The sequence below is a fragment of the Diceros bicornis genome, chromosome 5, assembly GCF_020826845.1.
Source record: "Diceros bicornis minor isolate mBicDic1 chromosome 5, mDicBic1.mat.cur, whole genome shotgun sequence".
Classification (NCBI taxonomy): Eukaryota; Metazoa; Chordata; class Mammalia; order Perissodactyla; family Rhinocerotidae; genus Diceros; species Diceros bicornis.
In genome coordinates, this window is record NC_080744.1 from 35,830,238 (window position 1) to 35,974,416 (window position 144,179).

Here is a 144,179-nt window from a genome sequence, read left to right on the forward strand (position 1 = left end):
TCACATTGCCTTATGAGGCAGCAGAGGAGGTATTCTCACTATATCCAAGGTAAAAATCCAGCTCTGTATGTCTGAAATTTACTATAAATAAATGTTTGAAGAATGTGTACACATGCTTAACGAAGAAAATCTCCTTACCCAAGGTTAAATTATTTGTCTCTTCCTCATTTATAGCATTACATATAGCATAAACAACAGAATCTTGTACCCCATTAAAATAATCCAATTAGAGTCTAAAACCTTTTTCAAATGGCTAGAGGAAAAATTATGATAAACATAATTCATTAATAAATCTATCTGAAGGCCATATATAAAGTAGACCATAAAATTGCATGAGATACTTTGCTGACTTACGATCAATAATTTTCTTATCTTCAGATTGAAGCTTATGTGGAGAAACTGGCTCCATTCACAACTTTTTAATGCCATTGAATTGAGAGAATTAAAAATTTAAATATACATATATTTTTTCACTGTTACAAACCACCTATACAGCTTTATTAGGTTGTTTTTGTTAATTCACTGACTTTGAACCCAAATCTGTGGGTTTTAAAAAATTAACTTCCAATTTTAGCTTTAAATGAAATTTTTATTTCCATTTAGACAGGTTGTACCTGCCAATTTGCACATCCATTTATTCATTCATTTACTTATTCATTCAAAAATCATTTTTGAACATCCGATATGGACTGAGCCCTCTGACAGAGGTTTAAGAGATATAGAAGGATGTAGTAATCCAGGTCCCTGCCTTCTGAGGCTCAATGTCTAGTCTTGGGCATTGAGTTAGGAGGAGAAGAGAATTATACAAGTAATATCAACATCATGCAATGAATATTTTCATAGGAGAAATACAGGTTGCTATGTGAGCACTTAATAGGGGACTTAACTTAGTCTAAGGAGCCAGTTAAGCTTTCTGGAAATAGGAACATGATATCTAAGGGCTCAGAAATGAATAGAGTGGCCAATAGAGGTGAGGGAAAATGATGTGGAGCAGGTGATACTCCAGAGAGAATAACCAAATTGCACATGATCTGGTTTCCCATCGTGGCCTTGATAGATACCACTCATTAGGCCTTATCACTTGAAGAATAATCTTTAACTGCAGAAAAAGTATTTTGTGGATTTCAGTAGAATTACCATTGTGAATACAGAAACTATGCTTGAACAGCATTGTGAACTTTGATTCTACAATATATGGTCTTCCAACTGGGATTGAGCATAACTGTCAATATTAAGTGATTTATGATCACCTTTAGATAATCAGGCATGATGTTCTATTGATTGACACGCCAAGTACTTGATAGCACCAGGTATTATGGGCTAATGCAAATAATTATTTTTCCTGTGAGTTTAATTAAAGGTCTTCATATTGATGTAATTAAAACTGCAGTGGCATTTGAAATGCATCACCTAAATAAAATCCCCTAAGATTTACCCTATTAAGCTTTGTAAGAGATCTAAATAATTACAATTTGCATTATTTTATTCCACATATGTTACTCCCCTGAAGAAATCAGTCTCTGCAAATAAATATATGGCCATATTATCGTCAAGTTTCTCATTGTTTCCAAGGACAAAATTGTTCACTAATAGCACATCAACATCAGATGTACAAGAAAATGCTTGTTCAATATTTAAATTCAGGAGTTCTCATTGCCCATTATCTATCTATTAAGAATTACAAGTTCCAATTTAACCGAGAATTCCATGTTAATCGAATGTTTTATAATGAGATTGTTCGTTATCCCCAGGCTTCAACAGCACTGATTACACCCCTCAGTTCACTCCCTAAGTTGATATTTTTTACCTACAGCCTTCACACCTAGTACAGTGTGATTTTAAAAAACCAAATTGAAGACGAGTATCGTTTACTGTTAACTTTGTCCTATAGATATCCTCTGCTCATAACTCTCTGACAAGCAGAGGTATCCCACAGAGGATGTAGAGAACATTAGCCACAACAAAAGAGCCATTTATCTCTCTGCAATCCAAATCAGATTCTGCCTCCATGCCACCCTAGAACAAATGAATGACTATTAACTAAGATACTGCTGTACTTTATTAGCTTACCAAACTCACTTCAAAATTACCAATTTTGTGTGTGTGTGTGTGTGTGTGTATATATATATATATATATATATATATATATATATAATTGTCAACTCAGTAAAGGTAGGTAATCTCCATTCTATTTGGGAAACCAAGGCTTAAAATGTTTAATAATGGTGTAGGATTCAAATCCAAACAAATGGCCCAAAGTCTGCGGTAATAATCTACACACTACTACCTGTCAGGTGTTAAAAAGAATAGAAAAACAGTTTCTTTAATGAGAAGTTATTTGATTTTTAAAAATGAGCGACCAAAATGAAAATAAAACATAGTAAGTCCTCCAAATGCTGTCTTGAATCCTTTAGGTTCTAACTAACTCCCATCTATATTTCCAGATATCAAAACAGATGTAAATCCAAATAGTAACTTTGAAACATTGCCTTTTACCTTTGCTTACTAGAACTATAGCAGTAAAGAAATATTTGCATCATAATATTATGGAAATATAGTAAACTCATCATAAGGTCGTTTTATTGAAGAAGCAATTGTTTCAAAGTAAACAGAGATGAGAGAACAGATGTACAATAAAAATAAACCATACACTTTATTTGTTCTTATTCTGATTGCCCACACGGTCTGCTACAGGAATATGTAACTACTTCCTGTTCTGGTTACCTCTGAGCACACCACTAAACAAAATTATTATATCCAGTGGCTATTTTTAATGTAGAGAATAAAGACCGTATTCACAGAGAGCAGTTGAAGATTTCAGTCCTGAATTCATAACTTTTTTGCTGCAATATTTGTGACTACTCAAAAGCTCAATCATAATTTCTACTGCATACAACATTCACTTCCAAATCTTTTTCACATCTATGAACTAAGTTTCTCTTCATGCCTCTCCGGAGTAATTAAGATTATCCCTACTTTACAAATAGGGAAATAGAGTCACTATGTAACCCATTTAAGTAAACAGACTTGCAAAAAGTTAAACTTAAAAATGTTTAATTCCCCCAGTCTGCTTTTCAAATTGTCATTGAAACGACTACTTATGTATAAAAAGAGAAAGCCTTTATGGGCACTGGAAACAGTCCATGGGGACATCACATATCAGACTCCTGATCTGTCTGCTACTGCAGACATTACTAGAATGAAGAACGGCCCACTCAGTCCATAACCACTGGGTAGCGTCTGAAAAGTGAGTAGATGGAATCCCAGCAGAAATCCACATACACCTTATAATTTGATTGAGTGAGGATGACTGGCACCTTTAGGATATAGACTAGGAACCACTCTAAGTAGGGATCACATGGCAAAGCTTTTTATCCTGCTGTGCCCGTCTAAGAATGAAAGCACTGCCATGGCTGGCTCCTGCTGAGGACAGCGATAGTGAGTTTAAAACAGCTGTCATACTGGTTAAGTTCGCATGCTCCACGTCCGCTGCCCAGGGTTTGTGAGTTTGGATCGCAGGCGCTGACCTCCCCACCGCTTATAAAGCCATGCTGTGGCAGGCGTCCCACATTTAAGTTAGGAAGATGGGCATGGATTTTAGCCCAAGGCCAATCTTCCTCAGCGAAAAAAGGAGGATTGGCAATAGATGCTAGCTCAAGGCTAATCTTCCTCACAAAAAAACAAAAAAAAACATAGCCACCAAATTCTCTTGACACTCCTCCCATCATTTCACAATTGCTCTGTTTAAATGATGACACATACTTTACCCCTTCATATTGATCCACTTTTCAGAACATCAGCATATTTTCATATGCCAAGAGATATTTTGTGTTTTGTTTTTGTTTTGCTATCCTTATGAGTGGGGGAGGGGGTCTACATTTGTTAATATTTAGATATTGGGTGGATTCTTGTCTGAGAAAATACGATTCCATGTTTAAAGTCTACTTTTTGGTCCAGATGAAGGGATAAGGAGAAAGTTCACAGTTGGCTAAAATTCTAATTTATCAGTTCAGAAATTCAGTAACCCACATTGGGAATACCCTAGAATTGAGCCTGGGACATTGCCCCCATTTTTTTCTTGGGTTGGTTGCTATTCTGATTACCTTCTGCTAGATGAGGGATATTGAAGGTAGATAAAACACATACTTTCAAAGAAATCAAAGCAATAATAGGAATTTCCAAATTTAAGAAAAATATAGAGCAAATAGAGGAGAAAATAAGGAGGAGGAGGAAGAAGAAGAAAATTTTCTGAACTGAAGAAACACTTGTACCTGGGGATTGCAGGATACCAAATATACCAAATACCAAATATTAAATGTTTGGATGGCAGGATTCCCAGACAATCACAAAGAAGATAGAAGTATCAGGTAAAGAGAAATAAAAATATCAGCTGGTTAATAAGGCTGATTTGAGAACCTGGCTTAAATCTTAGCCCACAACAGGGTTCCTAATAGCTTAATCCTGAATCAGACAGATATACCCACTCAATCACCAGCACAGCTGTGCAACTGCAGGCCTCCAACATAGGGGCTGGGAGCTTACCACAGGGGTCAGAGAACACCAGATACCTGTCCTCTGTACAGGCAGGCTGCACTAAAAGAGAGAGAGAAAGGTTCAAAAGGAGCTGACCATCATTTGCCAAACTCACAAATCAGACAATTAACTCCTTCCAAGTAACTGGCTAGAGAATGGGAAGAGGAGAGCTTCAAGTGACCAAGAGTGCTACCAAAGACTCCTCGCACAACCATGAGGCAAGGAAATAGCGTTTACGCTTCCCATACATACACATAGTGGGCAAAATAGATTGGAAAGATCTATATATTTGGATGTATTCTTGGAATTGCAATGATAGGGGAAAAATTCATACATCCATTCAGGCAGAAAACAAACAAAAAACACATTAGCTCTAGAAGGTAAAGAAAAATCAGGTTGTCTTCAGTTTTTTCTCTCTATAACATAATTCTCCAGGACAAAATGGCGCATTAGCTACAGAGTTTTGAGGAAAAAATCTGACACTAAGCCAAGAAGCTGCAGAAATACATTGCCAGGCATATCACAAGAGCAACAGAAAGACACTGCCAAGAACACAGAGCCCAGAAACCTACTATTCACATTATCTTCCTAAAAAATTATTTAAGGCCATTCTCCAGCTGATGGAAAGATGGATCTAACACACTTAAAAACACGAGCCATTATATTATAAAAGGGCATTGGTAATAATAAAAGATATTATAGATCACAGTGTTGCTTGACTATTTCTTATAAATATGTCCATCAAATTTAATGCAAATGTCATAATAAATATTGAAAGATGAAATATAGATTCTTAAATGAATAATAACCTGGATTTTGAAATCCAGACTTACAGTACCATAAACCAGAAGTCTCAATATTGGGGAGGTGGGAAAATAACTAAGGGAAGTACAAGTATTTAAATTTATTATTTTCTTAGGGGCTGGCCCCGTGGCTTAGCGGTTAAGTGTGTGCGCTCCGCTACTGGCGGCCCAGGTTCGGATCCCGGGCGCGCACTGTTGCACCGCTTCTCCGGCCATGCTGAGGCCGTGTCCCACATACAGCAACTAGAAGGATGTGCAGCTATGACATACAACTATCTACTGGGGCTTTGGGGGAAAAAATGAATAAATAAAATTATTAAAAAAAAAAATTATTATTTTCTTGGAATCACTAGAAATTGCTTTGTTTTTACCTTAATGATTAGAAAATGTTTTTAATATCTTAAAGAACCCTAGTATAACATATCTTCCACCCATATTTCAAAAGACAAAAAGGATAAGAAAAATTAAACTATCTGAATATTAAAAAAGGAAAAAAAAATTTCTTGAGTTGTGCATTGAAAAGAAATCAAAGCTTAAATGATGGGCTATATAAAAGTTAATAAAAGTTAAAAATGAGCACATATAAATCAGGTAATTTAGACAAAGATATACTTACTATGTACATTTAAGTGTTTTTAATATAAAAATAAAAGGAAAACTAAGTAAACTAAGAAAATAAATGACTGAAAAGTTAAAGATAAGAGGAATAGCTATTATACAATGAACAACAAAAAAGAATAACATGTAAAATAAGTAATTTTTTTCAAAATAGTGCAAAATTTAAAAATTTATGACAAATCCACACAAATATAGAGAACAGAAAAGTCAGAAATGAGTTTAAATCATAAAAGAATACTATATGAAAAATCATGCCTCTCTTTTGAAAAAAATTCAATGAGATGGTCAATTTTCTTGGAAAACATCAATTACCAAAAAAGTAATCCATAAAAGAAGTAGATAATGCTTTCATAAGAAATTTTTGTAAGTTATCAAGGCATTATATTCAAATATGTCTTCATACATTGATATATTTACAGATTAGGCTCTCCAAACTTTCAAAGAATAAATGACTTTCATATCGTGTAAACAATTCCGAAAGCTAGAAACAGAGAAAAATATTCACAATTTACTTTTATGTAGTTAGCATAAAGGAAATGTGGCAAAGCTTGTACATTTGTAAAAAACGAAGGCTGTGAGCTAAATTTAAACTTTCTCCTGAATATACAAATGCATGTATGTGTGTGTGATCAAGAAGATAATATATATATTATATAATGTTATATATATGTTCTCTCTCTCTCAGTTCTTTATTCCATTCTATTGGTTTGTTTGTTTTAAGCAAATATAATACTCATAGAATGTATTTGTAAAGAATTTCAGCTAGAGTTTTGATAGAACTTCCAATGAATTTATAAATTATTGATGTGAATATTAATATCTTTATATGTCAAGTTATCCCATCCAAGAGCACAGACTATCTTTGCATTTTCTAAGCTTTTTGCATCTTCTAAAATAGTTTCAATTATTCCCCACAGAAATCTCAGGACTACTTTGTTTAAATATAAAATACTTTATAATTTTTGTTGATGCATTAAATTAAATCTTACGTTCTGTTAAATTTTTTGGTTGCTTGTTACTACTGATTTTTTATTAATGATTTTTAAAATTAATTTTTAATTTTGCTGATTTTTTTTTTTTTTGGTGAGAAAGATTGGCCCTGAGCTAACGTCTGCTGCCAATCCTCCTCTTTTTGCTTGTGGAAGACTGGCCCTGAGCTAACATCTATGGCAATCTTCCTCTATTTTGTATGTGGGATGCCGCCACAGCATGGCTTGATGAGTGGTGTAGGTTCACACCCGGGATACAAACTAGCAAAACCCGGGCTCCTGAAGTGGAGCGTGGGAACTTAATCCCTATGCTACCAGGCCGGCCGCTAATTTTGTTAATTTTTTATTAATGAAAATCAATCCTATATCTGGGACCAGTCTCCTATCAGCAACATTGGATAAATTTTAAAAAATGGCAAAAAAGTTTAAAGAACTCAGAAAGGCATAATTCTGAATCTATGGTCAGACAAATGACATTGGAATGCTAAAATGAAATAGACATTTACCAGTCACAGACTGACAAATATTCTGAAGTATTATTACAGCATATAATTTGAATAGAAGAAAAATGGACTTAGGAGGAAACAGCAATAACAAAAACTTTTTTTGAAAATTCATTATTAAGTCTAAATAAATGTGTTTTTGAAGTTTATTAATAACAGTCTGAAAATAAAATTTCAGATGATAGCAACATGAGAAGAGAAGTAGGAGCGGGGGGGACTGATGGAAGCAAAAGTATGCTACTGTTCTTGATTTATACAGAGAGAGAGTATACACAACGACTACATTATGATCTAAAAATATAAGCTCAAATATGTTCTTAAAAACCTAAAAGGTCCTTTTCTCCTTTTCTCTCCCGTGGTAGAGGCAGAGGAGTGAACCAGCTGTGTTGATGTATTCAGCGTGGCTGGGGCCAAGAAGGCAACCTATATATTCAGGATATAGGTTGCATTCAGGGAGCTTGAGCAAATAAGTAAATATAATGACGGTAGTGGGAGCAACATATCTCTTTGTCAGAGCAAGGAGTTATAAATATGGAAAGGGGGAAGGCTAGAATAAACCTTGTGATGTTGATTTGGTATTGGGAGTATTAGTGTTAACACAGTTTTTAATATAGAAAGAAAGATACAGAAATAAGTATAGAGGTATATGTGGAAACAAGTATTTCCTAGCTCTGTCCTGGAAGCAATGACGCCTCAGTAACAATGAACACACCGAGCATCCAAATCTTCATTTCTACTTACCTTCTTCATTAAAAAAAATATAAGGATTCTTGGAGAAATGGCTATGCAAGAAAATATGAACTACTCAAAGAATGAAGGGGACAAAGAACAACGAACACAAAAATTATGTAGCAGGACCAAATCGCAAAAATCTAAGTGTTACTATAAATAACGATACTAATGGATTATAACCCCTTGACTAACATGGGAATTCATGACTCCACACTAATATAAAAAAAGACCAAGTAATACATGGGGGAAACTAAAAAGCTTTATCTTATAGTAGAATGCCAAGTAATAAATCTAGAAAGAAAAAATGGAATTAGACAAACCCTTTAGGCCATCAGTGTAATAATTATTTCAGACAAATATCAGTAATGGATGCTAAAACTGGTGGGTGAAATTTTGACAAAAAAACCCAGGATATTTACAAAGTATCTCTCTAAACAGAGGCATAGCCTAATTCTAATCATGAAGAAACATCACACATCCAAATTGAGGGACATTATACAAAGAAATGGCCTGTACTTTAAAAAAATATCAAAGTCATCAAAGCGAGAAAAGATTAAGGGATTGTTCCACATGAAAGAGACTATAGATACATGATGACTAAATGCAATTTGTGACACATAATTGGATATTGGACTGGGAAAAATTAGCTATAGAAGACATTATTGGGACAGCCAAAAAAAATTTGAATGGTGATATTGTATCAATGTTGATTCCGGATACTGATGGTTATAATGTGTTATTTAGGAGAGTGTCTTTGTTTGAAGAAGTGCACATTGAAATATTAAGGAGTAATGGAGCACTTATTCTCAAGTACTTCAGCAAAAAAAGTGTGTATGTGTGTGTCTGTGTGACTAATGTAGTAAAAAAAAAAATTAACCACCAAAATCTGGATGAAGAGTTTATGTGAGATTTTTGTACAATTATTACAACTTTTCTGTAAGTTTGAAATTATTTAAAAATAAGTTAAAATATTTAAGTGTAGCCAACATGGAAACATAATGTATAACTTTCAAACTTAGAGAGAAAAACAATTATTAAACGAAAGGCAGGAAAATTAAAGGACAAAAAGAGAGAGAGAAAGTCTAGAAAGTAAAACACACACACACACACACACACACACAAAAGAAACAATTAAAGAAAAATCCCAAACATATAGAAGACACACATAAAGCAAAATGTCTTAGGGAAATTGTAAATAAAGGAATGGAAAAGTATATACTTTTACTTTATAATTTAAAAAGCTGATGTAGCAACATTAATCTCATTCACCATAAAATTTAAAGCAAATGCATTAAAAGAGTCTAAAGGAATTTTATATTTATAAAACAAGTAATATATTGAGAAGATATAATAACCATAAACCTTTTGCACATAGAACATACCTTCAAATATGCAAAATATATTTGCATAAGATGGTAGAACAAGGGGAAATACATTAACCAATACGTAATGTTGATGGGAGACTTTGGTAAACTTTTCTTAGGAACCAACGCAAGAAGAAGAAAACTATGTAGAGATTTGAAAACTATTCGATACATACTCCTTGAAAAAAAAGTTGAAACACACAGAAATTGACCAAATTCTAGATAATACGCAAGACGAATCTCATAGTTTGCTAAGTGAGTACATCATGACCAAGAAGCATTTATCTATGAAATCCAACAAAGGAGAATCTAAAAATGTAACTCACATGTCATTTATTATGTAATAAAATTATACAATATCCTAGTTTAAACTGAAAAGAATTTGATAAATGCTAACATTCATTTGTAACTGTAAAAATGACATCTGGTAAACAAGAAACCAAAAGGAATGTCCTTGACTTAATAAAAGGTATGAAGCAAAACCCATGGCAATCACTATATTTAATGGTGAAAAATTACAAATCTTGCAATTAACACTAGGAATGAAATAAGGATGCTGCCATCACTACTTTTATTGCATTACTATTTATACAAAACTAGATGTTCTAGTCCACAAGTTTAGAGAAAGAAATGAGATATAAAAATATTGGAAAGGAAGAGATAAAACTGCTGTTATGTGTAGAATGTGCAATTACCTACCTAGAAAATCAAACAGAATCAATTATGAAGTACAAAAACTAATATTCAGTGAAGTGACTGGATACAAGATTAACATATAGAAACAAATGGCTTGTCTATATGCCAGTATGAATGAAAAAAGTTAAACCAACCAAAGAAACCAAAGCAAAATGTATTGTGATGGTAGTGGTGGTAAGGGACTTCAGAAACCACATTATTAAATGTCTATGATAACAGAAAAAAAAAAATGACATGGCTCCCAAGACCATAACAACAAAGTGAGATTGTAACACTTTTTAAGGAAAATTTATCTTTAAGAAAATTTAGTTAACTCACTGTTGAATTATTAACATTAGTTATACCTTTTTGAATCATTATTAATTTTCACAATGATACATTTATTGACAAATGTTTTGTATCTTTGAAACAACAAAACCACATAAACAGTCTTATGTGTGAAACTGGAGTTACTAGAAAGTTTATTAAAAATAGAATTTGTATCTCTACTACAGTCAGAAACTTGCAGAAAAATTCATTTGTTTTTGAGACATTATTTTAGAAAGTTGACTTCTATTTCTAGAGAAACAAATGCATATTTCTGATCTTACGTCATCTTTATAATGAGGGGCTTCTGTTATGAACTGAATGCTTATGTCTTCCTAAAATCCACATGTTGAAATCCTAACCCCAAGGTGATGGTATTAGGAGGTGGGGCCTTTGGGAGGTGCTTAGGTCATGAGGGTGGAAACCTCATGAATGATTAGTGCCCTTATCAAAGAGACCCCAGAGAGCTCGCTTGTTTTTTCTGCCACGGGAGGACATAGCAAAAAGATGGCTGCCACCTACGAACCAGGAAGCTGGTCCTCACCAGATACCAAATCTGCTTGTGCCATGATTTTTGACTGCCCAGCATCTAGAATGGTGAGAAATAAATGTTTGTTGTTGAAGCCCCCCAGTCGATAGTATTTTTGTTATAGTGGCCTGAACAGACTAAGACAGTTTCCATATCTTTCTTCCCAACCAGCAATAACCAATTTGAATATATATTACAAGTCTCATTCATAGGAATAACAAGAATAACAAAAATTATAAAGTACCTGGGAATAAGACGTAAAACTTTCATAGAGAAAACTATATATTTTTACTGAAGGACATAAACAGACGATTGACTACGGAGAAATGCCATTTCCATTGAGGTAGATATTCCATATTGCAAACATGTCAGTTTTTCTCCAATTCAATCTATAAATTCAATACATTTCAAACCCATATTGCATGTGTTTGTGTGTCTGTGATACATAGAAAAAAATGATAACTGCATGGTGACTGGAATTTCATATGGTAATTCAGGTGGGCTTTAACCTTACTCTTAGTAATTTAATTTTATACAGAGAGGAGGTGTTCCAGTATTGTGTGTAATTAACTAATTTAAAAATGACTTGAAAAATATTTTCTCCATTGCTAATACCATTCCTCTCTGAGCATTTTAATTGTCCTATTTTCTTTTTATTCATCCCTTTTTTACACTTCTTACAATAAACATGTAATACTTTCATAATTAGAAAGAAAACATATTATTTTAAAATAGACATCACATTATCAAAAGGGGAAGGCCACCTGACTCCTGGGCCAGAATTCTATGAGATTACATAGTCTAGATTTATTCCACCAAAAATATAGAAATAATATATATTTTTTTTCAATAATTCACTTCCAGCCCTCCAAAAGGGAAACATAAATTTAGTTGTCTAAAATCTACAGTCAGCTCTGTGCCACTAAGTATCATCTTTTCATGAAGGCCTGTGTATATTCTTGCCAGAGATTCATGGGTTGTGCTAGGGAGCATGTAAAGATTATAAGGAGATATGGCTTTACATTCCTGAGAACACTATAGTCTAGAAATTCACTGAGAAGTCAGCATGTGTTTATAGAAACTCACATTTTAATTAGCCAATACCCCGAGGTCACTAAGGACAATAATAAACACTCTTTATCATCACTTCAGCACAGGGCTCAGAGGTGCTTATGAAACAGAGCAGCCAAACCAACCCTGGCAATTAATAGTGAGATTACGATCATAGTGAAACATACTCACCAAACAGCGTCCAGTAAGTTACACTGGCTGTATCAGATCTACCCAGGCATAACTCTTCCACTACTATGGCAAAATAATAATTAACAGATCAAAATCAAAATTAAAGTCTCCAAGATGGTAAACTTTCAATAGTTTCAGTACATACTTATGTTAGATACACTTTTTTAAAAGTATATTTCTGAGTCATTTCAAAAATTGTTGTGACAGTATCTCACTGAATCTAATAAGGAAATTATGTCCAAGCTGTATAAAACATGAAAAATATTAATCATATCATAGAAACTTCACTTGAACATCTCAAAGTAATGAGGAGAAGTTTGAAATTCTTCAAAGTAAGAAGTTCTCTTTAAAAAATTCAACTTCTGAAGTATTTGATGGTCAAGGAAAAACAAAGTCTTACTTTAAGAAAAAAATGGAGAGGGAATGGATTGATGATTCAATCCTTATTTAAAATGCTACTATTTGTTCCTCTTTTTGCCTTCATATACTTATTTCCGAATTATGAGAATTGATCATGCTTCTTGAAAGGATTCCTATGGATAATCCAGGGTAATGGTGACGGTGTAGGTGCGATATATAAACGTGGAGAGAACTGGTTCTCCTCCCTTAGGATTGGTGTTTCTTAATTTAGTAAAAACCAGAGGCAAAATCGCCACCTTAGTTGACACGATATGTGAAGTTTCCACAAGGAGCTACTTTGTAAAATGAGTTTTTTTTAAGAAAAATCAAGAACAGTGATGGAACCTGAGAGAGTAACTCCTGGTAATATTCTATTGGATAACATGACATGTTGAATTACCAGTGCCTATCAAAATCTTGTCTAGTCATAGAGATTTTTTTGAAATGACTTTCTTCTGTCAGCTATAAAATGAGTGAGTCAAATGTATTTCAAATCTGGAATGGTAAGCTATTGGCAAAACTACGCTTAAGATATGGGCTTTGTTGTAAAGAAAAAACAATGCTTAACAGAAATGAAAACTTCGCTTCTACAGTCCTTGAGGCAGACATTCAAAGAACTTCCCACAAAATGTCTATGAAAACAAAACAATAAACCTCATACCAACACCCAAATTAAACCCTAAGAGAGAAATGATTGTTAGCGTGTGAAGAAATTTACCCTAAAGATTGCACTGATATGATAGGGAAAGCCCACTCAGAGTGAAAAAAGAAAATGTAGGAAACCATCCTTCATCACTACCTTCTGGCTCAGATAGTCTGTAACTTCCAGAATTACTAGGCCTCTTCCTTTACTGGATCTATGCTGCTTTTGTGATAGACAAAGTAGATTTTCATCTTCTCACTCCCAGCCCCAGTCCCCCAGTAAAGTATTCAGAAAGCAGCTCACAATCATTGAGTAACTGATTAATTAATCTTTTTATTTTCATTCATGCCTAGAAACCGACAGAAGTTAGAAAAGGACTGGTTCTGGCACAATGTTGCTATGAGGTTTATCCCTGACCAAAAGAGCTTCAGAACTAGAGGATAGAAGTGGAGAGGACCCGGGACAGTGAGTATTAGAGAAGTGGAAATGAGCATCAGGAAGTGTCCTCCCGCTTTGGCCCAAGTAAGGAGCCACACCAGAGAAACAACCACCAGAAACTGGATACTGGGAACCGTGCTCTAAGCTCCTGAATCAACCTTCTCTTCTGCCCTACTGCTGAAGAGGAGATTCTACCTGCACCTAAGTGGACAGTGAGTAGAGCCAAGGATCACCCCTATACATTGGGTACTGACAAATAATGGGAATATAAGGGTGTCTCCTTTATCATGGATATGAAAAATAAAAGAAAATCAACAACCTGGAGCTTGTGAAAAATACAATCATGTGAAGGGATCTGTCACCTTGAATACCCAGAGTTAAGCTCTCTTCTGAAAATAATCTAGTATAAGAATCAGAACAAACTTGGACAAAAGGCATCTAGCATGTTCAATAGTATGCAAAAGTACATAACATGGGAAAAGAAAGCCATGAGGAATAAAAAGCCGAGACAAAAGAACAGGATGAGATGCAAAAACAATAATTAGATGATGAGAAAATTATTTGCAACAATAGAATTATAAGCCACGATGGATGTAAATGAGGGATTAGATCAAGATGGTGAACTCTGATCATATGACTCTCTTCCCTTCTGTAACAAATACCATGAAATAACACATACAAAAAAGATGTTTTTTTCAAATAATTGATTTATAACAGTGCAGGAAAAGAATGTGTGTAAGATGGAAAGCAGTCAGTAGCAGATTTATGAAAAACTAAAGTTGAAGAAAATCATAGCTCTAAAAATGTACAGAAATAGATCATTATGGAGTCAGTGTTGCTTGGTAGGAACGAGTTTCAAATCATCAGTTGGTGGATACAAGGAGTCCTGCAACTTTCATCAAGGAGAGAGTTGCGTTTGAAGATGCTAAACAAGTTGAGACACATCCTCACCCAAACCACCCTCCAACACCACCCCGTATGTATGCTTTTACAAGTAAAACCTAGCAGAGAGTGGAGGCACTAGAGCCAAAGAGGCAGAGCAATGACCCAGGTAGGCAGGTTCTCCCAGGAGAAATGGGGAACACCTGTATGCTGCCCAAAAACTCTTGGATTACTGCATGTGGCAGTACAATCCATCATACCCTCTCAGTCATCTGAGGCAGGCTGCTATAAGTGTAATAGGCCAATCAACAGAGATTCTCATATTCAAAGATGATCAGAAAATTTTAAAAATCACAACTATTCGATATTCCTAACTCTTTGAGAAAAACTGTGAATGAGAGAAACATGTCACCAAGAAAACCTAGAAGTAACATAAAAAGAAACACACACACACACAAAGGTTAATACAGCAAACAGTGTAAATTGGGCATAATTGTCTTAATACTGTATCAACCCACAGCTGATCATATTTCATCTATACTCCCACTTACGTCTCCACACTGGGTTATTTTAAAGAAGTCCCAAATATGATATCACTTCACCCATAAATATTTCAGAGAAATTGTTGTTAATTAAAATTTTAATTAGCAAAATAAAAAATTCCATAGATAGGCAAAATTACCAAATAGACATAGCCAAAGATAAAATTTAGTGACCTGGGAGATGCAACTAAGAAATTCTCCAGGAACAGAGTGCAAAAAGGTAAAGACACCATGTGATTCTATAGAAGCTGACCTGAGACAAGGATTTCCATGTAAGTAATTTATTAAGAGAGTGCTCTCAGGAAAAACTTGTAAGGGAGGAGGGAAGCAGAAGAGAAAAGAGGAAGAAGTCAGCAAGTATGTGAGTTCAAATGATGTCTAGCCTCATTCTATTTCATGAAACACTCTGAAAAAACTTGCATCAGAGAGTTTGTCTCACCATGAGGCAAAAGAGTTGGGCTTTTGTATCACCACTCTGAAAGTCACTGGCTACTTGCTGCTCCCCAAGCAAAGCTGCTGCAAACGCCCAAGGAAAGTTCTCCAAAGAAGGTTATAGGCGTGAATCGTCAGCAGCAATGCAGGTGGCAGCTGGGGAATGTGCTCAACAAACCAGTCAAAGTGATACTTGGAATCTGGGTGGAGCATCAACAGCACCAGCTTCTGAGGGAAAGTATAATCGAAAAGTTAAGTGACATGGAGAATACAGAACTTTCAGTATCTTCTCATAGAAGTCACCAAAGGATAGAAGAAGAAAAAGGAGAGAGTAAACAATGAAATTATAAGTTATTTTTTCCCAAAGAAAGGTGAAATTCTTCAGATTGAAAAGACCCACCAATTGCCAAGCAGAATGAATGTAAAAAAATATGCATAATTTGACATTTCTGTTCTAAAATTTTAGAATAACATAGAAAATTCTAAAAGACTCTAAAGAGGGAAACAGTCTGCTATGGTGGAGATTACTTTTATGATTAATGCTCAGACTATGACATCATAAAGACAGTCATCCAAAGGCATGAATGAGCAGAATAAATTATGGATTTACTAGAATGAATCTTGTTGAGTTATATGTGTGTTGCTGAACTCAGTTTATTGAGTGATATTAAGCTATATACTACTGAGTCTCACACACAAGGAAAGGATGGCAGCCAGCAGATTTTTGATTGGTTCCCCAGAGTTTCACACTTGATGAAGACTCATTTCTTGTAGGCCACTTTGTCTAAGGTCCCCGGGCTAGGGCATTCCTGTAGGACTGATGGAAATCAGAACAGCTGCTCTAAGCAACTGCTGGTTGCTCAGTATCCCTTCTGTGCTCTGTTGCTACAGCTCTGTATTTATATCCTGAAGCCATATTAACTTTGCTTATGGTAATTATTCAAGTGTGAATTCTGATTATGAGTGTGCAGTCCATTAACCAGACTAGTATTGGTCCATTACATCTACAAAGAAAAAAAATCATATCAGAGTCAGATATCTTATTTATAACACTAGATGTTAAAATACAACAGAGCAATGACCTCAAAATCATAAAGAGAGACAATTTAACCTCTAACTTATATACAGCAAACCATCATTCAAGTGTGAAGTCTAAATAAAAAGTAATTTTATAGCATACAAAAATTCAGAAAAGGGGGCCGGCCCCGTGGCCTAGTGGTTACCTTTGGCGCCCTCTGCTGCGGTGGCCCAGGTTTGCAGTTTCAGATCCTGGATGCAGACCTACACCACTCGTCAGCCATGCTGTGGCCGCAACCCACATTCAAAATAGAGAAAGACTGGCACAGATATTAGCTCAGGCGAATCTTCCTCAAGCAAAATAGAGGAAGATTGGCAACAGATGTTAGCTCAGGGCAAATAACTAAATAAGTGTTCATCCATAGAGTTCAAATGTAATCACAGTCTAGTCTCAGGTAATCTTAACAAGAGAGGTAGTCATCATGGAGGAGTTGAGGAAGTGAAAAGGAGAGAAATGAAAGTATGCTAGGTTTCTGTCTTGCTTTGGGGAAATCTATACATACTAATGCAATTTAGATTTTAATAGAAAAGCGTAAATGTAAAAGTATATTTTAAGATGTAAGAATAACCAGTATAAGAATAGAAAAAAAATGTATGACTGTCAATCAACAGGGAGGAAGAAATAAAATAACAAGTTCAATCAACCCAAAAAGGACAGGAAAGGAAAACAAAGAACAAAAAGCAGGACAAATAGAAAACACAAAACAAATTGTCAGAGATAAGGACAAACATACAATTATTCAATAAGTATGACTACTAAATACCCTATTAAAACAGACAGCATCAGAAAAATAGATATTAGGTAAAAAGCTGGAAATATATCAGATAAAATGTGCACTCTGCCAAGAACAATCTAAAAATATAGCGTTGCAATGCATAAAAGGGAAGAAAAGATTGAGATTCAAGAAGACACATGGCAAACCTACACTATTGTAGGAAGTATATCTTATCAGCCATCAAGAAATGAAGTAAAATAAAGATTACAAGTTGTTAAGCAACAAAGGGTGAAGGTTTCTTGGCCCTCATTCTCATTCTTGCTTCTCTTCTCCTCCCTGTCCAAATTCTTGGTTGAAGTCCTTGGTTAGATAAAAAGATATGGTTATAGAAAGGGATATACAGAGAGAGGTGATACACACATAGAGAGAGAGAGAGAAAGATTTTATTAGCATAATAATACATTGGAATTATGTTGTGAGAACTAGTTAATTTTATTAAGAAAAGTAAATTTCTTTGCATGGTAGGTATTTCATTCTAAAGCCTGTGTTGAATGGGATTTTAAGGTATGATAACCCCTCCTGACTCCCTAAATTGTGCTTAAAGGTTGGGGAAAGGATTAGAAAAATATTCAGGAGATTATGAAGAAGGAAAGAGGAAGTGGAATACAAAAGAAAAGATCTCCTAATTGCCTAGTCACATAAATTCTCAATGGGTGGGTGTACCTGGGCTAGTCTGGACACTCAGGAGAAAGACTCCTCCCCACAACACACACACTTTATTACATATTTATAGGCTAAGAAGAATTAGGAAATACCTAGTTTGAGTAAGTACCAAGAAATGTATCAAAAGATCCTTATAGGTGACATAATAGGTAAAGTTAAGAAATGTGTATCATTCCCTGGAATATGGGAGTATGTGCAGAAGGTAGATATTAAGACTATTTTGCAGGGAAATATCATCCTCTAAATTGTTGTTACCATAATCAAAGTGTTATAAATATCCCAAAGATCTGAATAACATTTATCAAGCATGTTTTATATATTATATCTTTAATACCACATATGATATATATATGTTCTATGTTATATATTAAATATCATATATTATAAATAAGGGGCAATGTGCATCATTTTCAGAAATACTTGGAATATATACAAAAAACTAATGATGTCTTTTTTTTTTATAATTTTATTTATTTATTTTTTCCCCCAACTATCTTTTGCACAGTAGATAGTTGTATGTCATAGGTGCACATCCTTCTAGTTGCTGTATGTGGGACGCAGCCTCGCTGTGGTGCGTCAGTGCTCGCCCAGGATCCGAACCTGGGCTGCCAGCAGCAGAGCGTGTGCACTTAACCACTAAGCCACGGGGCCGGCCCACTAATGATGTCTTAATTGAGAATTAGAAGCCTTCTCATTAAAGTCAGATATTACTGCAAGGAATTCTATTATCACTACTACTATCCAATATCATTCCTGCAGTTGCAACCAATAAGATAAGAAATATAAACAATAGAAATAGATAGAAAAAAAAATAATCATCTTTGGTAAATGGTATGAATTCTAAGAGAATTAACTGAACAACTACTATAACTAGTAGAACTAGAGTTAGTACATTGGAGGAACAAAATATTAGCATACAAAAATCAGTAGCTCCCTTTAGAACAATAATCAATTAGAAAATGAAATAGAAAAGAGAAAACCCTATTTACAGAATAAAAAACAACAACTCTCAAATGAACCTAACAAGAAATAATCGAGACCTACATAAAGAAAATTACAAAACTTGATGGAATAACTTAAAAGAAGGCTCAAATAGATGGAAAGATGTATTATGCTTCTGGATGGGAAGACCTAATTTTATAAATATGTCAGTTCTTCCACCAAATGAATTCCATGCTTTTGCAATCAAAATCCCAATAGTATGTTTTCGAGGATTTTTAAAATTGATTCTAGGCTTTACATGTAGAGAAATGTTCAAAAATAGCCAAGAAAAATTTGAAAAAGATCAATACATTCATTCAAAAATATTTATTAAGTATTGTCTATTTTCCAGACATTGTTCTGAGTGCTGGAGATATAGCTGTAAATAAAAATTATAATCTAATTTTATGTTAAAACATGGCAAAATCAATTACATAGCAGTCAATAGAAAAGGCTAAATATACTTAATATTTTTCCTATTGATTTTGAAGAGCTTATTTATATTAAGTAGCAGTAATAAAAAAAAGTGGATGCAGGTAATGAAAAGTCAATTCACATAAGAATCCAATAACACTTAATATGTACTGAGCACTTACCACGTTGGGCACAAAGCTATGCACATTAATGCTTTTTTTCTTAATCCTCACATCAACTCTATAAAATAGAGGCTAATATTATCATCATTTACATTTGAGGAAACTGAGTTTTAGACATGAACTTTAGCTTTGCCCAAGTAAGTGATGAAATCTGGATTCGAACTAAAATTCGTCTATTTTTAGAGTTCAAGAATTTTATCAATATGTTCTATAAAGACCATAATGATGACACAAGATAGCAAAGTTTTTGTATGTTCAACCTAACTATTAACTAACTAAAGAAAAGGCTACTGAAGTAGCAATGATCAACTCTCAACTTGATCATAATAAAAACAAGTATTCAAAGTTGATCAGGGTACAATGTGGACTTGTAAAATTTTACAGCCTTTCAGGAAAGCATTCTGACAAAAGGTTTTAAGAGTCTTTGATACAGTGTTTCCACTCCAGAGAATTTCTCTTGAGGAAATAATCAGCAAGTATTTTGAACTCATCTAAACGCTTAGAACCATCCAATGGTTTTGAACTCATCTAAAAACATTACAGCAACTTCATAAGAAGAATGACTGTATATAGTATTAAAAACCAAGTTTGAAAAGAGTATTTAACCACATGGGACATGATAATTATACAATATTAAGTAATGAGGACTGGATACAAAACAATGTATAAAATATAAGCTTATTGCCAAATTTTGTATGAAAAATACATTTACATAAAGTACTTTGCATATATAAAATAATTATTCATATATAAACACAATATTTATAAATAGATAGGGACACATATAAGAGAATTAATAGTTATTTACATATTTAAGAAAAAATATCAAAATAATAATAGGGATTATGAAATTAGTGAAATAATTTTGGGGGAGAGGTGTTAATTATTCTTCTTGAAACTTTTCTGTATTTCCTTAATTTTCTACAAATGAATATGTATTGCTTGGCTAATATAAAAACAGAAATATAACTAAACGAATAATAAAACTGGGTAAGAGTAATCTCATTGTCTTTCACATAGAATCCAATTAAAACTTCTAACTATACTAAAGCAGTGTTGGTAAGAATATATTTGCCTTTCCTAATAAAGGTAAAATGCCTAATTAATTCATAGTAATATTTAAAGTTTATTTGATGTAACATGTCAGCAGATGTAGTTAAAAGAGAAAAGTGTGTTTTACGGTCCTGTGGAAGGTAATAAATGTCAGACACGTGTAGATACAGTTAGAACTTTTATGAACACCCAGGGTAATGCTCACAAGAAAAACATTACACAAACACCAAATGAAAAGACACGTTTCTAAGCACAGTCAAGGGACTGTTTTTAACTCCATGTGTAATACGGGTGAGAGGGAGGGTTAAGGATGCAGTGCAGTGGTCTGACAGTAAACCCCCTGCAAGTGATGGGTGTTAATTGAGTAGCAGGTGAACGTAAATAGGGAGCACCAAGGGTGGGTAGGGGGAGTCTTTTTGTTGATGAGGGAACATGGAAATGCTGATCTCTGTAATAAGAAACAAAGACAATCTGGGCTTTATTTCTCTGACTTCATTCTACCCTCCATAGTATGGGCCTCTCTAGTTTAAAATCCTTGCTAGTGAATAATAATAGTAATAACATGAATGATTATAGACTAAGTCAGATAGGTACCTGAAGCTTACAAAAACCTAGGGGTTTGTTCTGTTTTTATTTGTCTGTTTATGGTTAGAATCCACGTTTTACATGTTGTTGCTGCTTCCTGACACTATCGGCTGCAGAACATCTGCAGACATATACAGTGGCTGGGTCATTCAGCATCTAAAGTAAAATTTCATCAAGGTTTCATCAGGACATAGACACCAAAAAATATGAAAAAGAGTGGAAAGGAACATGAAGAATGACTCAAACTTTCTAAATTTCAATAATTTTTTTTAAAAGAAAAGGGATTTTTCTGTTTTGTTTACCTAGATGGGTTGTATCAGAATACATAAGCAAATCCTTGAATAAAACATTTTTTTAAGTTCTAATGTTGATATTTCACTTTTTCCAGGAAGCATCATAACAGAAATACGCACAACTACCGTACTGAAGATTTACCCTTCTCTGAGAAATATCTGTAGATGCTTGTATGCTAACATATTCTCCAAGAATGTCGTCCATTTGAAAAGAATGAGTCTTCCCCCACATACTGTATTGTGCCTTCTAACAAGGCATTAAATACATCCAAGATGTGTGTACGACATTTCTAAGCTATTGTTTGTTTGTTGGCCTTTCAGCAGCTGTACGAATTTACATTCTATGTGGGGTATGCAACAGACTGTGATAAGAGAACCAGATATAATCAAATTGTGGCCTTAGAAATACAGCAGTTTTAATAATGATAACTAACATTTATGATGCACTTCCTGTGCCCTAGGAACTGTGCTAACCGCTTCACACATACTGTCTCCTTTTATCCTCACAACCGTCTTAAGAGGTAAGAACTCTTAATGCATGTTTACAAATGAGGATGCCAATCTGTAGAAAGATGAAGTGTCTTCCCATAGCCATATAACTAATTAGCTATGAAGCCAGATTTGAACCCAAGTAAACTGACTCCAGACAGAGCACAAATCCTAAATTGCTATACTATACTAACACTAACTCCTTACACTCTGCGCTAACATCTATTGCCAATCCTCCTCCTATTTTTTTCCCTAAAGCCCCAGTAGATAGTTGTATGTCATAGTTGCACATCCTTCTAGTTGCTGTATGTGGGAGGCGGCCTCAGCATGGTGGGAGAAGCAGTGCGTCGGTGCGTGCCCGGGATCCGAACCCGGGGCCGCCAGTAGCGGAGCACGCACACTCAACCGCTAAGCCACAGGGCTGGCCCCCCTATAGCATTAAAGTTCCAACTTCCCAGTTTAGCATACAAGGCTTATTGTGATCAAGCTCCACCTGTCTCACTGGTTCATTCCTTTCATTACCTCACACAAACTCCTAGCAGAAGCATACTGCAGCAGAACACTGCTCTGCTGTCGCATCATGACGTTTTATACCTTCATGCCTTCCCACATGCTATTTTTATTTGGAAGCTCTCCTTTTTCTCCTTTGCCATCGCCCTTCCAGTCCTCTCTCCTACACACCTAGTCAACTTTCCAAAATGCAGCTCAAGGAGTATTCTGGAAGATCTGGCAGTTCCCTGAATCCTCCCACTAAAATAGAGCAACTACAGTAGGAAAAACAACACCCCAAGGGCTGCATCTCTAATAACTCTAGGTCACAAGAGATACCCACAAATCCAAAATATGAATGGATGGGGCTAAATCACCAAAAACTACACAATCCATATGGTAGCAAAACTATGTGGGAGAAATCGGAGGAGAGACAAAGGGACTAGCGATAACCCTGAGAGCTGGAAATCCCCAACTTGCTGTCAGGTACTCACTGGAAAGCACAGTGGGCCTTTCTGAGAACAGCAGGAGAAAATTGGAGACGATTTTGAAAGTTCCAACTCAAGGATGAGTGCAAGAAGTCCCAAGTATGATCTGATGGTTCTACAGTGTTTTGGAATCTGAGGTCTATAAACTCTCAAAATTTACTAACAAAACAACCTTACATCACAAAGCTTAGCACTAAGGAGAACCTGCTGGGATTAAAAACCAAAGTGAGCAGGACAGGGACTATCAATCACTCCCTTGAACTCTTCCTGAAGAATCTATCAGAGAATGATCTTCACACGACAAAAGTCACTTGAGACGCTTTGGCATAAGGACTAGAGGTAAGCATGAAATATATATTTTTCTATAGAACTAAGGCTACTGTTAGAATAAAATGGCTACACATCCTAACAATGAAGATATGGTACAAGCATCAAAAGCTGAGAAGTACAATAAACTCACTGATTGTTTAATAGGTTTTCATTGGATCTACAAGGACATTCCATCAACAATTGCTGGATGAGAGGGAAGAAAGAGGGATCGAGAGGTCGGTAGCTAATTTTATTATTGCTCATAGTAGGAAATGAGTCAATAGCCAAAAAGAGGGGAAAAGAGATGAATATTACATCAAAGTGTTAGTACAAAGGTAATCATTAAAACAAAAATACAAACCTTCCTAAATGCCAGTGGGGGGAGGGAAGAATTAGAGTGAGGTAATCAGACTTCTTTGGTCTACCTTACTTCAAAGATTTAATTTTGTAGCTATTTTACATAGTTATAAAACAAGTGTAATTACCAAAATACAAACTTTAAAAATCAAAATAAAAGTATAAAAAGACCTAACTGTATAATCAGTGGATGGGTAGGGGGCATAAGTACTCAGAAAGGAACTAGTTCAAGTGACGTTAACATGGTAATTTGATTGTACATCCCTGGTGGGATATGCCCTAAGGATTAAAAGCATAGCAAAAAACAACAACAAAACAAAAATAAAAAACAAGAGCAAAAAGTTAAACTGTCTTTAGAAATCATATTGTTAACAGACATGTTGGTATTGCTAGTCTAAGATTGTTGTGTGATTAGTATGGGATAAACAAATGAGAATTATGTTGATGTTATTAAAAGCAGGGATTTTTCACAGTGAAAGAAAGGAGATACTATTTTAACATGGATAGGTGAAGTAAAAACCTTATAATCTTAAACTTGAACTGGAAGTATCACAATGAACTCATGATTTATTTATTTATTTATTTTTTTTTTTATTTATTTAAGTATATGTTTCCTAATTTGGATGATGATGATACTGTGCTTATGTTTTGGACATACATGCTGAAATATTTAGAGATGAAATTATATATTGTCCAGAAATTAATTCAAAATAATCCTGGGGAGGAGGTGGGAAAGTGGATGAGGTAAATAAAATTGGGCAATGAGTTGAGGGAACTGACGATTGTTGAAACTGAGTGATGTTACTTTGGAGTTGGTTATAATATTCTTTCTATTTTTATATATCTGAATTTTTCAATAATAAAGTTTCACATCAAGCATCAACTCTCGCAAAAACTTCTTCCCTTAGCACCACTCCGGACTTGATTTAGATAACCTTTTTCCATACTTCCCCATCACTCGGTGTATAACTCTGTCTTAGCTGTGATCAGTTCCTTGAGAGGAGGTCTGGGTTTTACTTGCCTTTATAACCCCAGTGGCTATCAAAGCATCTTGTTCAGTTCAGGGTCCTCATGTGAAACAGAAAGCACACTCAAACAGGGTGGTTGAAGAGAGTTCGATAAAATAATTATGTGCAAGGATGTAATCAGAGTTAAGAGAAACAACAAGGGATGATAAAGCACCGGGGCCTGGCGACCACAGCAGGAAGCGGTTACCTCCTCTTGCTCAGTAGCAAGGGCATGGGAGATCTACCTGCAACCCGCTGAGAATTGTAGCTTTAGGGAAGGGCTCCTGAGAGGAGCTGCAGCCTTTGCTAAGGGAACAGAACTAGTCCTACAGTGAGGTTGCTGGGGAAATATATACCTCAAAGTCACTCCAATATCCTGTTGGTACCTCCCATTGGTTGACTCCAAATAGAAGCAAGAGAGCCTCTTAATGCAATCGATAGGGAGAAGGGTGGAAAGTGGACTTTACGGGTGAGAGGCAATGTCACAGAGGCAAGAGGCTTTTGATTATTCTTAACAGATTTAGGTTTCCAAATCACAATTTTCAAACCATTCCGTGTATGTATGCACAATAGGTATATGAGTGCAAACGTAGACGTGTGTGTGTGTAAGGAGGGGCATTTCATGACACCTTTCTCAGATGGATTCTTTTACTTTTAGTCCACAGAGCACAGATTTAGAAAAAAATCAGATTATCGAGGCAGATTATTAAAATAGCCACATGTATTTCTATTGATCGTTTTAAAGAAACATTCTTTGTCTTTTCTGCCAGTTTTTCCTCTCTAATAAAGAAAATTTATTTGGATGCATACTGTATCACCTCCAGTAGTATTTTCAAGCAACATGCTAATATCAGAATAGCAGTGTAAATACACCTGCAATTGTCAGTTAACCTCATGCTATTATTTTTAGACTGCCTGCGGCAGTGTATCAGTACTGTCAGAAGGAAAAAAAATAACACAGAATAAGGCATTTTCGCATTCTTTTTCACAAGCCAAGACACAAAATGGGCTCATTATCAACATGTGGTTGCCTCCAGTTCAATATGAATGTATTTTTAGCTCTCCAATAACTGCTATGGAGTTGTGTAATTCAGCAAAATGTAAACATGTGTTCCCCCAGGAATTATATGCTGCCAAGCAAATGAAATTTTCCCCTAATCCTCCCTTGCTATAAACTAATCAAGCCTGAAGATTTCAGGGCACAATTCTGGAGAAAAATGTTTTTTCTGAGGATCACAATGTTGCTTCTATCCCATCAGTTCAAACTAATGGCCTTGGTATATACACAAGGCCTAAAAACGTTAATCTAAAAAGGAATTTTTTTTTTGTCTCAGGTTCTCATAGGCCCTTTATCTGCTAACATCTAGTAACATTTATGGGAACTAAAGAAAAACTATCTTATTCTGGAAAATATTATAAACCTCTATGCTTTAGGTGATATCTACAATCACGTCTCAAAGCGCCTCCATTTACCTGGTTGCAGAGACTTAGGCTATAGTCTAGCTTTGCAAATCCAAATACTGAAGCAATACTACATATCAAAACAGATGATAACAAAAATATACTACTCTTCATGTGCAAAGATGGTTTAACCTTCTACCAGTAAGATGGAGATTATACATTCTTGTTCTAGTAAACTAGATGGATTTGCATCATATACATAGATACTTTGTTCATGACACTAAAGAGCATTCAGTTGTGTTGTAATTGACTGGCTTTCACTCTAAATAGGAACTGAGATACACAAGATCAAACCTATGACTTCTGCCATAAGGGCCACAGAGCTCCAACCAGCTGAGTTCCATAATGTACCTGAGTCATTTGAAAAAACTGTAAAGTAGGGTGGTATAGTTAATAGAGCACATGATCTGCAGTCAGGAGCTTTGGTTTGGGTTCTTTCTGCCACTTATAAGCTGTGTGAATGTGGGCAGGCCATGGATCTTATTTGAATCTTAGTTTTCTTATTTATCATCATTTCTGCCCTACAGAGCTGTTGGGCAATCAAATAACATAATGCATGTAAAAAAACTTTATAATTTGCTGAATGCCATATAAGGTAGTTCATTGGCCTCTGATTTAATTGTTTTATCTGCTCAATCAACATCATTTGAGATTTGCCAGCATAGGATTACTAGTTCTAGTTCTATTTTCATTTCCTTCTGTCTTTCCATTTTTCCTCCCTTTCCAGTGTTTACATGCTCCTTCTTGATTTAAAATATTAATTCCCAATAAAAATCTCAAATCAAAGTACTTTGGAGAAAATATTTTAGTAACACTCACTGTCTCTCATTACCCTGAAAAGTGAATCTGTCTCTAGCCCAGCTTTACAGATTGAAGCCAGAAAGACCACAAATGTAAAGCCAAGTCCAAAAACAGCCTCAGTATTGGGAACCCAAAGAGGTTGATGTGATAAAAGGCCAACCTGGGACAGCTGACATGTAGAGGGTGAGCCTTGAAGAGAGGTGAGCTCACAGCATGAGGGCTTGGGAGACTACAACACTTTATGCAAAGAGGTGCCGGAAGAAGAAAGCAAAGTCGTTTTAGAATGTTTTGGTTCACAAGCAGTATCTTTGGCCAATAGGAGTTTGTAAAGAATTGAGACAGGCTAAATGCTTTATCAAGAAAAGCATTTGACTAGTAGTAAGAACGAGTTTTCGCTTTCTCTTTTGTCCCAAATTAGTTCCATATCTAGTTTGAGCCAGTCATCTGACCTGTCTGGGCTTCAGGTTCTCCAACTGCAAGAAACCTTCAAGCTCTTCAAGCTCTAAATTGCTACAGCAGTCACAAGTAATTCATTTCTATTTTCACTATGCAAAACAATGTCCACTTGCCGAAATAAGAAAATAAATAATTTAATTTAAATTTAAAAAACTAGCTAAAATCACTAAAATTTGTGATTGATATGGTTTTGAAGTTTGCCTGCTCATTTGGGAAAATCTACGGACTCTGTATAAGAGGGCTCAAGCAGAGTCAAATTAATATCATTTTTACCCACCTCTTCAAGATGACCCCTTAACAGGAATCCTGACAAACAACAGCAGTTTCTGCCTATAACAACCAATCAAAATGTATTATTAGTGTAACATTTCCATGTAACCTCATGTCAATAAATCTTTGATATATGGAATTAACTTTCACATATAGAGAAAATTATAATCCTTGGAATCTGAAAAATTGTAATTAGAAACTCCTACTGTGCCACATTCCAGCATTCTTGCAGGTTTTGCAATATGGGCCACAGACGAGGAAAGCACCAGTCCACAATGGGAGTGTCCTCCACTTTGCATAAAACTCTAAACTTAGCCTTAAGCCTTCTCATCTGGAGAGGAACCCTCTCTTCCCAACGGCATCTCTTTTCATCTTTCTTATCCTCTTTCTTGTACCCAGAAAAAATTATTGTCAGAGTTTTCATATTTATAAACTATTGAAGAGATAATAGCAGATAAGAATTTTTTTTTTTGGTTTATTTTGATGTTGTTGTTGTTTTAATCCAGAAAACGGAATTGAGTTAGGAAATTGAGAGAAGAATGAATCTGATGAAGAGTGGGGAGATGTTAAGCAAATCATCTATTATGCAGTAGGGCAGTCACTAAATTTTTTATGTTGATAAAATCAGGAGCAAGTGAGCTAACATATATGGAAGCATTCATTTAGCCATAAAATACTATAAAAATACTATTATTGTTATCATTATTTTAAGCAGATAAAAAAATGGAAAGGAGACTGAAAGATTACTAAAAAAAGAGATTCTTGCTAAGTGCTAGTGCTCCCCCCCAAAGACATGTTCAGGGCCGGAAGTCAGTCTTTTGAGTTTCCTGTCTCCATATAATGATATGTCTCACTTTCTTTTGAGTTTCTTCACCTTCCCTTCCTCCACCCACACTGTATCGATGCCTAGATAACACCAGTCTCAGTTACATACTCACTTCAATTTTTGGATCCACAGTTCACAGATAGACTCATAAACTCACTGAAAGAAATTCATGTTCAATTGAAAATGCAAGAAGTCACGTATAGGCAGCTTCCTTCAGCAATTGCGAATAAGTGGTGTTTTCAGCTCAGCATCACAGGAGCTCTGTCGGAAAGCACAGACTTAGACTCTCAAGTTCCAGTTCCTAGTATTCTCAGAGGTGAAGATGGCGAATGTAAACCTGTCAGCTTCTCTCTGACCCTTGGCCTCAGACGGTTCCACAGCCTTGGCCATCTACCTTGTGCATATGAATGTCTCCAAGGACACTGGTGAGAGGATGGTAGGGAAAATCCCAACTGACTAAAAATATAGAAAATCAAAAAGCATTTCCTAGAGGTCGAATAGCATCACCTGCCTATGTGCAGGACATTCATCCATTTCTTGAGGTAAGACAGCAGAATCTCTATGCTGGTGCTTTGTCCAGTTATACTATTTCTGGTGTTATTATTATTAAAATAAAAAATGTTGAATGTTGGTCGCGGAAAGCTCAGCCTTTAAGAATTTCCCTGCTCTGCAAGAAGCCTTCCTACCATATCTGCAAACAAAGGATTAAAGGGGCTCTCAGGGCCCCAGAGAGCCCTTCCAAGCTGTCATGGCCCATCTTTAAATGTTAAGAGCTGTTGAATCTCTTTCTGCAGAACTTGATGCTTCAAAAACATAGACGCATTATTTTCAAAGCCCAGGGAGAACACAGGCCTGCTGTTGCAAATACTTGATTTTCCCAGTTGGAAGACTACGGGGATTGGGGAAGACAAAGGGAAGGAGACCTCTCAGAGTCACAACAACAAATTCATACCCCTTGGAGGAGAGACAGTTCCAACTGCCTGAGTTCACTGCTAGGCTCTGAATAGAATTACTACATGTCAGTCAGTCAAGGTAGTTTAAAATACCTGTGCTCCTAAAGCCAGGGTGTCATTACAGATTTAGCACTACTAGCGGTGTTCTCTTTGTCACACAAAGAAGCAATATGGCTAATTAACGCTCACTAGGGAGCCTGAAATAATGATGCCTCTCTCTTCCTAGAGCCAATTACCCCAAATATTCAGATTACCTACCTACTATTTCACTGAAAGAAGTGTCTGGGATTTTTTTTTATTTAATTCAGGCATTATGTATCATGTAACGTCACATTATGTGATGTTGTGTCACAGCCTGACAGCTTACAATGAGGGATATGCTGAATATATTGGGTAGTTAATACCTGCCTGAATTAACAAGACAACCAACTTTCCATAGAAAGAAAGTCTGAGAAATATCTGCTATACCTCCTGGGATATCTGGAGGGAGTACATGTCTGATTCACTCAATCAACCACTGTGTGTCACTGTTGCTTCTCATAAAGACACATGAAAGAGTATTTGTCTGCAGAGATGGCACACACATCTACACGTAAACTACAGGTGGATTTGTATGGAATCCTTAATGGATACTCATTCATAGAGATTCCACTTCAACACTGTTTAAACGATCTCAGCCGTCTAGGAGTTGAGCACTGAAGGGCAGGGTAACATCATGGAAGGGATATGTATGGGCTTGGGATTGAGCAAACCAGTTGAGAACTTGAAATATGACCTTTCTTCATTTATTCATCTATGTAGTCAACAAATATTTATTTCATACTTATTCTTTAGAGGTATTTTGTTAAGGAAAGATGGAATATGCTCCAGCTCCATTTTCTTTGCTTGTTCCCTAACAAGAGAAGCATGATCCTGCCTCAGGGCCTTTGCACTAGCTGATACTATTGCCTGGGATGCTCTTCCCCAAGATATCTTCAGGACTAACTGCCTTACTATCTTTAAAGTTTCCCAAATGTCAACTTCTCCACGAGGCCTTCCCTGGCCAACCTATTAAAATCCCATCCCCTTTTCCCTCCAGCATTTGGTCCTATTTTTCCCCCACGGAAGAAGAAATTTCAGCAAGGTTGTCAGAGAAATCCCCTTTGAATAGGCAACATAGAAGCAGAAAGACAAATGATGAGAGATACTCAGCTCTGTGAAGAATGAAAAGAAGAGATGGCTCACTTTCCTCTCTGTAAACCAGGTATAAATACCACCTATCTGGAAAGAGAGGATTAAATGAAATAATATATGAAAAGTGGCTGGAAGGTACTTTCTAAACATTCTAATTTTGCCATTTACCTATTCAAAACTTTCAGTACCTTCCCATTCTCTTCTGAACAAAATTAAAACTCTTAGATCAATACAAGATGTTCCATTAACCCATTTCCCAGCCCTACTTTCTCTTTCAAGTCTCTTCCTTTTATCATCAACTTTCTTGACTTCCACCAACACATACACACTCTCTCTTTCATCAAGCCATATTTATTTAACTCCTTATAAAACCCAAGCACCGATGTCCTCTTTCGAGGCTCCATTGGCTGTCCCTACCTGGAATAGGCAGTCTCCCCTGAACAAGCCTTCCCTTAACATTCTACCATCCTCTGAGTCCCAAGCACCCTCTGAGTTCCTCGATTATGGTAGCTGGTGTACCATAATATTAAAATTGATACTTTCATTATCCTTCTCTCAAACTATACTGCAAGATCATTGAGGGGAGAGCTGTATATTATTCATCTTTCTAGCTCTCAATACAGAGCCTGGGACACAGTACATATATTTGAATCAGCAACTGAATCCATCCATAGATCAGCACTAGCTTGGCACATAGTTTGTTCACAATAAATGTTGACAGCCTCCCATCACCCTCAATTGACTTATTTAAGTATAAATGTGAATACTCAACTTGAATCTCTTAGTTTACGTTGGTTGTATAAAGCTGTACTTATAATTATATCAAATTAGGTATTAATTAATTAAATATTTTGTTTAATGATGCAACAAATATACTTTAAGACCTGTTATAAGCAGAAGACTGATATTATTACTTGGGCAAAAAGAAGTCATAAGGTCATGGGTGAGAAACGTAGGATCATTGCCTTCAACGAGCTCGTAATCTACTAAGGAAGACGGAGATATGTGAACAATTAACCAGCTGTAGTTTGGGACAAAATGCCTAAGAATAGTGCACAAAAGAAAAAGCAGTTGACAGGATTGCATAAGAAAAAAGGAAAACAAGAAAAAGGAAAAGATGGACCTTTAAGGAAATGTTATGGGGGTGAGGCTCGAGTGTTAGGCACATTCAGTTTTGTGCAGGGTCTGGATGCATGGAACCATAGAGTTCAAAAGGTTGATGAGGGCTAGGCTGGGGAATAAAGGATGGTAGAGCTCATTGAGATGTTTATTCCAATATCCCAGTGCTAAGGAATTTGCAGTTTATTTTGTAGGCACATAGAACTTAATATCAGTTAAGGATGGGATCTAAGAACTTGTGGCAATATGTAGAGGATAGTTGAGGTTGAGGTTGGAGAAGGGAAAGTGGGAAGGGCTGGAACCCTGAAGGCAAGGAAGCAGGTTAGGAGGTTATTGTAAAAGGGTGAAAAAAATAAGAGAAGGCAGTAAACTAGAACACTGTGGGGATGCACGGAAAAGAGTTAACACTGTGAAGGCAGACTTGAGTCCATTTGGCAGGTGACTGGTGGAATCAACGATGAACCCATTTTCCTGGAACAGGAAATGTGTAAAACATAGTTTAGGGAGCAGTGAGGAGGGGCATTTTCACTAACGATTATTTAGTCTTAAACATCATTGGCTGGGGTATTAGGGGACATAAGGTGCCTGGGAGACATTCAAATAAAGGTCAGACAGAGCAGACAGTTAGTTAGAACCAGGTTAAGATTTAATAAAGAATATTATATTTTTGCTAATATAAATAAAGCTACAAGAAACATTTATATGAAGATAGTCTTTTCTCTCTCTCTTTTGAATTATTTCCTTAGGACGAGATTCCACAACTATACCACATGGCTGTTTCAAGGGCCTCTCCCAATCCTCCTATCCTTTCACATCAAGCCAGCAAAATCTATTTCAGTGCTTCCTTGGAAACTTTGACATTGTTTTGCTTTCCATTTTGTTTCAACATCCCAATATGCCACATTCTTTATGACAGTCCCCAATAATTTACAGCAATCATTTTAACAATTTTATGACATGTTCTCAAGACAAGATCTCTGTGGTTCAGCCAGTACTTTGAAAACAGTTTCTAAGGCACTGTGATAATCTTGTTCCCAAAACCTTATTAACATAACACAACTCTGTCCAAGGGTAGCAAGAGTGAAACATAATGAAACACTTGATTTGTTGGACTAAATCCATAACACTACTATGCTATTAACATAGAAAGATATGAATTACTTAGAATCAAGTTTAGATGTGGGATTTGCAAGTCTGCATATTTCTGTTGACAGCATAATATGTGTAGAAGCATAAATAGTATTTTAGCCTTTCATAAACCTTGGTAAATCCAGCAAACATATCTTTGTCTTCCTCTAGTTACTGTAAATGCAGCCTCTCCCATTCTGAGGGGGTAATCAGTAAGTATAGAAAGTAACTCCTGTTTTAATTGTCTACAGTGAAAATCTGGGACAGACATATCCAGCCTTAGTGTTGAGTCTGATGAAGGTTTCAGTTTTAAACATAAATTCAATAAAAACCCCAAGAAAATTGTGCTAAATGCCTTACCTCTGCGTGAGGTGTGTTAAATCAATTGGTTAATAAATTATCTTCTATGTCTTTTGAGTTTCTTTGTTCTCGGTCCATGAAAATTGTGCTTCACTTTTTTTTTTTAATGTTTGGTAAAGTTTGTTTTTGCAAAGCTTTCTAATTACTCCTTTTAAAAAGACTAAATAGGAAATTATATTTTTCCAAGAGTAAATGAAAGGATTCACTTCAGTTCAAAATTACACATCCAAAACATTTGAGAGATTTCATAAAATGGCACATCATGTTATATCGGCCTTATAGGAACAAGATGATTCAGGGAGGAGAAACAGCTCAGATATCACCACCAGCATCTCAGGACCACAGAAGGCATTATGTAAGACCATCCTGCCCCACCCCTAGTAACTGTCTTGGGCCTTTTCATCATCTCTTGTGTTTTGCCTACACATGAGAATTATGTGTGTGCTTGCTCAGCATGCCCAATACAGAGAATGCAACCTAAAAGACACAACTCCATAGAATGAAAGTAGAGGGAGAAAGCTTGGTTTAATTTAATTATTCTTTTCTATCTTCTGTAATTAATCATTAAGAGAGTCTTCTTTCTAAACATAGCAGGAAAATAAGCTCAATGTACGATTTTTCTCACGTTTTTTTGTTAATTATAGATATACCTTCCACAGTACATTAATAAATCTGTTACTTCCACCAAAGAACCAAATTGCACTGAAATTTTATTTTAAATGACTTTTATCTGACTATATACATATATAGAAAGAAAACAAGCATCACTCATTCTTTAACTCAATAGTCCTTCAAAACCCATTGTTAAAAATTTATGACATTTATTCTGTTCATACTTTGGCTCATAATTCAATTTTATTGGCTAAATTTTCATATAACAATTCTTAACGACAAATTCCCCAAGTTATTAAATGTATTTAAAAACATAATTATTCCTCTATATTTATTTAATTATCCCCCCATTATTTGATGTTTAGGCAATAATGTTTTTACAAACATCTTTGTACATATGTATTTTCCATATATTATGTAACACATTTCATAGCATTTTCATATCTTAAACTTACAATGATCCTGGGAGAAATTTAGGTCAAATGTTACAATCTTTACTTTATAGGAGAGGAAACAAAGGATCATGTGTTAAGTGATTTTCTTAGCAAGTATATGGCGAAATCAAACATGAGCTAAGCCTCTGACTCAGTTTAGTGCCCTTTCCACTATATCACTTCATATGTAGAAATGAAGTTACAAAACTGATCATCAGTATAAAGTGACCATTGGGATGGTGTGTGTGTGTATGAATGTGTGTTGATGGGTATGTGCTAATCTACTCACACACTCTTTCATGATTCCCTTTGTGATCAATGGCAAAAACATGTGATATGCCCCTAAGGAACCAGAGCCCCTATCTTGTGCTCAAATCAGCTCTGGGATCTTATCCACTGAGCTAATCAGCCAATTTCTGCACATATAAATTAAATAGATATTGGCAGCATTAAAACCCCACTGAGGGGTGCAGAAGGGAAATCTCCAATGGACAGAAATTTGAGAGGCATATCAAATTGTCCACTTCGCCTAGAAAGAAATATGACCAGAGAGGTAGGGATCTATATTGATAGATCTGTATTGATTTCTGGTCCGGAGTTAACAGTTTGCCTGTACAATCAAGAACTGGAAGAACAAGATTAGAGCACTGATGAGGTAAGAACCATACAGTCAGGATTTTGCTCTCTTCTGTATTCCATGTGTTAAGAATAGCTTGACACGTCACATACTCTCAAAAACAATATTTGTTGAATGAAAGAATGAAGGCATCTAGGAGGATGTACCTCTCAGAACTGGCCCAGAATTTGAAAATACGTGTGTCCTTTAAGAATTTGTCCTCCAAGGACATCCACCACAAAGGAGCAAGTGCCCTTTAGTGAGAATTTATCAAACCTTTCTCTCAATAGGCTTTTGCCCATAACTACTCAAGGGCTGGCTCAAAGCACCCATGAACACACTGGCCATGGGAGGAGAGTCTGATGTTATATCCATGTTCAATCACAAAGATTTACCCTCCTCAAAGCTTTTCTAGAAACAAATGGTTACCCTGTCTTCCAACAGCAGAAATCAATATTAAGCCTCTAATATGGCACCAGTTCCTACTAATTGATAACACTGAACTCATCCTTCAAAGAGAGAATAAAATTCCTTCTCACTGTAAGTATATAGAAAGGGTTTGCCTTTCCTACTTGACCTGCATCTACAAGCCCAGCAACCATGGTCTTACTTTATGCCATATTCATCATCACAATATCCTTTCCTTGTAATCAAAGAAGTCACTACAGAGAAAAAGAAAGTGAAGCGGTGAGTTGACACCCATGGGGTTCACTAGTCTTTTCATGTACCCACCATTTGGAAGAAGCTGGACTTACAGAATTGTGCAATTGGCCACCTGAAGACTTAATTGTGGCACTAGCTGGAGGATGACAACTTACAAGCTTCGTGCTGGCCTATACGATCTAGAATATGCTCTAAATCTGTGAATATACATGATGCCATTTCTCCCATAACCAGAATGCATGAATTTTAGAACTAAGAAATAGAAGTAGGCTTGTGATTTCTCTCACCATTATACCTAATGACCTACTTGCAAAATTTTTGCTCCCCACTATTGCGACTTTGAGCTCTGCTGGTTTAGAGGTATTAGTTTCTAAGGGAAGAATGTTTCCACCAACGGAAAGATATGAAAATGAACTGGATATTGAGACTGCCATTTTTATTTCCTCTTATCACTGAACCAACAGGCAAAAAAGTAGGTTAATACGTATTACTGGGTGGTTGATCTTAATCAACAAGGGGAAATAGCATAGACAATGAGGCAAGGAAGCTTGTGCCTATATCCAAGGGATTATTTGGGAGTGCCCCTAACACTTCTATATCCAATAGTGAAATTGATTGGAAGCCTGGAGCAATACTGGCAGGACAACCAAGGAGTCAAATCCCCTCAAGAATGAACAGGTTGAATCATCCTTCGTTCAGTAAAGAACTCAATTAGCTGAAGTGCTGAGGGGAAATGGACTATTTAAGGTATAGTGGAGGAAGAAAGTTCTAAATATCAATTACAGTCTTATGATTAGTTTCAGTAATAGACTTCATTAGCTAACTTTTTTCTTTCTCTCTTTTATGTATATTTATGTATATTAACCTATTTAAATTTTCCCTGTCCATCCTTCTGCTTTTTTATAGCACAAGTATAAATTTATAACATATTTCTTAGTTTATAGAATATCAAGGTAGAATTATGGTTGAACAAAGAGGAAAATGAACATCACTGAGAGATGGATTCACAATGAATGGGTCAAGAGTCTCCCTTTGGGTGAGAAGTTAAGTGCTTTTTCTCTTGTACAATGGATAGTAGCATTATGTGTGAGATCATATTGCTTCTTTTTTTATTATTTGATAATATTTATGTACATTGAGTAACCAGATACTCATGGTTATCCCCATAATCATCCTGGGGATGATTATGTTAGATATTGTGAATTCACACTCAGCATCCATTCCAATATCCTTTCAGTATATCTCCCTCTACTTTGGAGGCTAGAAAGCTAAAAACTACATTTCCAAGACTCCCTTTTGAAGTTAGATTTCTAAATGTGAAATTAAGTTCCATTAATAACATGCACTTGTATGTTATTGAGATTTGGAAGATACAAGTTAAAAAGAACAACTTAGCTGACATTTTGGTTGTTGCTCCTGTGAACCAACAACCTATAAAGATGCTAGCTATATCTACAGAAATGTTCCGATGTCTGGATCCACATAATTATTGAGACACATTTGTGGTGGCAGCAATATCCTGGTCACTGGATCATAGCTCTGGCAGTGAATCCTTGAACTCAAGTTTCCATGATTTCCTTTTGATTCTCAACATCCATGATTGTAGCAGAAGTAGTGGCTCCCCTGGCATGTCATTTCAATAGTCTTGTTCCAGAAGTTACTCTTGGACACTCAACACAGAGTCTGCTTCTCTAGTACTTTCAGTAATTTTATAGTAGCTAATTCCCCACTAGCTACATTAAATTAAAATATTTTTTTGCTTATACTGGCTGTAAAAGGTTTTGGTTGCTGCAACTAGAACCCAATCTACAAATAGCAGAAGAAAAATCTCTGCCTTTATATACAAGCAATGTTTACTTTGGAAAATAACAAACACATAGACTTTCAGGTTATCTTCTTTCAAACCTGGTTCCCAATCCTACTCTAATAATTTTCAACAGTGGCACCACCATTATTCTAGCCACCCAGCTTAAAATCTTGGTATCACCCTTGACTACTTTCTTCGTTTCTTCCATCTAAGTCAGTCAACATGTCCTATTGAATCTTCCTTTGAAACACCCATTACCATTACTACTGTGGTCCAAATTCTCTTCACTTCACATAATACCTCTATTATCGCTTTCTAACTGGTTTCCTTGTCTCCAATATTCTTACACTAATAAAACAAAAGCGAAAGCAGATGGAAACTACTGGGTAAATGTACAACATTTAGCACTCATATTGTCCTCCAATCCTTTTCCAAATCCCACAAAAATTAAAGGGATTTTTAAGATATAAATCCCAAGAACAAAGATACTGGATTAAAAGAAAATGGCAATGAGAAGTTGAAAACTAGAAAGGAAATATGAGAGTTTCCTCTTTATGTCATTTACATATATGTAAATGACATAAAAGACATAAAAAAGCTGAATTCTTAGCCAGAAATAGGGAAGCCAGGAAGCAACCTCCTTAACACTCCAGAACTCTCAAAACATTCAGAATTCCACAGTACAAGGTTCCTCTGGAAGTGCGTTGAAGGTGGACTCAAAAATGGGAGAATTGGTTTAAAATTTTGCCAAGAAAAAATAAGGTGTCTAGATCTCCTCCATCACTCTGTGCAGTTGAGTCACTGCCCTCCCTAATCCTGGGGGAGGACTAAAGATTTCTTTGGGGGAGACAATAGCTGATTATTACTCACTCAGAATTTCAGGTATATCAGACTGAAATTGGGAAGATTAAGACAATGTGTATTCTGAGGATTGAGACTCCCACCTTGGTCAGATCTGAGAAGGTCGTGAGCCAGACTTACACGCAGGAAGCATGAGATTGAAAGAGGCTTCTTTTCTGAAGCCCAAGAGGAAAGAGCTAAAGAAATTGAGCTCAGGTGTTACCTAACAAAGCAGTCCAGCCAGATGATCCTCGAGTGAAGACCCAGAGGATAAGCCTCGCCTACGAGCTCAGACTTCCCATTGAAATGTTGAATGTCTCCTTCTTAAATCTGAGCCAGCTGCTAAGAAGTTTAAGAAAAACCTCTAATGGGAAAGCTGGAGACCAAGACAAAGAGAATAGGGTCATGTGTAACAGAAACTATGGAGGGAAAGAGAACTTCAAGACTACCTTTAGTATCTTCAGATAGATAAGAAAAGATGTTACAGCTAGAAAACAAGAAAAGGATGTTGTCTAAACAGGAAGCTTGAAAATAAATAAAAGCTTTTAGAAATTAAAAGCAAGAGAGCAGAAATGGGAGAAAAAAGCCATTGAAGGATCAAAGATAAAGCCACAGGAATCTCCCAGAAAATAGAGGAAAAGGACAAAACATGTAAAATAGGCATGAAAAATAAGAAAATTAGAGAAACATTTCAAATAACAAAAAGACCCAAGAAGAGAGAAATAGAAGGAAGAAGTCATCAAATACATAATTGCAGTACTTTTTCCAGAACTGAAGTACGTGTGATCCCAGCCTAAGCGGTTTACGAGGGCTCGGCACAGTGTATGAAAATAGACCCACACCATGGCATATCTCTGCAAATTCAAAACAGCAGAGCAAAGAGAAAAGCTTAGAGAGAAAAAAAATGGTTCCAAGTGATTACACTGGAAGAATAGGAAGACAAGAAAATCAGGACGTAGCAATATAAGCACGTTATTTAGAGGTAGTAAACAAAAAAGAAATCTGAAGTTCAAAGTAGGAACATTTTTTCCCCCAAGAAGCAGAATAGAAGAAGGAGGGCTAGAGGATTACTATCTTTCATAAGATGCCTGGTAGAATATTTGCCACTTTAAACTATGTCCATGCATAATTTTGATGAAATTAAAAACTAAATTAGGAGAGAGAGAGAGAGCCAAAAACAAAATTCTCTTGTACTTGATCCTGCATAATGCTTTTGTTAAAATACCACTTTCAGCATTTTGTCCCCTCTTCTCCAGCTTTCAAGAACTCCCATTTAGAACCCTTTTTCTAACAAAGTCACTGAAAATAAGATTCCATAGCTCCTTTTCTTCAACCTAAATCTTCTGTTTTAGTCAAATCGGTCTTCTTATTAACCCTTAAATGTACGAAGGTATGCATCTTTCATTATTCTCTCATTAGAACGTGGATAGCCTTCTCATTTTTCTCTTTCCTACTGACTTCCAACACACAGTATTAGCTCTCTTCTTTGAATTCCTCTGAATTTATGATTTAATGTGATTTATTATATCACTCTCTAATTCTCACATGTATTAGTTCTGCTCATGACTGCCAAGTGGATATATACTCCTTCTGTGTCCAAACAGGCGATGAAACTATAAATCCCAAAGCATTGTGCATGAATCAGGAATAAATGAATGAATGAATGAATGAATATATACATACATGCAAGAAGCTAATAAATAGTAAGTAAATATTCAACTCAAACTTGAATTTTAAAAGTTTAAGTTGATATACCTTTTTAGCTTTAAAGAAAGAATACACTATCTCCAAATTGCTACTTTCCAGTCTTCTTTTTGAACTAAGACGACATTCTTAAGGATTTGTAAACACTCTCATTTTGTGGACCCTATAGGCTTAAGAAATAAGGAATCAGCATCCAACTGAAACTCCTGGAATCATCTTAGTCCACAGTAATGAATCACAAAAATCCTATTACTTTGGGTACTTTTTATAATATTTTCTAAGTATTTTTTCCTGGAATAAAATTAGCAGTTGAGAAATAATTTCAAATGCCATAAGAAGTCATTTTCTAGCTAAGAAATAAAAATAGAAGCATCCACTATTATCAGTGAAACAAGAGGCTGACAATGCCCAATTATTAAAGTGCACACAAAAGTGTCTTCTGGAGGGGCCACTTGCCAGAGTGAATAGTTTGCTTAGGAATGGTGACAGTCTGGTGTCCTTCCTTAGCCAAACCACAAATATCCAGGCTCAATCACATTTGTAGTCTTAGCCAATGATCATACTTCTCCACCCACAACACACACACAAAGAAGCTAACATATCATCCCTTTCTATGCTCTGAAATTATATCAAACTCTCATCTGTATTTTCTGTCACTTCTAATTTGCTTTATTTAAATATGAGGGTAAAAATTGGGCCCTTGTATTTTAACTGACAAAACTTCTTCTAAATAAAACTCAAAGAGAGATATTTTTCAACAAAGATGGTGGATTATGAGCCACCAAAATCGGCAGGCACTAGAGTCAATGGATGTGAAGGATGCACAAAAATTGTTAAAGCTGATTGGTAAGAAAGTAGAGCAAGATGAGGAAGATAACATGTCCAAGCCACACATCTGCAGGCCTGGAAAGCTATGTCTAGTGCAGGCACGTTGCTCCTCAGAGACTTGGTCCCTTGTCAACCACTGTGTGGTTCTGGAGTCCCTTGTAAACGTCATGTAAACCCAAGACTCAAATTCTTTACCGAAAATATAAATGTGATTATTTGAGAATAATAGCAACTACCATTTATGCTGTGTACTTCTGCTTACTAAGAACTTTTCAAAGTGCTAAATATTTTGTCTAATTCTTACAGCAAACCCATGAGGTTATTTCACTTTGCAAATGAAGAAAAAGAGGCTCAGAAAAGTTCAGCCACTTTCCCAGATTTACACAGATATTAAGTGGAAGAGTCAAGAATTCCACTCAGGTCCCTTTAATCCCACTTTATGTTATAAGTACTGTATAGACATAAAAATGCATCTTAAAAAGACTTTTAATACAATATTGTATTATATTCTCAAAACCACAAGGCAACTTGTGGGGTGGGATGAGTAGAATTTTCATATCCATTTTATTAAAAACTCAAAGAGATTGTGATGCCCAAAGGCAATTATAAACTGAATTAAGATGATAACTCACATTATTTAACTTGTGGTTAAAAATCATTGCATTAAAAATGCTTACCCCCTGAGTCTGGAGGTTACCTAATTCAACATTCCATCACAAATGGGTAAGAAACTAAGGACCCCAGAGTAGAAAGCACTCCTTAAGTTCACACAAAACCAGGACTGGCCTGAAATGCCGGTGACTTCCTAGCAGTTCAGTGCTCTCTCTCCTGCAGAAGGCAATGCCTGTTACACACACACACGCACATGCACACACGCACGCATGCGCATCCACATCGCTGCTCACTCTGATGTCTAACATTCAGAGTCTTTTGACTAATAGGGAAATACTTCTATCTTTAAGTTCAGAGGAGGAATAGCATGACCATTTCTCTTTTTAATTTCCCACTGTGCACAGTACAACAGAGAGAATCTGACAGAGATTGACAGTGGCAGTACCACTGCAATGACATGGATCTGTCAAGGGTGAGATCAGAAAAGAACTCAAGATGTAAATATTCAGAATTTTCTGCTTTTAGATGGTGCTTCTAACATGCCACTGATGAGAAATCCTCTCCTTCTACCAGCCATCGCCCCCTCCTGTCTGTCCCCAATGCTATTACCATAGTATGTCTTTCATTCTGCATTTCCAAAGCAAAAAATATGTGCAATGTTGAACATTTTTGCTGAGCCAACCAGAAAAATAGAGAGTGGAAGTTAGAGAAGGAGGCAGGAAAGTGGAACTTTTTGTTTATGATAACACAAAACCACATACTGCTTTCAGCCAATATCGCTCTATATTCACAGTCAATTCAGGGATCACGGAATTAGCTACTGGGATACAACAACCCCTGAGGTGAAACTCAGCAGACCCAACAGCTAAACAGCTCAAAAAGTTAACTGAAGGTGGACAGAAAGAAAAAATGCTCAAGTCAGCCCAAACTGCCTGCCAAAGTAGTGGTACATCAGAACTTCGACTCAGTCAGAGAAATCATAGAGTCTCAGACCCGGAAGAAATTTCAGGTAACAATTCCAATCTCCATGTTATCCACACAGGGAAACCGAGGCTGCCAGAGGTTAAATGCTTGGCCCAAGAATCACACAGAAGTGTCAGAGCCAGAAATAGAACCCAGGTTTCAACACACCCTGGAACTAACATGTCATATTAAAAGAAACTTGGGAATAGTTAGGATCCATTGCTCAGTCTTTTTATATTGACACTAAGGAGAGTGACTACTGCACCTCCACCTGGAGTCTCTTACTGCACAATAGAAACAGACTCTCCTGAGCTGGGCAGGGGGTCCTGAGTCTTTAGCAGGAAATGAGACTCTTCATTTCCTAAGACCTTGAGATCACACCGTCTCAGGCAAGATAGGCTAACAGTGAGACACCTGAACACGACAGAGAGTGGACACAACTGCTGACAACATTTCTTGACCTCCTGAGATTCCAGAACAATTAGGAATATGGCGATGACCACACAGCTGCCACACAAGCTAAGAGAGCTACGTACTAGGAAAGCAAAATGAATGCATAAGGCAGGAAGTGTGCTGGGTACTTTCAGATTGTTTCCCTGTTTAAACTTTACAACATCTCTGAGAGGGAGGAATAATTATCTCTATTTGTAGAGGACACTCTAGGTTGCCTACCTCTTCTTTTACCTTTTTAACAAAACCATGACTTTTTTTTTCATTTCTCAGTACTCACAAAATTTTTCCCACAGTTAAAACTCCAGGTCCAAACATTCTAGAAACAAATCATTCAAATCTTATACAAACTCTTCCATAGAACAGAAAAAATAAAAAGGATATCCACTAACACATTATGAAGCTAGCATAATTTTGATATCAAAGCCTGATATTGATAGGGCTAGAACTGGAAAAGCTGTCATAAAAAAAGATGCAAAAATCCTCAACTAAATGTTAGCAACACAAATTCAACCAAGTATGAAAAGACTGTAGCCTCAGGCCCAAACTGAATTACCACAAGATAAGATAATTCTAACCTTAAGCAAGGTTGATTTAAGATTAGAAAACAAATCAATTAATTAGTCAATCTATTAAAATTAAAATTAAATAATGAACTATTAAAATGTGTGTGATTTTTAAATAGAGGCAATCACAGAATTCAACATCCATTCTTGATTTAAAAGAAAAACCTCTTAGTGACCTAGAAATAAAAGAAGATTTTCTTGTCTAAAAAAATCATTTAAAATGTTAAAAAATTGAAATCTATTCATTTGGGATTCAAAACAAGGAAATGATGTTCGGTAAGTCAAAAACTTGAGGTCTTGGCCAATGCAGATTGGCAAGAAAAAAAGGTATAAAAATAGATATAATTATTGTTATCAAAAATGATATGATTGTGTACCTCCAAAATATAAAAAGATTTATGATAAAATGTTAGAATATATGAGAAAATGTTTACCAAATTTGCTGGATATAAAATCAATATTTTAAAAATCTGTGTCATTTCTATACACCAGCCACAAATAAAATCAAAGTTTTAAGGAAGCTACTATTTAGAATACCATCAAAAATATGAAATGCATAGAAATAAAATTAACAAAAGATGCTTAACACCATTCTGGAAAAAATTATAAAACTTTATGGAAAGATACTTAAGTAGCTCTAAATATGTGAACAGACATACTATATTCATGAACTGAAAGACAATATTGTAAGGATATCAATTCTCACAAAACTGATATATAAATTCAATGTCCTGTTGATAATATCACAACACTTTTTGGAGGAATTGAATAAAATCAAGTATCGCAAAGGGCCAAGAAAAGCCAAGTCACCCTTGAGGAAAAAGAACAAGTCAGGACTTTCCCTACGAGATATCAGGTCTTACTATAAAGCTGCAGTAATTAGGACAACATGGTATTGGTGTTGGATAGATTAATGGTACACAATAGTGTGTGTAGAAAGACTTACACATACAATGAACATGATATACAACAGAAGTGCTATTGCAAATCTGTGAAGAAAGAATAATTTATTCCAAAAAATTGTTCTGGGGCTGCTGTTCATCTAAACATGGGAGAATACAGACAGATTCACTTATGTATTTTCTTATATTTAAAAAAGCAATTGAAGAAAAAAAACTAAGAAATAAAACTAAAGGTTACCTGTAGGCGATGGAATAGAGTAACGGGCCAAGAATAGACACTAGACTTCTCTGAATATCCATTTTGTAGATTTAACTTTGGAACCCTCGATATTTTATAAGAATATAAAACCAAACTCAATTATTTTTAAAGCAATTCTTAACAACTAAAAACAGAAACAAACAAACAAACCTAACAGTATATCTAGTTGGTGGCAAAATCATTGCATGATGAAGAATTAACTTTACCCACAGAGAGGTCTGGCTGCACTCCTGGGAGGTGATCTCTAGGCCCTCAGAATGTCCTGCCTGACAGGAAAATGCCTTTGTTTATCGGTGGCTTTGGCCACGGATCAGTCTAACAATGTGATTGATGTTAGAGACTTTGAGCCATGACATACCAGTTCTGGCCTCCAGAAGGGTAAGCACAAGAGCAGTATGTGATGGAACTCCAGTAAAAACTCTGGATGCCAAAGGCTCAGGTGAACATCCTTGGTTGATGACACACTTTGAGTATTGTCACACATGGTAGTCTGGAGGAAGTAATGCTGTCTAGGACTCCATGGTGAGAGAATGACTGGAAACTCCACATTTGGACCTTCCCAGACTTCAACTTATGTGTCATTCCCTTTGGCTGGTTGTAATTTGTATCCTTTCACAGTAATAAAACTGAAGTTGTAAGTATAGCGCTGTCTTGAGTCCTGTGAATCATTCTAGTGAATTATTGAACCTGAGGGTGATCCTGGAAATGCTCAAATCTGTAGCCAGCTGGTCAGAAATGAGGGTGGCCCTGGAACCCCTGAACTGGTGGCTGGTGTCAAAGGTGAGGAAGCCTTGTGGGAACTGTTGCCACAGACTTTGCACTTTGACTAAAAACCTTTACAACCACACAGAGATCGACCATTCCAAGTGACTCTAAAACACAGTAATTATCACTAGAAGATTAAAAAATATATGTACAAATAAAAACACTTAATCTGATTGTAGTGTTGATATTTTTACTCTGTAGTTGTTATGTGTGTTTTGTGGAATAAAAACATTAGTAATTACACTAGTGCTGTTGAGAACAGGAATTTTAGGTGTGTGAAATAGATGTAGGATGGAATTTTAAAACACTGTAGTACTAAATTTGATTAGAAACTTATTGGGTATTGATATTTAAAGAAAAAGACATATTTCCTAGCTCTGTCTGCTGAACAGGTGGCAACGACTAACCTAGAATCAATAAGTTCCTCCAACACCCAGACTGTGCTCCACTTTCTTTACCATTCTCACTAAAGAAGAACCAGAGCTCCTTAGAGAAATGGTTGAATCCAAGTCTGGGGCAGGACACTCACCAAATGGGGTTGGAACATCTTTGCATACCAAAAATCAAGGAAGCTATCAAAGACTACAAGGGCCATGTCAAATAGAATCAGAAGCAAACTAAAGAGGCATCTGTGCACAAGGAGTCACATACAAGAATGTTCTTAGCAGCTATGTTTGTACTGGCCAAAACTAGGGAGAAAGTCAATGGGCATCAATGATAGAATGTTTAAACAGCTTTTGGTAAACTCAAACAATGAAATATCATTTCAGAATGTAAATAAGGTAACTGAAGATGCATGACTCTCATAAATGTATAGTTGAGCCAAATATGTAATGTACAAAAAAATACAAAAATATGATTCTACATATATAGACTTCAAAACAGGCAAAACTAAACTGTATCATTTAGGGATGCATACCTAGGTGATTAAAGAAAGGCAAAGGAATGGATACCACATAAAATATTCTTTGGGTTTTTTCTGTTGTTACATTGAACACAACTTATTATAGAATTAAGTATTAACTTTTTTTTATTGAGATAACATTGGTTTATAAGATTATGTAAATTTCAGGGGTACATCATTATATTTCAATTTCTGTGTAGATTACATCATGTTCACCACCCAAAGACTAATTACACTTCATCCCCACATACATGCCTAATCATCCCTTTTGCCCTCCTTCCTCCCTGTTACCCTTCTGGCAACCACCAATCCAATCTCTGTCTCTATGTGATTGTCTGTTGTTGCTTTTATCTTCTATTTATGAGTGAGATCGTACAGTATTGGACTTTCTCCCTCTGACTTATTTTGCTTAGCATAATACCCTCAAAGATCCATCCATGTTGTCACAAATGGCTGGAATTCATCATTTGTTATGGAGGAGTACTAATCCATTGTGTATATATACCACATCTCCTTTATCCATTCATCCCTTGATGCGTACCTAGGTTGCTTCCAAGTCTTGGCTATTGTGAATAATACTGCAATGAACGTAGGGGTGCATGTATCTTTACGCATTCATGTTTTTATGTTCTTTGGATAAATACCCAGTAGTGGAATTGTTGGATTATATGGTAGTTCTATTCTTAATTTTTTGAGGAATCTCCATACTGTTTTCCATAGTGGCTGCACCAGTTTGCACTCCCACCAGCAGTGTATGAGAGTTCCCTTCTCTCCACATCCTCTCCAACACTTGTTGTTTCCTCTCTTGTTAATTATAGCCATTCTGACAGGCATGAAGTGATATCTCATTGTAGTTTAGATTTGCATTTCCCTGATAGTTAATGAGGTTGAACATCTTTTCATGTGCCTATTGGCCATCTATATATCTTCTTTGAGGAAATGTCTGTTCAGATATTTTGCATATTGTTTAATTGGGTTGTTAGTTTTTTTGTTGTTGAGATGTGTGAGTTCTTTATATATTTTGGATGTTAACCCCTTGTCAGATATATGGTTTGCAAATATCTTCTCCCAATTGTTAGGTTGTCTTTTCGTTCTGTTGATGGTTTCCTCTGCTGTGCAGAAGGTTTTAAGTTTGATGTAGTTTCATTTGTTTATTTTTTATATTGTTTCCCTTTCCCACTCAAACATGGTACTTGAAAATATGTTGCTAAGACCAATTGTCAAAAAGCATACTGCCTATGTTTTCTTTTAGAAGTTTTATGGTTTCAGCAGGTCTTACATTCAAGTCTTTAATCCATTTTGAGTTAATTTTTGTATATGGTGTAAGATAATGGTCTACTTTCATTCTTTTGCATGTGGCTGTCCAGTTTTCCCAACACCATTTGTTGAAGAGATTTTCCTTTCTCCATTGTATTTTCTTGGCTTCCTTGTTGAAAATTAGCCATCCATAGATGTGTGGGTTTACTTCTGGGCTCTTGATTCTGTTCCATTGATCTGTGTGTCTGTTTTTGTGCCAGTACCATGCTGTTTTGGTTGCTATAGCTTTGTAGTACATTTTGAAATCAGGGACTGTGATACCTCCAGCTTTGTTCTCTTTTCTCGGATTCCTTTGGCTATTCGGGGTCTTTTGTTGTTCCATATAAATTTTAGGATTCTTCGTTCTATTTCTGTGAAAAATGTTGCTGGGACTTTGATAGGGATTGCATTGAATCTATAGATTGCTTTAGGAAGTATGGACATTCTAACTGTGTTAATTCTTCCAATCCAAGTGCACAGAATATCTTTCCACTTCTTTGTGTCTTCTTCAATATCTTTCAACAATGTTTTATAGTTTTCAGTGTACAGATATTTCACCTCTTTGGTTAAGTTTATTTTTAGGTATTTTATTCTTTTTGTTGCAATTGTAAATGGGATTGTATTCTTAATTTCTCTTTCTGCTACTTCATTGTTAGTGTATAGAAACAATTGATTTTTGCATATTGAATTTGTATCCTGCCTTTGCCATATTCATTTATTATTTCTAAAAGTTTTTTGGTGGATTCTTTAGGATTTTCTATGTATAAAATCAGGACATCTGTAAATAGTGACAGTTTCACTTCTTCCTTCCAATTTGGATCCCTTTTATTTCTTTTTCTTGCATGAATACTCTGGTTAGTACTTCCAATGCTATGTTAAATAGGAGTGGTGAAAGTGGGCGTCCTTGTCTGGTTCCTGTTCTTAGAGGGACAGCTTTCAATTTTTCACAATTGAGGATGATATTAGCTGTGGGTTTGTCATATATGGCCTTTATTATGTTGAGGTACTTTCCTTCAATATCCATTTTTTCAGAGTTTTTATCATAAATGGATGCTGTATCTTGTCAAATGCTTTCTCTGCATCTACTGAGATGATCATGTGATTTTTATTCTTCATTTTATTCATGTGGTGTATCATGTTGATTGATTTGTGGATGTTGAACCATCCCTGCATCCTGGAATAAATCCCACTTGATCATAGTGTCTGATCTTTTTAATGTATTGTTATATTCGATTTGCTAGTACTTTGTTGAGGATTTTTGCATTGATGTTCATCAGTGATATTGGCCTGTAATTTTCTTTTTTTGTATTGTCCTTGTTTGATTTTGGTATCAGGGTAATGTTGGCTTCATAGAATGAGTTAGGAACTTCTCCTCCTCTTCAATATTTTGGAAGAGTTTGAGAAGGATAAGCAATGTGTTCTTTGAATGTTTGGTAGAATTCACCAGGGAAGCTGTCTGTTCCTGGACTTTTAGTTTTGGGGAGGTTTTTGATTACTGTTTTGATCTCCTTACTGGTGATTGGACTATTCAAATTCTCTATTTCTTCTTGCTTCAGTTTTGGAACGTTGTATGATTCTAAGAATTTATCTATTTCTTCTAAATTATCCAATTTGTTGGCATATAGGTTTTCATAATTTCTCTTATAATCTTTTGTATTCCTGAGGCGTCCATTGTAATTTCTCTTCTTTCATTTCTGATTTTATTTATTTGAGTCTTCTCTCTTTTTTTCACAATGAGTCTAGTCAAGGGTTTGTCAATTTTGTTCATCTTTTCAAATAACCAGCTCTTGGTTTCGTTGATTTTTTCTGTTGTTTTTTTAGTCTCTATTTCATTTATTTCTGCTCTGATTTTTATTATTTCCCTCCATCTATGGATTTTGGCCTCTGTTTGTTCTTCTTTTTCCCGTTCCTTTAGGTGCATTGTTAGATTGTTTACTTGAGATTTTCCTTGTTTGTTGAGGTAGGCCTGTACTGCTATAAACTTCCCTCTTAGAACTGCTTTTGCTGTATCCCATAAATTCTAGCATGTTGTATTTTCATTTTCCTTTGTCTCCAGGTATTTTTTTTTTCTTCTTTGATTTCTTCATTGACCCAATTGTTGTTCAGTAGCATTTTGTTTAATCTCCACGTATTTGTGGCTTTTCTGATTTTCTTCCTGTAGTTGATTTCTTGTTTCATACCGTTGTGGTCAGAAAAGATGCTTGGTGTTATTTCAATCTTCTTAAATTTATTGAGACTTGTTTTGTGGCCTAATATGTGATCAATCCTGGAGAATGTTCCATGTGCATTTGAAAAGAATGTGTATTCTTTGGTTTTTGGATGGAATGTTCTGTACATATCAACTAAGTCCATCTGGTCTAGCGTGTCATCTAAGGCCAATGTTTCCTTAGTGATCTTCTGTTTGGATGATCTATCCATTGGTGTAAGTCGAGTGTTCAAGTCCCCTACTATTATTGTGCTACTGTCTATTTCTCCTTTTAGGTCTGTTAATAATTGCTTTATATATTTAGGTCCTTCTACGTTGGGTGCATAGATATTTACAAGTATTATATGCTCTTGTTGGATGGTTACCTTGATCATTACGTAGTGCCCTTCTTTATCTCTTGTTACAGTTTTTGCTTTAAAGTCTATTTTGTCTGATATAAGTATTGCTACCCGCACTTTTTTCATTGCCATTTGCATGGAGCATCTTTTTCCATCCGTTCACTTTCAGTTTTTGAGTGTCTTTAGGTCTGAAGTGTGTCTCTTGTGTGCAGCATAATATGGGTCTTGTTTTTTATCCAATCAGCCACCCTATGCCTTTTAATTGGAGCATTTAATCCATTGACGTTTAAAGTAGCTATTGATAAGTATGTACTTATTGCCATTTTGTTAATTTTTTCCAGATGTTTTAGTAGTTCTTCTCTGTTCCTTTCTTCTTCTCTTGCTCTCTACCCTTGTGGCTTGATGGCTTTCTTTAGTATTATGTTTGAATTCCTTTCTCTTAGTTTTTTTGTTTTTTATTACAGATTTCTGTTTTGTGATTACTATGAGGTTCATATATAATAACCTATGTATATAGCAATCTATATTAAGTTGATGGTTTCTTTAGTTTGAACTCTTTCTAAAAGCTTTACTCTTTTACTCCCCTCCTCCCACATTTTATGTTTTTTATATCATATTTAACCTCTTGTTTGTGCATTTGTATCCATTACCCTCTTATCATGGAAACAGATAATTTTTTCCTATGTGTGGTCTTCTCTTTCCCTCTTAAATAAGTTCCTTTAGCATTTCATGTAGGACTGGTTTCTTGGTGATAAACTCCTTTAATTTTTGCTTGTCTGGGAAACTCTTTATCTCTCTTTCCATTCTGAATGATGGCCTTGCCAGGCAGAGTATTCTTGGCTGTAGGTTTTTTCCTTTCAGCACTTTATATATATAGTGCCACTCTCTTCTAGCCTGTAAGGTTTCTGCTGAGAAGTCAGCTGATAGCCTTATGGAGTTTCCTTTGTATGTAACTTGTCACCTTTCTCTTGTGGCTTTTAGGATTCTCTCTTTATCTTTAACTCTGGACATTTTAATTATGATGTGTCTTGATGTGGGCCTCTTTGGGTTTATCTTGTTTGATGCTCTCTGTGCTTCCTGTGCCTGGATGATGGTTTCCTTCTTTAGGTTAGGAGAGTTTTCAGCTATTATTTCTTCAAATAGATTCTCTGCCCCTTTGTTTCTCACTTCTCCTCCTGGGACACCTATGACATGGATGTTAGTGTGCTTGATGTTGTCCCAGAGGTCCCTTAGACTGTCCTTGTTCTTTTTAATTCATTTTTCTTTTAGCTGTTCAGCTTGTGTGATTTCCTCTAGTCTTTCGTCCAGCTCACTGATCCATTCTTCTGTACCATCTGCTCTGGTTTTGAGCCTCTCTAGTGAATTTTTCATTTCCAGTATTGTATTCTTCATTTCTGATTGGTTCTTTTTTATATTTTCCATTTCTTTGTTGATGTTCTCACTGAGTTCATCCATTCTACTCCCAACATCAGTGAGTATCCTTATGACTCTTTGCTTGAGTCATTTTTTTTTTTTTTTGGGTAGATTGCTCATTTCTGTTTAATTTAGTTCTTTTTCTGGGCTTTTGTCCTCTTCCCTTACTTGGAACATATTCCTTTGCCTCCTCATTTTGCCTCTTTCTTTCTGCTTGTATCTGTGTATTAGGTGGATCAGCTACATCTCCTGATCTTGGAGAGGTGGCCTTACATAAGAGATGCTTTATGAGGCCCAACAGTGTGCTTCCCTCTCATCATTAGTTCCAAATGTTCCAGGAGCAACCCCCATGTAGGCTATGTGTGTCCTTCTGTTGTGGCAGGTTTGCTCTTTCTGTAGGTGCCCAGGAAGTCTGGGCTGTCCCCCTGGCTGGCTGGTTGTAATGCTCAGGTGCATGTGGCTGCTATGGACCCTTCAGTCTCTTTATCAGGTGTGGGGAGACCCAGCACACTTGGCTGCAAGGTCTAATAGCACATTCCTGTTGCAGCTCTTTTGTTAAGTGAGTAGGCCCCCAGCATAGCTGGTTGTTAGTCTCGGGGGCTTACAATTGCTGTAGGCCTCCGGGCTACAAGACTCTTGTCAGCTCTTTCAGGATTGCAGCTGGGTGGGGCTGGCCCTGGGCAAGGAAGCACCCAATTGTTTCAGGCTTTGGCAGGTAGGGCCGATCCCTTATGTGGCTGTTTGAGAAGCACAAGTCTTCTGCAGCTGACAAGCCCCACTGTCCACAGGGCCACACACACTGTCAACACAGTCCTGCCTCATGTACACACCCCAACCCCCTGAAGCAGACTCAGTCACCCCTCTGCAGAGGCCCCACACATTCCACCAATGCCCCACACACTCTGCCGGCTCCTCCTGAATGCCCTGCCCGGCAGAGGTGGACCCACTCACCCAGCTGCAGAGAATCCGGTCACCTAGTGTATGCAGGCCCACAAGTTGCTCGAGGGCATGCTATTGGGTGGGGCCAGTACCTAGGGCAGGCTGCCTGCCCCGGCTGAGCTGGATTAAATTGGTGCTCTAGTGGGTGGGGCAGACCCTGGGCTGACAAGCCAGAGGAAGAACTCCAATGATGTCCGCCAGTGTCTGTGTCAGCATACCTCCACCAGGTCACAACAATGGCTGCCACCAATGTCTCAGTCCTTGGAGAGGTCTCACGTCTCACCAAGCCCAGGGCCTATCAGGTGAGTCTCTTTTCATGAAAGGGTTATACACCTTTCTTTCTGGTGATTTTAGATTGCTTTCCGAAATGGGAGAATTTACGCATTGGCCCTTTAAGAGCTGGGGTTTTTTTCCCCTATGTCCAATAGTTTTTTGGGGGTTATTCCCCATTGTTGTTAGTAGCCAGCAAGGCCAGATATTATAACACTCATCTGAGTTGTGCTGGGTCCAAAAAATGCTTATAGCAGCAATGCTCTGCTGCTCAGGTCCCCTACTCCTCCAGGGAAAGCTGCATACTTTTGGATTGCTCCTGGGCAGCTGTGAAGCACTGCAGCTTGAGAAGGTGGCTTTTTTCTCTCCAGAAGGGAATTTCTGCCTCTTCCATCTCAGTTGGGACTGTGGCTTGTTGTAGGGGTTCCTCTTATCCAGTTTTCAGTTCTATCTCAGGGGTAATTGTTCCAAGAGTAGTTGTAGATCTGTTGTATCCATGGGAGGAAGTGAGTTCAGAGTCTGCCTATGCTGCCATCTTGACACCAAACCTAATTTATCCTTTTCTAATATTTGTATGAAGAACATATATTTCCTTCATTCCTTCTGAGCAATGCTTTGCTGCCTCTCACAAGTTAAATTGTGAGTCCTTGTTATACTGTTCTAAATATTTCAAAATATCAATTATAATTTAATCTGACATATAAATTATTTAGAATTTTTTCAGTTCAAATGTGTTGAGTTTTGTCCCATCCTTTTGTTAATTAATCTCTACTTTTATTGTATTTTTGTCATAGAACACCAAATATATAATATTAGTTCTTTGGTATTTGCTGTATTTAACACTTACATTGTGGCCTACTTATATGATCCATTTTTGTAAAGTAAACGTCCCACATATGTGCTTGGAGAAATGCATATTATTTCACTGCTAACCAAGCTTTGTATTTGTGCAATTCAAATCTTCCATATCCTTAAAATTTTCTGTCCGCTTGTGATGTATCAGTTTCTGTTGAAGGATGCGCTATAAACTTCTATTACGATTGAGGGTTTGTCCATATCTCCTGGTAGTTACTAATTTTTGCATTATATATTTTGAGGTTATGTTATTAGAGGCATGAATGTTCAAAGATAACATCTTCCTAGTGATGTTTTTGTAGCAAAGAGTTTTAAGTTATGACTCTCTTTGTATTTAATAAAACTTTTTGCCTTAATGTATTTAGAATATCTGATATTGATCTTGCTACATATCAACTTTCTTTTGGTTAGTGATTATGTGTTTTTTTTCATGTTTTCCTTTCAATCTTTCTGTATCATTCTGTTTTAGGTGTATGTTTCTTGATTTGTTGTCTTTTTATCCAAGACCAGAACCTCCAACTTTCACAAGGGTGGTTTAATTCACTTACATTTTTTATTAGAAATACATTTTTTCCTTTTTTTTTACATTTCCTATTTATCATGGTTTTTTAATTTTATTTTTTCTTTTTCCAATTTTCATTAGACAAATCTAGTTTGTTTACTTTTTTGTCTTTCCTTGTTTAAAAGCTACTCACTCTATTTCTCTTCTGTTATTGATTATCTTTACATTTGGAACATGCATGCTTGACTCACCAAGTCTAAAGTTAATCATTTTCTATACTCTACTTCTAAGTAAGTCTTAGAGCACTTTAACACTGATCAACACTCCAACCTCCATGTAATTACTGCCCATTATTCAGTTCCATTTTCTTTCAATATCCATGAATAGTCATCAATATTAATGCTATTTTTATTTTTCCACGTTATTAATTTATTCTCAAAATTATTTCTTGCATTCCACTCTTTACTTCTGAATTTAATTTTATTCTTCCTAAAGTACATCCTTGACAATCATTTCCTTTCCAGGTCTCTGAGAAACAAATACCTTTGGTCTTTATATTAAAAATACTTATTTGGCCTCATTCTTGATTGAATTTAATTGGGTATGGATTCCTAATTTGAAGGTTACTTTTCAATAGCAGTCTTAAGATTGACACATTATTTTTTGCCTTCATTTTTACTTGATATGAAATCCATTATTCTTGTTTTACTATGTTGTTGCTTTTTAGGAAATCTCACTTTTCTTCCTGGAATATATATCATATATACATATATATGTGTCAACATATATTTTCTCCTTTGATTTCTGCTATTCTGCACTTTTACCAATGTCTTTTTATTTATCTTACTTGAGATCCCTTGTGCTTCTTTAATCTGAGAATTCATGCTTCTTTCAGTCTCCCGTTTTCTCTATTTTAACCTTCTGAACTTTTAGAAAATTTCATGCCTTTTTAAAACTATATTGAGTGTCTCAATCTCTCCATTTCCAATCATTTAATCACTGGCTGCATTTCACATAATTTTCTTAGACTTCTTTTCCAGTTCATTAGTGCTTTCTTTAGTTGTATCTAAACTGCTCTTAAAACAATGCATTGAGTTTTTAATTCCAATGGTTATAGATTAAATTTCAGGAAGTTTTATTTGGTTCTCTTTCAAATCTACCTGATCTTTTTCATAGTATCCTGTTTTTTAATCAAGACTTTTATTCCCTTTTAAATTATTTTAAATAATTTTATAGTCCTTTTCAGATTGTTCTCTTGTCACAAGCTCATAGAGCTCTAATTTTCCTGTGTGTTTTGCTTGCTGGCTCCCCCTCATAATGTTTTGGTTTCCTCACATGCTGTACTGTTTCAGTTGTGGACTCAGCATCAACAGAGATTACTTATCTCATGTGAGTCCTGTGCACTGTGAGTTGTGAAACTGTCCCTGTGGGGGACAATTTATCTTTGAGTTTCCCCTTCATTTCTTGCACATGAAGATTTCCCTTTCTTTCTTTTGAACTCAGCTAAGCATTTAAAATATTTCATTGCTATCTTATTTTACCCAGCATTTCTGCATGTTCTAAATGGGATAGGGTGCTGAATCCACTCAATCTGCCATGTTCCTGAAAGCCAATAATTTTGGATAAATCTATCCTACTGCTGTTGTGTTACCACCTTCATTGGCTACCCATTCCCTACCAATTGAAATCCCAACTCCTTATCGCGGCTTTTAAGACCTCCCAAGATATGACCCATTCATCAGTGGTCTTGTAAAACCTTACATTGTGTTTCAATACGTAATAATAAACAATGCCTATATCCCAAGAGATAAATTTATATATAAAATAAGCCTCATGATATTTATCCAGATGTTTCGATAACATCAAATTTTAATAACAATGAAAATGATGATAATAATAAGATTTTGGAGTATTTGATATGCATCTAGCATTACATGCTTTACATACGTTATCACATTTAATTCTCACCAAAACCCTATATTATTAATCCACTTAAGATTTTCTCATTACAGCATTACTCACTAATATCCTTAAGCTGACAGCACTTTCTAAAACACAAAATAACCAAAACTTGTGCCACAGGTCTCAATGTCAAGCTTCTTAGAAAAGCATTGAAAGATGGCTCTAATACATGCCAAGTACTACTACTGCTCTTCTGAAGATTATTTTCCCTGAAGAGTGAAAATGAAGAAAAATATATAAATAGACATTAAAAACAATGTGAATATGGTGCATTCTAATATAAAGCTTTCAGTGTCTCTACTACACTTTTCTTCTCTTTACCCCAGTCACCCCATATCAAGAGAGTGAGAAATGGCACACCATGTGAAGCCAAACACAGCAATTAGCTTCTCAGCATGCTTCTGGATTCAAAGACTTTGTCTACTCTAAGTATTTTGGTTTCTGAAATATTACTTTTTCGTTCTGTAACTTTTATTTTGTTTAGTGGATTATTTCAATGACTTTATCAACAGTAAGAAAAATGTCAGAAATAGTATTGAATGCATATAAACATAGTTCATCAGGGCCTGAAACAATACATTGGCTCTTAGATGTTACAATTTAGACTTGACCTTAGAGATTACCTTATCTAACAACTTCATTTTACAGATATATATATATATATATATGTATGCTAGATATACTACAAGCTTAGATATATATTAAGGATATCTAGTAATATATATCCTATAGAATATATACATGTTATATATATCTAAACTTATATCTAATATATATATCTGTGTAAGTTGATATATATTCTTAGACATATATTAAAATATATATATCCCATAGAATAATACTTAGAATATATATATCCTATAGAATATATATTATATGTAAATCCATAGAATTATATAAATTATAGAGAATATAAATAATATATATAAAATTCTGTCCCACTATGCCTATTAGGGATTTGGTATCCACTTTAATAAAAAAGTTGACAATAAGAAACAAAAACATGTAATATTCATGTTATTTATTTACTTTGTTCACGACTACTAATGGTCCCCACAGCTTATATGCAAATTGCTAAAGAGACATACAACTAGTTAATCAAAAATGAAGGAGACTGTGATTCTTCCTTATTGTACCATTAACTAGTTTTGTGAAGTGTTGAACTAGGTGTTCTCTGAGGTCTCTTGCAGCTATAACATTCTATGAGACCAGGAATTATTTATTTTTATGGCACACTCAAATTGTCTCTCATGCAGCTACTAACCAAAAGAGGAAATGATAAAATAGTGACCTGTTGATTTTTTACCTCTTTGAGATGCTCAAAATGTTTTAGAAAATTTTACATTACTTTTAGAAGGAAAAAAAAAAAAAGAATGAAGGGCTCACTCCAACAGCCAATCAGCATTGACATTACAATCAGTTTAGCAATGGGGTGGATAGTATTGTAGTTCTGTTATTATTTCAGAAAGTTAAGTAAAGCTACATGAGATAATCGTGTTTTAAGCTTTACATTATCTATTTTCTTACTCTCTCCCTATCCCTGTAGTCACTCGTGAATATATAACAAATAAGTAAATAAGCCCTAACTACTCTTAATATAAAGTTCTTTATTTTGAAATATACAGAACAGATGAAGCTTATAACTGATTTTTATGATAATATAAACATTTTCATTCAACCAAAATATCAAAATATTAACAAATAACAATGACATAGAATGCCACTTATCATCATGCAATCACTACATTATCTGCATTATTTTCATATCTTTAACAATGAACAATGGATTCACCATATTTTCATTGTTGACTTAACATCACTCAAATACTTGGAAAAATATCTTCTTCCATTTCTCAGCCTGGTACACATCAACTCCACAGACAGTCCATTCTAGGACAAAGGGCAATTTTAATGTTAATTGAATTGCCCATTTCCTGCCCAGAACAACTAACCTGCAAAAATGCACTCGGTCATGCCGGTTTGTTATGAGCAGTTTAAGAGTACAGAAGAAAGTTTCCACAATGAGACAAAATGATAACCTGTGATCTCTCCAGCACTTTCCTGAGTGATGCAGGAGTTGCTAAGTACTAAGCTAGAAATGGGCTAAATGTGTCCTACATGCCTGAAACTCACCTTGCATTAAAGATGCATCATCCAGAAATTTACTCAAATACTTTAACAATATCTTTATCCTAGATCAAGCTCTTTAAAATATATGTTATTTAAATCCTGCTGCTTTCCACCACAACTGACTCAAATAATACCAAGTTAGCACTAAAATTCTGTACTATGTCTTAAAGTAAAATTTTATAAATTTATAATTGATTTTCTTTCCTTATATTTTATTGAATGATACTCTACTTTGTCATTCATTGCTTTGGAGGCATGCAGGGAAGTTCCTACCATGAAGCATGAACTTCATGATTTGGGGCAAATCTATCTTGATGTTGAGGTGGGGAGAGATCACTTTAATGAGCTCTTGTTTCTTCACCTCCTGGTTGCTTGAATAAATTCCAGCAATCTAAGTTCTGTCTGTGTTGGCCATAGGATCTCTAAATTGCTGTACCTCTCACACTCCTTCCAAAACTACTTTTCCCAAATTAATGTATGTCTTGTATATTTAGATCTTTGTCAAAACATATATTACTCACACCCTCTTGGTCTGATGATAAAAACTAAAGAAGGAACTTTTCCACGGATCTGAGGCAGGTTCTCACCCCCATAATGGATACAAGCACACTTGTCTGTCAGAAAAACCAGCACTCTATGACCTTAACGCTGACGTGAAGCTCAGTCAAATCAAGTCCAACCAGGGAGTACCAAAATCATATATTCACATACTTCTCCAAGCAACAGTTCAAATACCACTTTATTTATAGAGTTTCTCCCATATACCCCTAAGCAGAAGAAGGAAGGGATAGAGTTATAAACCAAAGTGTTTCACCAAAAGTGGAAATTTCTTTGAAGACTGTTATTTTATTTAAAAATGAATGTGAATTTGCACTTTAACCATAATATACATTATTTTTAGTATTTAAATAATGTTTTAATTATCACCAATAAAAATTTTTGCTAATTTTGTCAATGATTAATGGATAAAATGATGTTGTCTTGAATCTATCAGGTTAGGAAAACTGGGCTGAGATAAAGTAAGCTGGCATCATCATCCTTCTTCTCTGACTTGACATCACGCTATTTTGAAATCCCAGACTCACTTAAATACATGGACACAAATGGTAATGGTTTTCTTAATGCTTTTTGAGCTATTTCAGTGACAACCACTGCAGTGTTATGTCAGAATCCTGCCAAAGAGTTGGCACAGTGCTTGATACTGATAATGAGAATTTATATAGCTGTATCTTACTACAAGGTCAGTTCATATGTGCTGAATAATAAAATTGAAATTTCTGTGGTGCATTCTTTTCTATCTCAAGAAAATATTTATCAAAACCCTTTTTTCCAATAAAGAAAATGACTTGTGTGTTCTGTAACTGATGCAAATTCTGAAATTTTTGTTAGATATTAATGAAGTCAATCTCATAAAACTCAGTTCCTACATCAACTTTCTTCATTCAACTCTCAAATTTCAATTTCAGTTCAACTGTGTCAGGTAATGTAAAATCATTTAGAGTCCTATAATTTGGGTGTTAAGTGAGAGAAATAACGTAGTCAGCTATTTTTTATCATAAGGGTGAGAAATGTATTCATCCTCTCCAGGTTTTTACGCTTTGCTATGATGTCTTATTTTCTCCAATTTAAAACACACAAACACACCTAGACACACAAGATAAGTTACCTACTTAGCACTTTCTCCATGTTAAGTCAATGTAATAATAACGAGGAGGATAATGGCAGCTAACATTTATGGTATATTTACTATAAGCCAGTGATATATAATTACTTTACATAGATTATCTCTACATAGATATGTGTTCATTTACATACACATTATCTTTACATAAATTTACTATAGCTTAATACTTTAAGCAATTCTACTTGGTAGGAACTATAATTGCCCTCATTTTACATAAGAAAAAGTATGAAGGTCTCACAGGTAGAAATAGGATTCTAACTCAGGCTTTCCAGAGCTCAAACTGTAACCATCTATTTAGAAGAACACACTTTCAGTCACTTCACATTCCACTACAAATTTGAAAGGATAAAAATGATTAATGTATGGTATGAGTGTTCTAAGCCTTTCCTCTTTCCTCTTTTCCTGCTTGTTAGTAAGATTTCTTACTTTTTGCTTTAGCTTTTTGCTCTCTTCTACCCTTGAAGGGGCTCCTTCCTCCTCAGTCATTTCTCAGGCTTTTCTCAATGAAGGAGAAGGGATGGGGAGGAAAGAAGATGGCACGTGGTTCCGAGGTGAGGTCTGGAAGAGTATCGCCAGAAATTTTGAGGAGAGAGGAAAAGGAGCAATTATGGTTTATGAGGGCAGGATATGAGAAAGAAACAAAAATTGCTACACTATATCCCTTCATTTTGTTCCGTGAACACAAACAATAATCTTTTGAAATGTGGTTGCTGTGACTATGTTCTTTGGACCGCAGTAACACTGAGAGCCAACTGTGAGGTTTGATATTTTCTAACATTTTTTTCTAGAAAGAAAATTATTCAAACCATTGCCGTAAACAAATCTTACCTTTTAGCACCTCATTGTATACACCATGACAATCAAGAAGCCAACCCTTGGCTTGGTGTTCTAATTGAAACTGTGATGGCTGCTGTTGGGGAGAGAGCAGCATGACCTTCACAGCAGATTTTCCATATCTTGGATTTTGCCCCATCTGGGCTCAGATGCATATGTTTTTCCCAGTCAACACTGTGACTGTGAAAGTGTTTATTGTTTAAGGACTTTTCCAACACTTGTTGTAACTCTAAACACTTTTCAAATTAGCATGTCTTCATGTACAGCATCATTATAAAATAGAGCATGAGAATGAGTATTAATATAAGCTTTCGGCCAGCCCCATGTCTTAGCGGTTAAGTGCGCGCGCTCTGCTTCTGGCGGCCCAGGTTTGGATCCCAGGCACGCACTGACGCACCGCTTGTCCGGCCATGCTGAGGCCGCCCCACATACAGCAACTAGAAGGATGTGCAACTACGACATACAACTATCTACTGGGGCTTTGGGGAAAAAAAGGAGGAGGATTGGCAATAGATGTTAGCTCAGGGCCAGTCTTCCTCAGCAAAAAGAGGAGGATTGGCGTGGATGTTAGCTCAGGGCTGATCTTCCTTTCAAAAAATAAATAAATAAACAAATAAATAAATTTTAAAAAAAACAGTTTTAATATAAGCTTTCATGACATATATTAAGGAACTAGATTAACCTCAGTTTTTCAAACAGTTGTTCAAGAATACACTTGGATGACAATAAAATGCATCATTTGAACATTCAATAAGGGCAACTCTTTCAGTCTGGCTGTTTCTTTGTGATCCAAAACAGATTTGACCAGATCTACAACATAGAGTATCACCTAATTATTCCCTGTGATTTCAGTTTCACTTTGGGTGGTAATTCTGAAATTGCCCTTGAAGGAGCAAGCAATTTTGTTGTCGTTGTTTGCTGTGAAAGCAGTTCTAGCAATGCTGTGGGTGCCCTCCCTTCCCTACCCTCTGGGCACTCATCTCTATATAGCTCAGGCTGCTTACTGGGAACATCTGCAACTCTCTGCCTTCACTTTTTTTTCTGATCGCAGGAGCACACTCAGTGAGGGCAGGACGAGCTGCAAGTGCCTCTGGAAACACAGTTGAAACAGTTTCAAACATGACAGATGGAAGTTGGTTAAATATCCTACTTTTCTGGCCCCTCATTCATGATAATTCTGAGATGTGTTCTACACTGTATTCAAGAATTCCCAGTGGGATTGAGCTTCAGGCGTCCACATTTGATAATTGGCTTAATAATACTCTCTTTCCCTTTATTAGTTTCCTTCATTCCTGACTCACCTCCCAGCAATGTCTCCAGGATCACCTCCCAACTAAACCGCTCATACTCAAATATTTGTCTTAGGGTCAGCTTCAGGAAGAACCTAAATTGAGACTATATTCATACTCATATTTTTATAAACCAAAATTTGATTGATTGATTGATTGATTGATTGCAATTGCAATCAATGTGTGAAAAATCACACATTTACACTCAAACATTTATTATTTTGGCAGACAAGCCTTAATGGCATAAGTTAGTCACATCAGCATAGTCTTTTTTAGCATAGTGTTTCATCCTGTTCATGATGCCAGTCCTGCAGTATTGACATCACCACACACCCTCAAACCATAGTAGCTCCATAATTTCATTCACTACATAAATGCTTCCTTCATTGAGTTTCTACTTTTGCTTTTGCATGTGATAAAAGTCTTTAAAGAGTTCAAAAATTCAGAACACCTACCCCTGATCTCTAGTAAAATTGACAATCTAAGGAGATGCTCTTTTTTTTTTTACTGTGGCATCTAGTATTGCCAAAACATTTTTGGGCACCTCTGGGGGGTATGCACACACCAGCTTGAGAAGCACTGACCTAGGACAATCTCCGTGGTCCTCCTGAGAATGATGTTGTTCTATGTCCCCATAATGTTCAAAAAGCCGAAGGTTTTTAAAAGTCTTGCATGGGGAAAAAAAAGTCTTGCATGGGTAACTAGAAATTATAGTTACAATTTTTTGTGTGTGTCAGGCACATTTCTTTGTTTTATTAGTCTGGTAAAGTAGAAAACATCACCCTTAAGCAGCTTCAGTTGGAAATAAATTGGGAAGCACCTCTTCACTAATCTTCACCATTCCAGATCAACTCTTCTACTCTTGCCTAGACCTACCCCTCCCTGTGTTGAGTTCAACGGCGGATGTAATTACTTAGATAATCAACAAGAGCGTTCACCACTGATAAACTCTCCCCAAGAAGCTGAGTTCATATGTGAGAGCCAACATCAGGCACAAGTCTTCATATTCAGGGACTTGACAGCTAAGAGTAACTGCAGTAGGCAGAAACTTCAAGAAATTGGTAAATGGACAAAATTCCACTGAAAGTAGTTATCAAAGGATATTTCAATGGATTTATATGCATTCAGCATTTTTTATTAAATCTTAAATCATGCTAATTTCTAACGAAGAAGCTGATTGGATTTGTAAAAAACTTTGATTATTAAAAACTTCTCTGATTGCAGTTTCATTATAAAGAAATAGGTAGAATAATTCAAGCTAGGATGATAAAATATTTGTCCAAAATAGAATCTTAGGGAAGCAATGTAACAGATAAGAATTATTTGTAATTAGTATAGTCCTTATTTTTTTACAAAACATTTAAGGGCACTTAAAAATTGCTCCCCTCCTCCTTAAGGCTACATTTAATTCCTGTTCACCCTATTAATTTGCTAAGAAAAAATAAGGTCTGGAACATTCCCTTGGCTTTCGGTTTGTTCGTTCAGTAAAATTTTGCCTTCCTTCTTTCTCCTTTCAGTGGCTTCTGAAATAATGAGACTTACTGACTGAGAATTAAAAGCCCCTCTTATGGGTTGAATTGTGTCACCCCAAAATTCATATGTTGAAGTTCTAACCCCCAGTACCTCAGAATGTGACCTCATTTGGAGATAGGGTATTTACAGAGATAATCAAGTTAAAATGAAGTCATTAAGGTGGTCCCTAATCCAATATGACTAGTGCCATTTTAAAAGTCGGAAATTTGGAGACAGACACACACAGGGACATGCCATGTGAACATCAAGGCAGAGATGGGATAATGCATCTATAAGCCAAGGAATGCCAAAGATTGCCAGCAAATCACCAAAAGAGGAGGGAGGCATGGAACAGATTCTCTCTCACAGCTCTCAGAAGGAACCAACCCTGGAGACACTTGGACCTCAGACTTTTAGCCTCCAGAACTATGAGGCAATAAATTTCTATTGTTTAAGCCACCCAGTTCATGGTACTTTGTTACAGCAGCCCTAGCATACCAATACAGCCAGCAAATGGACTTCCCTTTCTGTCTCCGCAGAGTGATATATGGGGAAGAACAAGTACTAGATTAAGCATCTAGAGACCTGTGTTCTGAAGCCAGTTTCATCAATGGCTAACTACAGGAACTTGGATATATCATTTAATTGTTCCAGGTCTCAGTTTCTTTGAAAGATGAGGGTACCATCCGACTCAAAACTTCTGAAGTGTAAAAATTGGCACAGATTTTTTTCAAGAGAGAGTATTTGTATATTCAGTTGTGCTTCATCTGCTATACAATTAGTTAATGGATCATTATACATATTTCAAAAGAGGTTCTTAACATTAAAACAAGATTGAACACAAAATTTCTTTAATGGTGGGTTTCCTTTCCCCTTTAAAATGCCATTCTATTCACTAAAACTTAATTTACACAAACCTTTTCTAAATATCTGTTACAGTGAGTGAGATACTCTTACAGAAGTAAAATTTATTCCCATTTCTTTTACAGGCAGTACTTTTGCTGCAGGATTAGCCATAATGTATCTATTCCCAAGGAATTCCCCATTAAACTCATTGGCCATGGTTTCCCAGATGAGTGGTGCTAGGTGCTTTTTGCAAAAAATGTGACAAGGGAAATGGTTCCCCTGAAAAAGTTCCCCATATCCAGTCATCTTTACCATCTGTGCCAATTTAACTCTTGGTTTAGTCTAATAATTATAATCTGAACTCAGGGCGGAGAGTCAGTACTGACCAGATATCCTGAGCCATCATCAAGATGGCCTGGTGTGGGCCACAACCTTTAACTGCTCTAAGAGGTTAAATGGTTAAGAGAAGAATATCTAATTTAATGTTAATGGATCTGTCACTGAAATGACCAAAAGGAAGAAATTTTTCATCTCCAATCTCAGCATCATTTGCTAAGTAGTCATACATATATGTGGAGTAAGAGTTATTATTTTCTTTACAGGCTCAAAAACCAGCCTCCATTACCGGGAAGAGGAGACCTGGATGAGTGTGTGGAACTTTTCTTTCTGGGAACTCAGGTCTCTCCTTCAAGAAATAATAATAAAGCTATTATTTATGTTCATAATTCTCTGATTAAAGTGAGACTGGAAGCCCTTGCTATCACAACTGCACATTAATTAAAACTTCTTCAGGAGGAAAAAAGCAAATTAAATTTAGGTGAGTACCACCATGAAATGGTTCCTAAATGGGAGGCAAATAAAATCTTGCCTGCTTTCAGGTTGTAAGCGACTTGTCTGACTAACAGCTGCATATATTTAGTTCATGTAACCACTTCAGCTCAAGTGATACAGTTGTTGTTTCAGTGTTTGGCCACATAGCCTTTTATGTTGCAATCAAGTAATAGATACAAGATTGACAAGTAACAAAGAAAAAGAGCTTTCAGTCAACATGGACTAAAATCCATTATTATGGTGTGTACACCGTGCTGGGGACCTGTAAACACATCTTCATTGATCTTGCAGAAAGATAGAAATATCTCTCTTTGTACGGCTCAATCAAGGCCCTTTTCACAAAGGTAAAGTGCAAACAATATTGAAGAAGCAGAAAGAAACTGATGTTACAGTCAAACAGTAAATAATGGTTGAGCTCAGGAAACCTATCTATAACATTTCAAATTCCTGTCAGCTCAGATGAAATGTATAACCTCTCTATTGCAACCTCAGAAAGATCAGAACATGGAGGACTGTTCATTCCTCTTGTTGTCATCCCCCTTTTACCAACTGACCAAATCAATAAGGAAAAAAAAATCTCACTTACACTTTTGCATTTTCATAGGTATCTCAGTGGATAAGCCTCTGAAAAGGATCTTATCTATGAAGGTCAATAATTCACTCCTTCCTTCCTTCCCCCTAATTGGGATCTGCTGCCATTTACATGAACAAATTTTGTTGGTTACAAAATAGTTTAAAAAATTAACATGCAGTGGAAGTAGAACTGGGTCTTCCTGTCAATTTGAAGCGTTATTGGAATTGCCCACTGCATCAATCCTAAACTTCCACTTTCATTTATGTTTAAATACTTGTAATTAGGAGAAGCTATTTGGGAGCTGTAGACACCAATAAATAGTTTGTATGGATTTCTAAAAAAGGTTGCCAAGATGGTCAGAAGCTCAGCATAGTTTACAAACAGATTCATCTGTTATGTAAATCTCCATCCATAATCATTGTTTATCCATTATGGCTAATCAGCATTCCAAGAAAGGAAAAGTGAAAAGAATTGGTAATGTCTTAAGAACAATTGCTCTTATACCTGCAGATTCCTTAAATTTAGCCATCAACTGAGTGGACATTTAATCTTTTGTTCCTCTTTAAAAAAATGCCTAAGAGAAATCAATAGCGCACATTTAAAAACAATGTTCTCATTTAGATACAGAATAGGTAAATAAGAAACAAATCTGATTACACTTTTACACTTCTTATTATCCTGCCTCTTCCTTTTCCTCCTCTCCTTCCCAAACATAAAATTCCAAAGAAAACAAAGACTCATTTAACTCTGGATGAGGTATAGGCTATGCCTAAGTGTAGGGAACAGACATGACATGATATTTTCAATACCTGAGATTGTTGTGTAGAGAGCGTTAATGAGGTGCCAACACAGCTCATGGCGTGGTTCTTTGATCTTAGCTTATAATCAGAGTCCCAAGCAAATATCCAGCATATGGCAAAGCGCAATTCTGTCTTCAGGACCCCAGGAAGAAGTTTATTAGAACAAAACCACCCCAGTCTTAAGTAAACTGAATCCTCACCCCAATGTTCCACGCTCTACTCCGCGTTTCAGGGAAGGTTCAGGAACTTGATGTTCCTTTAATAAACACATGCTTACTGATCTATTATGTGTTAAGCACTGTGCTACCTGTGGTTAGCTTGTGCTGGAAGATGCCAGCTAGCACACTTGCACAAATTTAAGTCCCTCTCTGGAATAGGGAGTGAATAATTTCTTTTCTCAAGGCCCAGGACCAATGAAAAGAAATACGTACTTTCTAGAATTTACATAAATTCAGCTGAAGTTTGTGGTAAAATTGTACAAAGAATACTGTATTTATTATACATTTTCTTCAGACCCCCGACCCAGGTCTTTGCTATGTGAACATTTTCCCAGCCTCTGTTCTCCCCAGCCGATTTGGGCCAACTTTCAAAATCCAACCATCCTCCAAGTCCCAGTGAAAAGCCTGTCTCTTCTATGGTTTCTTTACATAATTCTTCAGCCAGAAATGCTCTCTTCTTCATTTGACAACCCATCGCAACCTGTTCCTGCCTCCAGTGACCACTCACCCTGTCTGTCATTGAACAAGTTTATTTTGGCTCATAATTCACCTTCCCTAAATGGCAGGAGCTATGTTTTATTTCTTTTTATGCCTACTCACAGCACTTAATAAGCTACCTTAAGCATAGCAGTTATAAAATAAATACCTGCTGAACTGAATCATATGTGCATAAATTCAGCGCTAAACCACAAAGAAAAGGGACTCCTCAATTTTAACTAAAGCTCCAAAGCATTAGCTCAAAAAGAGGGGGATTTCTCTGAAAGGTTATATCAATAATAATAGTTTTAATAGAAAATAATTAGCAAAATCACCCCAATTTGTTCTCAGATTTTCTAATCAGAGTCTAATTTTGAATAGCCTAATTCTGAAAGAAACTGAATTGAACTATGATATTTAGAATTCTCTAAGGTCAACCATTTGTGATTTTTTTTTTATCATGGGTAAGAGATAACTCTTTACAGAAATATTTATTGCCTATATTTTGTATATATGTCATGGCTGAGAAGCCAGCTCCATCCAAATTGGTCCTGGAGAATGGGATGAGTTTAACTTGTGAGGCCTACATGGTCCCAATTTCAGAGAGGGTAGGAATCCAATAGCCAGAAACTATGCAGAGCCCCAAAACATAAATTCTATTTCATCACTTTTCTCCCACGTGCAGCCTAAATAAATCTCTCAGCCAACTACTGTCTCTTTTCTCTCTTCCACGCTAACTTGTATGCCTTGAACAGCATCCCAGGTCTGAAACACCGAGCCATTTGCTTTCCTTCAATTTAAAACTATTTTAAAGACCATCTTTAAGAAGCTTATTTCAATGAACTAGGTGCCAGATCACTAAAGATGATTTATGGCACCTATTTCCGAGACTAGTAATACTTAAGATCTAAGAATTAAAGAGGATATAAAGAGATGATGGGTTGGCTAACTCTTTCCAGTACATAGTAAAGCAGTGCAGTGACGAGCGCTGTTCTGTCATTCAGAGGACAGGTGCAGTTTGGTATCATCCTGAGGTTCCAATTACAGACTTAGCTTCTCAGAGTAATATTAAATTAATCAGGTATAAATTCAGAGAATAACTGGGCTTAAAATTTTTGTTTCTGTTTTTTGTTTTTTATTTTCCCCCAAACTTCCATGCCTTAAGACATTTAGGAAACAGTGGCCCAAAATAATATAAAACCTTGGTATCCATATATTTAGCATTGAAGGTTTCAACTAGTTGTGAGCAACCCCAAAGACCCATGATATGTAGAAATATGTAATTTTGCTAAAGACTGTAGAGTGGGAATGAGTCCCTTGGCCAGTGAGTGAATCTAGCTGACTTCATTGCAGCTTCATTCATCTTCATGTAGCTAGTTGTCTACTCTTGTTATTTTGTTAGAATTTATGGAGCATATTTTCTTCTACATTTTTGATGTGATTTGTGGAAAACATTCTATTGCATGTTAGGTGCTCCTTTCTTATTTGCACGTTTAACAAATGATCTGCTAAAATTTATAATCTGGCTAGAAATAATTGGTGATCCTAAGAGCCAAATGACACGTGTCCTAGGTTCCCTTGTACTCTTAGGATGGAATGCCATAAGCAATACTCCCTGTCTTTTCTTTTATCTACTACTGTGTCTGCAAACATCCTCTTAGGGACAAAAGCCCAGCCATAAACCCATTGTAGACAGTTGAAGCCTGACCTCCTCCCTTAAATCCTTCTAGAACCTTCTCTGGAGTTAGGAGCTGCTTCCAGTAGTTCTCATATTAATTCAGTAATCTATCCTTTAAAAACTTCCAGGATGAGAGTGGAGAACTTCAACTTCTCAACACAATGGAGTAACAGAGAATAACAGGGACCACATTTACCCTTCCATCTGAAATAGCAACAGCAAAAAACAAGCAAAATATATGAAACAATGGTTTTCAGACATTGGACATTAGGCATCACAGGACAAAAGAGGGCAAATAAATGAGATGAGCACTAAGATTGCCCCAGTTTATTACTTGGATGAAATTTCCAGCCCAGTGCAGTGAGCAGGAAACCAGAACTATATAGAACCTAGCCTAGTATTCATGAGTTGAGGAACAGAGCTGGGAGTGGGCAGAGTCCAATGTAACTAGAGTCCACAGGGCAGAGTACCAGAGAAAAGAGAGCTGCACAGAGTGCATTCCAAATCTGCAGAGGGTCTCCCTCGAGTCTTCAGCTGAGTACTGATCGGTGCATGATACGAAGGAACCAGCTACCTAAAGCCAAGAAAAGATCCACCCAAAAAGGAAATGAGAGAACAATCCCCAGAGCTCACACAGGGCCAAGAATAGTTCACTATAACACAAGGCAGAGTAGCAAAAACCTTGTAAATCACAAGGCATCAAGTAGAGTACTCAGAAGGGTATTGGCTCAGTAGTAGGACAAAATTCACCCTGGATTAAAGGCTGCTCTGGTTGGACCTTGAAAAGCTTAAAAGCAAGCCTCAAAAAAATATGACAGGGGCCGGCCCGGTGGCGCAAGCGGTTAAGTGCGCGCGCTCCGCTGCGGCGGCCTGGGGTTCGCTGGTTCGGATCCCGGGCGCGCACCGACGCACTGCTTGGTAAGCCATGCTGTGGCGGCGTCCCATATAAAGTGGAGGAAGATAGGCACAGATGTTAGCCCAGGGCCGTCTTCCTCAGCAAAAAAAAAAAAAGGAGGAGGATTGGCGGGTGTTAGCTCAGGGCTGATCTCCTCACAAAAAAAAAAAAAAAAAAAAAAAAAATATGACAATTTTGAGTAATTTAACTACTTCCCATAACAAAGTTTATGACTATTTATAGAAATATGAAAATATCCAACATGCAACAGTGTAAAACTTACAATGTCTGATGTTCAATCAAAGTTCACCAGGCATTCAAAGAAGCAAGAAAATATAACCCTAATCAACTAATCATAACCTACCCAAAACTGAAACAACTGTCAAAATTAGTATACCAGGGCATTAAAATAGTATTTTATAATTATATTTCATATGTTGAAAAAGGTAGAGGACATTGAGGGTATAATGCAAAGTGAAATAAGTCAGAGGGAGAAGGTCAAATACCGTATGATTTCCTTCATTAAGTAGTAGATAATAACAACAATAAACAAACACATAGAGACAGAGATTGGATTGGTGGTTACCAGAGGGGAAGGGGGGAGGGAGGAGGGTGAAAGGGATAGTTCGGTACATGTGTGTGGTGATGGGTTGTAATTAGTATTTTGGTGGTGAACATGATGTAATCTATGCAGAAATAGAAGTATAATGATGTACACCTGAAATTTTTACAATGTTATAAACCAATGTTACTGCAATAAACAAAAAATTTAAAAACAAAAATAAATAAAATTAAAAACAAAGGAATCTTGTTACAAAACAGAAAAAAAAAAAGGTAGAGGAAAGTTTGAACATTTAAAGGAGACACATAAAAGACAAAAATCAAACTTCTGGAGTTGAAAATAACAATGTATGAAATATAAACAAACACAGTGAGTGGAATTAATGACAGATTAGACTCTGCAAAAGAAAAAAATTAGTGAACTTGAAGACGTAGTAAAGTAGAAATTATGTAAAAGGAAGCACAGAGGGAAAAGAAAAGACAAGAAATACTGAAAAGAGCATCAGTAAGCTATGGAACAACTTCGAGAGGCCTAATATACATGTAATTGAAATTACTGAAGAGAACGACAGGTGAAAGACAGAAAAAATATTTGAAGATATAATGACAAAAATGTTTTCCTAGCTGCTTTTGAGATGTTTTTATCACTGATTTTAAGAAATTTGATTATGTCAAAACTCACATTAAATATCAGACGGGGTCTGAGGGAATATGTCAGGAGCAGCAGGGAGAGTGGTATACTTTGAACTCTCCAAGACCAAGTAGGGCATGTCAAATGCCAGAGTGACCAGCCCCTGCCAGAGAAAGAATTGCCTTCCTTACTCCGGCCTTTCCATTAGAAACTTCCAGCACAACCCTAGCGTCCTATTAAATCAAGAAGATTTAATATCCGTGGTTCATATTCCACATATATTCTGAATAAGCTGAAGTCTCAAAAGATTTTGATTTAAGAAGCCTGAGTTTTCATTTTTTTAATTCTTCTGAGCAACCAAGTTTGCTTGCCCCTTGAATCAGCACATTAAATACATTTAAAATGGTGTTCTAATAAGATACAGTGTTGTAACATTATCAGAATTAAAATAGAAAGGCAAATACTCCAGCGAATTTAAAAACATTACAGCTAGTCTTAGTATATGGCTTAGTTGGGGGAAATCTGCTTAAATACAAATAACTGGTCGTATTTAGACGAACCAGTTGAATACAGTTCAGGTGCACTCCAACCACAGTGGCCTCCTAACTGTTCTTAATCACCTCATGCATGCTCCCACCTCAGCAGGTTGCATGTGCTATTCTCTCAATCTGGATCATTTCTTCCTTCACTTTATTCAAGTGATAAGACCGTCACTTCATTCTTCATTGGAAGAGAAGACTGTTCAAATGTCATACCTCTTCTCAACCATCATATCTAAAACATTGTATATGCACTTATCCAGCTTTATGCATGTTCATTGAACTTATTAATATCTGACATTACATCATCTATCCAGTTGTTTATTTGCTACTCTAGAGCAGGATTGGCAAATTAAGGCCCATGAGCCAAATCCAGATATCCTATGCGCCTTTCAAAGCCTAAAATATTTACGATCTGACCATTTCAGAAGGTGGTTGTCAACCCCTTCTGGAGTGTGAATTTCATGGGGCACAAACTTTATCTGCTTTATTCACTCTTATGGGCTGAATTGTGTACCCCTTCAAATTCATATTTGAAGTCCTAACCCTCCATAACTCCGAATGTGATTGTATTTGGAGATAGGGTCTTCAAGGAGGTAAAATGAGGTCATATGGGTGGGCTCTAATCCAATATGACTTATAAGAAGAGGAAATTTGGGCACAGACACATACAGAGGGAAAAGCACGTGAAGACAGGGAGAAGATAGCCATTTACAAGCCAAGGAGAGAGACCTCAGAAGAAACCAACCCCACGTAAAGGAGACACTCAATATTTATTTTTGAATGAATGAATTTAGTTGAAATTAGGAATCATTTTTCTCCAAAATAACCTGCTGTTTGACTCAATTCAAACAACTTTCTCTCATAAAATCATTTTAGAATTGCAGATAAGGACTACTTTATAAATCGTGTAGGTTTTTACGACTTCTGAATTATTGTTGGTGGACTAGCAATAAGTTTAGAGACAATACATTTTATTTTGACTCATCACTATCATATTACTCTAAAATACACATGAGCTGCCTATTAACAAAAAATAATCTTTTTTCATTTCCTAGTAAAGATGGGGAAAAAAGCTATGGAGAGACAAGTCTTTTTACATTCCATGGATTTAAATAAGTTGAAGTAGATTTAATCAAAATTATGGTGCAAAATATTTCTAAAATACCAGAACATAATTTTACAGCAGGAGTACACAGCAAACTTCAGTTTTATGCACAGTATTCTAGTACTGATGCTACCTGTGATGACGTACACAGAATTCCAAGGTTCACCATTAAGCACAAACCCTACGTGTGAGTTCCAGGCAGTGTCATTATGTTCTTGTAATTGCTACAAAACTAGGGAAATGGATAGTGAAAAGATCAGAGCTTCAATACTAAATTGATGGATGCTTGTGGGAATGATAATATGGAATTACTTTTTTCTAAGGAAGATTTCAACGCAAAGCAAAAGAGCAAGAAAAACGTACTCATTAAAACTCAACTTAATTAAGAGGAGAAGATCCATTTCCAAAATGGAGCCATTTTGAGGATACAAAAGTAAAAGGGTCATTCAACCATGGCTTCTCATCAGTCTCGGCCCCTTTTAAACTCCATAGAAGTGTTCAAGAGCCTAATACTTCAAATGCTCAGAATAATCCACTTATATTTATTAAAAAGTTGATTTTTCAAGGGTAAGCCCTGTGACTTTTGTTTCCCTATCTAATATTTATCTCACTACCCTATATCTGACCAGAGTGCTGGGCACAAAATATACATTTAGTAAATGGATGTCAGTTGCTTATATTACCCTCCAACCTCAGAGAGACCTCTAGCTTCTTGATTCCACTTCTCTCTCCTTACCTATCAACCACCTCCTATCTTTACTGTTTCTCTTTTAACTTGGAGTCCATGGTGCAATACTTGAGCACTCCCTTGCCATCTTCCTCAAATCTGCTACATCAATAATTTGTTCCACTTGCCTGGAAAACTTTCAAACTTAATCAACTCAAGTATCACCAACTCTGGCCTCCATTCAGGCTACTCAATGCAACTAGTAAAAAGCACAACCAAGCAACAGGCAAAAATATTAACAACAGGTCTTCAACCTCAGCTGGACCCTCAAGGCTGCCTGACATTTCCCAGTCAGCTGTCAGTCTACTTCTGCAAAGAAATAGTTTCAAACCTTTCCTACTTTCCTAAAACTTCTAACCCCACCACAGATATTCTCTCTCTTAGCTGAAGACCTTACTTCATAGAAAAAAGAAGTTCCTGAATTTTCAGAAAACCTGCAAATATGTCTACACCTCTCCCTAGACTCCCTTTATTTCCACCTGGTATAATGGAAGAGGAGACTGTCCCTCCACCTAATCTCTGAAGATCATCACTTTCAGTAGTCCCAGAGACATGGCTCAATTAATAATTCCCTCTCTATCACCTCTATCTTCAAATAGTTGAAGGTTTGTTCTCCAGAAGAAAGAATATATGTATCCTTTGCCATTTCATGGGGCAGAACATGGATCAAAGAATGGCAATTTCAGGGGGGCAAATTTTTTACTCAATAGAAAATTGACAACAAAAATGTAACAGGAACATCATGGTAAGTTCCATATCGTGGGAGATATTCAAAGAGAAGCTGCATGTGATGTAGAAATAATAGTAACGATAGTTACTGTTTGCTGAGTACCTATAATGTGGCAGACACTGTGCTAGGCATATGTATAAATATATCACAATATTCAGCACAACTCTGTGAAACAGTATCGTTGTTCCTGTTTTTACAAATAAGCTGAGGTTTACAGGGAAAGGTCACTTGCCCGAGATCATATACTTAGTCAAAGACAGAGGTAGGATTTGAAGCCAAGTGTTTCTAACTCTAGATTCCCCAAAACTACCACTACCACCACCAACACCACCACCACCATTCTTTCCTTAAGCCCACACTCCATCCCAGTGGAAGGAGAAGTCTAAAGAAATGAGCTCTAAAGCTTTCAATTCTAAGAATTTTTAATATACAATCCATTACTTCAAAACGGTTACGGGAATTTAATTATGAACATTCCACAGAAAGACAGGCCCGTGAGCTTGAAATCTGAAGACTATCCTCTAAATAAATACCATGTTCTCTGCAGCAAACATAGCCATCAGAATCCAGCACCTTAAGTCTAACTCCTTGATAATTTTTTATGAACGATGACAAAATGAGATACATTATTTCCCGTGTATTAATCACCTCTAGCTTCATTGTGGCTCGGTCCCCTTCATTTTCTTGTTGCTCAGCAAAAGTAAATTTTGTTTCAGATTGCTGTATGAAAGGAAGATTACAATTTAGAGCATGGATTAAATTTGAATTTGTGATCTATTTTCAGCCTATTAAGAGTAATTATTTAATTCCATCTGGAATCCACTACACAAGCAAGATGCTTCCTGGATTAAAAAAGAAGGTGGTCTTTCCCTGAATTGTCACACCTCAAGGTAGCTTCGGACTCTCCTACCCAAATAAGCTCAGACTAAGAATAATTGCTAGTGGAATTCTTCCTCAGAAAGTCCAATTACATGAATATGTCCTTATTTTAATCGAGAAGGCAGCATTCAGACACTTTATTAGCATTTCGGTTAGACTTCACATTGATAGAGCTCCCCAGACCTCCCCCCCATGGTTAATATCTTCAACAATATTTCTATTTAGTCTACATTCCAACAAGTTGGTTTAACCAGTAAAAAAAGGATAATTTCTCAGATACATTCTTTTCAATCTAAGACTTTCTTTCATTCTCCATGCCACTCTCCCAGATCATGCTTTTTTATCTTTTATCTAAATCATATAAATACCTAACTCATCTCAAGTCTCTGATATTACACTGTCAGGCTCACCTTCCTAATAACAGTTCTAAGCATGTCACTTACCCCTCAAAAAAAAAAATCAGTGGATTTCTATTAACTCTAAAATATTATCTAAACTTTTAGGCAAAAAATAAAATCTCAATGTTGGCCTAAGAATTACTTTTATGACTTCCATTTCTGGTGCATAGCAGACTAAATACTCTGAATGAACTTCACAGCTAAAACAACTAAGACACTAAACAAGATGTAAAAACAATCTTTTGAAATTAATTGCTGAGCTAACATAAAAGAATATTCCAGAAGGTAAAACAAAGTAAAAGAGAGAATCCTGGTAGGTAAGCAATTACCAAAGACTCCATTTGTCAGAGAGCTTTCTACTGATCCCTAATGATGTTGAGCTCCTCTGTAATGACTACACCATCCCCGAGAGGCAGTAGATGAAGCATAGTCCTCAGCCAGAGGTAAGGATGGGTAACCCCCACATGTATTTAGGATTCTAAAGGGCATTGCACTTAGTGTAAGGGTGAACAAGAAATAAACAGAAGGAGAAAGCCAGGAAATTTATCTATAATGATCTTGGTGCAGAAGTGGAAGGAGGGGAATCTGCCTTAAGAAGCACAAGTGGGCTCCTCTCATGGTTTTATAGATCTGAATTCCCGATGCCTACGTAGTCAAAACCTCTAAATGAATAATTTACTTAAAGTGGTCTCATGTTTGTAGTACCACCAAACAACTCTCTAAAGCAAAGGCAAATCCTCTCCAGAGGAACCTAGTTCAATTCAGTCCTCAAAGAACTCCCATAGTTACAGGTCTAAGGAAACGAGCTGCTTATAGTCAAAAATCTAAAAACACATAACAAACCACCTTGAGTGGGAGTAAGCAAAAACTGTAGAGAGCAGAGCCTAATCTATAAAGACTTTAGGTACTGTAATTATCACACAGATTATAAAACATCATGTTTAGTATACCTAAAGAATTTTTAAAGCTTGAAAGTAGAATAAAGAATAAGAAACTATACAGGACAAAACAGATTTGAAAAAAAGAAACAGAACTTCCGTAAATAAAAACATAATTGAAATGAAATTATACTTTTCCAATCTCATCTCTCATCAGATTTCTAATTTTCTAAATGTTTCCTGAACTTTCTTGCCTCTGTTCTTTGCCTCCCACTACTTTCCCATTCTACAGTATATTATTCTCTCTCTGCATTTCGAACCCATATCCATTGATCAAGGCTCATTTCCAACATCAACTCTTCCATTTAGCCACAACAGACATCTTTCCAAATGAAATTATTCATATTTGTCTCCATGCTTTGTTTACATATTATATGTGACACTTAAAATATCTGTCTTTTATTAGTTAGTTGCTGCTAGGCCCATTTGCCCAATTACGTTATAAACAGCTTGACGGACAGGGGCCATGATGTAAGCAATTCTATTTATCCCAATGTACCTGGCTGAGTATCTCACCCAGAACAGATGTTCAACACATGCTGACTGAACTGAATTGGAGTGAAAAAGTATCTTATTCCTCTAATGTATTCCCATTCTATAGCCGTAAAAACTTAAGCAATGAGCAAAGAGACTCGGCTTAATTCTCACTATGGATTATGTACAAAAATGAATCTAAAAGTGCATCCCCTGACTATAACCTACTGTCTTTCCACTGAGCCAGATTTATGATAGCAGGAGACCCATATTCTTACATCAAAATAAGTCCCAGTATTTCTCAATTTATGTTATGATATTATTATGTTAATAATTTAAAAACCTATTTAAGAACAATTCTGTTAAACATATTTAGTGGATTTTTTAATCACTAATCCAAGTTATTGAATTGAATTGAATCTGAAAAATCTTTTTTGTATTTTTGGGGAGAGGTAAAGTGATACAAAGTTGATGGTAGACAAATTGGGTACTAAAAAGAGGATGACTTGGTGTGAGATCTTGCTTAGGGAATCTAGAATACTTTAAACTACAATGTAGGTTGTCTATGGGTTGGACAATAATAGAGAAGGTATTAAACAGAAAGGGGAAAATAAGAGTTAAGTGGAAAACATGCATAATGACAAAAAAGAAATAGGATGGAAAAACTACAATGGGGATTAAATATGGTGAATATTTTTTTAGAGAAAGAAAAGAATTCACTGAAAAACAATGTGGATAGTCTTATAAACGTCAGGTAAACAGTCGACCATTCTTTAATACTCCCTTTCTCTTGGATAATACTAAAGTGGTTTCAATTTTTAAAAAGGAAATTTGGCATGAAAGGGTTCTGTAACATGGCCTGCCCACTTACAGGATTTAGGGTAAAAAATGTAAACCAGCTGTGATATTGAGGTTTAGGAATCATCTGTTGTCCATATTCAGTAGTTTTTCCCATGGAATTACAAAAAGAATTGTATGATGGATAGTCTACATCCTAATTATATAATTACACAGTAGAAAAGAACAGCTGAAGAGGAGCCATTTCATCCTTGTGTCCAATGTCTGCATAATCGACGTCTCACATAATGGATGGAGGTCTTACTATACAGCAAACCATAATTTTATTATGAAAGAATGAAATGTTGGCTTTCATATGGGATTAGAATACGTATGGTCAAACCGGTAGAGATAAAATGAGAACTAATCTAAAGCTTCGACCCGAATATCAACCAAATCCAAAAGAATTATTATTAAGATTTTAATATATTTTCAGGAAAAAAAAAATTCTTGACTTAGTTTCTCTGCTCTTTTCAAATGCAGCCGGTCCCAAAGCAAGAATATAAGAGTGTATCCCAGCAGATAAAGATATTAAGGGCCAATGCCAAAACTTTCCAAATGTGAACCTAACAGAAGTTTCTGAACCTAATGGAAAATCTAAGTGCTGAGCTGAGAGTAGGTAATCGATCATCTACTTTAGCAACTGTTTCTGTGCCCTTGATGTCAAGAGAGGTTATATGTGCTATATCTCTCAGAGAAATCTCTCCCCTCCAGGTCACCAAAAAGTAATTCTAAGTGTGGAAAATGTTATCACCACTATAGCTATTCAAGAATGGCAGAATGTGAAGTCAAAGAAATAAAACCATTCACAAGCTCAGCTACCCTGGGAATACGACATAATGGAAAATATTATTTACACAGTGTCAGAGCGAGAGTAGGTGGGGAAATATTAAGGGGAGCTGCAGAAGACTCACTGTGCTAACCAAGCTGCAGGTGACTTTGAAGACACCTGTGGCAGAAACATTTGCTGACCTGAATTCCTAATCTTTATTAAAACCACAATGAACTCCAGAACTATTTGGGTAGGTAGTGAACAGAGAAGGGGAACTGGCCAACATAAACAGAAGTGAAATAAACATTGGCAAAATCCACCACTTAAGCTTTCCAGGGTTAAAACATCCTGGGCCCAAGAGAGAAGGAGTTCTTTTTCCCTTCTCTGCTCATTTTCCTTCTTTGCGTTTTGGCCTTTCTCATCGTGTGGGGTTTCTGGTCAGCCAGCAAAGCTCTCCTCGTAAAGCCCACGTCTTTGCTTACTGCAGCAACATGTCTTTCCCTGCCACAGCATGTGACATGCTTAGGCTTGGAAATGGATTCGGATTTAGTCCTGGGCCACCGTACAAATTGCAGAGAACTGCCTGCTCAAACTCTGGGGGAAAGATGCTGACTTACAGTAATTGATAAGGTCACTCCTGCTGGATGATCCTCTAGTGGAGAAAAGGTAGCTACTGTGCTTAGCAGAGAACTGGGAACTTCAGTTCCAGAAAAATAGCTTCGCATTTCACATGACATCTAAGAATTATATCACTCTCTGTAGTCCACCGTATAATAAGAAGTCTGTAGCTTTCATTCTGTAAAAATTATTAATCATTTGTGGCTGAAAAATGAATCAGTGAAGTTAACCTACATTGTCAGGTTTGATTTATCTGGAGGTAAACAACATTCTAAGAGGATTTAGCGGGCTAGTGTTTAGTAAAAGGGTATGTCCAGGTCGTGGCGCTACATAGATTGAATGTCCAAACATTTAAAAGCTCCTTCATCATTGGGCTGAATACGAAAGTGACAGCCATCATTTGGTGACCTCAGAATGTCCTGGCTATTTGTAACAGACTTTCAGTAGTGAATCTAACCTCCCATCAGGCTGGGGTTAAATAAATGACAAGTTATTTTTCTGAGTTTTAAGATTAATATTGAGGTGCCCTGTTATAAATATGCTCTTCTGAATAGAACATTAAATTACAATTATTTGGAGGAGTATGTGAGGGAGGAAAGAAGAGAGAGGTGAATAATTTTTTTTGTTCTCTTTCACTTGATTTCATTAGGTTGGTTTCTCTACACCCCATCATAATATTTTTCTGTCGGTATAGTGATTGCTACAGTAACCACCTGTGCTAGACAAGCACCTGCCTTAAAAATGCAATTTTTAGCAAAGATTTAAATTGCAAACTAGAATTCCAAGGCCCCCTGCCAAAACAAACTCACTTTCCTTTTGAAGAGCATGTTGTCTCCCAAGGAAGGTTTTCCTGTACAGTCCTCTGTATTTTGACTTGATAGTAAATCTCTCTTTCTTACTCTCTCACTAAATTTTTTTCTCTCTTGTCAGCTGGTTAAGGGCAATATCTTCACCAAGATCTCAAACAGCAAACTGGGAGGCCCTTTTCAAATTCTAAAAACAAACTTCTCTTAGTCATCAGCTCACTCATATTTGAAGGATCGGTTTGTTCCCTATACATTCTTGCAGCAATGAAGACTTCCAAGAGAAAACTCTGAATGTGACAAGCCCACAAACGTAGAATGTTCATTTATGTTGTCCATGTTTTTGGGGGGAGCATATGAAGCCTTATTTTACAAATTGGCTCTGAAAAAGGCTAAGAAGCTCTGTCCTCCACCTCTCATGCGTTCCAGTTCCAAGGGTGCAGTGGTGAATGCAATGAGCTCTGGAAAGAGATGAGTTTGAATCTCTACTTGGTCATAAGAGGCATCAACCCACCATGCTACCTCTTTCAACACAAATCTGTTAATCCAGGTAGCATTGAGAGATGAAATTTAAATGTGATTTCTCCTAACATGAACTCATGAAGAAATCCAAAAATACCTTAATTACAGACACTGACTTCTTGATATCTCATATTGAAATGGTTGCCATAAAATGGATGTTTTATGATGAAAAATGGTCAGCGAAGGCCCCAGGAAGCGCTTTTGAGAGAGAAGCAGATGAAAAGTGAGGAAATCTCTTTGAATTCAGTTATAAGACAGCAGAAACCGTGCCAGGCACCTTACAGGATTAAAGTCCTTTAACATTATAATGTTCTAAACCGTGAGACATACACACCAGTAGGAGCTCAATAAATAGCTGACCATAAGAAAAATTAAACGAGAAAGCAGTTGACTATGTGTTTGACATGAAATGGGACTAAAATCCCTTAAATTATTGAGTCTCATCATTTGCCACGTTCTAACTATGACTATTGGGAGACACTCCTCTGTGAGTGCCTTGTGTTCCTACATATCTTGCTGGGTACATCAAGAAGGCAAGGCCATTACTGCTCTTTACTGGGGCCATTTCTCAGGGTTGTATTTGTAGCAATTTTGGAGGGATGAAGTAATCTCTCCTCCAGGACAAAGAGCAGGTTTGCTTATTGTTTGCTATAAAACAGTGGGTCCTGAAAGCTCAATGTTCCTTGGCTGCAACACAAACCCTCTGCATGTGCAGTATCTACCTTGCCACCTCATGTTACCTCCCAGGGATTTAGGGGCCAAAGGGAGCCACTACAAACATGCTGCCTCTTGTTGTGCTGTGCATAATAAAATCCTTTTTCTCCAATGCAGGAATTTCATGTGTTCTACCAGCATTCGTGAAACAGCAAAGCCTGTCATTAGCCCATAAGTAGTGTAAAATCAAATCCCAGACCCAACAACGAACATGTTTTGTGTCTCTTAACTGTAACCTTCTTGAGGACAGTATTTGTGGTTGATTCATTTTTGTAGCGCCTGAACACAGTGCTTGCCTGGAATAAGCACTAAGAAAAATGTATTAAATAGATATATGGTTGAATATGAACTAACTTATTTACCAACATTACAATAGCAAATTTTGTGTTCAGTCTTACATGAAAGAACTTATTACTGACTCTAAAATAGACCTAGAGTCCATGTAAAAGACAAAAAGTTGGAAAAAATGGGAAAAATATACAGTGACCCAACTGGATATCAATGAGTTTAATTCTTCTATCTGAATAGAGTTTACAATACCTCACATTTGAATAATGATTCACATCTTCCAAAGTTATTCCATATTTCTTACTTTGCACCTCAAAATACATAGGTAGGAAAAATATTATTATCCCCTCATGAATGAGAAAGTGAGTTTGTAAGACAAATCCAAGATTGTTCAGTTGGTAAGTAGCTGAGAAAGTTCTGCAACCCAGATCTTTACTCCTCAGAATTAGGGCTCATACCAAAATGTGGCATTATCCACAGTATTTTAATTTATCCATACTCCTTCTTCTGAAGGCTTCCACTCATGCACTGATTAAACTTAATAGAGATGGTCCTACCAGTCTTCTCAGATTTTTTCTATGCATGTGGTTGGGAAGGGATATAATTTCATTATTTAATGGGCAAAACAGGCCTGCAAATCTTTTCAAGTATGACCTGTTTTGATGGCCATATTGTTTCATACCCCATATACTAAACTCAACAATGCAATGAAGCTAGTAGACTGAACAGATGTATTTATTTCCGTGCAAATTTCAAAAGCTAGCTAATAAACTCAAGATTTTCTTTTAAAATAAGACATAAACCTCACAGTGCATTATTTATTAAAATTGTATATTTGGTAATAGACTGATTTTTTTATTATTTTATTTGAGAATGGGGCCAGGTTTGTAGGCTTGTACCACCATTAATACAAAGCTTGTTAGTTTTAAATTTCCAAAATCTTCTTTCTAAATACTCTAGAATCATGTGTGAATTTTTAAAGGATTGCTTTTTTGTACTAGTTTTCTATCTTTTAAAATCATCTTAATTTATGATAATATATGCTATCACATGCTAAGTGGAATAAATTGCCTAAAAGGCAAGCAAAATGCACCTAAGTGTTATACAAATCAGAAATCATTCACATTTCCATGTTTTTGCCAAAGAAAAACTTTAAATATAAGCAGTTAAAACTTTCCTTTAGTGTTGTGTGTCTCATTACTCAACGCTATCTCCTGCAGAGTATTTGGGATTTTTATCGACATGAGAAAAAACAATCAGGGTTGAGATAACTGAGTAGTTCTGTGTTCAGTGATGCAGCTGGCTGCAAAAATAATCAGCTTGATATATCAAGATCATATTTCATAATTTCTAACTTCTATGTAATTGATAAGCGCCCAAATATTAGGCTGGCAGAAATAACATACTTTAATGTGCTGTGAGGCAGGAGAGAAAGAGAAGTGAGATCATAAAAACTCTGCCAACTTAAGGCCACCAAATGCTCTCAATGGATTCAGTGGGCAGCAGAGCATCAGTGGGCTGCTTAAAGTTCTCATTCAGTTCCAATTTGATTTAGGGATCCCCTGCAGAAGGTAAAAACTGACCCTGAATTCACCTGTTTTCAGAAAAATGCTAGCCATACATTAATACTATGTACAAAAGTTTGACTGTATGCATTTCTTTTGCCATTCTTAGTTGTATCACATATCTAAAATGAATACATAATAGATTTATGTTATTTTACTCAATGCCTGGACTAGAGGAAAATAATCTATAATAATATACAAGTGAGATATGGCAGTGAATTTTCTAGAGAAAGAGAAAGAAGGGAAGAGAGAAGAAAAAAAGAAAAGAGGGGGAAAGTAAGGGAGTGAAAGAGTAAATGAGAGACTGAGGAAAGAGAACATAAAGACAGGAAAATCCTTTTCCAAGGTCGCCTAGCAAAACAACTTTGTGTTCTTTTCTACATCAGTCTCCTGCTTCTGCTCAATTCCAAGCTTGTTCTCAGGTTACTGGCCTGGGAGAGACAACTGAGTTAATGAACCTGCCTATCTTTTACCTGTAGTCACACAGGGATTTATTTTAACTCTTATTCGAACTACCACCCAATATGCGGGCAATAAAAGCAACCACACAGGGGTCCAATTTCAACTTCAGGCTCACCCTGAATGGCTCCTTAGGTATTATCTTCATATTAATAAAGATATAACTCATATCTGAGGAGACATAATTTACCCTCATAATTACATTAAATCAAACAAAATCCAATGGTAGGATTTTCTTAAGTGAAACATTAAAGCATCACATAAACAGTATCAAGTAACAACGTACAGACCTCCAGGAAGGTTAAGCCCAGCAAAAAATGTGTTTCCTACATCAGAGAGGACTCTCTTCTTTAAGCTCATTAATTTGCCATTTACAATCTACCTGAAAGTCTACTTCTCTATTTTTAAGAATAAAGAGCTCTAAGAACATTGCCACATTGCATAATATTTACCTGCTAATCAACAATCTTGTCATTTGATAGCAAAGGAGGGAGGAAGAACTAGATGAACGATCATTTTCCTCTTTCCAGGAACATGAACAATCAGAGCTTCACATGTTATCTTCCCTGTGATATCACAGAATAGAATTGTAACTAGGAAATTTATGACTGCAAAGGAGAGCAAAATAATGAAAATTGGTTGGTAGATTTGATACAATTCTGCTAATATCAAAAGTAAGGTAAACTCTTCTAAAGACATTGTATCCAGCATATAACATAACTGCCCTTCCTTTGGTCTTGTAAACCAGAGTTATCACTTTAGAACATGTGTGTTAATCAAGCAACCAGAATATATACCAGTTGTGAATCATGCCCTGAACCAGATGTTATGGAAAACACAAATGAAATAAAAAACCAGACCTCTATCATCAAGGAGTTTGGAAGTATCATGCTCTATCTTCTCTGTTTATTCTTCTCCTTCCTACACAGCCCCGTGTGTGATCCACTTCTAGCTGAGCAGCCCTCTGTTCCCTCTCTCAGAATTCAAATAGAATCTTTTGTTTCCTCAGCCACATCAAGAAAACAAACTTGTTTTGTTTTTTTTTTAAGTGAATGAAGAGGTACTCTCCAATTAGCATTAGCCTTTCTCAATCATCACAGCAGAAAACCATGATACAGCTTTAGTCCCTGCCTGCTTTTCCTACTTCTTGCCACTTACTATGCTGATCTTAGGTGAGAAAATTCTCCGGTATCCCTCTTTTTTTCCAGAGGAAAGTAAGAGATTTGTGGAACAGCAGCAGATTCAGGAGATATGACCAGTCACAAGCACAATGACTTCACAAGACATTTTTCTCCCTGAAAGTGAGTGGGATAACTCGAGTTTTCCTATGTAGAATGAAAGTGCTTTAGGATTCATGAAGACGTGGTCGCCACTCAGTCTCTCATTACTCAGTCGCCTCGGGCTAGGAGCAAAGGAATTTACCTCAGGAGGTGATCAATGACTTTAATCTCCTACCTACTACCTACGTGTTCCTTGAGGCACACCTTACCTTGGAATGCAAGGACACATTTTATTCATCTGCCCCTATGCCCTAATCTTTGAGACTAACCAGATCACCTAATACTTTTTCCTTTGACATTTCTTTAGAGTAGTAAAAACAGCTAAAAATCGTGTATAATGGCCCCGCACAGACACTTCCATGCAGCTCTGCACTGCCCATGGGCCCTGTCCCCACGCAGGTCTGCACTGCCCGTGGGCCCTGTCCTCACGCAGCTCTGCACTGCTCGTGGGCCCTGTCCCCACGCAGCTCTGCACTGCCCGTGGGTCCTGTCCCCACGCAGCTCTTCACTGCCCGTGGGTCCTGTCCCCACGCAGCTCTGCATTGCCCATGGTCCCTGTCCTCAGGCAGCTCTTCACTGCCAGTGGTTCCTGTGCCCAACACAGTTCTTTACTGCCCATGGGTCCTGTCCCCATGCTGAACACAAAATAAAAGTGCACAAACGAACACGTGTCTCGTGCCTGAAAATTCTTTTTAGGCTCACGACTCAGTGGCCCCACATCAATGAGCTCTCTATTTCCTATGGCACTAGCAAATGAAACACAATAGGTGCCTAATAAGAACATAAACCAATGAATAAACCTATAGACTATTTGGCTGCCTGTGTGTTCCCCTTGGAGATGTCAAGTTCACCCAACAAACACAATACAAGCTTTTGTAGACTTGTAACAAACTGGTTAAAAATAATGGACATTTTCTCAAAAGATCTAACAGTGTGCCAAAAACATTGATTCAAAGTTTTCATAAAGGTATTTCTTTCCAGCACTGCTGAAAATTAACAGTGCATTAAGGACAAATTAAATCAAAGTCCACAACTCAGTTTCCTAGATTTCACAATTAATAGGACCAAAAATAACATATTAATTTCTGTAGGATGAGGAGAATTAACACTTAAAAACATTCCGCATTATCGATAAATTTGTGGTTCATTTTCACAAATGGAGTTTGTTTCAATTCTCAGCTGTTGGATGATGATTTGACTTGGAGCAAAGGCAATGTAATTGGGTAACAGCTGAGATGTGCTTGTTTGAGTGGACTGAAAGATCCATTGCAGGATTTCCAAGAGTGTGAATTACAATTCCAATGATATCAGAAGCAACTAATTCTGTTCTTTAGAAGTGCAGACATAAAAGAAGTTTGAGGTTTGCTTATTTCGAGCTTTAATTGAGGGCTAGGTTGTAATTCATTTTCATCCCTGAGTGAGTGGTAAAAACATACACAGCAGGTAATTCACACCACCTCAAAAACTGTTGGTGCAGTAAGAAGACTAATCAGGCTAAGCTTCCAGTAGCAAATTATCAGCTACAAATTAAAACCTTGCCTCATGCTCGCTAAAAGCAACCTTCTTTTTCACCAAAACACACATGTGAATATTAGTAACTGTTGGGTTGCAGGAGGATGCGAAGATTAGGGATCCTACCTGCTTGCATTAAAGAGAGCCTTGGAAAGGTGTGAAATAAACTAGACTTCAAACAATGCTAGATTTTTGGTTTAAAAATAAAAAATCATTGTAATCCCAGATGGTATGGTGTTTATTTTGAGAAGGGAAATTTAACGTCACATACAAATAAAGTAGTAAACTTAGGTTCTGAATAGAGTTTGAAACAGTTTTCACGTAAGTCCTTCCGGGTGAGCATCTTCTTGAACCATATTCTTCAAAATAAGCACAAAAGACTGCTGACAATACAAATTAATTAAATTCCTGATATTAATTAATCTCAAGGAAATAGAGAAGGATGCTAATATAAAAATTCGTTGATTTTCCTGGCTTTAAGGCATAACCTCAATGTAATTTAAAAGTATATTTTTAGCATTTAACCTTCCCTGTGATTTTTGCTTTGATGATGTTGAAAATTGTTTCAAGAAAGCTGCAAAGTGGCAACGATAATACACAAAGAGTTCAAAATGGCTGCACATATCTGATAAATATATACGCTATATACATAATTATGTTATTGGCTTAAATGACCATAATTGTACCTTTTGGACTGTAGATCCAGTTTTAGTTTCATCTCTCTTCAAACAAAGCTGTTATGAGAGCAATATAGATATGGGAACACAATTTCTAGTATCCCAAATCTTGGCTATGTTAATTCAGAAAATCAAAAGAAGAGAAAAACACCTGGTTGTGGATTAGTCAAAGCAAACTTCCCTTTAAGAAAAAACACACCCTGTTTTACGATGTGGACCCGTAGCAAATCTATGACCTGCCACAGTATTTTGTTCTTCTGTCAAGTGTCTCTGTCTTTAAAGAGTACCAAAAAAGTCTTTCAGGACACCCAGATAAATTACTCAAGAGTTGCTGAGCTGATTTCCTGAATGCCAAATTTCAAGCCTGAAGCAAATTTAAACACTATCATTGAAATCTCTAGAGGGAGTGAAGGAGGTGGAGAGGAGAGAAGAGGTTTAAAAATGGAAACTCTGAAACAGCCTTGTGTAGCACTGTACCACCCTCACTTTAATAACCAGCTGACAAGTCATTCACGTCTTTAAACTCGCAGACATTTGGTGCATGCTGGACTCTGCTTGGTAAATACATATGTGTATATATAGTCCCGAGTTCATCTGTGTGATAAACCATTTCCTAGGATTCTACCTTGAGAATCACTTCTAGACAGGCATGGACACATTTTTGACTGGCTACATCATAGAAATTCAGCCCTGTGTGTGTGTTCAGCTTAATTTATCAACATCTCTTCATCTGAGGCAAAATTATTATAAATGAGGAAGGGTTGAGAACTCTCAGCCCTTTTTCAACAGATCTCTGTTTACTTTTGAAGACGTGGCTGCTTGGTCCACAGTTACACTTAAAGATACAAATATTTTTTAAGTGCTTCCTCTAAGTAAGGCAGTGTACTGTGATGAGAGGATCTTCTTGGAAAATTGTATGTTTGTCAGAAGAATATGTCCAAAATCTTATCAGATTTGTAATCCCAATTTTCTTCTCCAAAGGAATTTGAGGCAGACCAGTATCCCACCATGAGGCGTGCGCAGTGGCGGATGTGAAGCCACACTCCTTCCAGTCCAACCACCGTGCCCCTCCAGCACAGTAACCACCACTGTAGCCGAGCTGGTGCTCTTGGTTTTGGACTCCAGAGGAAGCAGAAAACAAAATAAACCTAAGATGTCCGCCTTTCTCATTTTAAAGGTCCCTGAACATTTCTCGAAAGAGTTAAGTGATACACAAGTCTCATTAAATCTACTAAGATAACTGTTTGATGTGTTACTCAATAGATGAAACACAAAACTGTTCTTTAAAAATCAGTTAAATTGCTTGAAGGAACAACAAATTCATACATCAGCCCATTCTTTATGTTCTAAAGTGCAATTTATGGGGCTAAATGAACGTAAATGTCATACCTTTAATTTCGTAAAAAGTTATGTACAAGTCTATTATTCCAAATAATCACAGAACAGAGAGCAGCTACCTTTCTGCTCAGTGGGGTGCCATTTTATAGACTTTAAAATTCGCTAAGTTCAAGCAGCTTTCGTTCTAAATAATACATGTGCTAAATATGTCACATTAAAAGTGCTTTTGGCATGTAAATGATCCGTTTTCTCATAGAAATGCTTTTAAAAGAATCTGAGCTCACTTTTTTTTTTTTTTTTGTGGAAATTCTAAGTGCATTGAATTTCATTGTCCTACAGAACCATGCAGAGTTGAGCGAAGTGAACCACAGGGACACACCAACCGTTGGCAGCCTGTGTACTTATGTATCATTTGAACTGTCAGAAGTATATAGAGTTCTATTTGCTTCAACATTATTTTCTGTTCCAATTCAGCAGAAATTTTCTCTTTTGCTCTCTTTTTCCCTCTGGAACTAAGTGTTAGCAGTCAGTTCCTGGTCTAAAAAGTTAGTGATTTACTGTTAAAACATAAGGCACGTGTATGAACAAGTTTCCTGTGTATTCATTTAATTCTTCAAACTCTTTGCTATTTCCTCTGTTTTTTAACACTGAACAATAAACCTGATGTTTTATAGCTGATTTAAGGTGCTTAGCCACCAAAAAAGTAATTCAAAATTCTTGTGCATAATATGAATAAAACTGAAAGCAAAATCTCTCCCTCTTGAAGCTTCATTATACTGCTGCATACGGAGGAGGCTTCCCAGGCGTACATGCAGCCTACTAAGGGAGAGTCTTTCAGAACTTCTGGACTGATTATTCTTTCTCCCTTCGTGATGCCATGTAGCAGAATTTGATGATATCAGCTATCTTCTGCTTTTAGAGATCTTTTGCTCTTACTTATTAAAATAGAGCAATGTGAATGCAGCTTGATATTCATTATGCAGTTTGTAGAAGTTATTTCTCATAGACTATTTAGCTTCGAGGTTCTCTTAGAATTTTAACTTCGCCATCCCTTCCCCATATAAAGAAAAAAATGTCTCAAGAAATCCCTCAGAAATGATATGTGTAAAAGGCCTGAGATCGATTGTAAGCAAAGGAGTTGGCTTTATGGTAGGATAATTCATAATATAACCATAAAATGTATAAATAAGAGTTTAGAATATGAGTGGGGTTGCTAGATTTAGCAAATAAAAATATAAGACACCCAGACAAGCTTGAATTTCAGATAAACAGCAAATAATATTTTAGTATAAGTACGCCCATGTCAGATTTGGAACACGCTTATACTAAAAATGTCTTTACTGTTTATCTGAAGTTCAAATTTAACTGGACATCCTATAATTTATCAGGCAACTCTAAATATGAACCTAGTTAAAAAGTCTAACTTAAATACATTTTTTTAATAAACAAATTTTTCCATAAACAAATCTATTAACTTTTGTGATTTAGGCAATGATGATCCATTACATCTATACACTTACCCACTCTGATATCAGTGCATACCTTAAAAGGTGTTAGGAATGCATTCCTAAGAAATAGGTTCAAGTGTTTTAATTTAATATGATTAGCTAATAATTCAGACAAGCAGATGCAGAAAGAGAAGAGTTGCTTTTTATTTGTTCAACTGGAATTTGAAAAATTGCGTGTGTCTGTTTTGTGGATATCAAAATGATTCCTTCCCTCAATTTCTCCATTTTATCACTTAAATATGTTTATAGGGAAACTCATTTCCTCTAAATGTATGGCTGTATTTCAATTTCCTAGTTAAATCAGATTATTCTGTTAATAAGAATTGCTTTTAGGAAGAGACTTTGTATTTATTGAGCACCTATTATGAGCCAAGCGCTTTAGTTTCTTTTTTAACTTTATTTAATCGTCACAAGAACCCTAAAAACTAACTACCAATTATTATCCTCAATTACAAAGCTAGCACAAGTTTCAGAACCAATATGGGTAGTGGTATGATTGGTAGCCCAATCAATTGAATGGCAAAGTCCATATTCTTTTCACTATGAAAGGCTCCCTCAGAAGAGTTGGCCGAATCTTATTTCCTTCTCTCTTTTACAAGAAAAGATTAGACTTGGGAAAATCAAGATGGTAAAATCAGGATAAGAGTCTTGCACTAACTCAACACTGTTAGGAGAAACCCCTACATTTCCTCTAACTGTTCTCTCAGCAAACCTAAAGTAGATCAGTTAATGAAAAATTTTTTACAACCAGGTCCTTGGAATGAAAACATTTCTTCCTACATTTTTTCTGCCCTTTAGATTCATTTCCATAACATAGAATAATAAGAATTAGATACCCATGGAGCCCATGGGTATAAGACTTTTGAAAGAAAAGTCTTAAACCACATCTACATTAAGGCTGTAACTCATGCATAAGCCTCAGAAGCTACTTCTTTGGACCAGCCCCCTCTACAACCACTGGGAATTATTCATTAGCATTCACAGTGTGAAAAATGCGTGAGTAACACCACTGCATTTTGTAAAATGTAATTTTTGGCAGGTTGACTAAAATCTTGGCAAGCATTACCATTTTCCCGAAATGTATTTGCATATAGGCTTACTGATTTTTATTACTCTCTCTGGACTCTCTCCAAATTCTCCCCATCCCTAAACTTAAATAGAGCCCTTCAGGAAAGATTTCTTATAAATTAAAAAGTACTGTTAGAACAGGTGGAAACATGAAACTAGCACTTTATGTATTACAAAAGAAAAGCCCTAAAACATATTCAGAAACATTTATTTACTGTGTTCCTAAAACTGCATTTATTCTTGATAAAGTAGAAGGGTTTAACAAGTTACCAGAAAGAAAACCTTCCTAGAGAGTGATTCAAGGCATTCTACAGGGAGGATACAAATCCTGAGAAAGTTGTGTGGGAGAAAAAAAAGAGGGATTGTAGTTTTTATTTTAATATCACAACCAATCATTCAAAGATTATGGGCTAATACACACAATTCACAAATATGTACATATATTCAGAGTTTGTTATGCGGCTATGCAAAGATGTACAAAGGAAACACTGAAAAACAAGGTACATTTGCTCTTTCTATACTATTTTTACAAAAGCAAATGGAACTGAAATAGAATGAGGACACTTTAAAAATAAGACTCCAAGTCTTCTACTACAAATCTTTTGATAGTATAGAGAGGAACAATGAACAAAATCCACCAGGACGTCACTCTTGCTTCTCCCCCTTGTTGATGCCATCACATCACCGACCCTGATGAGGACAGCTTTTGAGCAATGTAGAGAACATTTGAGAGGATTAATTGAATTGATAGTGTTGCTGACCTTATGAAAGGCAATGTTACAGCTGTCTGATGTGTCTGAAGATTTTAATTGCACAAAACAATTCTCTTTTGATATAAAGAGTTTCCAGATCCACTATGAAATGACGGAAATCTTTTTTGAATAATTTTTCTTACAGAGTAGTTTTTGCCAAGAGATAACAGTACAGAATCTTTGGATTTAAAGTGCTTCTGCATGTTTTTTTTAACAAAATACTGCATTGCTTCATAATTTGTCTTTTGAAAATATTGTCTAAGTTTTTAAAATTCAGTCTTGCATACATATTTTCCCATAATTCATTTTCTAAATTCAAAGACTCTGGGCAGGGTTATATTTTTTAAATAAGAAAGATAGGTGCAATAACACATTTAGTCTGTTCTACAATGTTGATAAGAATTTAAGCATGAGAAATCATGAGTTTTCAGAGAGACGGTATTTTCTTTTACATTCCTGATGATCAAGTTGATCTCGAGTCCAAAAGTAGATTTTGCCCTTCGAAGAAAGTTATATATATAGTTTTTGTACATAAAAATAGAGTTTTTTTGTGGCCAGGAAAAAATTAAGATGACTATGGCATTTGGATGTTTTGAATACTGATGTGATTTGGTTTTGCACCAAGCTAAAACTAATCTAATGTATATTATCATGAAGTCACCAAAACCTCAGCTTTATAATTGCAAAATGCATTGCCCTTCATGAATAAGGATGGCATTTATTAAGCCCAAGCATCAATTTAAACTGCAGCAAGAAAGACTCAAGTTAGATCTAAAGGAAAATCTCCTGCCAGCATGGCAGTTACTGAAAGAGTTTACTCTCAGTTGGTTACTGAGAGAAAAACTCAGTGGTTACTGAGAGAGTTTATAAACTCCGCCTTTAGGAGAACTTTTGTCTAGGTACCACTGCTTGGGAAATCTTACCTTTAAGCTAGGAGATGACCCACATTTCATCATTAAGTCCCTTTTAATCACATAATTCAAAAATTGTTGGGTGATAGCAATAGGAAAGGAATATGAAGAGTTTCCTTTTATTCCCAAGAAACATGTGAAAAGCTAGCCTGATGTCAAAACAATAACATTCTCCACCTGATCCTAGTTGATGTGACAAAAATTGCAAAGAGAAAATAATCCTGCAGCATTATTTTTTCTTTTCCTCTCTTTGAATATTTCAGAAAATAATTGGTGAACCCTGAGAAAACTTCCAAGTTTTCATGAACTTATTGATACCCATCCCATGGTTACCTAAATTAGGTGTTTAAGATGACATTTTTATAAGAAAAAGGAATGCCCACCAATTTCTGGTATTTGAGTGAATGTAGGACTTGAACTGTCACCTTGTAGAGGATTTCAGGTTCTCTTTGAGATCAGGTACCTTTTCATTTTCAATATTACGTCAGGACTAGCACTGTATACGAAGAAAACCTAAGATTTCAATGGACTCATGGATAGTAAAGCAGTAGGAACCAGGGAAAAACTGGAAACAAACTAAGTGGGCATGTAATATAAAGACAGGAAATGTGGTGAAATGGAATAGAGGCCACTGGGTCAGCATCCTGGTTGCATCTTTTGCCATTTGTGTGATCTTGGACATAGTATTTAATTTCACTGAGGTTCAATTTCCTCATTAACAAAAAAGAATGTTGGAGGGTTTTTGTTGTTATTGTTTATAATTTAATCTGTTTTAAGGAATGAAGTAAGAAAGTTAAGACTTTATCTGCAATTTGGAAGCTTAAAATCTTCTGAAAACCAAAAGAGTTTTGTTGGCAGCAATACAGACCTGAACTGATATGACTATGCATACATTTCACTGCTCAAATATTAATGTAATGATTACAGGGATTGTGCAGATGCCACTAAAGGTGTTAGCAAAGTATATGATAAAGGCACTGTATCCAGTTTCTAAAACCCAAAAATTGTGATTCTAAAACACATCTGGTCTCAAGGCATTTAGATACAGGGATTGTGGGCCTATATGGCTATTAACAAACCATTCTCTTTTCCTTGGCCTTTTAGAAAATTAAAATATTTAAGTCAGTTAAGTAAATGGTTCGAGTTGCTTAACCTAACTTCACTTAGGTCACCTGTTAGATTCTTCATTTCAAATGGCTTTACAATTATTGGTTATAAAGCTGGAAAGGAATCAAGTTTCTTAAAAAAGTATACTTAAAGAGGTCTGAAAATCAAAACAGTCTAAATAAATTGTTGGGCAATATGCCAAAAAAAAAATACAAGATGTTAGAGGAGGAAAGCTGGCAAGTCATTAGAGCACACTGATATGATTGTCTGAAAAGAAGAGAGAGCAAGGCCCGTCAAAAACAATCTCACCTTGAACCTGACTACAAGAGGATTTGTATTTACTTATTTACTTAAAGTCTTTCTCCATAAAACAGACCAACTAGCACTGATCATGGATTTTCCTATCAGTGCTCTTAAGGAGGAATGAATATGTTTCAAGAGTAGTGTATTAATAGCAGTAATGTACCTTTCTGTCCAGTCCTAAATAGGCTTTACTCAACTAGACAATTCCCATTTTTTGGCTAATAAGAATAACACTACTTGACTTGAAACGAAACACAAAACAAGGAAGAGTTGAGACACTTGCAGTCCCTGAGGTCTTATAACAAAGGGCAGGGATGGCATCTCCTGGGTCCTGGCCTCATTCTTACATCAATGATTATGTTCAACCTCCTTAAATCCCCTCAGTGTGCCGCTTCGTTTCTTATTCTCAGCTGTCGTGTCATGAGCACCTGCCAAGTTTTTCTTCAATTCCTCTTGGATGAATTTTCAGGCAGTTTCCTAAGTCTCTCCCTTTTGTGATAAGGACCCTGCCATGTATTTTAGGTGAGGCATTTAAAATCCCACTCATAATTGTTTGAAATCTTTCCTCATTCCAGCTGTCAGAGTTTGACAGCCCGGGTTCTGTTGTTATGCACTGTTAAACGGGAGCTGCTCTCCAGCCTAGGGGTACCTCTCTTTTCAGTGGTGGGAAAATGGGTGAAGCTTAGTGGGGATCCTTGGGGAAGGAAACACCATATAAATCAGAGTTTCAGCAGCAGGAATGAAAATAATAAGTCCCTTTCTGAAAGCGCAAACCTACAAAATTTTTAAATGTACTGACAATGTTGCATTTTGACGTTCCCATTTCTATTTTCAAGTTTCAGAATAACTTTAAAGTATGCAATTTTATGGGTCAGAATACAAGAAAGGCACACAATGGGCCTGTGTTTTAAGTTGGGGGTTTTCTTTAAAAGCCATAAAACAGTAAATGTTTTGAAGATACTAAATATTTTCAGCATTTAGGTGAGGGCGGGAATGATGTGATGGCTTTTCCATCTGATGTCTATTTCCGATAAATACCCTGATGACTTCTGCTGCAAGATTCAGAGGTCATTAGAAAGCAGTATTACTAATCTAGATGGAAACAAATTTCAATCTGGGCCAGTCATATATCTTACAGCTCGTAAACACATTGTATCCAATTACCTTGATATGCTTTATATGATAAAAGCAATTACAAAATATCCGGAAGAATTGAGGTGCTGAGGGTAATTATTTTAATTTATTCACACCTAGATACTGTGTTAGAATATGAGGTATACTTCTATCAGCATTCTTTCTTCTGGAGATACGCGTTCATTTATTCACTCATTCAATAAACGTATCATTAGTGTTTTTCAGTTATTGTGCTAAAAATAAGCACTATAGAACACACAACAAAGAAGTTAGAATAAACTCTATCCTAAAGAGCTTGCACTCTGGTGGAAGAGATGATGCTTATACGTAAATCACGGTACCACGGTACAAAATGGAATAAGTACTGTCAGAGGGGTACAAACTGCTCCTCTTACAGAAAGCCACTTGAAATGAAGAGAGTATTTCTACCTAGGAAAGCTTCTAGGAAGAGGTTTAATTTGAGCCAGACCTTAACCTAGGACTGGGGTAGCAGAGGGCAGAGGAAGAAGGCACACTTGAAAGAGAGAAAGCCAGGCTGAGGGATGGTGCGAGTCAAGACGAGAAGACCAGGAAGCACAGTGCCTATACGGGAACACACACCAACCATGTAGCGTGGACCCAAGGTAGGGAATCTCCAGGTGAGTAGAGGCAGAGAAAGCTGGGAAGGCTGGCAGACAGCCAGGGCGTGGGGGAAGCTTGGCAAAGAAGCACAAAGCTAAGGGGTTTGAACTTTATTAATAAGCACTGGGGAGCCATTAAAGGTTTTTGAGAATAAAATGACATGAGATATTAAAAAGATTAATCAGTCAGCATATGATGGATGGATGCGAAAGGTGAGAGACCTGAGGCTGGGGGCAGCCAGTCGAGGTGAGAATTAAGGAAGGGATGAGTTAATGCGGTGGCAATAACAGTGGACGGTGCAGTGGGTTTTAGAGTCGGAGATCTGAGCGCGTTGGTAGGCTAAGCTGAGAGCAAGCGGTCAGTGGAAAGGGAGATGCTGAAGACACACTGAATGTGTGGGAAAATGGTGAGTAATATCCGAGTGAAGGTGGCAGGGCACAATGAGAGCAGACCGCATTTCATAAGTAGGAGTGTTGGTAATCAGTTAAGAGAGAGGACGCGGAGCACAATCAGGGATTTGACAGAGAAGGAAAAATTTCGAGAACAACCAATGTGGAGGAGAGAGAAGACTCTAGGAGACAAATGTGCAGATCGTCAGACAAATGAATATGCCTCACTCAAACTGGTAGTACAGGAAGTGGTGCTAAAAACTGTAGGGAAAGGAGGTCAATAGGCCATGGTAGACTAGAAATTCCAATAAAAAACCATGTGGAATATAGACAGCTCCACCTAAAGTGACAACATCCTGAAGGTCAAAAAATTAAAAAATTATTTAATGGTTTGGTATAAATGAAGTGAAACTGTTGTATGTGTCTTTCTCTATTAAATTAGCTGTCAATGTGTGTGTGTGCGTGTGTGTGTGTGTGTATATATAATAGAACAAACCTCTTGTTTCACCATTAAGAAACACATATTATGTGATCCTGACAGAAGGTACAGATTTTCTTCCCACATAGAGCTCCCAGTTCACAAGAAAAGTATCAGAATTAAAATAAGCAAAGAGTGTGGCCAGTGGACAGTGGCAAGGATGCCTTTATGAAACGTTCTCTGAAACCAGTTGCTCAAAAACAGGCGTGGAAGGGAAATGTCTCCTCCTCACCTCCCTACTGCTCTTCACAGAGTTGACACTTATCTTCCAACTCCAGGGGATGAAGTTCACCAATTCAAGCCCTCTCATCAGTAGTCAAAAGCACTGGTCCCTCATGTCTTCTATAATTTTGGTAACTGCAGGTTTCCCCTCAAAGTGCAAGCCCCCCACATTAGAAGCAGAAGGAAAGGGCCTAGCCCTCCACTGCACACTTTCTAGAAGATAAGAATGAGTGTGTTTTCAGGAAGAAAATTTCCTCAAGCATGATGATCTTAAAAGAGAGGATATAATGACTACGTATTTGTTTTCTAAAAACAAGTATACAATTGGTTGCCCTTTACTTTTGTAGGATGCAGATTTTTTTTTAAAGCTGCTAATACACAAATAGCTATCAATTGTAAAATTCTCTCCTATACCTCCTATACTTTTCCTCCAGTCCCTGCCATCTCTAGCACACATATACTCTTTTGAATTCAAGGTATAGGTCAACTGACATCACTGTTAAAAACCAGGAAAAGAAAAAGAAAAGCTTTACATTTCTCAGTGTTGAGTCATAAGATATATAATGAAAATAAATTATAAATTATATATTTAGTGTCAGGATACATGGATCAGGCCACACATGGCAAAGAAGAATATTGTTACCAACAAATAAGTCTACTGAGATGTAGGCATTAATTTAATAGAATGAGCATGAGTCAGTGCTGCCCTGGGAAAACAGGTGCTGGAGATGCCGGTACCTTGTACTGGAATGTACCACGCAAACATGTCTGTGCCCTGGCACACACTGGTGTTTATTAGTGTCTTGAAATAAGAGACAAAGCAGTGTAGCACACTAAGAACTGGGATCCAAGAAATGTAAACTGAGTTATACTTAAAGAAGAGATTATGTGGAAAAATCCCCATTAGAAAATCCTTCTGCCTCTCTCTGGGAAGTGATGGGGTAACCCAGCAGACCTGAGCTGCTCAAATCCTGCACATTTCCAAGGTCTTCAGGACTGGCCATTGGTCCAGCTCCTGGAAGATGACCTCTGAGCCCTTGGAGCATCCTGCCTGATAGGAGTGGCTTTTGTATACCTGAGGCTTTGGGCCATGCCAAATAATTTATGCTAACTATGTGATTTATGGTGAATGCCTGTTTTGGGGTACCTGGGCTTTGGGCCACGCTGTATCAGTTTAACCTCTGGGAGGCTGGAGACTTGCTCGTGGTTTCTTCTGGACTCTGCCCTATGCGTTCTTTTCCTTTGCTAATTTTAATCTGTATTCTTTCACTGTGATAAACCGTAACTGTGAGTATAACAGATTTCTGAGTTCTGTGAGTCCTTCTAGTGAAACACTGAACCTGACAGTGGTCTTAGGGAGCCCCGAAACACTCTCTAACACTTTCTATTCTCCTCCTCTGCTTTATTTTTTCACCACAGCACTCAACACTACCAAAATTATTCAATCACATTATGTATTATATTATGCCTTATCATATTATACATATTTTTCATATCATATCAATTATACTCTCTCCCTGTGCCCTCCCCCCACACACATACACAATTAAGTACAAATTTCTTTAAGGATAGGTATTTTGTCCTTTTCACTGCCAAATCTTTAGCGTTCAGCACAGTACCTGGCACATAATAGCTACTCGGTAAATATTTGTGGAATGAATGAATGAAAAAATGAATGAAACAGAAATATATGATATAGATCTGGAAAAAAAAGATTGTGATCTAGTTACCTAGCACCACCACTATGTATAAATAGACCTCTATACTGGAAAAAGGTAAATCTCAATCTCCTAAGAACTTTTCACTTGGCTGTTAGCAATTGCGGCAACTTGTCATTTTACTTGATTTTCCTGTCCCTGCAAGGGAAAGCCAACCCAAAGTGCTGAGGTTAAATAGACTGAGGAGTGAATCTGAATTATTTTGCATATTCAGCAGAATGGATGAGCAAAACTTACTCTAATAATTCTTTTTCTAACATAACTATCATCTTTAGGTAAACTCAGTCAATGGTTCCATATTCACTACAGGCTTTGGGTAAAATTTAATAAAATAAATAAATAATGACAATTAAGGAGCAAAGTCCCTGTTTTGTGTTAAAAGAATAAGCCAAAAGGTTAAGAATCCTCTCCGTATTCTATATTACAGAGTTGTTATAATTTCTCCATTTCTTCACCTGGTGAACCTCCAGTTACTCTTCAAGACCCAGAATGACACTCACCCCTTCCCACTTCACTGTTAGGTCTTTTACAGCTCCTACAAAATGTGCTTCCCTCGGTGCTCCCAAAGATCTCTTTACATCTCGCTGACCACAGGTCACATTGTATGTACAAAGCATTTGTTTACCTGTCTCTGTAATTTACAGGATTATGAGCTCATCATGGTTAGGATAGTACTTAATTGATGTTTCTGGTCTACAAGAACCCTCCTATGTCTTGGCTCCTAGATAGCACTCATTAAATGTTAAATACATAAATGAGCTAATAAATGAATAAGAAAAAAGAATAAATGAATACACATTGATATTGGATCATGCAGACAACTCAACTAGGTAAGAGAAATTATACACGGTTCTATTTGCAAGGTCTTTGAAAATAACTCTTCCTCTTAAGAGATTTGATAAGCAAAGTGTGGAACCAAATTTTACCTACGAAAAGTTTGAGGTTTTCCAGGCATCAAACCCTCATTCATTGAAGTTGTGAGGGTGAGGAATAAGTATATGACCTATTGCCTGGTACATGGAAAAATAATAAAAAAACACTGGGGTTAGCTATTATTTATAAAGCTATAGTTATCTTTCTCAAAGATATTTGGATTTCTGAATTAGGTTCTTACACCTGAGTAAATAAAAAATAGTACCCTATTTTCAAAAAATCAAAATCAACTTATGATATGCATAGTTTGAATCCCTAGTAAAATCGGCAGGAAGGTGGCGGGGGAAGCCTGCAATGATACTAAGAGTCAACTTCAAAATATTCAGGGCCTAGTCTATCAACCTTCAGACTGGGGTGCCTTTACTTTCTGAAGTGGTCTTTCTAGAAGGGCTGCTTAGGGGAGGTTGCTGCTCCTCTTAATCAATATTTATGAAGTATCTACCACATCAACGGCTTTCTACTAAGCTCTGTGTGGGCTGCAGAGTGAACAAGCCATGGTTACTGCTCTCAAGGAATTTTCAATAAAGCATTTCTCCTCCAATGCCAAAATAAGAGGAACACTATCACTACACAAAGAAATAAGATAGTCTGGAACAGAGAATCACACACTAACTCTTGGTTTAGTTGTAAAAGCCATGTTTAAAAGTGATTTCTCAGGGCCGGCCTGGTAGCGTAGTGGTTAAGTTCTCATGCTCCGCTTCCACGGACCGCGGTTCACAGGTTTGGATCCTGGGCATGGACCTGCGCATTGCTTATCGGGCCATGCTGTGGCAGGCATCCCACATATAAAGTAGAGGAAGATGGGCACAGATGTTAGCCCAGGGCCAATCTTCCTCAGCAAAAAGTGGAGGATTGGCAACAGATGTTAGCTCAGGGCTAATCTTCTTCACCAAAAAAAAAAGTGATTTCTCTGTGAGAGCTTCATTTCCATTTGAGTTCCAGCTTTGAGGATCAGGAGCTACAGATCATTTCATGGAGTAAACCATATGCAGATGTCACCTTCCTATTAGTCTCTAACCCCATGACCATCAGATGATAGAAACAGGCTAAAAAGAAAAAAAGAAAAAAGAAGAATTTGTCATTTATAACTGAAGTGAGCTCACCTCTGAATCACACTGGGACCTTAAAAGAGACCGTCAGGGCCAGCCCCACAGCGTACTGGTTAGGTTTGGTGCATTTTGCTTCAGCGGCCTGGGTTCGCAGGTTCGGATCCCAGGCGTGGACCTACACCACTCATTAGCCATGCTGTGGCAGCGACCCACATATAAAGTGGAGGAAGATTGGCACAGATGTTAGCTCAGGGCTAATCTTTCTCAGCAAAAAAAAAAAGTGGGGGGGAATGTCAAGAAAGAGAAAGTAAACTGAGGGGAGCTGCCTATGGCTAGGAAAATGGACAAAGTTGCAGAACTGTCCCCTGAAAGGCATGGCCAGTGCACATGAATCTCCTAGCAGCAGTCCTATCTATCTCATTTAAAGCTGTGACTGGAGCTAGAGGGAACAGCATCCAGCCTCTAGCATAAGAGATGTGCAATAATAATAACACCTGAAATTTATTCAGTGCTTACTACATGCCAAGAAGTGTAGAAGTACTTCATCTTCAGAACCATGCTCTAACAATTATATTTTATAGATGATAAAACAGGCTTTTAGAAGTTAAATATTTTACCCAAGGTCACGTAACTAGGAAGTGTCACCAACTTCTTTGATTCTAGAACCTGTACTTCTGATCATCAAGAACTAAGTCAGGGAATTAAGTGACCTATTGGGCTGAGTTTCAAGATCAGGACTCTAGTTCCAACTGATTCATAAGGCAGAAGCCTAGTCACAGTGGCAAGTATGGAAAAAGTCAAATAAAGGCATGTAATTCACTGGGCACAAATATCTAGGACCTGCAAAATCAGGGCAATAAACCCAATTTTAATTCCCAGAAGTAAGTTCCAATAAATATACAAAAAAAAAAATGTAATTAAATACAGGCATAAAGTATTTGAGAAATACCTAGTATAAGGAATATTTTCCTTCAGTTATTTAACACTGGAAATATATAAGGTCTTGTATCTCCTCTTTTTAAACATCTTTAAAAATGGGATTCTCATATGGAATGGTTTAGGAAAAACTCCATAGGGAAAAAAATAGATCGAGGAGTCAGTTAAGTTGTGAAATCCTAGAAAACAGTAATGTTGTTAGCTTGATGAGTAGTCAAAGGAGAGGCTGAACACAGACACGGAAAATTACTAGCTTTCCTTGAACAAAAAATGCTACCATAAGTCTTCATAAAGAAATTGAATTGATGAACTGGCTTTGGTTATTATCCTTTTCCTATTAATCTTTTCTTAGGAACAAATAAAAGATGCACAGAGAGCAGATAAAAGCATTATACGAGTGGAATTTTAGTTTTAGGCCATCTTTGGCAAACACTGAGCTTCAGAAGATGGCCTCCGTTCTCAGCGTGCTCTTCATCCATTACCCCGCTTAAATCTAGTGAGAAAAAGCTGTCATTCTGCCACTAGATGGCACTGCCACAAACTGGGAGGGAGAGTACTCTGTGGACCCTAAATTTATAAATATAACAATTTAGAGAAAAAGCAATAAAGATTAAATATACACCAAAATGCAATAAACATTAGAGTGATGCAGAGAACAGCACAACAAACAAACAAAATATACTGAAATAGTACTGTCCCACTGGGACATACATCACTAAAGATTCCACTTTATGACTAGATTCTCTCTAGATACGCCAAGATATAATGTTATTCGTCTACCGTCTTTTAGTTCCCAATATTTTTCCTTTCAAGCTATGGAAGTTAATATTTAACAAACACATTTTCTGCCAAGTTTTAATGTGATATCATCCTCTGAAGAAACAAAGTTCAGAAATAATTTGTCTTTTTGGCAATATTTATTAGTATTTTGACACAAAACCTGAATTATTATTGAAAGTAAATAGGAAATCAAGGACTCAGATGTCTTGAAGTTTTTTCAGGTGCTCTCAAGGTTAACATGTACTCTGCGGCAATGAAAAGGTAGATAAATAAAGGCTATCTGGTGTCACATAATCTGTAATATTTCCTATAACTGTGACTATTTTTTAAATAAAATTTTCTAGCTGACAAATTTAATTTCCCCTTTTGGTTTTGTTTACACACTGGAGTCCCTGATGTCATGAAACTGAACACAAAACTACGTGTTCCAGGTCTCTCTACTTCCCTTTTGACTTTATCTGTCATTTACAGCTGTGAACTTCCCATAAGATCTTTTTATCTTAAAACAAATTTTATACATATATTCAGTAAAAAAAAAAGCTTCAACTTGGTGAGAAAAAAAGAAAAGGAACTAACAGAGTCCCCTTCAGGAAGTTTCTGAAACATCTATTGGAACGATATGGAAGACAGCAAGTTCCATCTTCACACAGCTGGATGTGTTTAAAAGAACCACAGGAAATGAACCAGCTCCCAACCTGTCAGGCACTTCCCAAGGGCAAGTGGCTGCAAGGCCTTGGGGACTGAGGGGTCTTATTTAAGATGGCACACCAAAGCTGAAAACTGGCCATGGCCCAACAGCTTCAGCCTTGAATGAATATGTGTGTACGTATGTGTGTATATGTGTATATAAAAAAATACACACACACACAGAGCCAATAAATGTGATATGAACTTCACAGACACTCTGGTCTAAATTTAAACAGGAAATAAAGTTAGGTCATTGTTACCTTTTGGTCAGGGCAAAGGTGACAATCACAATGAGTTTGCAAAACACACTCAAATGAGGAAACAGAAGGGTGTGACAGGGGTTGAGGTTCTACCAAAACAGTTCAAAAAATTGTTTATAATAAACATCCCAGGCCTCAAAAAGGCTGTGAAACCCAGAGTGAATTTTTCCACCCTCCAGCGATGCCTTTATTGCGAAGGTCTGGACTTTAATTAGGGCTTTTCCAAATGGGCAGTGGAGAGACGGGGAGCAGGGCGACTTGTGAGCATTTGCTTCTGTTCCAAGGGAAAAACGGCCCAGTGAGTCACTGAGTTTGACTCCTTCCAGAGCTTACTATTCCTTCACAGTTGTTTGTTCCGAGAATACAGATAGACCAAGGAAAATCTGAAACCCCACAGAAGCATTCCTTTCACAATGAGCCTCTACACTGAAGCATATAATATTTGACAGCCTTTTGTGAGTAGCAGAGTCCATGGATTTTTTTTCTCCAGGAGTGATATCCTTTCACCTCATTATAAAATATAACCTGTCATAGCTAAATTGAGGAGTTTTTTCAACAGGGCTGGAAAACTCATCTTTAATTACTGTATAGGAGAATGCTTCTGAATTATCAGCTATGCAGAAAAAAGCTGAAAGGCAATCTGATCACTGTAAGAAACAGACGCTCCTTGATAAAGAAGCCATGTTGTTGGGATTTCAGTTTCTCAGGTGATGGTGCTTTGATATGGATGGCTTTGAAATCCATATAAGATGAAAAAGAAAAAGAAGCACTTTCACTAGTCTAGTAGTATTGTGCGTACACTGAACTGTCCATGCTCAGATTGGTTTTAAGGATTTTATTGGGTCACCAGTCTTAGATTATAAATATCTAGATGTGCATTCCAAGACAATTTTAACGGGAGTTTTCTTTATACCTGCTTAATGTGTTGCTCACTATCGTAAGTTGTGACAGACGTGGCTCCAAATTCAAGCTCTGCCACTAACCAGCTGATGACCTTAGTAATTACTCTCTCTAAACTTCAGTTATCGTATCTGCAAAAGACAGAGAATCATCATACCTACGTCATATGATTGTTGAGAAGATTAATTAGATAATGAATGCGAGGAGTTTAGTAAAGTACTTAGCACATCATAACCACTCAATAAATAGTGGCTATTATTAGTATTAGAAGCATTCTGCACTGAATTTCTGACAATTTTGGCTGCAAATGAAAATTACATTTTCAAAGCCAGATTCAGTATTAGATAGAAGTGTCCCTTTTTTGGAAGAGGACATAGGACAAAACACCTCAGGTGTACATCCCTCACTTGCAGAAACAGGACAGTAGTTATAAAACAACCAAAACAATAGACCTTTGGACATCTGCCACACTGAGTCCCATTTTAATTAACATTCTCTCAAAGTTAATATTTTCAGAAGCAGATTCTGCAGAAGATCAGTCAGTCACTCAAGCTATTTCTCAAATAACAAAAATGTTTCCCATGGACAAACAACTCTGGGTAATACTACATATAGCATCTCGGTCTTGGAAATTTCGCGGTCTTGGAAATTGACAATGCACGTAAGCATATTAAAGGCTTTAAGAAGTCCTGCGGTAAAGAAACCATATTTACTTTGATTGACACGGATTCCCCAAACCTATCTGATAATGCAACTCTTTTTTTCATCCAATGACTCTCGGTGCAGTAATAATTCACTGAGTACTTTTACATGTCAGCCACAGTGTCAAGCATTTTACATGTATTAATTCATTAAATCATAATAACAACACTATGAGATAGGTACCTTATTAATTCTGTTTTACTTGCCCAGGATTATACAGCCAGTAAGTGATAGCAGGATTCAAATCCCAGCACTGTGATACCAGAGTCACGTTCTGAACCAGCACTTCATACCTCTTCTCGCAATGTGAGGCATATTATGTCTATCAGTTAGTGTGCTTTCACTTACAAATAACAGAAACCCCAACCAAAACTACTTTAACAAATAAAAGGAGTTTATAGTCCCGTTTAGCTAAAAAAGTAGTATAAGCTTCAGGCACCAGGGGTATAGTTCTATTCTCTGAAATGCACTCCTCTCTGCCTCCCTCTTTATGTCAACTTCATCCACAAACTGGCTCCCTTATGGTAGTCTCTCCCAGGTAGACCTCATTTACCACCAAAGAGGAGAAAAAGCTTCTTTTCCCCGGCTATCAAATAAGGTTGTTGCTTTCTTTTGATTAAGTCACGTGCCCACCTTGGGCCATTCCCTATGGCCACGGAAATGTGATCTGCTGATTGTTTTAGGTTTGGTTATCCCTCAGTTGATCAGGATGGGGTGGATCAGCTTAGGCTACTGAGGGCCCATTTCTGAAGCTGAGAGTAAGACCAATTCCAAACAAACCATATAACAGGGAAATAGGGTCCTTCTAGGAAAGAGAAAGGGGAAATGGAGTTCCGCAGATTGTGCTTTGAATAATAGGATTCCCATTGAAATCTGAGACAAGTGTTCTGTGGAACATACTTTCAAAATTACCACTCCAGGGGCGGGCCTGGTGGCATAGTGGTTAAGCTTGCTTGTTCCACTTTGGTGGCCTGGGGTTTGCAGGTTCGGATCCTGGGCGCGGACCTACGCACCGCTTAATCAAGCCATGCTGTGGCAGGCATCCCACATATAAAGTAGAGGAAGATAGGCATGGATGTTAGCCCAGGCCACTCTTCCTCAGCAAAAAGAGGAGGATTGGCAACGGATGTTAGCTCAGGGCTAATCTTCCTCACACACACACACACACAAAAATACCACTCTATGCTTTTCTTTTTTCTACATCCTCTGATGTCTCATGACAAAATAGAAAAAAAGGTAATCGAGGAAACTGAAGTCAATGAAGAAAGACAATATATCCAAGCCTTAACTTTGCCTTGACAATTTTGGATCTTCTTCTATCCATCAATTCTGATGGTACCTAGAACAGAAATAGACTATCGAACTATTCTGACAATTGTTAGATGACAAACCTGAAGCAAAGAAAGCGGATTAGACTTTTTCCAGACCAAACAGAAGTGTCTCTGAAATCTATTTCTTATTTTCATATTAAAAATACCTAAGAATGTTCTTTATATTTAAAAAAAAAAAAAAACACCAAAGGATGTTGAAATAGAGAGTTAAAAGTAGAAGTCAGCTGCCCCCTTGCCTACTCCTTCCCAGAGGTCATCGATGTGGTATATACATTCCCAAACTTTCCAAACTTTCTCTACCTTTACATACACACATGTAAAAATACATCCTTTATGACATAAATGGGAACATATTGTTTTTTTTTAATTCAAATATACATCTGAAGAGTTTTTCATCAGTACAAAGAGATCTTCATTCTTTTTAACTGTTGCATGGGATGCCTTAGTAGGAGTGAATCATCATTTAATTTTTTCCACTTGTTCATTGACATTAAGCATCTCTAATATTTTATTATCTAGAAAAACAAAAAACACAAAACTCAAATGGCCATCCTTGCACCTGCTACTTTGTGCACACGTGGAAGTTTTCCTCTACGATAGAAACACACTAGGGAGATTGCTTGGTTAAAGGGGTTTGAGCACTTTAAATTTTGATAGAATTTGTCAAATTGCCCTCCAAAAAGGCTGTTTCAATTTACACTCCCACCAACAGCGTCTGAGAACACCTGTTTCACCACTGGATATTAGCAATCATTCTGCATTGAATTTCAAAGAGTAATCAGCAGTCCTCTGGTGAACTCTGTGAAGAGAGTGGCTCCCTAAGAGCATTAAGAATGTATCATCAGACACGAAAGAAAACAATTATTGGAGGTGAGCCCACTCTGTGGTTGGTATTATAATAACAAAGAAAACCCTCTTGATTGAACAGCTACTTATCTTAGACTTTAAAGACATTAATATCGAACTTACAGTGTTTTTAAGAGGTCAATAAAAGTCACTGATCCCCATTTTGCAGGTGCAAATTTTAAAGTATGTACAAAAAATAGTGAGTGAAAGTGTCCATCAGGCTGTGTACAAGAGTAGAAAATAAGAATCCAGTTCTTGTAGGTCCTCACTTCTTCATTTTCTGGTGATGAGGCAGCCTCTCAAATCCAGAAACAAAACTATGAACTGTACCCCTTTGAAGCCAGCCAAAGTCGAGCTACTTGCATTAGAAACATACTTTTGCTTTAACTTCTACTTAAAGCTGGGTGATGATTTAGAAATATGGCGGAGTCCAAGCCAATGAAACTTCAAATTCAGTTCCTAGACACGTGGTGGCCTTTGCTCCCTCTGGCAAAGGCTACCAATGTTCCTTTATTGGCTGACCCTGGTGACCTAAAGGGAAATAAGGTGCCATCTGCAGAACTCAATACTTACTTCTCTCTATGCTCATGGATAGTCGTGTTAGAATTCACGGGCTTGTGAACGTGGAATCTCTGTGCAGTAGGCAGCAGACACATTGGCAACTTATTCGGGGCACTTGCACGATCATAGCTTTGAGCTCAGCCCCAGATACATGTCCCAGAGGGGAGCCATGTGGGCTTTAATACACATCTTCTTCCCTTGCAGAGAAGTCACAATTTACCCAAAACATACTTGTTCACAGACAATCTAAATGAAATCTCCAGATTGATGACAGCTGGTCCGGGAAAGGCACGAACACCCCTTCACACCTGGGAGAGAGCTACTTGCACACTTCGAGATGAATACGTTTGTCTGAGTACTCGGTTGTTTTTTACATTTCAATCTCAGGTCGATGAATTGTAATGGCATCAATACAAATATAAAGCAGTTGAAATGCTCATGAAAAAGTGGCCTTCCAGACCAGAAATGAAGTTTTTCTTAAAGTAGTAATGCTTAGCTAGTTTAAGAATAAATGTCAGTACCCCTATCTTTCTACAAAGATTTTCCTTTTTCTCTCCCTCTTGCTTCAGTACCTTAACTTGGAGGCACAATCATGTTCTACATCCACCCAGGCTCCGTCAGCATCCAGTATTCCCTGTCTAAAGCTTTGACACATTGGTCACAACAGCTAAGGTTGAGGAAAGGAGTTGAAACAATTTCACAAGGCTTGTTATGACTCACATGGCCCCTGTGTAGTCCTCTTAACATCCTTTGTTCCCATCCTTCCAATAAAACATGAGCACCAGCCGTTTCCCCTTGCACAGTGTGAGCCAGAAAGGCTGGAGCCTTTGAGCTCCGGTTCCAGTCTACAGATCATTAGAGCAGATGATATTGTTCTGTACATCAAGCCTTTCATGCCAACTTCTAAATGAGGAAGAAAGACTGCAGTGATGACAATGATCTATCACTGTATCCCTTTTAATACAGATACCCCTTTTAATAAACTGAAAGAGAATTTTGAGGCCTTGGGACCATGTGGAGAGGGCATTGGAGGCAGAGCTGAGAAGGGAGAGGGTGGCCAGAGAAAATGAGGTGAGGCAGAGAATAAGCACGCTAAAGAATACACAAGTGGTTTCCTGGGTGCATTATCCTGCTGCTCTGTCTCCCACTAAGATCTATAGATCTGCAGTTCTTCAGAAGTCATCAGATAGCTCCAACTGTTTTCTAAAGTTTAAATATCACAAATTGATGGGGCCTGAGTTAAGATGGAGACGTCTGTGGTTGAATGTGTCTATAAGAGACGAGCATAACGACAACTTGTATTTTCAGAGGGTCTTTCTCTCAAGGCTCAAGGTGTTTTATAGATTTGATCTAATTATTCCTCCACAACATTAACGGCATCGGGGAAGATAGTAGGGACAGGGCAGTGAGTATTATGAGGATGACAGTGTAAATACTCTTATTATTTCTTGCCTAGGAAAAATAAAACCCAGATGTTTATAAAAATGTCCTAAGTCAAGATTTTAAAAACTTCTTAGTTGCTCTACCCTTTTATTCAAATAAAAACTGATGCTAAACACTAACATAAAAACAGAAACGAACCCCTCTCCCAAAAAAATCACTGCTGAAGTGCCCTCTCTGAAACTGTTGCAGGGCCCTGCCTGCCTAATCTTTTCCTCTACCACACCATATCCTCAAAAACTCCACAGAGCTCAGGATTAGAAAGAAAAATATCACTTTCTCAGCTGAGGCAACAAAGAAATTTCCAATGTAGAATATGAACCATTCTCCCAAATTCCACACCAAACAGGCAACACAACCTCCAAAGAATGACAGAGAGCCAGCCTCTGTTGCTTCAAGGGAGGCATGCAAAGCATGTCTTCCAGAGATCTTCACAATGTGGAGCCTAGCAGATCATCTTCTTAACACATTATTCTTTGGGGAAAAATTTTATTGAGAAGTCTTTTAACGATTGAATGGTAATGTTATTTTTGCCAACCACAAAATTATGACTCTGGTTATCCTGGGCATTCTGAAAACACAGACAGACCTTATCAACATGACTTATTATTACTGTCTCTTACATCATCATTATAGACTCTAAGGATGCCTATTTTTCCAAAGAATATCTGCAAACACCATTTTTGGACTTTCAAATTTGATAAAGGGGAGCCCTACTCTTACTCCCACCCTGACCGAAATGTTTGTCTCTTCTCAGGATGCTGACAGTGTTGGTAGTAGTAGCAACTACATGTGTGCATCTAAGGAGATATGAACTAAAAATATGGCCCTACGGGTCTGTTATGACTAAGCAGAAAATGTCTTTCTGTGACAGCTAAGTGACGTGACAGAGTGGAGCAGATCCCAAGCAACCCACGTCCTCTCTTGGTGCCCAGGGAAGATTTGTGCCCTAGAATGAAAGTGATGTGATAAAAATGTGTGAAATTCTGTGGAAAAACAATTCAAATGTCCTCACGCAATGGGATGTTTAACCATATCTTGCGTGTTCTCTCCACCCAGAACGACCTCCAGACATGCTCTTCAACAAAAATACACCAAAATATTAAACACAAAATTAGTTTATGTTCTTGTCTTTAGCTATTCCTATCAGTGCTAAAAACCAAAAATAAAAATAAATCCTTTGTTGATGATAATGCGTCACTTTCCCACAATTTTTGGTAAGAAACTCAAAATATCTTGTCATGCTCTTAGAGTGGAGTGTCATCACAATGTCTAAGAGTGTCATAAGTAGGCCAAAAGCAGAGGCACAAGAAGAAATTCAAAATAGAGAGGAAAGTAAGAAGTCAAGTAGGAGAATATGAGACAAAGTAGTGAGTGAGGACAAAAGATGAGAAGGATGAGAAAGAGGTGAGTTTGAAAGGATAAGGTACTTGGTAATGTCACCATTGTGTCAGGGTGGCCTATCAACCAGTGGTCACAGGTTGTAATCAAATGTTACAAAAAGAGACTGCCATTCTCTATCTACCTATCTATATGAAGGGAATTAGGGAGGTTATGCTATTTTCACAAACCATAGTCATCATAAAACAACAATCTTTTACAAATTAAAAAAAAATAGACTTCAGTAGCTTTCCAGATTATAGCTAGGATTTGTTCCACTGTTATTGACCTACTATATTTTCCTCATGCCATTTCTCCTCCTCAATCTCACAGCAACTCAATAATAAAAATGGCGTTAGAATTCACCCACTTGTAATTTTTTCCCTAGATCTTGAGGCCCTTGTAATTTTCATACATTTGTTTGGTGGTCTGTAACTAGAGTAGGCAACCATGACACAGTGGAGACACTGCTTGACAATTATCAGCTCTGGTGGCTCACATGCTCTTATACGTATGGCTTCCATAGCGCCCACAACAGGAGATCTGATTAGGTCAGTGTATTAGTCAGGGTTCACCAGAGAAACAAAACCAATAGGATATATTATAATAATATAATATATCTCTTTGTATCTGTACCTATATATTATATAGGTGCATATATAATGTATATACATATATGTGTATATATAATATATATATACAGATATAAGCGTCACCCACTTTACTCATTCTACCAATTCAAATGTTAATCTCATCCAGAAACCCTCACAGGCACACCCAGAACTAATGTTTAGCCAAATATCTGGGCACCCCATGATCCAGCCAAGTTGACACATAAAATTAACCATCATAGTCACTCTTTCACCATCCACAATGATAGCCAGGTTATTGCCTTGTTTATATCCAGACCATAAGTGTTTGCCTTTGGCACCACACCCTGGTCAAAGATTTGTGACCAGGCTAGCTGGGATGATCTGACTTGATGCACATAGCAGTGATAGGAAGAAGGAAAGATTGGGGGCACTTTCCTCAAAAGGCCTGGCAGTTTTGAATTTCAAGAGCTTCTTTCTAGAATAACACCACTGACCTAATCAAAGAACTGGCAAAACATCTGCACTAGAGATCTTATGTAGCTTACATGACAGTGGATTTGAAATGGAATTATAAAACTTCATGTGTCTGTGGCCATGGAAGATATTTAATAGCGTTAAACAGTAAGGATCAGAGGGTCTGTATCTTTAGATTGGGAAATTCCTTGTCAACACAGATTGTTCAGTACATTGATTTTCCAATAAAAAGCTATAACAGAGTACTGCAGGTCAACAGAGAAAGATACTAGACACGGAGCACTGAGCATCAGATCAGAGACACAAAACAGAGTTCAGGAAACTCACAAATACAGAGAGAAGACATTTCTAGGGCAATGATAATAAATTGGTGGTAGGCATTTTGCAGAATATATTGAAAGGAAGCAAAACCCTGGAAATGCAGTCAATTTAGACTTTATAGTTAACAAAGTCTGAACTTTGAGAAATTTCAACTACAAAATTAAGAAATTTCTTGATTAGTATTAAAAACCACGATTAAAGAAAATAATCATTTTTATAGAACAGCATAGGAAAAAATAGAATCATATACAAAGAAAGAAATCAGGACAACAAAAACAGAAATGAATACCAAAATGGAGACATTGTCTTTATGCCCCCTCAGTTAAGCATTTTATTGATTCTTAAAGAAGTAGAAGTAACAGTTGATATAGAATCGTGATGTAGAGTACGTATGAGTTTCATATATGCACTCATGATTAATTCTGTGCTAAACAGAACACAGTTTCCATCTGATAATGAATGTTTAGTCATTCTCAAACTTTTAATTTTCATTATAAAAACTCAGGATAAGGGGGCCCAGCCCCATTGCTTAGTGGTTAAGTTCAACGCACTCCACTTGAACGGCCAGGGTTCACAGGTTCAGATCCCAGGCACGGACCTACACTACTCATTAGCCATGCTGTGGCAGTGACCCACATATGAAAAATAGAGGAAGATTGGCACAGATGTTAGCTCAGGGCTCATCTTCCTCAGCAAAGACAATAAAAAACCTCAGGATAAGGATCCCCTTTCTTCCAGTCTTTTCTTCTCAAGCATCCTAACTTTTTCTTCTTCCTCTGTCAAACCATAAATATCAAGAGGCTCATCCTTAACCCTCTTCTTTTTTAACATACACACAATTCTTATGGGTTACCTCAGTAACTCCCATATTTGTTTTCCCAATGTGACAGACACAGAGAAACACTGCCCAGATGCCTCTTGAAGGTAGGACTTGCTGTCCAACTGAAGATATTCTGGCTAGTAGACAATCTTCAGGATATGCCTTAGCTACAGAGAACCACCTCACTGAGGTCATGACCTTTCCAGAGCAGCCCACCTCTGGTAACTAAGTGAGGTAAAAGTATAAAAGCCTAGACTTTCCAGACCATTGCAAGGTAATTCTGATGGGCAATATTTGCTCCAGAGCTCTCCAATGGATTTGCCAAACCTTTGTAAGTCCTACATCAAAGTTTGACTTCTCCCTCTGCCCAATTCTGTTTAATCTTAATAAACACCTTGCACCCCAAATTCCATCTCAGTGTCTGCTTCCAGAAAAAGCAAACATAAATCCTCTGAAGACATGCATCTTCAACTCAGAGATCAATTATCATAGATAACTCATATGAGCTAACAATGATAAAATGACAAAATACAGTGAATACATAGCCATAATCAAGAGTCTTTAGGAAAAATAAAACAGCAGAATCATATCCAAAAAGATTTAAAATATTAGAATTATTGGACCAGAATATCATGTAAGTATAATTAATATATTTTAAGAAGTAAAAGATAATTGAAAATATAAATAAAGAACCAGAAACTATCAGAAATAATCATAATATTTGGAAAATAAGTAAATAAAACTTCTAGAAAACTAAATTAATTGAAAAAATTTTAAAACTCAATAAATAAGCTAATCAGTAGCTTAGACATAGTTGAAGAGAGGATTAGAGAACTGAAATATAAAAATGAAGAAACTAGCCATTAGATAGTACTGACAGGAAAAGAAAAGGAAAAAAAGAGAGAGAGAAGAAAAAGAACTTCTATAGGATAAAATGAGAAGGTCTAATATATGTCTAATTTGTGTTAGAGAAGGAGATTTTAAAAAATAGGGGAAGTACAGCATTTAACGAGAATGCCATGAGAATACCACAAAGCTGATGAATGACAAGAATCCTCAGTTTGAAGTAGTACTGTGAATCACAACCAGGACATATTAAAAGAAATGTATGCCTAGACTAGTTGTTTTGAAATTACAGGACCAAAGATAAAGATAAAATCCTAAATGCAACCAGAGAGAAAACTGATTACAGATAAACGATCAATAAGACAGATAGCTGACTTCTTCTTCTCTATTTTTTTTTTTTTGAGGAAGATTGGCCCTATGCTAACATCTGTTGCCAATCTTCCTCTTTTTTCTCCCCAAAGCCCCAGGGTTGTGGATCTTTTATGTGGGACACTGCCTCAGCATGGCTTGATGAGGGGTGAGTAGGTCCACACCCAGGATCCAAACCGGCAAACCCTGGGCCACTGAAGCAGAATGTGCGAACATAACTGGTGCACCACTGGGCCGGCCCCTGACTTCTTAAATTAAAAAGGAGAGCAGGGGCAAAATATAATGAGAAAACATCTTTAAAGGGCTTAGAGGAAAACCTAACAACCCAGAGTTCTATATCCCCAGTGAAACTTCCTTTGAAAAATGAAAGTAAAATGGAAATATTTCTGTCGAAAAAAAAAACCCAAGAGAGTTTAGCACAAATATGTTCTCAATAAAGACATTTCTCAAAGTTCTCCTTCAGTAAGAAGCACCAGGATCTCAGAAGAATGGTATGGAATGCAAGAAGTAATGACAGCAAAGAAAATTGTAAACATGTCAATAGATATTAAGAAAAAAGCGCTGAATAAAATACTAATAATGTCTAACTGATTGTTTTTTAATAAAGAGAAAACTGAAATAGAAAACAAAATAGTATATGTCAGGAGGATGATTACAGATATAGTTTTCTAAGCTGCTTGTACTGTTTGGGAGCAGGGAAAAGATATTAGTTAACTCTAGAATGTATTAAATATGCCTGTTTTAATTTCTAGGATAACTCCTAAAAGACTATAAATAGAGTACATAACATCCAAACTTGTAGAAAGGCCAACAGGGATGAGAAAAAAATTCAATCCAAAAGAATAAAAGAAAGGAGACCATAGCAGAAATATAGAAAAAGTGAGAAAAACACAAAATAAGATGGTAAAAATTAATTCATATAAATCATTAATCACAGAAAATATAAGGGAACTATGTTCTTAAAAGAATAAAATTGCCGAGTATGGTTACAAAATTTATCAGAGTTATGATTAAAACACACAGATATAGAAATATTGAAAGGTAGATGATGGAAAAAGATATCTCAAGAAAATACTAACCAAAGGCAATTGTGCAGCTGTATTATTATAATATGAAATAGACTTCAAGGTAAAAAGTCTTGCTAGCAATGAAGAGTCACTATATAACAATATAAGGGTCCTTTTACCAAGAAGATACTAAAGTTCTAAACATTTATGCACCTAATAACTTTAAAATATTTTAAGAGCAGAAATTCATAAAATGAAAAGTCAAGATAGAATAGATCAAAGAATCCAACCACAGATAAATGAAAGATAAATAAAATTGACAAACTTTTAGCAAGAGAGATTATGAAGAGAGAAACACAGATAATCAATAATATGAATAAAACAGAAAACATAATTAGAGATTCAGTAGACATTAGGTAAAGAATAGAATACCACAAACCAGTTGGTGCCATTAAATACGAAAAATTAAACGACATAACCATATGCCTACAAAACTATACTTCAAAGATACTGACTGTAGAAGAAATAGAAACTCAATAATCAAATTAACAATTAAAGAAATTGAAACATCGTCTCAACAGAAAACATTAGGCCTAGATTATTTTATGAGAAAGCTCTGCAAAATATTCAAGGAATAGATCATTTTAATCTTACATCAACTCTTTCATAAAAGAGAAAAAGAGGGCACATTTCCCAAATTATTTTATTTTGCTGGTATATCTTTGATATTAAAACCAGATAAAGATAATATGAAAAGTGTAAAAAAAAATTACAAGCCAATTCAATTATGACATGGATGCATTAGTAACTAAACAAAATGCTAAGTACAAAGAACACAGTACATCATGACCAGTTTGGATTTATTCAAGTAACGAATGGTTGTTTTAACATTATAAAATCAATTATTCAGGGGCTGGCCCATGGCATGGTGGTTAAGTTCAGCACAATTCACTTCAGTGGCCCAGGTACGTGGGTTCAGATCCCGGGCACAGACATACACCACTCATCAAGCCATGCTGTGGTGGTGTCCCATATATAAAATAGAGGAGGGCCATCCCCGTGGCTTAGCAGTTAAGTGCGCACGCTCCGCTGCTGGCGGCCCGGGTTGGGATCCCGGACGCCCACCGACGCACCGCTTCTCCAGCTGTGCTGAGGCTGCGTCCCACATACAGCAACTAGAAGGATGTGCAGCTATGACATACAACTATCTACTGGGACTTTGGGGGAAAAAATAAATTAAAAATAAATAAATAAATAAAAATAAAATAAAATAGAGGAAAGATTGGCACAGATGTTAGCTCAGGGCCAATCTTCCTCACCAAAAAAAATAATAAAATAAAATCAATTATTCAAATTCACTATGCTTCCTTATTGTTACAGTTGGTTATAACTTGCTTTGACTAATAAAATTTTACTAGAGATGACATGTGACATTTCTAGGCAGAAGTATTTAATTGCCATATTAGACACCCCAAAGCTATCTTCTGCCATATTGATCATGGAATCATGAGTTGATATAAAGATATAATGTTGAGCCCTTCCTTGAAGGACAGCTGCTCTAGTCAGTTGTCCAAGCCCACAACAGATTTTTCATAACAAAAAAATATACTTTTTGTTGACCTAAATTATTGAGTTTTCAGTGTTGTCTGTTACCTGGCATAACCTAGTCCAATCACACTGACATAGCTATAACTGATACAGCATAGAATTGGCTCTGAGAAAAACAAATGGACCAACGAAACAAAATAGAGTGCCCAGAAACAGATCCACTTGAATGCGCAAACTTAATACATGAGAGGAGTGGCAGTGCAGAGCAGTGAAGAAAGGATAAGCTATGACATAAAATATCCTGGGACAATTAGTACTCTATGTAGAAAAGTGAAATTGAATTACTGCATTATGCTGTATATGACAATCATTCTCAGGTGGAGAATAGACATGTGAAATAAAAAGAAGAAACTTTTAGAATAAAACATAGGAATTTATCTTTATAACTCCAAGGTATGGAGTTGTAAGACATGAAAAAAACAAACATAGGAGAAGACAGACGAATTCAACCACATAAAACATGAGAACTTCTACTTGTCAAAGGACTCTATACCAAAATGACAAGACAAGCCTCCGAACTGGAGGGGATGTTTACATATCATATAAGCAACAAACTATCAGTATTTAAAATGTAAAAAGAATTCCTACAAATACATAAGAAAAAGACAAGTGTCCAAACAAAATTGGGCCAAAAAAAAAAAAAAGGAACAGACATTTCACATAAGAAGAAATCAAATGATATGAAAAGTTGCTCAACTTTTTAGAAATCAGGTAAATGAAACTGAAACTATACTTTCATGGCTACCATACTGACAAAAATTTAATCGTCAGACAATACCAAATTTTTGCAAGAAAGAAAGAAAATCTTATGGATGCTAATGGGCTAGAAATTCAGTCAACTATTATAGAAAACAATGTTTAATTACCTTGTAAAGTTTAAGACAAGTGTATCCATTTTAGCATATATACCTTAGAAATACTCTTGAGCATGTACTCAGAGACCTGTGTAAAAATATTTATATAAAGGCACTGTTTATAACATCAAAAAATACTGAACACTAACCAAATGTTCATGTTCACAAATAGGTGTATTAATCAGGACTTTCCAGAGAAACAGGCCCAAAAGTATATAAAGAAATTTATTTATTATAAGGAATTGGCTCATGTGATTATGGAGGCTTAGCAATCCCAAGATCTACAGTCGGCAAGATGGAGACCCAGAGAGCCGATGGTATAGTTCCAATCTGAGTCTGAAGGCCTGAGAACCAGGAGAGCTAGCTGATGGTATAAGTTCCAGTCTGAACACTGACAGTCTAGAAATCCAAGAAGAGCTGATTTTTTAGTTTGAGTCCAAAGGCAGGAAAAGATGGAGGTCCCAGCTCAGCAGACAGGCAGAAGGGGTTCCCTCTTATTTAGACTTTTTGCTCTATTCAGATATTCAGTTGACTGGATGAGGGCTACCCACATTAGAAAAGACTATTTGCTTTACTCAATCTACCAATTCAAATGTTAATATCATCCAGGAACACCCTCAGACACACCCAGGATAATGTTTGACCAAATATCTGGGCACCCTGTAGCCCAGTCAGGTCGACACATGAAATTAACCATCACAATAGGAGAATGTATAAATGTTGTGTCTTCCTTATACAGTGAAATTCCTTATAGCAGTGAATATTAGTGAACTCTAGTTATATAATACACTATGAAATCTTACAGACATAATTTCAAGTGAAAAAAAAAGGAAGCTGCACATTACTCACACCAGCCAAGACACAGGGACCACTTAAGTATCCATGAACGGATGAATGGATACAGAAAATGTGGTGTGTATATAATATTATTCAGCCATAAAAAAGAAGGAAATTCTGCCATGTGCAACAACATGCTAAGTGAAATAAGTCAGACAGAGAAAGATAAATACTGTAGGATCTCACTTATATGTGGAATCTAAAAAAGCCAAACTTACAGAAACAGAGAGTAGAATGGTGGCTGCCAGGGCTTGGGGGTGGCGGAAATGCGGAGATGTTGGTCAAAGGGTACAAACTTCCAGTTATAAGATGAACAAGTTCTGGGGATCTAGTGTATAGCATGGTGCCTATAGGTAACAATGCTGTATTACACACTGGAAAGTTGCTAAGAGAGTAAATCTTAAACGTTTTCTCCACACACATGTACACAAAAAAATGGTAATTATGTGAGATGATGGAGGTGTTAATCAACTTTTTTTGTGGTAATCATTTCATAATACGTATGTATATCAAATTATCAATTTGTACACCTTAAACTTACACAATGTTGTATGTCAATTATATCTCAATAAAGCTGGAAAAAAAGGAAGTTGCAGAAGATACATACTGCTTTATAACATTTATATGGAGTTTAAAAACATGACTATACAATACTTTTTAGGTGTATTTACATACAATATAAAGCGACAAAGAAAAATAGTAAACGCTACTTATAAAATTCAAGATCGTAATTACCTTGGGGGACAGAAAGGACTCAGGGAAATGTCACCTAGAAGAGTAGATAAGGAGCTTCAAAATGTTGTTGATGTCCTATTTCTTAGAATGGACATGGGTACACTGGTATCATTCTTTATATCTTACATATAGGGTTATACATAAACATATATACATATATACACAGTTGATTCTCATTATTAGTAGTAGTTACATTCTATAAAGTCACTACAATGCTGAATTAGCAAATACTGAACCATTGCTCCTAACCCCTATATCCCAGAGGTATACAGAGTTAAGTTCCTACAAGCCTCTAGTCACATTTTTACCAACCCATCAATAAGTAACCTTGTTTTATATGTGTTTATAATATTTAAAGACACCTTATTTAATATATACTGCTGATTCATTTAAATTGAACTCATGGCCAACAGCACTATAATTCATGCCTGAACGAACCTTATCTAACACACATATTTTCTCCATAAGGCACATCGCAGCCTTCTGGTGATTAGGAACACTAAAAGCACTTCAGCACTACACTTGGGGGCCATTTTAATCAGTGAAATCACCAACAAAAAGCACAAAAATGTGGCATTGAATAGATTGCAGAAAGCACATGTTTACATGAGAGCTGAAACAAAAAGGCAGAGCATCGTCTTGCTGGATCTCAGCTGAGAACATGCACGTCAGGTAACTCAGTTTTTGCTGATCTGCATGTTTGCAAAAGACTGAGAAAGCACCAGAAGTATCGACTTTAAGGTTACAAATAAATTTTAGTAAGTAAATTTGCAAATACAGAATATTTGAATAATGAGAATCAACAGTATACACACACATGTACTTCTGCATGTATTAAATATTTATTAATTTTTAAATGGGAAGGAAAAAAATCCTTGTACTTTCATAGCTCAAAGATATGATTGGGTCAAATGCATCTACCCATATAATAAAAAGGCCTTAATCTCCCACCCTCTTTAAACCTCCTACCCAAGTATCTCAAGTGATTTCTAGAAATAACTAGAAGGCTCTGTGTGAGCCCAAGCCAGCCTGTTGTGCCAGGCCCATCTGTTGGAGGTTGTTCTGCTCCCACTGATCCACATGTGCTGCTTTCAAGGACTTTCAGAGAAGCTTCACCACTGCCGCCACCCAACATGAGAAAGCCAATGGCCATGACTAGTGAGTTGTTTCTGGATTCAGCTAGAAGCATCCTCCAGGAGTTAATGAGTATCATGCATAGGCAGAGGAAAGGGTCTTCTCTACAGTCACATTCCAAACTAGGTTGCCTGGGCTTCTAAAGCTGCCCCTGAGGCCAGAGTCTTACAAAATCTTTACCAAATAGAAACTTCAGCTACTGCCTCTAACACTCTTCATTCTAAAGAATTCTAAAGAATTCAGTGGGGGATTGATTTTCTCCTTCCTATCTCCAGGCACCTGCCTCCACCAAACTCATCTCTCCTCCTCATCTCTAGCACGTGTGAACAGAGATAAGTACAGGAAGATACTGGGAGAAAGGACGTAGGTTATTATCTACACCTGGCAACTGACAGCCTCGTTAGAGTTCATTGGAGGAAATCTCCGCTTTACAACCTACTGAAGAATTTTGTGCGTGGAGTTTCCTTGAAGACTCCTAATTAAAGACCTTCTTTTGCTAGCAAAGTTGAAATAAATTGGAAATAAATTAGTCATATGTTTCCCATTTTCCTTTCCCACAGCTGAGTGAATATAAAAGTTCTATAACTTAAAATGTGGAAAGAGAAAACGCATTTTTCTTGAAAGATGGAAACTCTAATGATTGCCTGATGAACAGATCTCATCAGAGATTTTCACTTTTTAAGCTGAAATTGGAATATATATTCAAAAATCAGCCTTAACTCTCAACACAGAAACAGGTTTAGTGATACATCCAAGAGACCACGGGTTCTTAAAGTACTAGATAGTTATCTTAAACTTAATTGGAGTTTTTTATAAGGATGTCACTTAATTTTGTGCCTCCCTTCAATTCTGCAAGAAGTAAATAAACGTGGTTGATCATCTCTTCTGAAAGCAGATATCACACCTCCATGATACATGTATCTTCATCCTACCTGGGAGTCAATTACATTAACAGTATTTTAATAAGGGTATATGTAAATCAGATAATTACTGACATCATAAATTTTAACTACTTTCAAACTTACTGCAACTCAACTAAGTATGTAGAATGTGATTACAGGTTATACCTAGAACTTAAATATTTCAAGTTTTTTCTAAGCTTTATATACATTAAATCCAGATGCTCAATCTTCTCCCAACAACTAAAGTACAATTTTTTAGATTTGATGGTAGGACAAATTATATCATTTGGAGTTGTCATTATAACCAATTATTTTTTTTTTAGTGTAAAATACAATAATCTCTGTGTTTTATAATAATCTCTTGATTTCCATTCTTAGATGTCCCTTCAAATTTACAGTTTCTTTATCTCTCAGCTTCTCTGAACTTTCCAAATTCTGAGGTCTTAAATGTCTTGCAAACACAGCAATGAAGCAGCATAAATAACTAGCTAAAATTGTGTTTCAAAGAAAAAAAATCAACCTTTTATTTTTTTCCCTATTCAAAGAGAAAATTTATTTCCTTGAATTAATACATGTCTAGTTTGTCTTTCATCCTATAGTTGATGGCAAGCCTTCAGAACAGAAGTTTCAAAATTTTAAACTAAAGATTCCCGAGAACCCTTTGTATAGTAAAAATTATAGTTTAATATCCAGTGATAATGCCTGTATATTCTCAGGGCTTTGGCAATAACGATGAGATGCCATTATTCTAAGATGTATAGGCTATGAAACTTAGAAAATCTAGCATTATAAATATAACTTAATGGATGTAATATACTTGATTTCACTGATGGACATTTCCCTTCAAAATATTCTCTCTAATTTCTATTATTCTATTCCTATTCCTATTCTATTTCTAATTTCTGTCTTCTTTTTTAAACCCACAGCTCCTTCAGTAGATTCCAGATGGCTCTTCGAAGAATCTCTGGTCTACCTCTTGCTCTTCCTAACAGTGTAACTAAAGGTGCATTTGCTTGTGGCTAAAACCAAAGTGGACTCAAAGTTCTAAACATGATTCTACGATTTCTCTTATTTTTTCCTAATGTCCATCTTTATTTATTTACCATCCTGTTAGCGTGTGCATAATTGTTTTAAATCCTTTTTGGAATAAGACAAAGGAAAAAGGCAAGCACACATATAGAGAATCCTATTTATGACTCTGATGACTAGGTCTGATTTCCATTTGGTTGCGATGGAGGTATCAATATTTATTCATCAGTTATTTGGCCAATTAGTCATTGCCTACTCTGTATTAGACATAGTGATATAAAAATGAAGACCCTCACCTCAGTCAGTGAAGCACTTAGCCCAGAAATGTAAAACAGACATCTCAACAAATATACTTAATGAAATATTACAGTTGTTATCATTAAAATACTCATAGATATCAGTGGGCACAAAAGATTGAGTAACCAATTCCCCAGGGGGGTGCTAGGGTGAAGAAAGGTAATCCAGATGAAGAGTGTTTAGGACAGGCTGTGTGGAACAGGTTAAAATCCTGGAAAGTTCTGGGAAATGCAGAGCAATCTCTTATGACTGGAGTTTATGAGGCAAAGAGGTATTTTCGAAAGAAAAAGCTGGGAGAGGGTTGAGATCATGCTGACAATGCAGGTCTTATCTGTCACAACCAGAGTTTGAATTTTATCCCATGGGCAAAAGGGAGCCATGGAAAGAAGCAGGGGAGGAACAAGACCAACTAGTTCTGTGTACAGAGGTTTCAGTAACCATGGAGACTGGACAAAGGCAGAGAGTAGTTTGAAAACTATTGCAATAGTCCTGACAAGAGATTTGGCTCCTTCTGCTTGGGGATGTGGTGGGAATAAAGTGGTTACCATTAACAAAGTGCTCCAATTCCCTCTAAAAGTAGAATGTAGGGCCAGATTTAAAAAAGTCAGACCAGCAAAGAGTCACTCTAACCCGTTTGCTGCATTTTCTACATTTCAGCAAAGTTGGGGTCTTGATTGCCCCAGCTGGGACCTGACCAGTGCTTAATTTGGGATCATGATAGGGAGTGGTAAGAGGGATCGCTGGAAACAATTTGCTCATAACTTTCCCCACAGAAACTCAAAGTCTTAATTTTGCATGTATTGAAAATGAGCTCTTTGAGAAGGTCAAAAATGAACAACTAAATGGCATTAAAAACAGATATTATGTTCATCCAAACATTTCTCTGAGTGTGTCCAGGACTCAAGACTGTCTGCTGTTTGCATCCTTGGGAGTTTAGAAGGACGAAGTCATCAGCTTGATGGAACCATTTCCCCAAAGAAGGACAAGAAAGGTCACCAGGACTTGTTTCTATCCAAGAACCCAGATCCATTGGAATTTGGAACTTTCTAATTCTCAGGACCCCAATGATGAAATCATAGCAGCTGTTGGTATTAAACAAATTCTCTTGTCCCTTAGATTCTTCAACTCTCCTTATATTAAACCAGCAGATGAAGCAACAGAGTAAATAGTCATTTGGGCCTAAAACATAGGAAGGAAAAGCTAAAAAGTAATTTTTTTGCTCTTGAATAGATCTGGGGCAACATAATCAGCCCAGAAAATAATGAGAAGTAGAACAGAAGTGATCTTGTTTCACCCCAACCCTTACACTAATTTCCCCCTGGTTTATTTGTACCCAGTTGCCTTGGGATAGTGTGTACACTACCTGTGATAAGTGTATAGATGTGCCAATGCAAATTTATTAACTCACAAAGTATTCTACAGAGTATAAAAATGCAGAACAGCACTGACATAAATCAGGAATGGCAGCAGGCAATAACATACCCAATCTGTGAGGTGTGTATTATTTTCCTTAAGAGAAAGATTATACTCAAGGAAGATTATTTATAGTTTCCTTTTAAATGATGTTAAAAAATATTCATAAAGCCAAATTAAACTTGCATAAGTGATTCAGTGGTTTTCATTTCCACAGATATGTATTGCCTTGGTTCACAAAGTTGGCTGTTGATTGTCAGGCAGTTAAAACTCAATGAGCAAAAACATGAACACTCCTTGTTTTGAAGACCAAGTCTAGCTTAGCTCCATTTGGTCTCCAACTCAGGATTTTTCAATATGTGCAGAAGACCAAGATATTATAATCAGAAGGTTTTGTACAGTCCTTCCATGACAGCATCTATAAAGATTTTAAATGGACCAAACAACCCTATTTCTGGTACCCAAGCCTTCAGAAATAGCAGCATGAAAGCAATAAGGTATAAGAACAAGAATATTTATTATAGTTGTTAATGGTCCCAAATTAGAAATAACCTAAACATCCTTCTATAGAGAAATACGTAAATATATATTAGGTATGATCCACATGTAAAGGCCTGGAAAGGGGTCAATTATCTATTATTCAGTAAATAAAAGCAAGTTATACAACAATAAGTGTAGATGAGTACCATTTTTGTTTAAAAAGAAAAAACTCTTAGTACTCGTTAACTCTAGGTGTTGACGTATGGAACTTCAGGGTTTTACTTTATAAACTTCTACACTGTTTGATTTTTTAAAACAAGAAAGTACTATTCTTATAATTTAAAAACAAACAAAAGATAGCTATCAAATTCATCTTCCTGCCTCTAAGAAATATGTCTCCTGAACACAAAATCTCCATTTTGGCCATTTTGATTAATTTAGCTCAGGAAATTCCAGCTAATACAAATCAGAATTTCTAATGACACTCAAGGTATATAACTTCATGTGACTAGAACTTTAAAAATAATTTGCATAAATCTCTCTTGGCTAAAAATATTAACTATCTCAAAGCTCTAGTGGCAAACAAAGTCTATGGCATTTTAAGATCTTCCTTAGGTGGGTGGATATTCCTTCATAACTCTTTCTCCCAGCTCTCACTCTCCCTTTTTTATCAATGCATTAACTGGGAATGCAGAACCAGTAGTAACTTCTGGAAGAGGTGAACAATAAGCTTTGATCATTACAAACATACATTCAGAAATGGCCCAATATATTTAGGCATCTTATCATGAGAATGCCATTTTTTAAGTCAAACATTTTCTCCACCTTCTGTGTATACCAGAACACACACCAAAAGCTAAAAAGATTCTGTCAATTTCACAGACAACTGGATTTGCCTAAACTATTGACTAAAAAATAACCTTGGAAATACAATAGACTTCACCTATAGAGAATGAGAGGTTAACTCATAAAACTGCCTCATAAAGTTCAGATGCATCATTGAAAAAAAATTCAATTCATTTCTAAGTGAGAAAACCTGCAAGGATTAAACATTATCTAGATGTAAAGTAGCCATTTTTACCTTGTTTCTTACATTATCAAATGAAGATTAAGGAATTATGGAACTTGTTTTTTCAAAATCTTATAAATCAGCACGTGAAAAGAAATAAAGTTTTACCTTCCCTCTATTTCAAAAATCGTCTTTGCTGGAGTCATAAATGTTCTTGTTCTGAGTAAGAATGTTCAATTTGTTTTGAAAGTAGGAAGACTGAGAGTGAAAAAGAGGAAAGGGAAGTACCTTCCACAAGGAAATCTGTAGTAGTACACTGAACTATTTGGAACTCTGAAAAGAGATTATGAAATAAACCCTCAATGTTATGTTCCTTCTACCCCTTTACATTTTAATTTTTTTCTGTCTTTTTAAGACTATACCAATCATACAATAAGGTTTGCAGGTAAGTGTTAAAAGCTTAGCCATCACCAAATGTTTTACAGACCCAGATTTCCCTTATGTCTATAGTAAGTGCAAAGGGCATATTGCATTCCTTCCTAAATAGCTTACTATAAATTGTCCTGGAGACCTGTCAATCTGGATATTTGCTGAGATATATTTAAATAATCTCTCATTTGAGACCTATTACCTTGAAATTAAGAGTCACTTCCATGTCAGAAGTCAGAGGTCGTCTGTGGAATAGACACATATATTCGTTTTTAAAGGAGTTAATTTGATGTTAAGAAAAATCAGAATTCCATTTATTAAGCACATAAGTCCACAAACCAGTGAACTGCTATTGATTGGTAACTTAGGAAGAAGCATCATTTTACACTGGAAACACTAATTGAGCGGGGTATTACCAGGAATCAGGGACAAGAAGGGTGTCGTGGAAACCACCGTCAAGGTCAACTCTTGTGTTTCATAGATAAGGACAGTGAAGTCCAGAATGTATTTTATTTCACTTTTTAGAGCCCTACAAAATAGTTTTTCATAAATATATATTACAACAAGTGATATATTTTAATGTTATGTTTTTGACATTTTTCTGGAAATTTAACTTTCTTTATAATTAGAATCAATTATACTAGCAAAAACTTAATATATGAGCCCTGAAGTCTTCTCATTATGTCTTCAACATATTGGGCTACCAGAAGGCTTTAGAAATTTAGGTCTGAAACTCTTCAGGGCTGGAGGAAAAAAAAACTTGAAATCAAAAGCTTACAACGGTTGTTAAAACCATCAGTGTATATGAAGTTATCTGGTAGGAGTACCCTGAGTGAAAAGCAAGCCAAGCTCCAGATCACGACCTCTCAAATTTTTTGATCACTTAATTCATCAGTTTTTAAAAAATAAGAATATACCATCAATATATTGTATTTACTTTAAAATTATACTACATCTTGAGCTAATTAACTTCTCTGGACTTCAGCACCTATCTTATGGAATTGTAGCAAGAATGAAATAACCTAACATACACCTCATATATAGTAAGACTCCAATAAATGCTATTTATGCACACTCACACACATATAATATACATATATATGCTATGTATACTGTATTAATGTAATATGTACATAATAAAACCCACATTAAAAAATTTGAAAAAGATAAGCTAAAAATGAAATATAAATGGAATTTCTAATATCTTCTTAAAGATATTAGACTTAAATATTCTTCTTAAAGTCTTCTTAAAGAATCCCATAAATTATCTTGTGGAACCCAAGAAATACATTCACTCCAATTTGGAAACTACTCCTTCAAAGAACTCTTGTCTTGAAGGGCAAACTAACAAAAGAAGACCAAGACTCAGTGGTGTGCTGGAGTCTGCTTGCACCAGTTGGAGACAGACAATTGTTCACCTCTCTTCTCAATTCTGCGTTCAATGATGTCACATTCATAGCTTGAAACAGACCGTGATGAGAGTATTTACCACATGGAAATCTGAAAACACTACACATCAGAGCTTTTTTTTTTCCCTCCAGAGAGATGGTTGTTAGACATTCACCAGTAAATAACTGTCAGCACTTCAGAAGAAGGAAGAGAACAAAGAGAAAGTATTGTGGAGTCAGAGGGTCAAAAAAAGGCGAGCATGAGAAGGATAGACCGTCAAAATTGTTAGAAGCTGTATAGGTGTCATTGGATTTGACAATTAGGTCATTCGTGACTTTTGAAAAAACAGTTTTGGTAAAGTCGCTGGGTAGAACCAGAAAACAGTGGGCTGTATAGTGAATGAGAAGATAGGAAGAAAAAGCAGACAGTGAAGGAAATAAGATAATTGAGCCACAGTCTGAGGAGAAAGATGTCTCATGGAAGTGCTGGGGGTAGAAAGTGCACAAAGGGGCGAAAGTTGAAGCAGAGAGAGGAACAGGGGTTGAGTGAGGCCAAGATGACAGTGGTTGGGGCCACAGAAGCCACACTGCAGCTGTGGGATGGGGAGGTGTGTGCGTTGGTGCACGGACGGTGGTCACGTTCTGTGAGAGGTGATCACAGGAAGACATGAGGACCAACTAGAGAGCACAGACTGAGGCACGCAAGCAGAACTTGGAAAACACTGTAAGGGGGAAAACACTATCAAGGGATCCAAAGAATGGAAAATAGAAAAGCAAGAAGAAAAAACATCTGAGGTCTAGATTTCTAACTGAATAAGAATCAGTTAAAAGAAATATAATAGATGATACTCTAAGGCATTTGTTTCTACATTTTTAAAGAGGCTAGAACTTCATCAAAAGCAATGATGCTTAATCCTCTGAATGTGGTGACCTAACCATTATTTCTGTGTGGTTACTTTCTTCTATGTGATTTTTTTGAGAGGAAAATATTACTCTGGCCAGGTTATTTTTACACACTGAGTTTAAACATTGGACTGGAAACTACACTGAAAGCTGCACATCTCATTTGTATGCTTAGCACTCACAAATTCACTCTACCTGAGAGACCACTGAAAGCACAGGCAGAATATTGCATTGATGTCTTTGTAACCGGGACAAAATCACCCTCTACAAATACATCTGCCACTTACATTGAAGACAAGCTTTTAATTAATTGGGTTTACAGTTTTGTTTTCTTTTTTTATTACTTCTCTTAACCTAATGTTCACTTTCCATGCCCCTAAAAGAGGGACAGGTAAAGACCAGGTGAAAGATAAACTTCCCAGAGGCAATATTTGCAGAGCTGTTTCTGGTAAACAGTCAAACTCACCAGGCTCTTATATCATCATTTATTTGCACCTGTCTTAGAGCATGGGTTTTGTGCTACCATAAGCAATTCTTAATTTCCATCAATAACCTTTCATTTCAAGCATGGCCAGTTTGCATTATGAGTATGAGAGCTGAGAATTATCCTTTTTGGTAGCCGGAAATTGAGGACTATAACATAGGAAGACAATTTACAGTTTGGGCTAAACTCAACTATCACACACCAAGTGGGGCCCAATATGTAAATTGGACCAGTTTGAGTCACCTTACTGGGGAGAAAAGCTCTCAAGTCAAATGGAACTGATACTGGGAAAACTTACAAGGACGTACCTTATCCACCTGGAGTGGCTCTTGCTCTCCATTACATTGTATATGTTTGATTCGTGCTGTCAATTACCCATGTAGAGTTAACTAGACTCCCTGAGAAATGTCTATTAAATGCTTATTAAAACTGCGGGAACTATCCTGTGCCTCCTGAGGAGAAACCATACCTGGCTTCCAAACTGCCACAACCGCAAATAAGATGCCAAATGCACAAGGAATTTGGAAGAAAAGATTAGTTCTGAATTGCTTGCAAGATACTAGAAGAAACTCAGATTTGGCGGAGCAGAGAGGAATGGCCCAGAAATTGTGTTCCTCTGGGTCTAGAGACAATACTGCACAAATTTGTTGGATGCCTCTGTGACTTCAGTAATGGCTATCGCCTAGACTGAGTACGGTTTATAACACGGTAGGTGTTCAATACATACTTTTTGAATCACTGAGGCCTAACTCACTGATTGAACCAGATATTCATAGTATTGCCCTTCAGAACTCTGGCCAGAATCAAACGTCAAAATTATGACTTAACATGGAGAATATGCCAATTACCACCAATCCCAATCGAGAAGTAACAAGCGGTATAGTAGGAGAAGTGTCATTTGATTAAAAATGAGTCAATACTAACTTTCAATATGCTATGGTTTGAATGTTTGTAGCCCCTCAAAATTCATATGTTGAAATCCTAACCTCCAGAGATGATGATATTAGTTAAGTGGGGTCTTTGGGAGATGATTAGGTCATGAAGGTAACACCCTCATGAATGGGATTAGTTCTCTTATAAAAGAGACTCCATAGAGCTCCCTAGTCCCTTCCACCATGTAAGGATACGACGAGAAGTCAACGACCAGAAGAGTGACCTCACCCAACCATGCTGGCACCATGATCTCAGACTTCCAGCCTCAAGAACTGTGAGCAAAAATTCCTTCTATCAGCCACCAAGTCTGTAGTATTTTGTTATAGCAGCCTGAATAAACTAAGACAAAATAATAAGAAAAAGACACGTGATAAAGCAAATGGAGGGCTTTTGGGTTTATTGTTTTCACCTTTCCAGTTCATAATAAGCATGATACATTTATTATTCTCCTTTAAAAGCAAAGATCAATTAAATGGAACTACATTACTTTCCATTCTGTGTGGCTCCAAATTAATCATTTTGCATGAGTGGCCTCTCAAAATCACATGCTGGTTTTCAGAAGAGAAAACGAAAAGTGACTAGAAACAGGTTCTCTCTTCCATTTGTTACTCAAATGAGTTTGGTTCAATGCTGTTTAGCATAAGTGGTAGGTTTAACCTGTGGAATCATGACTCTGCCAGGAACAGCTAAATGACTTCACATGGCAGCTAAATGGAGGCTCCTCTAGGATATATCCAGCACAAGATGGAGGCGAAGGAAGGAGCTGAATTCTATGGAAACATTGTAGCATATTGTGCTTGGAGATTCCAAAAATAATCCTGCCACAGTTTTTGGCAAATGTCAGCACCTCTTAACATTTAACCTAACAGTTTAATTAACAAATTATTAAAATTCGGTACACAAATATATTCAGCACTTTCTATATGATAGAGTCAATCCCTTCCAAACCAATGATGCCACACAGTCACAGACAATTATTATGGGGATTATCCTTTCAGGACCGGGGCAAATCATACAAGAACCCGGTCTAAAGAGCAGCAGGGACCAGATCCACTACATTTGGAAAGTCAGGAGGGATAATATATAACCAAGTGGTCCGAGGCAGGTTGAGAGAATGATGGAGGGTGAAAGAATACCTGAATCTTCACCTGTGAAGAACCATGATCACAGCCAGGAAGACAACTGGGGAGAAATCCAAAGCAGAAAACAGGCGATGCAATCAGAAGCTGAGGAAATGGAGACCAGGTGCCCTGCAGAGGGAGGAATGAGTAAGGCAAAGGGATCAGATCTAAGGCCAAGAATTCAGAACTCCCTAAGGAACTGAAGTTTCCTCTCACGTACAGCCTGGTGCAAAGAGCAGATTGAGTAGCACAAAGACGCTAACCCATTAGAATCTTTGCATCAAAATCCTGTGCCATTTCACCAAGTAGATGGTTTCGAAGTATGTTTGATTTGAGACATTGGAACCCTCGGATCTTAATTGTCTATCTTTATTGCTGGTTCTGCTTGGAGTTTAAAATGAGTAGGATCTCTCATCAACAGAGGCCTACCATCTTATTTTTAAATCTACTGTAATATTTTGATGGATGTAAGTAAAGATGGGTAAGAAATGTGTCAATATAGCAAAAAGACAGATCTGCATATCATTTTGTTTTTATTCTGTACTTTTTCATTATCTTCTAATATATTTTAATATTTTGATTATGATGTGTAATTTTATATCTGGGATGGGAGATCAGAATTCTGCACACTAAGAAATCAAGATGAGAGGCAAAGAGATAATAGATTGCAACTCACAATTCTCTCCTCACACTTGAGTCGAACCAAAGAGAAGCCGGGAGTAAGGGGTAGCAGTCATCCCCCCATTATTCCCCTTTACTCAAAAAGTCAACCTTTTTTCCCTTTCTCAAAGCCGAACCACACTTGAGTTCCACAAATCACTCCTTTTATCTCCTTGTTATTTCCTTTACCTTTAACACCAGCCCTGCTTTCCAAAATCCTCATCAAAATTCATTTTGCAAATATCAATCCCAGAATTAGTCCAGATATGGAAAAGCAATTAAGAGGTGTCTTTAACTAAAGCGGGGTGAGGAAATTAGAACTGTACTGAAAAGTCATAGAAAAGATATTATTAACCCTAGTCATTGTATCCTGTGAAATACTTAGGAAGGGGATGTATAAGCAGCTACCAGCTACCAAAGAGTTAACTGCATTATCACTTTGTTTGCTCAGAAAACATAGACAAAGGTGACTTTGTTACCACAAATATTTTTCTAGGCCTTTATTTCTCCAGTTTCAAATCTCCTTACACGGTATCCTTACTGACCAGTTCAGGAAATACAGAACAAGAGCCTGACACGCTCAGCTTCTTTGATTTCTTTAGAATCAAGTTGTCAGAACTTGCCATTGTTGAGCTAGTCTCACCTGCCCAAACACCAACTTACGTAAACTAACAGTATCTGCAACAAAAGGAATTTCAACCACGAGTGTTAAATAAGCCCAGAAAATGGTAGAGACTGATGTCTATTGTTGCTTAGTCTCATCAAATACTGAAATGTTATTACAAGCTTTCAGTTTGACCTTCAACGTACATACCTGAGTGTCGGGGGTGGGGCAGAGCGGGGTGGGGGTGAGGGGAAAACAGATACTTACCTAATGCTGTGTTCTTATATTCACCCCTCTCACTCAGCCTGGTGGTATACATGAAAAAAAGTTAAAATGCCAGAACTTCTTTTCCTATCAGGTACTCCAGAAGAAATGTAAATTACTGTCTGTCATAAAGTTATGGAGAAGGAATTAAAGTCATTAATGCTAACACATTATTTACAAAATGTAACACTTTTTCCAAAGTAGAAACTCAATCAATATAACGCAATAAATCAAACATGATTCAAGATGGAAAGCAACCAGTTTCTAGTTCACTTTAAAGGGATTTGGGATAAGGCAACAGAACAGGTTACTGTTTAACACATTTTTCACTAAAAATAAATAAAACGTCTAATTTCAGGCTCAGAACAGAATGTGTTTTAATGCAATTTCCTTGAAAATTGCTGTTTCTCGTGCACCTCTGAATATATACTCAATGTGAATTAATTACCACTGGTTCCTTAGCTTACATTTTAGTCATGGCAAAAAATGAAAGTTGTCCCCTTTGTCTTTTCACTAGAAAAGGGAAGGTGTGCCTTTGTCAATAGTATGGTGTATGGCCCTGGAATCAACGTGACATGCAGAAAGTTTTTCTGAAAAACTGGGTTACATAGAACCATTATGTCTTATGTAATTGTATCTCTGAGATCTGCGATAGCATTTGCTCTGTTTCTTTTGTTTTTCTTGTTAACGTTTTCATTTCAGTGTTGCTGATAATTTTCTATTATCTCTGCCTTCTTTATGTTTCTCATGTATTTCCCTTTCAGATAGTCTCATTGAGTTAACTGAAGAATAAAACTATATAATATAGTCTTATTATAAGCAGAAGAAAATGAAGATGATCTGATGAGATAAATCACCGAAGGTTAATAGCTTTTTTAAAATCAATCTTCCTTCAAAGGAAAAGGCTAAATGGCTTAGTAGATGAAACGCTAGCCTCTCACCTCTGAGACCATAGTTCAAGTCTAAACTGTGAAGCCTTAAGCAACATGTTTACTGGGCAGAGATCAGTCTCTAGTGGACAAAAATCTGCACTGCATGAGTTGGAAGCTGCTGCGATAACCGCCCCACGCACCATCGACCCCCGTTAGTGGGACTTATGTGTTTCCAGTCCACCTTGTCCCTTTAGAAATGGTCCATACAGGAGCTAACATCACTGTCAGGAAGCTGCGAGAGCGTTTTCAGAGCAGCCTTCTCAAATAGCACCAGTGGTGTGAAGTCACTAGAGGTTGCTGCTTCATGATTCTGACCCTTCAGCTGACACCCAAATAACCTGATCTTCACTCCTATAAACTGAGTGACACCTTTTACTGTCAACTAACAAAGTAGGACAAACAGAACTGATCCCTTGGCTATTCCAGACTAACTAAGGTCTCACTTACCAGAGGGTGGTTACTCATGTGGAAGGCAAACTTCAATAATTAAATTCAAATGCATCCAAACAAAATGGGGAAGCATAAACACACATGTATACATGCTCACATATAAACATGTACATTCCTAAAAGTGTGGGTAATCATGTGTTAACAGATACAAGTTGGACCATCCGTTTATCCATGTGGGTAATCCTCCGTTGCTGGCGTTTTAAAGGGCTTCTTTGTGTTCACTCTTTAGTAATGTGTTTTTCAGTTTCCATCCTTCAATAGCATAGTGCGCTGTATTTTGAGCCTCTGAAAGAGATACCCAAACTGTTTACAGAACACACACGTGGCACAAATAGCTGTTATTTAAGGAGATTGCAGTCAGCTCAATTTTATGGGCAAAGATGTTTATATCGAATAATCTTACTGTAGTGTCCAACTGAAATCCACACTTTATTTCACAGTTTTATGGTGAGATATGTTTTCTCTGTGCCTTTTATGCATTGTGCAATAACCCACTTGAAAGTGGAAGCAATGTCTAATTTGAAACTATTTGGACAGGAGATGGTATTTACATACAGTGAAATGCATAAGAAAAGTTTAAGAGTAGAATCATATTAAAATGTGGATGCATCCATGACATTTCCATATTCCTCCAAAATGATTTATTAATGACTGTTGTTTACTGCTAATTCAAACCACCTGCAAATCTCTTTGTTATGATTAAAGCAAGCTTTTTACCCCCAGGCTGATAGATGGCTCTGTAATTTCAGAGGAAATATGCTAAAGGTCATGAGTTAATACATCCTCTGGTACTTTCTCTTCCCATCCTTGCTTTCCCAAATGGGAGGAAAGCTGTGTTGTATTATTTCCATGTCTTTCTAATGTCCATTCAAAATGAAATTACAGAGTGCATTAGAAAGAGAGTAACTGTGTGTACACACAGCAAAATCCACACGTATTCTGTATAGTCTATTACTAAAATTATACAATTGCCTTTTGAGAAATTTCATACAAAAAATCTTTAATAATCTATGAATATCACTGTCTGAATCAAGTATTATTATCCCTTTTAAAATTAAACTATCCACAAAACATGCATTTACTTTCTGCTATACAAAATGCTAATAATGCTTTTAGAATGGTCTTTAAAAAGTCTAATTATATCATTTAAAAACTGAGAGACCAAAGGGCAAGCTAAATTCTCCTAACATAAATCAGACTTTTTTATTTCAATGACTTTAAAAACCTCAAATGCAGTAATTTTAATAGCAATGAAAGAATGAATAAGTCATAACTCCGCCTGATCACATAACTGTCTATAACTGTTATTAAATGCTCCAAAATAAGTGAACTCATTATGTTTCTGCACTGCTTTTAGCTAATCTAAGATTCTGCTCACTTAATCATGCAGAAAAGGCTTCGGTGCAGTTTTAGACCCTCAGCAAGGTCACTTCAATGTCTTTTTTCTGTTCTATACTGATCATTTAAGAACAGCACTTTGACCTGAAACTGATGCTGTCTCATATAAGCTCGAATGTTTAACCCCCACAGAGCTGCATTTTAGACATACATTTGCACAGCCTATTGTCATATTTGCTGCAAACTGAGCTAGGTTCGCTTTTCAACAAAGAAGGAAGTGCCAATCAGAATTTGTAAATTCCATGTGCCCAGTGAAACCCCCTCTCATGATACCTGCAGAGACAGAATTTGTGATTTTAAAAACACACCATCCTTCTGTGAACACTTTATTAAGTTCTAATTGGCTTGAAAGGTGTGGTGATTAAGTATTTTTTACTATGTGTTTTTGTCAGACCCATATGTAAACTTAACATGGATAATTTACCTAGCAAAGCAATTCTTTTGGCTGTAGGGTGAGGTTTTCCATGCAGTGAAGACAAAGAGCGTGATGCTGACCTTGGTCAGGTACTGGTTCTTTGCCAACGAAACAAATGCCAATTTCAAACTTGAATAATATTGCTTCATACATGTTAAGCCACAAATATGAAAATAAGGAGTATAGGAAGGGTCTTAACAGCTGTTCTGGAACCTGGAGAGAGTGTTTCCTATTGTGAAACAAAAAAAGAATCTGCATGTAAAGAAAACCTAAGTGGAGCCATGCTAAGTGCAGATGAGAAGAAAAAGACCATAGCTGAAAAGCAAAATGGAAGCAAGAAAAGGCACATATGATAAGAGGTTACAAAGAGAGAGAGAGGAGGAGGCGGAGAAGGAGAAAAAAAAAAAAGGAGAGGAGAAAGAAGAACAAGGAGAAGAAAAAGGGAAAAGCCAAAGGGAGATTATGAAGATCCAAACAAGAGTTTTTAAGAAGATGATTAACCTCTGGAAACCACAAATCAAAGGGAATTTTGGTATCTTGTGGAATCTCGCTGGAGGTTCCTAAAAAGGAAAGGACACCCTTTGAATCTTGTACTTCAGGCATCGGAGCCACTCCCTGGGGCCTGGCTTCCTGAGACACACTCCTCAGTTCAGTACACTCCCACTAGCTGCAGATCTAGTGCAGGACTCAGCTCACATCCCCGATCTTGACAATTTGGAATGATCATTTCTCAGACCAGAAAACCAGGAACTGAATTCCAATCCTGAACTTTACTCATGGTATATTTAACATTTTTTTCTGTCTCTTTTTGAAGAGTATACACCATGGCAACAGAAACGCTAAGCGGAAACGCAAATGAAATAAGTATTGAGACACAGCAAGTATGGTATAATTAGGTTCCACCGCTTCTAAAAGCAGGTGTGTAAAACCTGTTAATAATGTCAGCTTTCTATTTTTGATTAAGTATATGCGTTCACTTGAGTTTGTATTAGTCCTTGGTCATGAGATCACAGTTTTGAACAAATCTAACTCTACACAGCACACATGTATTAAGCAACCACCGTGAATACGTGACGCACTATGCAAGACGCCGGGTGGGACAACAGCAACAGGAATAAGAGTGTCGCTGCTTTTAGGGAATAGAGAATATACCCCAGAAGCTAGAGCACTCCTCTGGGAGGTAGAACACCAGCGTCCTCTTGTTGGTTCATGTTCTGACACCAAATGTTCCCATTCAGTTCTGACACTAACCACCTGGAGTTAGCACAGACCTTAAAAGTTAAGGGCTCAGTCCACCACAAAACTGCTTCACTTAGGATACCAGCCACATTTCAGGGGTCCCTGGGCCATCAGCACTCTAACTGGCCACAGATTCAAGTGTTCCCATGACCCCCGCAGATTCAATAATTTGCTAGAATGACTCACAGAACCCAGGAAAGCGCTATACTTATGATTACAGTTTTGCTATTAAGAATACAGATCAAGACCATCCAAATGAAGAGACAAATAGGGTGAGATCTGGGAGGGTCCTGAATGTAGAGCTACCATGTCCTTTCCCTGTGGAATGAGGGCATGTCATCCACCTGGCACATCGATGTGTTCACCAACCAGGAATCTCCACTGAGCTTTGGTATCCAGAGTTCTTATTGGGGTTTCATTATGCAGGAATTATTGGTTGAATCATTGGCCATAGGATTGAACTCAATCTCCAGTCCCCCCCCCTCCTCAGAGGATGGGAGGTCCAGCTGATATAAAGTGGCTCAAAGCTCCAACCCTCTAATCATATAGTTGGTCTTTCCAGTAGGACCAGCCTCCATCCTGAAGCTATCTAAGGGCCCACCAAGAGTCACTTCATTAGCATAAACTATCAGGTGTGATCCAAGGGGCTCATGAATAACAAAGACATTCCTATTACTCAAGAAATTTTGAGATTTAGAGTCTCCTTCTCAGGAACCAGGGATAAAGGTCAGTCAAATTCTTTATTATATAACAATTTATTTGTTCATTCATTAATGAATTTAAACAGCACCTACTTGGAAAGGAGTCATGGTAGTCAATAAGGGAAATGTCTAAATGTATTTGGCATGACCTGTGCTCTCCAAGAACTCATAGCCCATTTGGGAAGTCATATACAAATGGTAACAAGAAGAGTTACCCATAAAGACAGTTCCTTTTACTCATCCATTACTTATTCATGGAACAAGTGCAAGTAAATCAGAAACAGCAGTCAGGAGGATAATCTAAAAAGCTCCTTGAGTTTCTCGAAGAAAGTTTCTAGACAGTAGTATTATGACTATGACAATTTTGCAAACACAGTACTTTTACCAACAGCCAGGACTGATAGTCTAGCACGTCTTTAAATCTTCAGAGCTGCTTTATTGCCCTCTTTACGTCCTATTCTTACCTTCTCCTACCCAGTGCTCTAACGTTGTCCCCTCAAGTGCAGTGTCCCTAGTCTTTGTTGCTTTGGTTTATCCTTCCTGATCTACTTGTTCCTTGAAATTGACTTTCGGGCGCTTTGGCAGCCCGGGGTTCACAGGTTTGGATCCCAGGCGCGTACCAATGCACCACTTGTCAAGCCATGCTGTGGCAGCATCCCATATAAAGTAGAGGAAGATGGGCATGGATGTTAGCCTAGGGCCAATCTTCCTCAGCAAAAAAATAAAAATAAAAAAAGAGGAGGATTGGCATCAGATGTTACCTCAGGGCTGATCTTCCTCACGAAAAAAAAAAAGAAATTGACTTTCATCAATAAATGTTTATTGAAAACCTAACAGGTAAAAAGATATTGCATTTATACATCAAAATTTTTCTCTCTTGAAGACCATACCCTCTGGGAGTTGCTAAAAAGCCAGTGGCTAAGCTATAATAATGGTACAGTATTAACAGGTGACGCCAATTTGATGTAGTCAGTACCAAACTCATGATGCCTTCTAAGGTATTCAATGCTTTAAATCAGGGTTTCTTAAAGTTCTGCGGAACCTGGGTAGCTCAACGTGATGTTTCTTGAACAAAGGGCTTTCCTATGATCAAAAAAGTTTGGAAAATATAGCATGCCCATATGTCCCTGTAAGATAAGTTATTTCACAGTCCTACAGGAGGAGCCATGTTTAACTGGTCAACACAGTTTTTCCCAAATGATTGTTCTCTCACAAAACACTTCGATATTGTTTTCAGAAAGCCAGCTTTAATTGAAAAGAATTTTAGCCCCTGTGTCAGGTCCTTGAAGGAAGTATATTTGGAAGTAAATATTCCAGATTAAATAACATAAAATAATAAGGCAAAACAGAAATATAGAAATATAAGGAATTATTATTATTATTATTATTATTCCTTGAAAGGAAGATCCAAGTATGATTGACTAGTGATTGAACTACCTACTGTCCAGCAAAGGAAACCATCAACAAAACAAAAAAACCTAACAATTGGGAGAAAATATTTGCAAACCATATATCTGACAAGGGGTTAATATCCAAAATATATAGACAACTCACACATCTCAACAACAACAAAAACAAACAATCCAATTAAAAAATGGGCAAAAGATATGAACAGACATTTCTCCAAAAAAGATACACAGATGGCCAACAGGCACATGGAAAGATGTTCAACATCACTAATAATCAGTAAAATGCAAATCAAAACTACAATAAGATATCACCTCACACCCGTCAGAATGGCTATAATTAACAAGACAGGAAATAGTAAGTGTTGGAGAGGATGTGGAGAAAAGGGAACTCTCATACACTGATGGTGGGAGTGCAAACTGGTGCAGCCACTATGGAAAACAGGATGGAGATTCCTCAAAAAATTAAGAATAGAACTACCATATGATCCAGCTATTCCACAGCTGGGTATTTATACAAAGAACATGAAAACATGGATGTGTAAAGATACATGCACCTCTATGTTCATTGCAGCATTATTCACAATAGCCAAGACTTGGAAGCAACCTAAGTGCCCAAAAAGGGATGAATGGATAAAGAAGATATTGTATATATACACAATGGAATACTACTCAGCCATAAAAAATGATGAAATCTGGCCATTTGTGACAACATGGACAGACCTTGAGGGTATTATGCTAAGCAAAATAAGTCAGAGGGAGAAAGTCAAATACCATATGATCTCACTCATAAATAGAAGATAAAATTAACAACAAACAAACACAGAGACAGAGATTGGATTGGTGGTTACCAGAGGGGAAGGGGGGAGGGAGGAGGGTGAAAGGGGTAAATAGGCACATGTGTATGGTGATGGATTTTAATTAGTATTTGAGTGGTGAACGTGATACATTCTACACAGAAATAGAAATATAATGATGTACACCCAAAATTTATATAATGTTATAAACCAATGTCACCACAATAAAAAAAATTAAAAATAAACTGTCCAGTAAGAATCAGTTTGATGTATCTATAGGATAATCTTATTCATGAAGCAGTATTAGCATTTATTACTATTGCTACTAGAAATAAGTCTTTTTATAAGCTATAAAATGTCCACAGTTAGCAGGAAAATATAGTTTAGGCGAAAAAAATAGTACAGTTACATAACTGACCCCACCCTGTATTTCGCTCTTTCCATGTCTTCAAACACATCCTCTATTAGAATCTGATTAAAGCTGTAACTGGGGATGTGTCAGATGTGTCTGCTTAGTTCCATTGGAAGTACAGCCAAGCCTCAGATACAGTCCTTGCCCTCAAGGAGCTCATAGTATAGAGAAGAAAAAGAGACCCATATATAGATAATGTCCACATAGGATGAGAAGGGATGCTTTAAGATAAGAACAAAGGAGAGAAAGGATGGGAGAGTAACAATCCACATAAAGAAGTCAGCGTGAACCAAGTCCCAGAGAGGAGAAACTGTTGGACCAACGCAGGAAACTACCTTAGATGCATTGGCAGTCAACCATGGAGAGAGACAAGCTGGAGACGTGACTGTGTGTCACTTCATGAAGGAGCTTATACGTCATGCTAAAGAGCTACTTTTCTATTCTCTAGGCCTGGGCGTCCAAAAGGGTGTGCAATGATCGTTTGGAGATCAGAAAGAGAATAGAATTTCTGATTGTATTTAGTTTTATTTTGTGCTTTAAAAATTTATGTTTATCTGTTTTTTAAAGCACTTAATCATTAGTCCTTTGTATATGCATATTATTTACAACTAAAAAATATACATATATTGGATTGGGGAATTCTTATACTTTTTTTTTTTCCAATGGAGTATGATCAAATAGATTGAAGACCATTTTCTAAGCAACATGGAGCTTGTGAAGAGTTTAAATATGAGAGGTAACGCACACATGAAGTTTTAAATACGGAAGTTAGATTCACATTTTCAATAGGTCAAAGTTTATTTTATGGATTCACTGGAATCCTTCTCATCCCCTATTCATTATGAAACAAAAGTTACTATTAACAGGTTCTGTACTTAGCTTCTACCCCTTCCATATGCATCCTCAATACCATCAGTGGAGTGAACTTTCCAAATGCAGATCTGATTATGTAATTCCATTGTTTAAATCCTTCAATAGCTCCCCATTGCCTCTAGGAGAAAATTCAAGTTCCTTAGAAGAAAGTATCATGCTGTCTTTTATCTCTGAGCCTGTGTAGTTACCATACTTTAGGGATGGAGAGGGTTAGGTCCTATTTTTTATGCCTTTAGCCCTTGTCCTGGCCCTGACTGTGGGTTGAGTTCCTGCAAGGTGATAAGACTAGCAGTAATGATCAGGTCTTTAGTGCCACCCCCACCATCTCCACCGCCCACAATCTCCAGCCCCCACTCTCTCACAGGCAGGGGGATCCCACAGCCCAGGGGAGAACAGATAGTAAGGCAAAATATATACGGCCCTTTTGAAGATTTGAGTGAGGAGATTCATACCTCCGAAGAATGTTCAGATCCCTACTGGGCTTCTGAACTGGGCTCGCTTGCCTGATCAGCAATGGCAGAAGTAGGCCTTCTCATGCTTTGGGAAAACAGCCATCTGCTCAGGTTTGTTTCAGGTAGCTAATCTATTTGTCAGGACTCTTATTCCCAGTTTACTGTCACTGATGTCTTCTCTTGAGAGAAAGTGATGGACTTTTGGATGACCAGCCGCTTGGGCACTTGGGCCTAACTGTTGGGCCTGAGCTGTAGGAATTCTGATCAGGCCAAGTAAGAGGGCTTAAGTGGTCATTTTAAGGTTTCATCTAAGTAGTGGCAGAGCTTAACAGATGGTTTTTACTTTGACAACCTTCCCCATTTCCATCTTAATGACTTACAAAGGTGAGCTTATATTTACTTTCTATATATTCTAACTCCAGTGTCTTTTCTGCATTATCAAATGGTCCATAATTTTACACTTAATTCATATGTGTAAACAATATTTCCACAGCCCAACTGAGAAAGCAGTGGACCTATGACATGGTTTCCTTTATACTGAGAGAGTCCTGAAAGTGGGTAGAAATTCTCTACAGAAACCATTCTCCTATATAGGCAGGAATTTCCAGTATGAAAATCCATGCAGACCCTTTGAGACTACTCAGACATCTCCCCTCTCCCCTTTGGGAAGGCATTCCTTAACAGCACCCCCTATAGTCCTTCAGCTGCCATATAGCACCCTAGGTCTGCATCCTCTCTCCCCTAGTACCTACTCTCCACTGGTTCACATATCTCCCTCCCATGATAGACTAAAGGCTCCTGGAACTGAGAGTGTTCCAGGAGAGAGAGTGTTTAGAGAATGTTGAGTGACTAAGAAGCTGGCCCAGTCTAAAGATGTTAATGATTGTTGACAAAAAAATGAAATGTCCTCCATTATTAAGCAGTTCTCTGATACAAATCCCTAAGGCAGTAAGACAGATGAGGTACATCCAGTGATTCTAAAACAGGAAAAAGGGTGAAAATCACTTGGCAAGTTTTTTTCCCAAACTATATCCCAACCACCTCCCTCACCACCCCTCATCCCATGTAAATGCACATCAGAAATGTGCTTGGAGAGGTTTAAAGGGACTAAAATACCAAACAATCAGAACCTAACTGGCTGACAAGTATTCAGGAAGCATTTTTTTAATACTTCCTGTAGCTGTATGTTGGCCTCCCCAAAATGGACCTAAGCAAGTGGGTTATCTGAGGCCAGACCACTGTTTGCTGAGTCACATCCATCTATGTTTTAGATCAGTGGTTCTCAGAGTATGGTCCCTGGAACAGCAGTATCAGCATCACTGGGAAACTTGTTAAAACTAGAAATACAAACTCTCAAACTCTACCTCAGACCTACTCAATCAGAAACTCCGGGGCGCAGGCCCAGCAATCAGGGTTTCAACACACCCCCCAGGTGACTCTGATGCATACGAACATCTATGTTCTAGAGATACGATTTCCCTGGCCTGTTTTCAGCAACCTGAAAGAGCCACTTTTCAGGCCTGATTCTTCATTCGAATCGTTTCACTAAAACGCTTTGCCCATTCCGCGTGGTATATTTGCTTTAATCAAGTACCACAGGTGCTTGAATAAAAAGTGCAAATGAGTTACACTAAAGAGTAAACCTAAAAAAAGAAAATGACCAAAATTGAGACCATCTGCCCCTGCTGCCACCCCCACATGATAAACACACAGGCTGTTGTTAGGAAAACAGGTTTGTCTCTCACTGCAACACCACGCAAGGTATCCAAACAGTACAACTGTGTATTCAAACAGAAGCTGCCAGTGACTAAAGGTACAAATAATATAGACTTACATGGTAAGTGATACATTTTAAAAACATATGTGGGGCTTAAAATAATTGATCTTGGTAAAAAAAAAATTAAGATGCTTACAGAAAGGATTCAAGGATATAATGATATTAATACCATCTGTGCAGTAGCCATCATAAATGAATCAGCAACACACATTTTTTTATTTTTTTAAATCCTATAATGGATGCACCTGAACAACACTGTAATTTCCATGAAAATGCTTTTGAAATTTACTACATATTTTAAATACATTAATTCATTATACTTTTCTCCTATGTTTTCCCCTCCTTTTTCCCGGAAGGTAGTAAAACCACAAATCCTGTTTTTCAGATAATTTTCATCTCTTTAAAGTACATTCTTTGGATGCATATGTTTTTCTAAATATAATACCGTTACTGATATATTTCATTATTTTGCTCAATATTCTACTAAATATTGTTTATCTTTAAAACGACACACACGAAAAGTTGCTATTCCCCAAAGTATTTTGAGCCCAAATCATTTCACAGATCAAATGCATTCAGTTCTCGGCTCATTGCTTGAATTTCCTGCGTCTATTGAGAATTACTACCAGGCTTTGCAGTTTTGCTCCTACAAAACTGTTAAAAGAATAAGAGATGGTAAAGGACTTACTTTTTTCCTCTGTAAAGGATTCTAGGACCTTGGAGAACAGGCATTAAACAAGGGACAAACACTGTGAACAGAGAATTTAAATGAACATTAAAGTAAAGATATGTGAAAAATAGGTGAAATTAATCTATGCTGTTAGAAGCCAAGGTCACAGCACCCTTGGCAGAGGGCGAGGTAGTGCCTGGAAGGGAACAAGAGTGGGCTTCCTGGCTGCGGGTAATGTTCTTTTTCTTGATCAGGGTGATGGTCACACAGTTGTACAGTTTATGAAAATCAGCACTATGCCTTGTGCACTTCTCTGAAATATTTCAGTAAGACTTCAATTTTCAATAAAAATAGTTATGATCCTTTAGTAAAAGTTTAAAATAATAAAGGCACAGGCATATGTAGCTCTATATTAATATTCAAATCAGCCTCTGCTAAATCATGTGCTTCCAAGGGATACCTACAACAAAACATATGGCCAGAGATAAGGCATGGGGTCACTTAATATAAAAAATAAATAAATATTAGGAAATAAACTAGTAAACGTAGGCTGAGGCAATCATGTATTCCTTCTTTAGCAAAAGCTCCCTGCATATTCACTCCATGCCTGGCTTTATCCTAGGTGCTATGACTACAGAGGAACAAGTCCCTGCCTTTGGTAGCTTACATTCCACCGGGGGAGGCCAGCAACCAGGTGATACTCATGTAAAACAAATCCATGCTAAGATGTGAGGGAGGGACAAGGGCTGGGAAGAAAAATAAGGCAGAGTGAGGGAGCAGAGTGAAGCGATGAGGTTAGGATGACCAGATAAGGCTATAAGGCCTGAATGCAGTGAGAAGGTAAACCGTGCACAGATCTGCAGGGAAACTATTCAAGCACAGGGAAGCAAATGTGAGTGCTTGAGTGCTCTCAAGTTGCTAG

The 144,179-nt window shown here is 36.8% G+C and overlaps 1 long non-coding RNA gene across 1 annotated transcript; it reads right to left on the minus strand.

Moving 5' to 3' along the window:
* Positions 1–15,955: 15,955 nt before the first annotated feature.
* On the minus strand, positions 15,956–84,653 carry LOC131405937 (uncharacterized). Its single transcript, XR_009220039.1, has 3 exons — positions 84,259–84,653; positions 83,851–83,964; positions 15,956–16,655 (listed from the first exon to the last, which is right to left on the minus strand). It is a non-coding gene; the product is annotated as an uncharacterized LOC131405937 (long non-coding RNA).
* Between the last annotated feature and the right edge of the window lie 59,526 nt (positions 84,654–144,179).